General features: G+C 45.0%; 2 protein-coding genes across 3 annotated transcripts; one reads left to right on the forward strand and one right to left on the reverse strand.

Moving 5' to 3' along the window:
* The first annotated feature begins 4,678 nt into the window (after positions 1-4,678).
* On the forward strand, positions 4,679-47,698 carry CEP250 (centrosomal protein 250). The gene is made up of 30 exons (XM_054081114.1): positions 4,679-4,722; positions 5,949-6,005; positions 6,705-6,787; positions 7,347-7,512; positions 8,761-8,867; positions 10,109-10,336; positions 11,005-11,101; positions 11,542-11,640; positions 12,628-12,789; positions 13,101-13,279; positions 13,712-13,894; positions 14,833-14,977; positions 15,246-15,392; positions 15,571-15,801; positions 16,543-16,736; positions 17,215-17,342; positions 17,532-17,701; positions 18,573-18,716; positions 19,161-19,462; positions 20,676-20,835; positions 21,574-21,886; positions 22,310-22,437; positions 22,789-22,909; positions 24,571-24,722; positions 26,747-29,998; positions 30,902-31,054; positions 31,210-31,317; positions 31,931-31,978; positions 32,826-33,106; positions 45,478-47,698. Exons 1-30 carry the CDS (start codon positions 4,699-4,701, stop codon positions 45,689-45,691), a joined length of 7,776 nt encoding a protein of 2,591 aa, XP_053937089.1. The 5' UTR covers positions 4,679-4,698; the 3' UTR covers positions 45,692-47,698.
* Positions 37,211-97,723, reverse strand: ITCH (itchy E3 ubiquitin protein ligase). Of its 2 annotated transcripts, none has more exons than XM_054081112.1 (24): positions 97,619-97,723; positions 70,923-71,013; positions 68,317-68,455; positions 67,429-67,553; positions 66,147-66,284; positions 63,441-63,483; positions 60,573-60,742; positions 59,212-59,449; positions 58,166-58,261; positions 56,881-57,055; positions 55,895-55,961; positions 53,941-54,025; positions 53,240-53,368; positions 52,522-52,594; positions 50,995-51,066; positions 48,961-49,049; positions 48,145-48,304; positions 47,727-47,860; positions 43,686-43,826; positions 41,788-41,908; positions 40,793-40,897; positions 40,463-40,559; positions 40,006-40,078; positions 37,211-39,380 (listed from the first exon to the last, which is right to left on the reverse strand). In XM_054081112.1, the coding sequence occupies exons 1-24, from the start codon at positions 97,721-97,723 to the stop codon at positions 39,281-39,283; spliced, it is 2,766 nt and encodes a 921-aa protein (XP_053937087.1). In that variant the 3' UTR covers positions 37,211-39,280. The 2 variants fall into 2 exon arrangements, with proteins under 2 accessions (XP_053937087.1, XP_053937088.1); XM_054081113.1 differs by lacking the exon at positions 97,619-97,723 and adding an exon at positions 76,841-76,980.
* Positions 97,724-111,900: the final 14,177 nt, after the last annotated feature.

The raw sequence follows: 111,900 nt of genomic DNA on the forward strand, positions 1-111,900 counted from the left end.
CCCTGTCCCTGCTTGCTCTGTGCGGTTCCTTCTTCTCTTTTAGTTTAACCAGCAGGTCTCGACTCAGCCATGCTGGGCTCTTCCCTTTCATGCCTGATTTTCTACATACAGGGACAGAGTGCTCTTGTGCCCTGTGGAAAGCTTCCTTAAATATTTTCTAGCTCTGTTTCACTCCCTTGTCTTGGAGGACGGTGTCCCAAGGGGTCCTACCACGTAATTCCTTGAAGAGCTGCAAGTTTGCTTTCCTGAAATTTAGTGTCCTGACTATACTCCTCACCTGTCCCATATCCCTCTGGACATTGAACTCCACCAGTGCACGATCACTGCAGCCCAGGCTGCCACCAATCCTAATGTCACTGATGAGTTTGCTTTGTATTGGTGACCATAAGGTATAGTATTGTTTCTCCTCGGGTGGGGGTCTCTATCAGCTGGACTAAGAAATTATCTTCGATGCACTCCAGGAGTCTCCTGGATTGCCTACAGCTGCCGTGCTACTTTTCCAGCATATGTCTGGGTGTTTGAAGTCCCCAAGTAGAATGAGATCTTGCGAGTGCAAAGCCTCCTGTAGCTGGAGGAAGAAGCCTTCATCAGTTGTCTCTCCTTGATCAGGTGGCCTGTAGTATACACCAATCACAAGGTTCCCATTGGTTCTTCCATCTTTATGCTTTATCCACAAGCTTTCAAGCTGTTTGTGGCTACTCTTCAATGACAGTTCTTCACATTCTATTCCTTTCCTGAGATACAGGGCAAATTTATTTCTGAGGCGAGAAGAGAGGAAAAAGGTACAACAATTTTTAGCTTGATTTGTGTGTGCTATAGCCTTTCCCACCCTGACTAGGATGAAAAACACCAAACTGCTTTCGTAAATAACAACCTGCAGCCCTTTCTACACAGGGAGCTCTGAGTGCTTTACCTTGTTTTGATAGAAGAACTGAAGGACAGAAGAGTTCAGTGATTTCAGAAATGTCACAAATAAGGTAGATCCCTCACCTTCCTGATTTTGACCTAGTGGCCCTTCCTGTGATCATAGAATCATAGTATCTTAGAATGGTTTGGGATGGAAGGGACTTCAAAGCCCATCGAGTTCCAATCCCTCTGCCCTGGACAGGGACATCTCCCACAGGATCTGGTTGCTTAAAGACTCATCCAGCCTGGTCTGGAACACCTCCAGGGATGGGGCAGCCATGGCTTCTCTGGGCAACCTGAGCCAGGGCCTTGCCACCCTCATTGTGAAGAAATTCTTCCCAATGTCTAATCTAGATCTCCCTTCTTTCAGCTTAAAACTGTTCCCCCTTGTCCTATCACTGCACTCTCTGATGTCAGTTGTAGTTTGGAATCTCCCCATGAAAATAAAGCAGCTTTTGGCTGAGTTACTTCTCAAAAACATTCTTTTGCTCTATTGCTCTATCACTCTTGGTTGAGATTTGCAAACAAATATAAGATTAAAATTATTTATGATATGGAAGCAAAAGAGCAGGAGGAGACAATGTGATTACCTGTGTCTTGTCTCTTAGCAAACCAGGTTAAAACCATGATTAATTGAATGCTTAAATGGTATTTATGTGTCTGAGATTAACAGATTTTAGCCGCAGCTGGCTTATTCCAGCTAAGCTCCAACTCAACTGGTATCTTCAACACGCAGACAGAAACCCTCCCTTCAGTACAGGCTTTGGATCAGATACAGAACACGGTGGGAAGAGATACTCAAGGCCTTTACTTCTCACCGCTGGCCAAGCTTACGCATACCACTCGAGCGGCTTGGTTCGCACAGCCCATGTGCCCTTATTGGCCCATTCTGTAAAGGCCTCTCACTGGTGAGACCTCACTCTCACTGGTGAGACCTCACTGTGTGTGTAGGGATTTGAAAAGGGATGACTATCCGGGTGCCTGCTCCTTGGAAGTGCTTTGCCTCCTATTCTCCAGATCCTAAGACTAGGTCTATGTGAGCTGTGCCACCGTCTCAAACAGACAATTTCCAGTGCTCCACTCGCCTCTGGGTGAATATCTAACCCGACCCTCCCTGGCACATCTTCCTGCTATTCCCTCTAGTCCTGTCCTTGGTCACCAGAGAGAGGAGCTCAGCACCTCTTCCTCCTCCTCTCCCTGTGAGGAAGCTGTAGACCGCAATGAGGTCTGCCCTCAGTGTCCTTTTCTCCAGGATGAACATTTCAGAGTGTTGAAAAAGTGTCCATTCCTTGAGGATAAAAGGTCAATGCACTCGCATATTCCATGTAACAACGAGGCAGACCCTGGAGTCACAGCATACCGGCTTCTGTCCATATTCTAATCCTCAGGCACAGCCCCGCACTAACTAATGGTGTCCTCCTGAAGCACATCCCTTGTAATCACATTGCCACATGGAGATGTCTCCACACATGCAGGCATTTGCTGTCACACCCATTTTGCTTATTGAAACTAATTAACATTCTATTTCAGTGAGAATTTGCCTCATGGCTTTTTGGGGATTGATTTTTAAAAGTATGAAAAGATAATTTTAAGAAGGAACTTAACAGATCTGTGCTATTGGAAAGAATTACAAAAAATTTGGAGATGGGATCCATGATGGATCTATTGGAGTGAGTCCAGAGGAGGCTACTGAGATGATCCGAGGGCTGGAGCACCTCCTGTGTGAGAACAGGCTGAGAGAGTTAGGGTTGTTCAGCCTGGAGAAGAGAATTGTAGAATAGTTTGGGTTAGAAGGGACCTTAAAGCCCATCCAGTTCCAACCCCCCTGCCATGGGCAGGGACATCCCACTGGATCCAGTTGCTCCAAGCCCCATCCAACCTGGCCTTGAACACCTCTAGGGTTGGGGCAGCCACCACTGCTCTGGGCAACCTATTCCAGTGCCTCACCATCCTCATTGTGAATAAATTTCTCCTTACGTCTAGTCTAAATCTGCCCCTTCCCAGTTTATACCCATTGCCCCATGTCCTATCACTACAAGCCTTTGTAAAAAGTCCCTCTCCAGCTTTCTTGTAGCCCCTTCAGGTACTGGAAGGTTGCTATAAGGTCTCCTTGGAGTCTTTTCTTCTCCAGGCCAAACAACCCCAACTCTCTCAGCCTGTCCTTGTACGGGAGATGCTCCAGCCCTCTGAGCATCTTTATAGCCTCCTTTGGACCCATTCCAACAGTTCCATATCCTGCTTACATTCAGGATTCCAGAACTGGGCACAATACTCCAGATAACGTCTCACGAGAGGGGAATAGAGGGACAGAATCCCCTCCCTTGCCCTGCTGGCCACACTTCTTTTGATGCAGCCTAGGACATGGTTGCTTTCTGGGCTGCGGGCACACATTGATGGCTCATGTTGAGCTTCTCATCAACCAGCACCCCAAGTCCTACTCTGCAGGGCAGCTCTCAACCACATCACGCCCCATCCTGTATTGAAATCAGGGATTGCCCCGACCCGGGTGCAGGACCTTGCACTTGGCCAGGTTGAACCTCATGAGGTTCTCTCAGCCTCACTCCTCCAGCCTGTCCAGGTCCCTCTGGATGACATCCCATCCCTCTGGTGTGGCAACTACACCACTCAGCTTGCTGTCATTGGCAAACTTGCTGGTCGATGTCACTGTCAGTATCATTGATGAAGATATTAAACAGCACTGGTCGCAGTACGGACCTGACGGACACCACTTGTCATCTGAACATGGAGCCATTGACCATTATTCTTTGAAGACGTGTTGGTTGACAGCCGAACATGAGCCAGCAGTGGCCCAGGTGGCCAAGAAGGCCAATGGCATCTTGGCTTGGATCAGAAACAGCGTGACCAGCAGGTCCAGGGAGGTTATTCTCCCTCTGTACTCAGCACTGGTGAGACCGCACCTTGAGTACTGTGTTCAGTTCTGGGCCCTCACCACAAGAAGGATGTTGAGGCTCTGGAGCGTGTCCAGAGAAGAGCAACAAAGCTGGTGAGGGGCTGGAGAACAAGTCTTATGAGGAGCGGCTGAGAGAGCTGGGGTTGTTTAGCCTGGAGAAGAGGAGGCTGAGGGGAGACCTTATTACTCTCTACAACTACCTGGAAGGAGGTTGTGGAGAGGAGGGTGCTGGGCTCTTCTCCCCAGTGACAGGGGACAGGACAAGGGGGAATGGCCTCAAGCTGCGCCAGGGGAGGGTCAGGGTGGACATCAGGAAAAAAAATTTCACGGAAAGGGTCATTGGGCCCTGTCAGGGGCTGCCCAAGGAGGGGGTGGAGGCGCCTTCCCTGAAGGGGTTTAAGGGACGGGTGGACGAGGTGCTGAGGGGTATGGGTCAGGGAGTGTTAGGAACGGTTGGACTCGATGATCCAATGGGTCCTTTCTAACCTGGTGACTCTATGATTCTATGATTCTTATCCACCGAATAGTCCACCTATCAAATCCATATCTCTCCACATCTCTGTAGAGACCTTAGAGCAGCTTCCTGAGCTGAAAGGGGCTCCAGGAAAGCCGGGGAGGGGCTCTGGATCAGGGAGTGCAGGGAGAGGACGAGGGGGAAGGGTTTGAAGCCGCAAGAGGGAAGACTGAGATAAGATCTCAACAAGGAATGTTTCGCTGTGGAGGATGCCCTGCCCAAGGCTGCCCAGCGCAGGGGTATCCGCCCCACCCCCGGGGCTCCTCCGGACGGGTTCGATGCCACCCCGCAACCCCGAGGCAGCGGGAGGAGCCCCCGGCCCGGCCCCGCCCCCCCGTGCGCGCGCAGCCCCGAGCGGGGCCGGGACATGGCGGGGGCGCCGCGGGGAGAGGTGCGGAGCGGGGAGGGGGAGAGCCCAGAGGGGACCCAGAGCCGAGCAGAGGGGAAGGGAGGGATCCAAAGGCATCCAGAGCTGGGGACAGCTTAGAGGGGACTCAGAGCTGAGCGAGGCGGGGGATCCAGGGGGGTGCGGAGCAGCGGGAGAGCCCAGAGGGGTGATGGAATGGTGCGGGGCAGGAGGGATCCAAAGGGGTCCAGAGGGATCCGGAGCGGGGGAGAACTTGGAGGGGACGCGGGGCTCTGTGGGGCAGGGGGATCCAAAGGGATCCAAAGGGATCCGGAGCTGGGGAGAACCCAGAAGGGATACAGAGCTGTGTGGGGCAGGAGGGGATCCAAAGGAATCCGGAGCAGCAGGAGAGCCCCAGAGGGGGACACAGAGCTTTGTGGGGCAGGGGGGGATCCAAAGGGATCCGGAGCAGCAGGAGAGCCCCAGAGGGGGACACAGAGCTGTGTGGGGCAGCGGGGATCCAAAGGGATCCGGAGCTGCAAGAGAGACCAGAGGGGGACACAGAGCTGTGTGGATGCGGGGGGATCCAAAGGGATCCGGAGCTGGGGAGAACTTGGAAGGGGGCATGGGGCTTTGTGGGGCAGAGGGGATCCAGAGGGATCCAAAGGGATCCGGAGCTGGGGAGAACCCAGAGGGGACACGGTGCACTGTGGGACAGAGGGGATCCAAAGGGATCCGGAGCTGCAAGAGAGCCCAGAGGGGGACATAGAGCAGTGTGGATGTGGGGGCACCCAGAGGGATCCAAAGGGAGAACTCAGATGGGGACACAGAGCTGTGTGAGGCAGAGGGGATCCAAAGGGATCCAGGGAGATCCAAAGGGATTCAGAGTTGGAGAGACCCCAGACCAGACATGGAGCAGTGTGGGTGCGAGGGGATCCAAAGGGAGCCAGAGCAGCAGGAGAGCCCAGAGGGGACACGGGGTGGTGTGGGTGTGTAGGAGCAACACCTAGTTTTAAGGTGTTTTTAAGGTCCCTTCCCACCCAAACCATTCTGTGATCACGAGGATGAGCAGAGAGCACTGCATGTGAGAGAAACTCAGTCTCTGTTTCTTGGGAAGTTTCCTTGTATCATCAGAACACCGACTTCTTGGCTTTGGGCAGTGCTGTGAAATGTGCTGTGCTTGGGCTGCAAAGACTTAGAGAAGAGCTAATGTGGGAGGAGCTGACTCTGTTGAGCTGCCCTCTCTCATCTTCCTTCTGTGTGTCCATAAGGTACTGAAGTCCCGGGCTCGGTGCAGAGAGCTGGAGCAGCAGCTGGAAGCAGCAGGGGTGAGTGTGCAGGCCGCTGACTAAAGCTCGTGTCCGTAGAGTTCCTTAACGCAGGCAAAAGCTCCCCAGTGGAGCGGCAGAGGGAAACAAGCTTTTGCTGCCTGAGAGCTGGAAGGAGTGCTGTAAGTTTGCCTGTCAGTGTTTGTCCAGTTGCCGTTCCTGGAGCAGCAGCTGTCCCAAAAATGCCAGTCTGGAAAACCCTGTCAAGAGGGGTTTTAATTTGGTGGGAGAGGGCTTTACTGCTGCAGTAACATTTTGCCCTAGGTCTCAGGAGAGTGCTCTGCTGCCTGTTGTGTTGCTTGGCTGTCTCTGAAGAAAGATCTGTTGAAACATAACATTTTGGAAGGCAAGAATGCTGGTGTTCAACAGAGAGTGCTGGCACTGTGCTCTCCTTTCTGCTTCGCGGCTAACGTAAACCTAGAAAACTAAGGATAGGAGTGGAGGAGAGCATTCCCAGGCTTAAGGGAGCATTGGGGGTCATGACCTGAGAGTACCCAGCTGAGAGGGTGCAGCGGTGGGAGACTGAGACGAGCTACTCCCACTGCCGCATTGCCCTTCCTTCCTCTCCATAGTCGCGATACTGTTAATCCTTGAAGGAGCCACAAGCTCCTGGGATACCAGCAGAGGGGAAAGTAATGGATGCTAACAGTAGCGAAGGGAATATAAGAATTTGACTAAACGTTTCCCTTTCTTCTTAAGGGATCCCTTCCAGGGAAGTGGGAAGCCACAGAAGACGACAGCCTGGAGAAAGCACTGCTTCATTTGGAAGAGGAGAAGCAAAGGTACAAGGGAGAAGCATTCCCTCATGCCTGGTATCCCAGATGCTCCTAGAAGCGAGGGAAAACCCACCAGTGCTACCTCATGTCCCCAGGAGAAGCATTTGGGCAAGTTGCTTTCAAAGGGAAAAGGTCCACGATCTGGTCTGTGATGCAGGAAGAGCGTTGCGTGCTGAATGGCTCTGTTTGAGTGGTTTGTTCTGGGTGACCTGCACAGGTCCCTTTCCAGTCCAAATTATTCTGTGGTTCAGTAGGTGAGCACCTGAGGGCAACACTAGAGAAAGGGAGTGCATCCAGTGACCAGACAGCACCGAGGGGAGGCCAGACGTTACCCGTGGGCATCATCAAAGCTGCAGAGGAAGGAGAAACCAAAATTGTAGGAGGAAATTGAAGGCTTAAAGCAAGGAGAAGCCTTCACAGAGAGATCTTAGTTAATCCTAGAAAGCACTTCTACTGCCTGTCAGTTTGACAACAAAGTCAGTGTTGAGGGAGTTGGAAAATGATGAAGAGGCTGCTTATGGGCAGCAGTTGTTCAGGCTCTCGTTGCTGTTTCTCCCTTTCCAAGGTTTGAGAATCTGGCAGAAGTGAACACTGTCCTGCGTGAGCACCTCAATAAAGCGAATGAGGTTAATTCTGCCCTTAAAGAAGATGTTGGAAAACTGATGGCGGATTGGATGAGGGCCCGAGAGGAGCTGGAATGGAAGGAAAGTGAGTGGCGCAGTGAACGAGAGGTAAGGATTGGCTCCGGGAGTGTCAGACGCGATGCCAATGTGGAATGAGAGTGCCTTTTATTTCCAGTATAGAGAACTTGCTGTGTGAAAGCAGTGATGGAAGATGTCTGGACTGCTGTGAGCACCCTGCTTGGTCCTGCAGGCCAATGCTCGCTGTGGCTGGGCACTGTGCGGCGATCACACAGTCTTTCTAATAGACAGGCGTGCCTTACCAATAAGTAGATCTGACACTGGTCTTGGAGGGTCTTGGTTTTGTCTTCCTCCACCAAGACTGTTAACACCTCTGCAAGGCACTGATGAATCGCCATCGGTTTCCTTTGCTGAAATCTGCCCCTGCAGAAGTGTGAGTCTTCCCTTCTTTGAGGTCAGGTGATGGGTCTGCTTCTGTGGCGCCTCTTCACGGTTCAGTGCCCCTGCTGCAGTTGTTGTTAAAGGAGACCTGGTGATGACAGTTGTCCTCTTTTTGTGGAAGAGTGGTTGGAAAGCTGCCCAGCAGAAGAAGCCTTGGGGATGCTGGTCAACAGTGGCTGGTTTGGATGGCCCAGGTCAACAGTGGCCCAGGTCAACAGGCTCCTGGTTTGGATCAGCCATGGGGTGGGCAGCAGGAGCAGGGAAGGGATCGTCACCCTGTGCTCGGTGCTGGTGAGGCCGCACCTCGAATCCTGGGTTCAGGTTTGGGCCCCTTACTACAGGAAAGACATTGAGGGGCTGGAGCACGTCTGGAGAAGGGAACGGAGCTGGGGACAGGTCTGGAGAACAGGGGTTGTGTGAGCTGCTGAGGGCCGTGGGGCTGTTTAGTCTGGAGAAGAGGAGGCTGAGGGTAGACCTCATCGCTCTCTGCAGCTCCCGGAAAGGAGGTTGGGGGGGTGGGGGTGGGTGCTGGGCTCTGCTCCTGATTAACAAGGGATAGGATGAGAGGAAACAGCCTCAGGTTGTCCCAGGGGAGGTTTGGATTGGATATCAGGAAAGTATTCTTTCTGGAAAGGGTTGTCAAGCACTGGTAGCGGCTGCCCAGGGCAGTGGTGGAGTCTCCATCCCTGGAGGGGTTTAAAAAACCATGTGGCTGTGGCTGGAACATGGTTTAGCCAGCACAGTGGGGTTGGGCTGACAGTTGAACTGGATGAGCTGAGACATCTTTTCCAACCTTAATGGTTCTGTGATTCTATGATTGTACGCTGCCCTATCTGAAAGACTCACACTGTGACAGCCAAGGCTAAACTGCATTTCTTTTTGTCTGTGCCTGATCAGTTTTATGACAGCCACTTCAGGGGTGAACAGAACCGTCTGCTCAGCCTGTGGCGCCAGGTGCTGAACTTCCGCCGCCGCTTCCTGGAGATGAAGACGGCCACTGACCGGTGCGTAGGTGTTGAGGATCTCTTGCAGACTGAAACGTAGCTCCCCTTCACAGCCACCTTTTGAGCTTGACATTCCTTCAGTTGTGGCTGAAGGTCCGAGTTCTCCTTTGGTAGCCTGGAGTGATGCTGTTCAGCACACTTTAGGCTGTTTTCAGACTTGTTTTGTTCGATGCTGGTTTCGGCTAAATGTGAGAGGCTGGGGCTGTGGGCAGGGAGAGGCCCTGAACTGGTGATTGACTGCAGTGATGCTTGGGCTCCTTCACACATGCTCAGGCCCACGTGGACACGCTGGAAGAGACCCACAAAGCTGTGCATGCAGCAGGCAGAGAAGTCACTTTAATAGAATGATTAAAGTCTGCCTTAAATCTCACTGGGTTCCTTTTTCCACAGCTGCTGATGGAAAGTTCATTCACGAATATATATATTATTTTTCTCTTCTTGTTTTCAGGTTATTCTGGTCAGTTTGTATCTGCTTATCCCCACACCAACATCGTTGGGAGAAAGAATAGCTTCTCTACTGTGTTACTGCATTTCTCCAGTTTATTTTGCTTAGTTCTATACCCCTTTTTATGATTGTTTTCTTGTTCTTGGGCTTTTAAGTTGCCTTCTAGACAAAAGACAAAGCATATGAAAATACTCTTGCTGAAATAGTGCATTGCTTTGGTGTCAGCGTGCAATTCAAACACTGGGTTACTGTCAGGCATTTATCATATTGGATTATGGGCCTTCTTTAGTGTGAGAATAGACCTGATCTACTCTTTAATTCCTGTGTTATTTGTGCTTTTCTGTTACAACATTCTGGGCTTATTCTTGCACCACCTTCCTGAAGCATTTCTTACATAGCTATTGATGGGAGTCTCTTGGTGGGCCAAGTGTTGGTAATAATCGATCACTTAAGGCTGACCCCTGGGTGTAAGAGCTGGGGACCTCGCTCGAATTTCCTACATCTATTAATGATAATTAGAATTAGTTAATAAGAGAGCAGGAGCAACACTTAATAAGAATTATTAGAGGTCCTTGAAGTCTTCTGGCTGTGCTGCACATTTCTTACCTCTGAGGATAAAACAGCAGCCCAGCAGGTCCATTGTGTCCTGATCCCAGAGTGTTGGATGAATGATTCGTTCCTGAGAAGATGTCATCTTTCCTGCCAGCTTTACTGTTGCACCGTTGCGTGCTCCAGAACTGAGGCAGCTGATAAAGACAGAGGTGTGAACATCAGCTCTTTCTTTCCTCTCCTCCAGAGATTTGTCAGAGCTGAAGGCAGAGCAAATGAGGCTTTTTGGATCTCTACTTGTGCACTGCTCCCGCCTGAACTGTGCTGTGCGGCTCTGGGAGCCCCTCACTCTGGGGAGACGCATCCTGAAGGATGAGGCCCAGCAGCAGGCGGGACAGGGAAGAAGGCAGAAGGCTCAGGAGCTGATGAACTTAGAAGTGAAGGAAGACCCAGAGAAGAAGGAGCTTCAAGACAGGTAAAAGTGTTCTAAAATTTGCTATTAACAACATTATCTTTTGTGGCTGCTTCTCGGATACCTAAATGGGCTGTGTTCGTGTTTGACACCCGCTCTTTCTTGGTGAGAAATGGAACCCAGTCCAAAGAGAGCTCTATCTCTTGTTCAGCCCTTTTGTCATGCAGGGCTGTGCTGAAGGAGCTGGGAGGAATTTGCTCAGGGCCCTCAAAAGCAGTGTAGCACCTCTGTACTGACAGTTACCAGAATCCCAAAGCGGTGGTGTTGGAAGGGCCCTCTGGAGCTCCCCCAGTCCAACTCCACTGCTAAAGCAGGGTCACCTCCAACAGGTTGCACAGGAGCACATCCAGGTGGATTTGGATCTCTCCAGAGAAGGAGACTCCACACCCTCCCTGGGGAGCCGGTTCCAGTGCTCTGGCACCCTCACAGGAAAGATTTTCCTCATGTTCAGGTTTCCTTGCAAGACTCTTCTCCTTGCATCAGTGAGTGCAGATGGCCTTTGGGGCAACAAGTCCCATTTTGCAACGTCGAGCATCTTAACCTGTAGAGACGAATGCTGCTTTTGCTGTATTTTCTGGGTTTCTTTGCTGTGCTTCTGGGAGCTGCTTAGTTCTTTAACAGGTGATGGTGTGCAGTGCTTTTGGAATGGCATGTGGACCTTCTCTTCTCAGGGTGCTGGAGCTCTCAGCCTTGCTTGTACAGTCTCAGAAGCAGAATGAGGAGAAGGAGAAGACCATGAAAACACTTAACGACACTCTGGAGATTCTAGTATGTGTTCCCTTTACCTGGGAGAGAGACCAATGTTTGCTCTCCAGCCTTAGCACAGAGCTGTGGCTTCCTCAAGGGAAGGCCTGGTAAAGATTTTAACCGTATAGGAACATTTCCAGTGTATTCCTTCTGTGTTTGGCACATGTGGAGTCAGTCCAGGTGGCAGCAGAGCTGCGGACAACTTGGGGGGGTTGTACCACAGCTGCTCTGCCTGTGGCTTTCATCTCTTGGAATGAAAGTTCCTTGGAACTGATGGCTTCATAGCAGCCTATAAAAACTGGCTGTTGGTCTTTCTCTTCTGAGTTTTAGCAGAGAAGAAATGGAATAGATATGGGAAGGAATATACTGAGACTTCTTGGTGTGATGGTGACGCTGAGGATGGGAATGCTGTGGAGGGGAGCAGCTCTTCCCTGTCCACCCTTTCCTTATTCTGTTCTCAGGGAGCAAGTCAGCTGGAGAGAGAATATGAGGCTTCATTGACCAAAAGTGCCAAAGAAGAGAATCTTTTCCTCCAAAAGCTGATAAAAGATATAACTGAGGTGAGTACAAAGCTGGGACTGCACCCCTGTAAATTTAATTTGAAAGTAATTGAGGAAGGCAACAGACTAGCTGAGGGAACAGATATCTATGTTGGGTACCTGCTACTGGGTATTTAATTTTTGTACTGCGTTTCTGACATCAACTCTGTTCTAACTCCCAAGCTGGCTGTCCTGTGACCATTCAGCTGAATCGCTAGAAGTTTCAGTACCTTTGCCTTCACCGTCCCACTGAGGTCTCTCTTGGACTGTGCATTCCAAGTTGACTACTTGCCATTTGTATTCCACTGTTTCTTGGAGGATTCCCCCATCCTCCTCGAACAATGACTCTGCTGTTCTTCAGATTTTTATAAAGGTCACTGACTTGACGCCCTTGCTAACTCTGCTCCTTCACACTGCTTTCACTGACCACTACTATCTGCCCACAATCACAGCTGGGCTAACCATTCAGGGGCATCTTAGTCCTAAACTCCACTCTGTGGAGCAAGGTTTAATAATCAGATTTTTTATGCAGCCTCTGACAAAGTCAGTTCTTTCCCCTTATGCAGTTATTTCTATCCTTGTGTGCTACTGCTCAAAGTAATTATGAACACTCGCTTTTTCATTGCTGTTTTGCAGTATTCATCAGCTTCCTTCTTCCCTGGGTGGTGTACATGGTTCCTTTCGTTGCTGTTCCCATTGGTTTTGTGTTGTTTGTGTACGTGGCTCTCAGAAGCCAAAGGAGACCAGAATTATTTCTGAGCACTTAAAGAAACCGAGCATTCAGGCATCTTCCAGCCACTTCATACTTGTTCTTCTTTATAGTGGCTATATTTGTATTTAGAAATCTCCAGAGCACTTTTGGCCACAGGGGAAAACTTCTGTGATGACTGAAGAAATGAGAGAATTGAGTTTTTAATGACTCTAGGGTGAAGTGAGGGGAAAAGGAGAAATAAATAAAAAAAAGCAAGTAGTATGAGCAAGGAGTAACAGCTTGATGTGGGTTTTCAGGCGGTGTTAGATGGCAGCGGCAGCATGGTCAGCATTATCTGCACTGACAGTTCCCAGTATGCAGAGTCTAGCAGCATCCTCTCTTGTCGGGGTTCCATTGATGCAGAGCATGCCTTTGTACTGGTGCAGGAAGCACTGGCGAGGAGGCGAGGAGCAACACAGGTGAGAATTTCTGCTTCTCTTCACCACTGGCTACAGGCTCAGCTGCTAATGCCTCATTTAGCTTGAAACTTCCATTTACTTAGCCAGCTGAGCCAGTTTCTTTCTAGTTTTCCCACTCCTTGTACCGTATTTCCTTGTCATTCTCACCAGCCCTGTGCTCTACTGCTTTTCCTTCCTTGATCTCCACTACCTCGTCACAGCTCTTGCTTTCAGGTGAGCTGTGTCTGCTTGCTGCTTCTCCCAGCTATCTGGAGCCACCTTCCCTGCTCCTTATTGCTTGTTTGTGTTCTTTCCCTGCCTATTCCTTGCAGGCCCTTCAAGAAGAGCTTTCTGCCAGGCAGGACTCTATCAATTTCCTGCAACAGCAGCACAGACAGCAGGAAGAGAAGTGCAGGAAGCTGCAGCAAAGGGTTGAGCAACTGGAGGAGGAATACAAGACATCCTGCAGCCACCAGCAGCACCTCCAGTCTCTGGTAGAAGCTCTCAGAAGGTATTTCCTCTTTCTCCTATGTTCTAGAGGCAATCTGCTTCCAGTTTGGGAAGTTCAGAGGTGTTATGGGCAAGGCACTCCCCTGCCCTACCATGTGTGTGCTTCTGGCACTTTAGCATCCTCCTGTCACTGCTTTTTTTTGTGCTCTACTGTGAATCCTAAGGCTGTATTGGAGATTTAGAGCGGTGGTGTAAAGATGCCTCTCTCTCGACATGCTGCTTCTCTGAATTCTGTTCTTTGGGTGCTCTTTGCTAGCTGCTGCCTCTCACTGAATGAAAGCAAATGCCTGCCTTTCTTTCTCTTTTGCTGTTCAGTTGCCTTGTGGGAAGTACAGTAAAGAAATCCCCTCACAACTCCATCCTGGCATGGTGCAAATGGGATCCATGATTGTTCAAGCCTCTTCATTCTTCTAACTGAGACTTGTCTCTGCAGTGACTGTGCAAACCTTGAGAAAACCCAGGATGAGCTACAGCAACAGCTTGAAGTGACGGAGCAAGAAGCCTCGCGTCTGCGCCGAAGTAACACTGAGCTGCAGCTGAGGGAAGATTCAGCCCAGGGAGAAAAGTTAGAGCAGCAAGAAGCGATGGAGAGAGTACGTTGTGACCATGAGCTCCTGTGAGTGTTAAACCTTTCTCTGGGCAGAGGTAGCCATTGCTGGACTTCAAGAGGCCCACCGCAGAAGAGTTAGTTTTGCATGCTCATGATTTTTAGCATAGAAAGGTGAAAGGAGCTTGTAAGCAGCTCTGGCTGCCTGCTGACATACAGCATAGATGCCTCCTCCATGTACTGTCTTTGGGAGCCTTTAAAAATCATTCCAGACATGACTAAGGTAGTTGATGACAGGCATAAGTTGAAACAAAAGAGGCTCAGACTGGATTTAAGGAGAACCAAATGTTGAACCATGAAGGCAATCGCACAGCAGAACAGGTTGCTCAGAGAGGTTGTGCAGATTCCATCCGTGATGGTTTGGAAGACCCAAATGTATAGAGCCCTGACCAAACTGGACTGATCCCATAGCTGACCCCAGCTGCTTTGAGCTGAAGATTGGGCTGGAGGCCTCCTGGGGCCCCTGCTGCCCGAATCATCCTCTGATCCTCTGATTACTGCAGTGGAATTCATATGCATATCCTCTCCACACAGATCACAGGCTCTTTCATTGTTTCATTGCTGAAGGCAAGAGTAATTGTGGGAATATAAATCTGGGCTTAAAAAGTCTGCCTGACCTAAAGAAGAACTTTGGAAAATCTTGTGTGCAGTGTGAGGAAAAGGAGAAACAACTAATAGGCAGGATGCTGTTCTGTGAGTTCCTGAACTTCCTGGGAACGTTCTGTGATTTCTGGAAGTTTGTTTTCCTTTCTCAATGAGGAACACTTCACCTCTATCAATGACAAAGGGTGGTGGAGCTCAGGCAGGGAATTCCAGCATTCTTTAGATGTCAACAGAAAGCTGTTGGAAATCATTCCAGCTGCCTTTTCAGGGACATAGTCTGTACGCTTGGCTTTGGAAAGAAGAATCTTTTACAGAAGACTTGTTTGTCTTTCCCCTTCTTGTAGCCTGAAGGACTTAAGTGCACTTGAAGGAAAACATAATTTGTTGCAGAGTGAGTTGGTAACTGCGAGAGAAGCACTGGAGGAATCGCACCTTCAGAGGGATCTGCTGCAGCAAGAGAAACACGAGCTGACCATGGCCCTGGAGAAGGTATGGTCACCGCATTCCTAGGCAGCACTTGTGGGAGAGGGAGTTGTGACAGGAAGGCCATCCCAGATGCTGTTTCTGGCAGCAGGAGACAGGGAAAATGTTCTTGGAAAATGGTGATCGGAGGAGACAGGCTCTTTGGGGTAGTTGGTGCCCACGTGCTTCTGGGGAACACTGCCTTGGGGGGATGTCATAGGCACGGGGGGGGGATGTGGGGTCACTGCGTGAAGTCAGTTCAAAAGAACCTTGCCCTGAATTTTTGTCTCTACAGGCAGAGCAGTCAGTGTCAGAGCTGACGGGGGCTCAGAATAAGCTGAATGCTGAAATAGCTGATCTACGTGCTGCGACAGCCAACATGAGCAGCATCAATGAAGCTCTTGCGCTGGATAAAGTGCAGCTGAACAAGCTTCTGCTGCAGGTGAGCTGAGTTGCCAAAGGTTTTGCTAGGCATTCATCTCCAGCTGCTGCTGCTTTTCCGAGCTCTTGCCTTCTGACAGTGTGACCAACTGAATACGGAAACATTCTTTTCTCTGTCCAAGACCAACTTCTGTCTTCATAGTAAATCTGACTGTATTTTATCTCTTCCATGGTTGTAGCTGGAGCAACAGAATGAAGTTCTGTCAGGGAAAGTGGTCGAGATGGAGAGAGCAAAGATCTCTGACCAGGAGAAGCTGCACTTGTGTGAAAGAACAAATGAAGAGCTCTGCGCAGAGAAAGCTCACCTGGAGGTGCTGCTGAAGAAAGCAGAAGAGCAAGAGGAGGGGCTGCGGGTAGAGCTGATGGGACTGGCAGAGGAGAAGAAAGAAACCCAAGAGAAACTCCATCAAGTGAGACTCAAACCCTGGTGCTTCTGGGTGGGCATTTGGCTGCTGAGCTCAGAGGAGCTGGGGCTGTTGGGTTCTGTGTGGTTCGTCAAAGAGGCAGTTGGCAGTGCTGGAGGGCAGAAGGATTTGTTTGCTGCTTGTAGGAAAGGTGTTAATGGCTTGCAGAGCTGTTCGGCAATTCTTTGAGTTGTCCTCTTGCTTCTACAGATCCTTTGAATGCACCTGTCTGTGCTGGCCTCTGTTTTGGCTCTTGACAAGCATCAGAGAGGTGATTGTCTTGTCCATGAGTCTGAGCAGAGCTCCTGCTCTCCCATGGGGCAAAGGAAACAAACTCGGTAGCTCTGAGGTAGCTTTGAAGCTCATTCTTTTTCTAAGGTGAAGAACAGGGCTGCATCTTTCTGTTTGTGCTTTTTGTTGTGAGGTCTGGAATCCCATTCTGATGGGATTTCAGTTGGCGAGGGGGCATGTGTGGAAGGTGTGGTGGTTTTTCATGACAGCCCTTGCCTGTGGTGCATGTGCTTGTGCTGAGGAAGCCGTCTGCTGGCACGCAGAAGGGCCTTCCTCACCTGTTTGGGTCAGCAGTGTGGTGCCTTTTGGCAGCCCAGGGGGTTGGTGCGTGCCCAGCGGATGCTCTTCTCCTTCCAGCCCTGGCCCAGGAACTCTTTCTCCTCTGGCAGGGTCAGCAGCGGCCCTGGCACAGAACTCCAGGGACAGGAATCTCACTGCCCGCTGTCCCGCTCGCAGGTGTCCCGGCAGCAGGAGTCGTCGAGCCGTGGGCTGGAGGAGCTGCGCCAGGAATCCTCTCGCCAGGCGCACGCCCTGGCCAGGGTATCCAAGGAGAAGGAGTTGGTGCTGCAGGAGAAGGCTGCCCTTGAGGTGCGACTGGCAGCCACGGAGCGGGACAGACAAGGCCTTTCCGAGCAGCTGGCAGAGGCCAGGTAGGGGCAGGGAGGAGACCTTAGACAGGACATGATTGAATGTCTGTGATGATAGAGGTGGTGAGCGTTACCTGAGGAGTTATTGCATCCTGCCTGCTTTGCAGATATTTTCACCTTACATGGACAGAAAATGGAAGAATCTGGAACAAAAACCCTAAGAGTATCCCCTGATGTGACTGTTATTTTTGTGAGAGCTAAAGCTGACAAAGCTCTCCTGAGCCTTGGGCTTATGGTTTTCCCCCTTGCCCATTGCTGTGGCAAGCCCAAAGTGATCAAATTCGGCAGGGCGTTGTGTTCTGCTGGGGCATAAGGAAAGCTTGGACATTCCCTCAGAGGGGCTTCCTTTGCTTTTTTAAACAGTAGAAATACGATTCCGTGCACCTGTTTTCCATACTCAAGTGTAGGGATCTTGATTGACTTCTTCCCTGTGAGTGTCAGGAGCAAGAAACTAATTTCCCTCCATGTTCACAACTTGTAGGTCAGGAAAGGAGAGCATGGAATCCAGCCTGTTTGAGGCTCAGCAGCGCTTATCTCGGCTGGAGATCGCCAGGAGTCAGCTTGAAATCCAACTTCATGCAGTCACGCAGGCCAAGGAGGTGGTGCAGGGTAAGGGCTTCATGTGCTTTGTTCCTGGTGGTCCCCATGCGTAAGGAAGATTGTGTGGATATAGCTGTCTGTCTGCAGTGATTCTGAGGAGTCATGGAGCTGGAGAGGTCCCTCCTACACTGCCTTAGGTCAGTAAATCAGAACTGTTGTCTGTGTGGACTCTTATCTTGCCATTTGTGGTGTTTGCAGGAGAAGTGAAGTGCCTTCAATCAGAACTGGAAGCAGAGAGAGCTTTCCTGAGGCAGGAACAGGAAAACATGACGCAGCAGCTCTTACTGACAGAACAGCAGTATGACAACAGCCTCAGACTTCAGCAAACGGAGCATGAAATGGAACTAAACAAGCTTCTGCAAGACTTGGTAGGAACCTATTTGCTTCTGAATTCTTCAAGCAAGCTTGTAGGCTGGCTTTATAGTAGCCCGAGTGCGTGAGATGGCAGCAGAGCCAGTGGCTCGTACTTACAGGCAGATGAAGTTCCACAAGACATCCAAAGCAGTGAGACCAGCTGGCTGAGGGAGGGGATTCATTGCCCTTCTTTGTTCTGGCGAGGCCTCACCTTGAGCCCTGCGTCCAGTTCTGGAGTCCTCAGGACAGGAAGGACATGGAGCTGTTGTAGTGAGTCCAGATGAGGCCACAGAAATGATCCGAGGGCTGGAGCACCTCCTGTATGAGGGCAGGCTGAGAGAGTTGGGGTTCAGCCTGGAGAAGAGAAGGCTCTGTGGAGACTTTAGAGCAGCCTCTCAGTTCAGAAAGGGGCTACAGGAATTCAAGGATAGGATGAGGGGGAATGGTTTTCATCTGAAAGAGGGGAGATTGAGATGTGATCTTGGGAAGGGATGTTTTCCTTTGAGGGTGGGGAGGCCCTGGTCCAGGTTGCCCAGAGAAGTTGTGGCTGCCCCATCCCTGGAGGTGTTCCAGGCCAGGTTGGATGGGGCTTGGAGCAACTGGATCCAGTGGGAGGTGTCCCTGCCCATGGCAGGGGGGTGGAACTGGATGGGCATTGAGGTCCTTTCCACTCCAAACCATTCTATGATCCTGCGATTATGTTCTACTGCAGCCCTGAAAGCACAGAGCCTGGTAAGCTCCAGAGATCAGCAACAGGAAGAACTGTTTACAACGGAAGCAGAGCAAGGCAGAAAACAGTGGCTGAACGAATGTGATTTTGAGACAGAAAGAGGAAAAAAGTGTACCTGGTGGCAGGTCCCCCTAACTTGCTCTTTGCGTTTACAGGACATCACAGAGAAGCTGCAGGCAGAGCTGCGGGAAAGTCAGAGTCAGATCAAGGCAGTGGAGAATAGACACAAGCAAGAAATCAAAACCATCAAAGAGGAGATGAATGTCCTTCTTCAGCAGAGGGATGCTCTGCAAAACCAGGTGATTTGAACAGCAGTAGATCCTCCAACCATCAACCAGATGGTCTCTCCCCTTCCTGCCTTTCTGTTGCAGAGCAGGCTGATGGGATTGTCCCCCTGACTGCTGGCGAAGTGTTGTCTCCATCTGGGCTTGTCTGGAGGAGACTTATTGGTCAGCTGAACCTCAGCTGCTGCCCTAGACAGGTGGGCCAGTCCTTTTGCCTGTTGGCCAGCAATCATCAAAATGGATTTCTGCTGGCCTCTTCCTGCTAGCCTTTTTTTAAGGTGTTTTTTGGATGAATTTGGTGACCCCTTTGGGTTTTTAAACAAACCATCTGTCTTCATTGTCAATCTGGTCCTTCACAGGGTGAAATGTAAAGCTGTTCTTTCCCTTTCCTCCCAGGATATGATGTGGCTGACAGGGAAAAAGTGTAGTATTTGACTGCTTTGTTATATTTGCCCTGAGGTGGAAGAGTTGACGGCTCAGCTAGCAGCCTTTGAAGAGTCCCAGCAAGTGGTTTGCCACAAAGCTCAGCAAGATCTGAGTGAGGCACAGGAGCTGTCAAGGCAGAAGACACTGGAGGTTGTGCACCTCCAGAAGATCCTGGAGGAGAAGATGAGTCAATGGGAAGAGGCAGAAAATCAGAACAAGGAGCTGCAAGCGTGTCTGCAGTCCTTTGAGGAGGAAAGGAGTCGATGGGAAGAGGTGAAGCATCACACCGTAGAGGTTGAGGCTTCGTTGAAGGTCCTTGAGAGTGAAAATGCCAGGTAAGTGGAAGCCTGTGAGACTCTCCCTTCTTTTTAATGGATTTCTTCTTTCAGATCTTTGCATATACAAGTGCCTCTGGCAGCATTGCCTAAAAAGCAGAGTTCTGACCAATCCATGTAGATGTTTCATTCTCTTGATGTGTTTAATCTTCTTTTCTTTCTTCCTTCAGTTACAGCTTTTCTGAATACAGTGGCTTTTGGAGTAGTCCTTTCCTTAAAAGGACTACTTTTCTTTCATTAGATCAGCAGTATTAATATTGTTAAATGAAACTTTCGGGTGTTTCAAACCTGAAACACGCCAAAGGAGGCAGAATGAGTGGCAGGATAAAGAGCCAGATAGATCCACCAGCTCCACCTTGGACCCAGTGAACTTTACACGTTTGGGATCTCTATCGGTCTTCCATCCCGATACCTTTCTTGGCAGAAGCCATCTCAAACCCATGATTTCAAACTAAGCCAGATTCTCCTCTGAGTCCCCCAAGAAATGAGAACGATTCTTATTGCTGTCTGTTTCCTTGTTGCTCCAAAAATCCCAATGTGTTTCCACAGAGGCTTGAGCAGGGTCCTCACAGATATTGATCTGAGTGTCCAAGGGGTGCAAGAAGGAAGGGAAAGGATAGGTAGGCTGCTTCCCCTGGTGAGGTTCTGCCAGTCTTCAACTCTTCGCTGAAGAGAAGTGAAAGCAGTGCCCTCTTGCTTCCCCCATGAGGATCCTGCAGTTTCTGTAAGGATCTGAGTATTTCCTCCAAGCTGCCATTACCACTTCTAGTATTGGCCTTTGTTTCTCAAGCTGAGAGTTCTGCAAGCCTTAGGAACTCCCCAAAGATGATCTCGCTGTCAGTCACTGCTGTTCCTACCAGAACAAGCGACGGGAAGGAGATATCTCTTAATTATCTACCAACTTCTCCCTTGCAGTCTCATCAGCCCAAAGGAAAATCTTCCTCTTCCCCAATGTCTTCCTTTCCACACTTTGTGATGTTTCTGTTCCCATCCCGTCTCACAGTGACAGGGTATTTGACCAGGAACTCACCTTTCTCCTGTGGAAAGGGCACAAGCTCGGGTGTGGCTGCCAGCCTGACGCAGGGCTGAACAAGCAGTCTCCTTGTTCAGACAAACCTCAGCAGACAAAGCGATTTTCCTTTGGTGGTGGGAGTCCTAAGAGTTTATCGAGTGTTGTACCATGTAGTGATGAGTTGCCTGCTCTCTCTTTCAGACTGATTCAGTCTCTGGAGGAGAAGGAACTGAACCTCAGAACCCTGGAAGAAAACAACCTTGCCCAGCAGAAAGAGGTGTTTCAGCTTGTTTCTGCCATTGAACAGGCCCGGCAGCAACATTCAGATGACAGAAGAGAAATAGAAGAGCTCAACAACCAGGTGACCTATGCACTAGCATCTTCTCCTTCAGGGATGTGGAATAACAACTTGAGCTTGTAAGCCCCAGCTTGTTTCCTCTCCCAACACCATATGCTCTTTCCTTTTCTGCTCAGACTTTGCACATTGAGATCAAGGCTGGATCTGCCTCTATTTCCCCCATTCTTTTATCATTCATGGCATTAAATCTCTGAGGAGAAACAGAAGGCTTCTTTGGAGCATCTCTGTGTCTGTTATAAATTGTCCCCAGAAGGTGTTCCTCCCTCTTTCAGGCACCGAGTGATCTGGTGACACAGAAGTGGTTGTTGCAGTTGCTAGAAGGTGCTTCCATCTCAGCCAGTTCATCTGGCATTTCAGAGGTCCAGCACGAAGGATGCTGATTGTCTTCCATTCTTCTCTAAAGTGTCCCCTGGGAGCTTGACAACCCCATTCTCCACACCGCGGTGCTTGATGTGCCCCCTCACCTTGCCAGCCACCTCCTCTCAGCCGCACCCACAGAGCTTCTTTCCTAAGGCTGGAAAGCAGGAAAGTCCAACAGCTGGACTATTCCTCTTTTGGCCCCTCAGCCCCTGGGTAGCTCTTTCTAGCTTATTTTGCTCTGTTTGAATCCTTGGCTTTGCGCCTTCTGTTTCCAGTGTGGTTTTTGCTTGAGGTCGTTTCTCCTTCCTCCCTTGCTGTGCTTGCTGCTCTGCTGCCTCTGTCGCAGCGGTGTTGCTGAGGCTCCGTGCATCCGTGTTACAGGCACAGTCGCTGCGGGAAGAAGTGCTGAAGAAGGAGGCTGGTCTGGCAACTCGAGAGAAGCAGCTGCTCCAGGATCTGGAGGAGTCCCGAGCAGGCGAACTGTGCTTGAGGGACGCTGTGCGCACGCTGGAGGATGAGGTGTCTGAATTGCATTTGCGGCTTTGCAGTGCAGATAGCAGGGCAAAATCCTTGGCCGCAGAGTGTGAGCAGGCAAACAGCGCCCACTGCGAAGCCCAATCCCAGCTGGACCAACTGCGCTTGGTTGTCCACTGCGTGGTCTGTGACAGCAGAGATTTAGTTCCTTGGAGTTCAGGCAAGTGTGGGAGCTGGGTTCACAAATCTGTAGAACACGTATTGGAGAGCAGAGGAAGGGGGAGGGTGCTTTGTAATGCCGGTGTGACAGACTCATCAGTTCAGGGTGACTCAAGCCTTGGCAAGTCTTGAAATCCTGACCTCCCTACAGGGTGCTGAGTCCATGAAGTATGTGGAGAAATGACCAGCATCAAAATGAATAGGGCCCAAGTCATGTCAAGTCATAGGGCATGTGCATTCTTCCTTGGGACAGAGCTGACATTAGTGGTCATCAAAGGAACATTAGCCTGTGACACGCGTCTTGCTGTGATATGACCTCTATGACAGTGTCAAAGGCACTGCCACCTTCCCCTGTGTATAAAGAGGCATTTTTTGTTGGAGACCCTTCAATTAAAGCTTGAAACAGAATGGCTTCTCTCTTCAGAGCAGGGTCATGTCTGGGACCAAACTGTTTCTCAGGCCAAGGACCTCCCTGCAGAGCTCACAGTGGACAGAGTGGCAGTGGCCCTACAAGACCTACGTCAGCATGTGCAGCAGGCTCGGCAAGATCTGGTAACGTGGCTGCGGTGCCCCCAGAAACCCTGTCCCTGCGCTGGGCTGAATGGACAGGCAGAGGCACCAGAGGCAGAATGGCTGTGAAATCTTGTGGGACAAGTTGGCTTGTGCCGTGGGGAGAAATGAGAGTCGGGGATCTTGTGCACGGTGCCCCTTCCTGCATTGGCTGTTTCTGCCTTAGTGCTTGTATGCGGTGGGAGATGTCCCTGCCCGTGACAGGAGCGTGGAACTGGGTGATCTTTAAGGTCTCTTCCAACCCAACCTATTCTGTGTTTCTCTGATTCTGCCTCCCTGTCTCTGGCCAGCAGTGGCTCTGTGCGGTGACACATCTCTTGTTACCTCTTCCAGAATGATGCGAAGAGAAAGATACAGGACTTGGAGCTGGAGCTGAGTGAGATGCAAACTGAAAGGGACCATCTCAGTGCCCAGAATCAGGAGCTGCAGGAACAGCTGGCTCGAAGCCAGGAAGGTACAGCTTCTGCTTTCCACCTCACTGGCCCCATCCTGTCTCTCCAGTGGGGAACTTTGACACCACGCAGAAGAAAGGTGTGGTGCCCGCAGATGGGAAGAGGAGAGAAACAAGCATGAGAGCTACCACTGAATGCTTCTTATAGCGAGAGATCCAGCGGCTGGCAGTGCATCTTGCTGTGCTGCTGGTGGCAGAGCTGCAGAGGTGGTGCATTTCAGGTCCCATCACTGCTATGTAGGTGTAGCTTGATGCCTCACAGTGCCCTTCTCTGTGTGCTCTGGTTCTTTAAAAGCACCAGCTTGCAAAAAGCCTCCTCTTTACTGACTTCCTTTTCTTATTGCATGGTACATTCACAGAGCACCCGTTCAATGTTAAGTTGATGTATTATTGCATCCTTTCTCCAGCTGCTTTTCCTAGTTCCTAATGCTTCTGCATCCTTCTTACTTGTTTCCTTGCTGGCGTTGATTTGGTGTTTGAGCTTGCAGCCATAGCAAACATCATTTCTTACTTCCTTGGCCACGTCTTCCAGCTTCACACTGGAACGCGTTCACACTGGGTTTATCTATAAACTCCTTTTCACATGTAACTGGTCACCTCTTCCCCCAATCTCCAGGCCATTGGAGAGCCTCCAGGGCTGTTGGCCTCTCGAGGTCAGAGCTGGAGAGGCATCCCTGGTCCTTCTGCTGTCATTGTTGTCCCACTCTCCGGATCAGAATGGCTTGTTCATCTCCTTGTCCTGTTTTCCTTGCCTCAGACTGCAGGAGCAGGGAAGTGTGGGCATTGCTTGTTGCCTCCCCCATGGGCATTTCCTCATGTTTCCTCTCTGAGATGGGACGGCTGATCATTTGTCAGACTCTTTACAGGAGGCTTTTCCAGGCCTTAGATCATTGCTGTTTATGGAACAGCCATAGTTTTTACTGGAGATGTTACATATAAAAGCAGCTTCTGTTCTTTAAATTCTGCCCCTGGATGGGTCCTGCCTGTCCTGCTGATCAGTTTTTTCCCTCTTTAGTCCCTTTCTGTTAGTTCGGTCTATCAGTTTAGTTTTAGTTCCTGACTCTCCAGAGTCAGCTCTCAGTACTGGTGTGAGCTCAGTTGTTCTTTCCTTGCCCTTGTCCTGGTGTCACTGAACATTTCCTTTCTTTTTCCTGCTGGTGCACAAGGTGTTCCCCTGATGTTCCTTTGGACAAATACCGAAGTGCTTCTTCAAGCACAACACTGACATCTGTTCTTTTCTCTAACATCTCTCAGGTCTCCCTGGTCACACAGGAAATGTAACAGTCAGTCTTCCCTTTGGCTGCTCCTTCCTTTTCCTGTAGGACACTGGATCTGATACTCTCCTTCCACTTCTGTCCTTGTTCCATTGATGTTGGTTTTACCTGCTTCTAACACTGTGAGGGATGTCCTGCCCTGCCCTTAGTCCTGGCCTTTCAACAAGCAGAAGGGCAAACACCTCCTGTTCTTCTCAACCTCACCACTTTCTTTCTTCTTCTTTTCTCTGCCTGGAAGTTTCATTTATTTATGTCTGCTTTGAAAGTCCTGTTGGCTTTGGGCTGGAAGACACAGGCAGGCAGATAAGAAAATGATGTTTTCTCTGCAGGATGCAAATCGCTTTGATTTTGCTTTGCTTTTCACCTTCTCCTTCACGTTTTTTGCTGCAGAGACACAGATGCTGGAACACAAGAACTCTCTCCAGGCTGCTCTGCAGGAAGAGGCTGCTGCTCTAAAGGAGGAGGCTCAGACTCTACAGCAAGAGGTGGTGTCTTTGGAAAGGGAGCTCGAGAGTGCTGAGAAACAGAGGAAGGATGTCCTGGTGAGGCTGGCAGATGCTGTGAAGGGCCATTTTTTACGTGTATTTTGGTCTTCTGTTAATAATTTTGAGGAGCAGCTTTTCCCAGTGGAGAGCTGGTTCTGTGTCGGGTTGCACAGGTTCACCCAAATCTGAGAGGACACGGGGTACACGAATGTTTACCAAGTATCCCTCATTTTCCCCTTCCTTCTGCTCTTGATTCCTTGTTGCCCAGACCTTTGCTTTCCTGCCAGGCCATGGAAGCTGAGTTAGCAGGATCCTCACCTTGAGTGAGAGAGGACAGTCCAGAAAGGAGAAATCGCTGAGGTGACCAATGTCACCGACTGTGTGGAGAGGCCACAGACAACCACAAGAGCAGAAGAATATTATTGATACCAGTGCTTGGGGTTCGGTTTAACGTTTGCAATTGTGTTCTTCTGAACGCAAGTAGGCAAAGATGCTGTAGCCACGTAAAGCTTGGTTATGACTCAAGGTGTTTATTTTCCTCACTTCTGAGGGTTTCTGCCCTTGAAGCCGAAGTCAAAGTAATTTTCAAACTTGTCTCTATTGACATTGCGTGGTTTGGGCAATTGTTTGTGTCCAGATCCATATTAGATTTCTAAAGATCTGGATCTGGAAAAAGGGCTGAGAAGACAAAGTCTGCTGATAAGCGAAACTGTTCCATGTTGCCCATCTGAGAGCAGACAGCGAGGAGAAAATAGAGAAATTTGAGACATAAAAGTGCTGATCCGGCTAAACATGCATGGGAAAACTTATCCTGATTTCAAACACAGAGTGACAGGCGGTGATCTGAGGGTTACGCCCTCAAGAGGGGCAGTGGGGTTCTAGAGGATGGTGCCAGGAAAATCCTGCAAGGTGGAGGTCAACTCTCTCTGCTTCCTAATAGAGAGAACATTGTCGTGTCCCCACCTAAACCCTGCTTAGCCTGGACTTTAACTCCAGGCTGCCGGTCTGGCAGCTCCTTCCTAGAAGAACCCGCTAGAGCTAGAAGAGGATCAGAGAAGGGCAAAAGGAAAGGTGTGGCAGGCTGGGCGAGCTGGGGAAGATGCAGCCTAAAGGGTGGTGCAGGAAGAGTCTATAGCATCCTGAGAGGCAGGGAGAGACGGGGAAGCAATCGTTCCCTCTCTTCTGTGAGAGATAGAATAGAATCATAGAATCACCAGGTTGGAAAGGACCCACTGGATCGTTGAGTCCAACCATTCCTAACACTCCCTTAAACCATGTCCCTAAGCAGTTCATCCAACCGTCCCTTAAACACCTCCAGGGAAGGCGACTCGACCACCTCCCTGGGCAGCCTGTTCCAGGGCCTGATGACTCTTTCCATGAAGAATTTTTTTCTGATGTCCAACCTGACCCTCCTCTGGCGGAGCTTCAGGCCATTCCCCCTTGTCCTGTCCTCAGTCACTTGGGAGAAGGGCCCAGCACCCTCCTCTCCACAACCTCCTTTCAGGTAGTTGTAGAGAGTAATAAGATCTCAATGATGAACAAGAGCAGCTGATGAAGCCAGAGCTTCTCTGGGGGCGACTGCCCAGAATGTTAAAGGTGCAGCAGCGCAGCCCCGTGGAGCTCCTTGACGAGCGGCACTGTGAGCACAGCAGGTGAGACGGGGGCAGGAGGAGACTGAGAAAGTTCTCCTGAGCGCTGGTGTTGAGGAGGTATCAGGTAGGTCTGCCCCACTCGTAGATGTCCTTCCCTGGGAATGTCCTTACAGGCACTGTGACGCACAGGGCACCAGCTGGGGCGTTGCAGCCGGTGCAGCTGAGCTGATGGGATCAGCATTTTCCCACTTCTTTATATACAATGCCTGCAGAAAACGGTTCTGGACAGGGCTGATAAATACAGTGCAGCTCTTGGATCTCTTTGAGTAACAGTAGAAAATACACAAACAGGGAAACCAACTGAATAGTTGGTGTTTTCTGCTAAAAGCTGAGACTTCAGCCCTTGGTGCCACTGGAGCAGGAGTTCAAACCTAGTGTGAAACCCAAACATAGATGAAATGATTGGATGTCTTCCTCCCTGTTTTGCAGCACGAACGGGACAGCCTGGAAGCACTGAAAGAAAAGCTGCTCTGCGAGATAAACCTTCTTCAGGAATCGGCTGCAGCCTCTGAAATCCGAGCAAATGCAGCAACAGATATGAATCACTCCCTTGAACAAGAACTGCAGACCACACTGTCTGTCTTAAAAATTAAAAGTGAGGAAGTGGAAATGCAGCAGGAGAAACTCCAGATGCTGCAGAAAGAGGCAGCAGAAGCAAAAGCTTTGCAGGAGACTCTCACTCACATGACTGCTGTCCTGTTGGAAAGAGAGGGAGAAGTGAAGTTATACCAGGAACAGGTGAGAATACTGGAAAAGCAGGAAGAAGTGCATAAAACTACTCTTGATCAGGCTCTTAAGGACATAACAGAGAAAAAGCAGAAGACAGAATCCCAGCAAGAACAGATACGGGAGCTGGAGAAGCAGGAAGAAAAACAAAGGATTGCTGTGAGCAAGATAAGCAAAGAGCTGGAGGAGAGAGACCAGGAGATCAGATCACAACAAGAACAGATAAAGGAGCTGGAGAAGCAGCGAGAAATGCAGAGGACTGCTGTAAGCCAGATGAGAAAAGAGCTGGAGGAGAGAGACCAGGAGATCAGATCACAACAAGAACAGATAAAGGAGCTGGAGAAGCAGCAGGAAACACAGAGGACCGTTGTGAGCAAGATGAGCAAAGAGCTGGAGGAAAGAGACCAGGAGATCAGGTCCCAGCAAGAACAGATAAAGGAGCTGGAGAAGCAGCGAGAAACGCAGAGGACCGTTGTGAGCAAGGTGAGCAAAGAGCTGGAGGAGAGAGACCAGGAGATGAGGTCCCAGCAGGAGCAGATAAAGGAGCTGGAGAAGCAGCGAGAAATGCAGAGGACTGTTGTGAGCAAAATGAGCAAAGAGCTGGAGGAGAGAGACCAGGAGATCAGGTCCCAACAAGAACAGATAGAGGAGCTGGAGAAGCAGCAAGAAACACAGAGGACTGTTGTGAGCAAGATGAGCAAAGAGCTGGAGGAGAGAGACCAGGAGATGAGGTCCCAGCAGGAGCAGATAAAGGAGCTGGAGAAGCAGCGAGAAACGCAGAGGACCGTTGTGAGCAAGATGAGCAAAGAGCTGGAGGAGAGGGTCCAGGAGACAGAATCCCAGCAAGAACACATACAGGAGCTGGAGAAGCAGCAAGAAAAACAAAAGATTGCTGTGAGCAAAATGAGCATAGAGCTGGAAAAGAGAGACCAGGAGATCAGATCCCAACAAGAACAGATACAGGAGCTGGAGAAGCAGCAAGAAACACAGAGGACTGTTGTGAGCAAGATGAGCAAAGAGCTGGAGGATAGGGTCCAGGAGATCAGATTCCAGGAGGAGAAAATAATGGTTCTAGAACAACACAGTACGTCACAAGTGAGAAATCTGCTTGTGGATATTGATTGTATGAAAGGCAACTTGAAGGAGAAAAACATGGAGCTTGTGTCTCTGAGTCAGCAGATCCAAGAACTGGAAAAGGAGAGAGAAGAGGTGCAATTTCTGCGTGCAAGCCTTGAACACCTGAGAGCAGCTCTTAAGGACAGAGAGAGTGAGTGTGATTCTCAAAGGGATCAGTTAAGAATCTTCCAGCAGTACAAGGAGCAGCAGGAGGGGCGCCTGCAAGAGCTTCACGGTGAAGTAGAAAAAAAGACCCTTTCTTTATCTAAAAAAGATGAAGAGCTTGAGTGGCAACAAAAGCAAATCCAGGAAGCCAGAGAAGCCATGGAAACACAGCTAAGGAGTGTCCATCACCAGCTGGAGCAGAGCTTAGAAGCCCTAAAAGAAAAGGACAGACTCCTCGACATCCAAGAGCAACAAAGAAGGAGCCATGAGGAAAAAACAGAAGAACAGATGAATGCCTTACAGAGAGACTTAGAATACACTGAGGCGATACTGAAAGAAAAGGATTTCATGATTGAATCACAGAGGGAAGCGATTGAGATCTTCCAGAAACAAGAACAAGACTCAGAACAGCAGAAGGAAATCCTGCAGCATCTTCAAGTGGCACTAAAGGAACGAGAGCAAGAAATTGCATCTCTCCAAAAGCAACTTGAGGCATGCAAGGAAAAAGAAGAGCAGAATGAAGCTGAGCAGGCAAATCTTCAAGCAACAAAACTGACTCTGGAAGAAAGAGAAACAAAGAACAGGATTCTGGAGGAGGCTCTCTCTAAACTTCAGAAGCAAAAGGAGGAGGCAGTGATACAGACTAAAGCTCTATTGCAAAAACTAGAAGATGCTGAGTCTTCTCTAGGAGCTAGAGATCAAGAGATGATGTCCTTGCAAAAGCGTGTCCAGGACCTTCAAGAGCAGAAGGAGTTAGAAGGCAAGCAGGCCAGGAGTCTACAGCAGAATCTCGACAAAATGAGGCAAAGAGTGAAGACAACCCATTTGGAGTTCCTCAGGCAGACAGGGCAACTGAATGGGTTCCAGCGCCGTGAAGAGAGCATGAGAGCAGCGCTAACATCGTGCCAGAAGCAGGTGAATCTGCTTGAAGAAGCAGTGAGGAAGAGAGATGAAGTCAATAAAACTCTTAGGCAAAAACTGCAGTGCCAAGAAGAAGAACTGAAGAACTTGCAGAATCTCCAGCTTAGGCAGACGGAGAAGAATGATGAGGCTGGACAACACAGAGAGCCAAAGGAGCTCCTGGAAGAAGCCTTGCCTGAGAAGGGGGAAGAGACCAAGACTCAAGCTGAGCAAAATGAGTTAGAAGAGGAAATGAGAGCTCTTCAGGAAAACCTCCAGTGTGTTCAGCAGACTCTGACAAAGAAGGATGAAGAGATCAAGTCCCAGAGAGACAGACTTGGCTTTTTAGAGAAGACATTGATAGGGAGAGAAGAAGAGCTTGGGCGGCAGAGTGAACTCCTGAAACAATTAACATCAGCTTTGCAATGGAAAGATGGAGTAGAGACCCTGAAGACACAACTCCAGAGACTCCAGAAATGGGAGGAAGAGGAAGCAGAGAAGAGGAAAGTTCTCCAGGAGAGAGACAGCCCCTTGAAAAGGCAGGAGGAGCCAACCCAACAACTGGAAGAGGAGCAGGAAGCAAAGAGGGGAGAATTTGAGCATGGTATTGCTATTTCGAAACAGAATGAAAGCAGAGAAAACTGGAAAGAGAAAGCACAAACCCTGACTCTTGCCCTTACCAAGAGTGAAATGGCCAATGGAACTCTGAGGGAAGAAATAGCCATCCTGCGGAGCAGAGTTTCAGAGAGGGACAAGGACCGCTTTCAGTTTCAGGTAGGCATTGGGAGTGATCCTCCTCGGTCAACTAAAATCAAAGAATCCTAGAATGGTTTGGGTTGTAAGGGACCTCAAAGCGCATTCAGTCCCATGCCCTGCCATGGGCAGGGACACCTCCCACTGGATCCGTTTGATCCAAGCCCCATCCAGCCTGGCCTGGAACACCTCCAGGGATGGGGCAGCGACCGCTGTTCTGGGCCTCACCACCCTCACAGGGAAACATTTCTCCCTAAGATCTCATCTCAAGTCTCCCTCTTTCAGCTCTAAAACTGTTCCCCTTGTCCTGTCCCTGCACTCCCTGATCCAGAGCCCCCCACAGCTTTCCTGGAGCCCCTTTCAGTACTGGAAGCTGCTCTAAGTTCTCCCTGGAACCTTCTCCAGGCTGAACGACCCCAACTCTCTCAGCCTGTCCTCATGCAGGAGGTGCTCCAGCGCTCAGATCATCTCTGTGGCTTCCTCTGTATTTGCTCCAACAGCTCTGTGTCCTCCCTGTGCTCAGGACTTCCATAAAGAATTGGGAATATATTCTCCTGTAAATACATAACCTGCTTGGCCAAAGAAACCGTGACGGCAGCTAGAGCATTGCCTGTCCGTGTAGCTCCAGCCAGAGACATTCACCTGCTGGAATGTTTTCTGTCGAACCCAGAACTACTTTAAAGAACTACAGAGGTTATTGTTAATTGAATCCAATCCAAAAGCTGGGGATGGGTGACTGGTTCTGTCCTAGGGAAGAACACTCTTGGAAGAGACTGTTGTTTTGGCCTGTGGAAGGCCAAGCAGAAGGGAAAAGGGGATTTAGCACTGTCTGTTCCCGGTCTGTTCACTCTCCTCGACACGTTGATTCTGGCCCTCCTAACCTTTCTGTAGCACCAGCTCAGTCGCCTCTCTGCATCCCCTCAGGCTCTTGCAGAACGCGAGCAGCAATCCTGGCTCTCGGAGAAGAGAATCCTGTCGCAGCAGCTGGAGTTTCTGCAGCGAGCAGTCACAAGGCTGGAAGATGAGAAGACGGAGCTGAAGCACTACAATGCTGAGCTGAGGAGGACTCTTGAGCAGGTAAACCGGGCTGTCACTGCCTCTGCAAAGCCTCATGGTGCTCTGGACCACAACACGTCTCCACAGCCAGCACTGGACAATCCTCTGCTTGTTGCCTTCCCCTCTCCTTGTTTGGTGGCAGGTTTCTGTAACCCTTTCTCCTCTTCGTCGTGCAGGTGGAACGTGAGCGGAGGAGACTGAAGAGATATTTCAGGGAGCAGTCGCTGCCAGATGCCTCCGGATTTTCTGTCTCTGACCAGCACAAGATGCCTCCTTCCAGACAGGTGAGAACACAATCTTAGGTGGTGGGAGGAGGCTCAGAGGAGCGAGGGCGAATCCCCGTGGTAGCAGCCCCCGGTGTAGGCCTCAGAGAAGGGAAAGACATTGAGCCTGTCCAGAAGAGGGGAATGAAGCCGGAGAAGGGGCTGGAGAACGAGCCTTGTCAGAGGTGGCTGAAGGCCCTGGGGTTGTTCAACCTGGAGAAAAGGAGGGTGAGGGGAGACCTTATCACTGTCTACAACTGCCTGAAAGAAGATTGTAGAGAGGAGGGTGCTGGGCTCTTCTCCCAAGTCACAGGCAATAGGAAGAGAGGAAATGGCCTCAAGCTGCTCCAGGGAAGGTTCAGATTGGACATCAGGGAAAATGTCTTCCCTGAAAGGGTTCTCGGGCCCTGGCAGAGGCTGCCCAGGGAGGTGGTGGAGTCCCCATCACTGGAAGTATTTAAAAGATAGGTGGATGAGGTGCTCAGGGATCTGGTTTAGTAGTGGACAGGTTGGATTGGACTTCATGATCTCTAAGGTGAGTTTCAACCAAATGATTCTGTGATAGGTGCTGAATATAGACCATGGCCCTGGCTGAACTGGAGACTAAAAACAAATCCATGTGTTTTCTTCACAGGCAGAGTCTCACGCGTGCTGCAGCCGCTTGGCTGAGTTACAGAACCAGGTGAGGAGCAGGAAAGCTCGCATTGAAAACCACTGTGGCTGAGGTGCGGGAGGCTTTTCCAGGCTTCCAAGCCCAGTTTCCCAAAGGTGTCCTGGTTATTTTGGAGAGGAGCTCAGATCTGTACCTCTCTTCCCTACCTTGTGCATGTGGCTTGCTGTGAGGTCCCTTTGCTGTCTGCCTTTCCGTGTGCATCTCCTCTGCTCCGGAGCAGGCAGAGGGCAACATGCCAGGAAGGTTGTGACTGCCCTGAACCACAAACCTGCCAGGGGCGAAGAGCAGCTGGGTCTCTCCTTCCCAAAAGCTGAGCAGGTGAACCCCGTGTGGCCAGGAAATAACAGCAACTGAGGATTTGCAGGGCTGCAGGAGGCCTTTAAGGATCTGCTCCCTTGTGAAATGCTCTCACGTTAGGAGAAAGGAGAGTTTGCTCCATTCTCATGGGCTCACTGTCAAGTTTTTAACAAGATCCTCAACAAACGGTTCTTGTGAACCATGTGTAACCAGCAGCCTGTGCTGCTGCGGAGAGAGTTGGTGGAACTAAGGGGGCAGTAGCCCACACCTTGGAAAAGGGATGGGTTTCTAAATCCTGTAGGAGCCTTTGTCTCTAATCCCCATGGAATGTCGTAGGGTTGGAGTGTGAACGGTCTGCCAGAAAGAAGCTGGAGTTGTTGATCACCTGAGCTCAGTTCAGGGTGACTCTGGGATCCCGTTCCTTCCCATTCCACAGGGACAAAGGGGTTGTCAGGGATGGAGTTAGAGGGTGCATCTTCCCTGCCCGCCCGGTGCCGTGGAGCTACAGCTGAGCCTGGCAGCGCGGGGCTGTCTGAGCTCGGCCTTTTGCCTCTTGCAGGTCTCCCTTCTGCAGACGCAGCTGGCGCAGGAGCACAAACACAAGCAGGACTTCATTGAGCGCTGTACAAAGACCAGCCAGGAGCTGTCAGACCTCCACCAAGAGCTGTCCTGCTCCTTAGCGGCTGTGGTCAGGGAGCCCAAGGCTGCTGTCCTGGAGGCCGAGACGCAGAGGCTGGACCAGTCTCTGAGCATTCTCTTGACACCGACATCTCTGGATCAGTCTCCTGTGCAACAGCCATTGCATTCAACACCCAGAGCCGCCGGCAGCGCTGCCCTGAGGTGAGAGGAGCCGCGTATGGCAAACGGGCTCAGTGGGTGCTGAACTGGGGACCTGCGCTGGCAGGGAACCGTGCCAGGGGCTTGGCGCGAGGCACGAGTCCGGAAGCAGCGGTGGGACAGAAGTGGTGCTGGCTGGTGGACGGGGTCGGTTGTGGGCCCATGGTCGGCTCTGAGCTGCAGTGGAACCTGTTTTTTAACTTCTCAGCTCAGTCCTCTCTAATCAACTCTGTTTCCTGAACACTAACTCCTTGTTTTTAAGACAGGGTCTGTCTCTAGAAGCGATAACACAGTTCACAATTATCGCCAAGCACTGGGCATTGGTGGGCAGAAATATTTGTGTGTTTATCCCTGGGGACACTGAGGTTCCTCTCAAGTTGGAGCATTCAAGGGGTAAAAGAAGAGTTGCAGCTGCAGGGAGGAGTGGCCAGGACAGGGGACCCACACCTGACCAGTGGAGAATTCCATCCCATAAACCTCACACTTGGGATAGAACTGGGGGATCACGAGGGTCAGGCCTCTTCTTCAATGGCCGGTGCCCAATAAGGATCTCATTATCCTGCCTCCAATCCCAGATTCCTGCATTCCTGAATCAGCTCCTGCCTCCAGCAAGTCCAGCCTGGGACCTTTCCCCGTGCCCGCGCTGCAGCGACAGCGATGACACGGTCATCGAGGGGGGGTGATGTTTGTATACATGTACATATATTATTATTTTCTTATTAATATTATTTTCCTTTTTAATGAAACAATAAGAATAAAGCCATGTTAGTTTTCATTTCACAAGTCTCTCATCCCCCTTTCCCTGAGGTCTGGTGGGATTGGGACACAAGCACCTGTGCTTGGCTGCTGACCAAGCTGGGAGGGGGGCTGAACCGTGCCCTACTCAAAACGTCCGTACGCAAGAGCCTCCAGCGCTGAAGCTTCCACGCCAAACTCCTTGATAAGGAAGGATCTGTGTCCAGATGCACGGAATGAGAAACCAAAACCAGAGAGGAACTTCAGGTTTCAGTAAAGGGCTGTGTGGTTTAATGATTCCTCAGCTCAAGAGCTGTCATCTTCATGGCCTCTTCTGGAATCACTCCAACAGCTCCACATCCTTCCTGTGCTGAGGACTCCAGAACTGGATGTAGGGCTCCATTTGGAGGTCTCACCAGAGTGGAGCAGAGGGGCAGAATCATTCTTACCATTAAGGCTGGAAAAGACCTCTCTGCTCATCCAGTCCAACCATCAGCCCAACCCCACCGTGCCTGCTAAACCATGGCCCCAAGTGCCACAGCCACACACGTCTTGAACCCCTCCAGAGATGGGGACTCCACCCCTGCCCTGAGCAGCGTCTGCCAGAGCTTCACCTCTCTGTCAGTAAAGACATTTTTTGTAATCTCTGACCTAAACCTTCCCCGGCACAACTCGAGGCCGTTTCCTCTGCTGTCTCCTGTTACTTGGGAGAAGAGCCCAACACCTTCAGCAATCAGGAACAAATCCCTTGTCGGATCCCAAAGACACAGCTATTTTCTTCTCTATTTACAGCTCTGCAGCCTAATTAATGGGAATCCCCACCTCTCTCATCAGCTCAGCACTACCTTAAAAGCTCGGCTACAGAAGTCGCTGCACCCCAAGCCTTGAGCTCCGAGTCGCACCAATGGTGGTGTGGTTTGGTCAGGAGGGCTCAGCCACCAGCAAAGACCAGAACCAAGGGAGGCTTTGTTTGAACCAAACCCGTGCTCCAAATTCTGCTGTGGGCAGAGCCACCAACAGCCCCACCAGCGCTGCCATGGACCTCAGCAACATCATCACAGAGGAAACAGCGATGAACCAATGCAACAGTGCAGCTGAGCTGCACGTTTCCCACATGATCCGAGCGTCTCGCTCTGTGTTCTGGTTACATTTTGGGGGTTTTTGCCTTTTTTTTGTTAGACTTCAGCTATAAGAGAAATACCCTCATTGCCGTATGAACTTCAGACTATGAAGGGTACCTTCGGTGGAGGAGGATCTGCACAAGGAACACAGACTGGGCACCATCAAGTTGAGGTGGCCTGGTGGGACGCCCCAGTGACACTGAGGGCCAATCTCAGTCATCTTCGAGAGGTCCCGGCCATCAGGAGAGGCTCCTGAAGAACGTAAACACCACTTCTCCCTTCAAGGACTGGCGCAACTACAGGGCTGGTCAGTCTCACCTGAGCTTTTTGCCCTCCTGTGACACCGTCACCCCTAAGGAAAACACAAACCTGCGTGGTCATACCTCAATCTTGTTAGCACAGCTAGAAGAAGACGTTCAAGGTGTGGCTGACACAGAGCCTTTCTCCAGATGTCTCTCCCGGGAGCTGCCAGGAAAGGGGCCTTTGGGGCAGCACCTGGACCACGAGCACCGACACAGGAACTGGACCATCCGCAGCCTCTCACCAGCCACAAAGCTGCATCCGACATCTCCTCATGAATTTCCAAGGCAATCAACAGCAGCAGAGGAGGTTTGGGGAAAGAAACGGTCCTGAAGAACCATATGAAAACGATGGGTTGGATTTGATTGTTGTAGTGAGGTGGGTGCTGGGCTCTTCTCCCAAGTGACAGATGATGGGAAGAAAGGGAATGGCCTCAAGCTGCACCAGGGGAGGGTCAGAATGGACACTAGGAAAAATGTCCTCACCAAAAGGGTTCTCAGCCCTGTCCGAGGCTGCGCAGGGAGGTGGTCAGTCCCCGTCCCTGGAGGAGTTTAAAAGACAAGTAGACGAGGTGCTCAGGGATGCGGTTTAGTCGTGGGCAGGGACAGATGGACACTTATCTCAAAGGTCTTTTCCAACCAAACGACTCTATGACAGAACAGATTTGCACGCGGACGCTTGGCGATGCAGGAGGGACGACACGGAGACTGCCAGCTCTGTCAGGAGTTTTATAAAAGTATTTGACTGAGATACGGTTACAGTTACCTGAGTATCGGAAATTACAATGCAAGGAAATCTCAACAATGAATTTCAGTACAGCTCTTTACAATCCAGTGCCGCTGATCCCAGTTTCTCTACGAGTTCACTAGAGCACATACACACAAACAGTGATCCTTGAAGAAGTTAAGACACCACAGAAAGGGGGCTGGAGATACCAACCTAACGGAGCCGAGATTGCAAAGCCAGGGCAGCGCATCATAAAAATCCAAGCAACAAAAAAAAACAAGCATTTTTTTTTTACTTCTTTCAGAATTAACAAAAAAAGCTTTTATTTTATTTTAGTTTTAAACACAGCAGCTGGATTATAAAACCCCAACGTCCCTACGAGTACGAGATCAGCTGAAGATGTGACACATTTCCTGCACCTCTCGTGTACAGTAACGCTTCCTGAGCTGCCCAGAACAATAAGGCTTTGTTAATTCTTAATCAGCAGCTCAGCATTTCCTTTTGTCCTAAGGCAAAATTCTAAATAAAAGTTATTGTAATACTTGAAATTTAGGGTCACTTGGCAGTTGCATAGGAATAGACATTTGTGACACACCAGGGATTTCTGCAGCTCAGGCTGCTAAACCAGTTGAAGTAGGTGACAAATTAATCCCTCTCTGCTGAGAATCCTTGGAAGCCCAGTTCCCAACCACTGCTTAGCTGGGACAGTGCAGGCTCTAGGCTCAGCCACGTCGTTTTCACCAGATTCCCATAAAGAAAAGGGCACCCATGGCTTTTATATTAATTCCTTTTTATTTCTACACAACATGCTGTAAAAAAAAAATTAACAGATTTGTTAGCATTCACAATGCTGACAAAGTAAAATGTCTGTCTTCACCTCTGCCTTAAGAAATATCGCCAATTTAATGCAGTAAAGTTGCTTTCAATTTGTTGTATTTTGGCCAAATCCGATGTTTCACAGATTCTTCATCTGCAATGTTTTCCAGCCTGGTGCTTGGAATGTCCAGCCCCCTTTCCCCACCCTAATACAGCAGAAAAGACGTATAAACATGCCATTTAAATTAAAGAAAGAAAAATGGAATAAGTGGAATCCCGGACTGCAAAAATATATACAAGCATTTACCTTTTTCCTGAACTAAACATTTCAACCATAAAAATATCCAACAGCCACACCCTATAGAACTAGGGCTAAGGCTATTGCAATTATAGCTATTCTTTATTTTAAAAATATAGGGCTGAAAGCCTTTTGGGTGATATTTATACAATTAACAATATTTCTAGGTTCCCTACATGAATCATAAAGCATTATGCAGAACACAGACTATTTTCCATAGCTTAATCTTGCATTATCTTGCTTAATTTAATCTCTCTGGTAAATACGTTAGATAACTACATTTCATTGTAAGAATTAATATAAACAGAAAATATTTATAAGGCCTTTTTCTCCGCATGAGCTATATTCTGTAATACATCCTTCAAGTGGTTTGAAGTTGGCAGATTTCCCTCCTACGCAAAACCCTGAAGTCAGGTTTGTTTCCGCCATCACTGACACTGGAAGAGAGGGTCATTTCTGTAACATGGGGAACCCTCTTCTGCGCCTCTTTCAGCACACGTACGACACAAGAGCTTCTCGCTCCTCCAGTACTGCCTTCCAGTAAGTGCGTATCACTGCATGGGACCTGGAAAACTCCTGAAGTCGGTTAAAAACTGTAGTGTCTTGGGTCTTCTTGGGCCCGAATCAGTTTTTCCCTCTTACAGTTTAAACAAAAGGGACAGCGGGAAAGAAATACTCAAGATGGGAAGTTGAGTTTTAGCGTTTCCCACTGTCCTGTTTCAGCTTCGATATCTGGAAGCCTGGCAAAACCAGCTCCCGTGCCAGAGATCTCAGCTGTGGCTACGGTTTCAGGCATGCTACACGCTATTTCAAGAGCCGTGCCTCCTGCTACGCTAACAGCTCGTCGCTGAGGTTTGCTCCCCTCCTTTCAGGCAGGGAAGGAGCTGACCATACCCAGAAAGTGCATTCAGTCTAAAGGAGCAGTAAAATGCAAAATGTTAATTGTAAACCAAAAGAGAATTGAATATGAACAGATCATCGAGGGAAGGAAAATACGTTAGGAATCCAACAGGAGCTCCCTACAAGAGTTACTGTAAGCTGTAAGCAGCTTAAGGTGAATTAGCTCAGAAACCTCCCCCAAAACCTAAAGTTTCAGTCTTTACAGAATTAGTTACTGATGCTCTGGCTTTTCAAAAAACCTACAATCTGTGTCCGAACTTTCTAACCCTCGTAGCCTTTGCCAGGATCACATACCAGGTAATCGGCAAAACAGATAAGTATCATCATTTTCCAAATCCAGTTGTTTTGTACCTCTTCCTGAGAACCCAACAAAGCCTTCAGAGAAAACCGACTGCAATATAAGAATAACACTGAGAATAATGTCCATTAACACTTCTTTCAAGAAACATCAGTCTGCAAACGGGAATCTAAACGGAATCAGTGCAATTCCAGGTGGTCTTGTCTTTTGCAAAACAAGTAAAGTACCACAGTGTTAATATGGATTTAAAAGTTAAATGTGCTGCACAGAAAAAAAATCACAATTCTGGTGAGGGCACACAGAAATGTTCCAACATCTTTGGGCGAGTGTCTATTTTGCTGAAATTAGCAGGATTGGGAAAAAAACAAAGCAAAGCTATGCTCTGGATTTGTGCCACAGTTTGACACCCCTTTAACAGCAGCTTGAGTCCAGCTGGCATGTGAGCAGCATTCAGGGAGGGGAAAAACAGTCTGGCCACGCTTGAGTTAGAAAAAAGAGCTTAAAGCAATGAATCCGCTCACGGTAGGAGAGGATGGGTCCAAGCTGGCTCTGATAACTGCTGTAAAGAGGCTTACGATGCTGCTGCAGCACTGCAGCTACCAATGAACTTCCCAGTGCATCAGTAGCGAAAAATGCTACTAAAAAGGAAAGATAAAACTATTGTTAAAAATCCATCAGTCATTAAGGACACATTCTAATTAATGAATGGTAAAACAAAGCAGAGCCCAAAGCTGTATTAAACCTCTACTTAGGTCATAATTCCTTTGTAGCCATATCTGATTGCTTGTTTGATTTCTGAAAGTGCTCAGTAGAAATCCAGAGTTAATGTGGATAAAACCTCAGGATAACATCCACTGACTTACACATTAGTACTGTTAAATAAATCCAAGACACGTCTACTTTACAATGAAGTGTGCAACAAGCAGAAGAGGTGAAGAACATACAACGTGTTGAGTTCACATTCTTCAAGGTGCAAATTTTAGCTACTCTTGCCCAAATCCTTCTGTTTCTTCAGTTGCAAACAACAGCTTTTCCTTCAACTGCTCGTAATTCTTATAGGGCGGAAGGTCTAAGCGATTGAAACTGAAACGAAAGGAAAAACTTAAGTCCTGAAAAATAATTCGACGATCACAAAGAAGTCCATTACGAATACGGGTAACAATTATTAAACCGACATCAATTTATACATTACTGAGAGCAAACATTTGAGTGCGAGAGTCTGAACAGTGAGGGTTTCCCAGAAGCGCAGTGTACTTGGTGAGAAGTCTCAAGACCTTTTCCTAGCTGGTTAACAGGGGTCACCGTTCCCATTTAAAATGTTAAATGTGTGTGGTTTTACTACTCACTAAGACTCCTGAGGAGCTGAGTAGAAACTGCCTTTTCCTTAGGGAAGAGGGAGTGCGAATGTGGCTGCTTTGGAGCGTAGAAATAACAAAAGATCAATCCCAACCTCTTTAGACAACGTTGTTAATTACTTTTAATTTTTCAGCCATACACAAATCCATGGACTTTACAACAGAATACTCCATGCCACAAGAGTTTTTCAGAAGTTCAGCTACTGTGCAACATCAAAGCTTACTGTATAACTCGCTGTTTGCTTTCACAGCCTCAGCTGTTGAAGCACATCACCCCTTCACTAACAGCTCCCAGCAGACTGCTGTCAGCAAACCCAGCACAGCAGGAACATTCCCATTTGTTACGTACTTACCAGGTATGACTCCTGGGTAACCAGTTTTCCTTTCCAACTTTTTCAATACAAAATTTCTGAGGTCCATTGCTCCCTGTAACAAATTCAAACAAAGAAGGGATAGGTCTGACTCCCATTGACAGATACATTACTGCTGAGGGCTGAAAGGCTTAAAACTCCAGGCGAGATTACCATCACCTGCACAGAACAAAGACATTCTTAAATTCTCAAAGTCTTTCTTAAAAGATCTCTGCCTGGATCAAAGTATGCATGTGGGGAAACATCTGAAGTGAGTTTGAAACTCAGTAATACAACAGATGTAAGCACTGCCTCCATCTGTTTCTATTATAGCTCAAGTACACACAGGGCTTACAAAACAGCACACAATAAGGACATTTTTAAAGCTTTTTTTTAAAGATATAACTTGGATCTTTGAAAAAAAACGATATAATACAGTAGAGGGATTACCAATACCTACCCATGAGGTCAGCAAATCCTCCCACTGGTAATCTGCACGTTCCAGTGACAAACTGCAAGAGCCTCATTCTCTTCTCATTATCTATTTCTTTCACAAACTGAAAGACAAACGTTGAAATAAGCATTTAGGTATAGATTTGATATGCAGATTTTCCCATCCTCATCATCCATAGATTATCAAATCACATGGCTGCTAGGAATAGCTGGGTTAGCAGTAACAGTTTATATTTACACACTACAGGTCTGCTCAATAATTCTGACTGTTGTTTATGAAGCTGTGGCTGTGCTCTGTCGCTCCTGCTGGTCTGAGAACAGAACAGAGGCTACGAACCTGCCAGAACCATATTATCTGCCTGCTGGTCCTGGTGTAGTGCCGGTAGATGGTGTGTCTCTGCCAGTCATTCAAATCGATTTCCTGCATTCCACACAGAAGCACCTTTAGGGGAGAAAAAGGGAAATAAACAAACGAGTACAAGCTATGGCTTTCCTTCTACAACTTCCCACACAGTGAACCAGAATATCAACTGCACCCATACTTCGAAGCATCTGCAATACTCGGTTTTAATCTTAAACTGTATACAAAACTTCTACAGCAAAGCATAAAGACTGCTCTTGAAGTGGATTTGGAGAGGTCACAAACCAGAAAGCATCTCTGTCATGAAGAAGGGAATAATTGCTTGCATTTAGACATTCTAGCAAGGTAGAGTTTGTCATTGCCCAGCCATACAATTCTCTGCCAGCAATAGGATGTTTTGGGTTTATGTTTCTATCTTTCTAAATGGAACAGATGCTTTAGAAAGCGTAATTCTGAGATTTCCAAACCAGCTAGAACCTGGTCCATTGTACATGCGATCATTCACTGCAATCCCTGGGAACATTCAAGGTCAGGTTGGATGGAGCTCTGAGCAACCTGATCCCATTAAAGATGTCCCTGCTCCTGCAGGGGGGTTGGACTGGATAACCCGTAAAGGTCCCTTCCAACCAAAAGCATTCTATCATTCTATGATTCCATCACCCACAGCATATCTGGTTTTATCTCCCTTTATATCAAGTTACTCATTCTTTGAACACAGATAAACCGCTGAGGATTACAAAAGCAATTCAATACAACATTTCTACTGCAGAATCGCAGCCTTTAGAAATTTGTAAGGAGGCTGCAAAGAGGAAAGCGAAGGGGAACACACTGATCAAATACTACTCCATATGGTTTCCCTCGTATGGCCTATCAGACAGAGCTGTCAGCTTCACTGAGTTCTGCTCTCCAGACAGAATCCCTGGAGCCCACGTGCAACAACCCGCATCCAGCAATAGCAAACAACTCTTTACCTCCAGTTCCTTAGCATCAAAGTACTGCAGATACTGTTGCGGCAGAATTTCATTGAAGCCTTCAAAGAAAGCCTGTGTCTGCTCCTCAACACCTCGGGAAAGCCTCCACTCTGCTACCAGCCTGTAAAAGAAGAGAGTGAAAAGTAATTTATATGGCCTGTGCCAATCTGAGTCCACATCTTTGTCACCCTATTTTGAGATGAATTGTAAGCCAAGTTAAAAAAAATATGGCAAATCTGGAAAGTTCTGGGGACAGAGCACTGGATAATTTCACTAATAACCTTTGCTATGTGCAAAGAATTTGGTCTTTCTTGAAGTTAAACCCTATGTTTCCAACCATTCTGCTACGGAAAGTACTTCAGACTCAAAGAGGAGGCAGCATGTATTCAATGATTGGATCAATGAGAGCACAGCAGTCCCTAGGTATGAAGAACAGAGTGATATTTGTCTAATATTCTCCCCAGAAATCTCAGTCATTGTCCATGAAAAGGGACAAACGAGGTCAAGTTGCACTGGTGAAGAGAAGCAGGACTGCCAGCTTACCAAGAAATGACTATGTCCATTTGGAAAGTTCCATATTTGTTTCTGTTAATCATGAAACTTTGCTCTGTGGCAGAAACTCCACTCTCCATTAATAACAGGGTGAAAAGCAGACAGGAGACCTGAAGAACCTGAACCCAGGGAGAAGCAGACATTATGCTGAATTCAAGCCTAACGTGTCAGGAGAACTGGAGACTAAAGGAGAGATGGCTATTTTCTGATTCCAATCCTAGAAACTTTGGGAACTTAAAGCAGGACCCAGAGTAAGACAAAAGAATATGAGTGAAACTGAAATCTGGGCTCTCCCTGGGTTCCTAGGAACTAGAAGAGAGAGGTTTCCTGCAAATCCTTCCTATTTTCAACCCCAATATTAATACTTCACAAACTGCCAGTACGTTTCTTCTGCAAACACCACCTTTTCTGTGAAACACTGAAGTATCTTCAGACTGATCTGTACTCAATATAACGAAAACAAAACCACTCCCTTCTCCCTCACCCATTCCCATGAAAGAAGCCTTCACAGGACATGTAGGAAAGAAAGAAAGGAAAAATCTATGACGATTCAGGTTACTTTGTGCCTGCAATGTGTGACTTTTCTTATTTTGCTAGCACATCCTCTCAGTTGTGTGTTGAAGTTAACACCTTAGAGCAGAGCTTATTTACTGCTGTGTGCTGAGGAAGAGGAGGATATTGCAAGGCAAAGGAGGTCACTGTGCATATCTATATTCTTAATCACTCTTAGGCTCCTTCCTGCTTAACCTATTGCTTTAAAACATTCTGATGCTGCAAACAGAATCCTTCGTTTATGACGATATAGGTTATGACATCATTCATAACACGGCCCTATTAGAAAGCCAAGGCCTGTCTGTACTATAAGAGCAGATCAGATATAACTAGGAGCGAGCTCAAGTATCTCTGAAAAATAAGAACCATCAAAAAACCATCACAATATGTTCTTAAGTTCTAAAGAAACCCTACATAAATGGCCGGGTAGTATATCAGCAGGCTGTGACATGAAATAATTCCAATAATAAAGACACGCAATGATTTCATGGAATCTCTGACATCCACATTTATTGCCGTGTTCTCCTAATCTTAAACATCTCTAGGAAAAACACGGACTTTATCTACCAGCTGTTATCTTTGGGGAAAGCAGATTGTAAAAACTTATTTCTACTGATATTCTTCTTTCAAATACAATATCCAAACGATTGCCCTTGTCGCCAAAATCAGCAATATCTCAGAGGCAGAATTTCCATGATGCTTCAGATTACATAGCTCGGCAATCTTTTCCAGCTAGAACTAAAGAAAGAAAGTGGCAGAGATAAGAGTACCGTAAAATCTTCATTTATTCTTACCTAATGTATTCTTCTTTGTTTTCTTCTGTGACCAGAATGTTGCTACCATTTGGCTTCAAATCATGGCTTTTGATTTCACCTAGAATTTCTTTATCAACTGAGAAAAACATTTCCAAGCCGCATTCTTCAATGTCATTCTCTCTGTAAGGAAAGACATAATTTTAAATACCCATGTCAAGACCTCATACTCGGTAGAGGAGATGGGTAAGAAGAAATCTAAGAAAAAAAAAGCTTTGGAGATAAATAATCATAGAATGGTTTGGGTTGGAAGGGACCTTAAAACCCATTGAGTTCCAACCCCTTGCCATGGGTAGGGAGACCTCCCACAAATAATAAAGAAAAGGAAATGTTCCTTACATGATAATTACGGTTTTGCAAGATACGCTGACTCCTTTCACCCATGTGCCTACAGGAGCTGCACTCCTGATCAAGAAACTTTTGACCAGTAGTGTCCTTAAGTTTGCCATTCCCAAGGCTGACAAGCTACCTGCTGACTGTGATCCGTGGAACGTCTGTGCAATACAGAAACTTTTCAAGTAAAGACATGTTTGCAGATTTTATTGCGTGATTGCTTCTTCTAACAGGTAATGGAAGGGCTGTGTTCAAATATAGCTGTTGCTCGGTCAGTTAACAGCAGATAAGAAACAACTACGGCCGACTTTGCATGATTCATGAGTTGTCCTCAACTGCAGTAGATTTATGGGACTATCCTGTACACATATACTAAAATGTTCGAGCTCCTAAGTTAACAACACACAGATACTCCCGCGAAAGGAATTGGAAGAATCTGTAGCCAACAAAAGTTGCTCAAATAAACTCTACTGTCTTTATAGGATTTAACAGCCAGGGGAATAACAGGCACAACACTCATTTCTATGTTGATCTGTGCTTCCGTAGTGTGAAGAATCACCTGCATATGCAGAGGTTTTGATAACCTTTCCCCCCCAAAATAAATTGCAAAATCAAGGTATTTGTCCTGAACTGCAACACAGAAATGTCAGTCTTGAAAACATTGCTGTCCTTTGTCCAGCACTGTGATGCAACAGTGCTTCTGAACTTGATCCTTCCAAATGACATGAAGTCTCAGATGGATGGATGATGAAATAAAATCATCCCTTCCTTTAAAATGGAAGATACTGCTCTAGCTCAGCTTGAGCTGAGGGGTTCGGCTAGATCACCTCTAGAGGATCCCCTCCAAACTCAATGATTCTGTGGAGTTTTCAAAAGCAAAGAAGCACCAAGAAAATAAAAACTACTGAATACCTACCGCAAAGTTATAAAATTTGCTTTCCTGGTAAGGACAAAAGTACGTCCACTCTGACAGACATGATTTTTTCCCCTACAAATTTGCAGACATTTCCATACAGGATGACTTTCAGCAGCAGCACAGATAATCAGGCTCAGCTATAAGAATTGTGGGTCTCTCTACTCAGTGTGCCCCCTCAGAGCCCTAAAGGTTTTTCTCCAGAATTTTCATACCTTAGGTGTTTTCACGAGGGTTCAAAGCCTTTCACGTACTCCAGCCTAGGAGATTTCTTTATCACTACAGAAATCACTACTGATATTTGGGTCGTATTTGCCCCAGAGACAGCTTTCAGAAAATTTCTTGTTACAACCTTAAGCTGCTCTACTGTGTTCTCCTGTGGTACGAATAAAAACAAAATCCGCAACAATGAGCACAGAACAGCAGTGTCTGCAGCCAGCACAGCTCAGTCAGCTGAAACCCTCATAGAGAAGGAGTTGTCAGAGTTGTTCTTGACAGTAAATCCCGTTTTCTCTTTCCATACTACAGATGCAGGTTTCTCCTGTCTTTGGCACCACCTTTCCCTACGGACTGCTGGTACCCAAGAATCCAGGCTTCGAAGTTCCACACCAACAACACCCTGGGTGGCATCTGGGAACAAGGCAACTTTGGAGTTAAAATGAGGAAGGGAAGGAGGAGTTTAAATGTCCAGGGAAATTGTGGCTGCCTCATCCCTGGAGGTGTTCTGGGCCAGGTTGGATGAGGCTTTAAGCAGCCTGATCCAGTAGGAGGTGTTCCTGCCCATGGCAGAGAGGTGACACTGCATGGGCCCTTCCAACTGAGGTCCCTTCCAACCCAAACCATTCTAGGATTCTGTGAAGTAGTCGGTGACCTCTATGACAGGTCCCCACTTACTGCCTGCTTTGATGTCCAGAAGCCTCTGCACTCTCTTTTAGACCATTATAAAGTACACGTGCACCAAAAGAACCATAGACAGTAAATGTAACACTCCAGCAGTGCTGAAAGAACTTACACTTACGGGATGTCATAAAGAAAATCCGTTTCTTTCAACCGCAAAAAGCAGCCGGTGACACGCACTACACACACAAATGCAAAGATGCAACAATGTCTACAGATAAAGGCTTAAAATAATACTCTGTTACTCTAGATTTTCCACAAAATATTAGTGGATCAATGCCTCTCCCAAGGTAAACAGTGTTACAGGTGCAGCTCATTACAATTCAGTCACAAGATCATTCATCAGTAATAGCTTCCCCACAATTTAATGCAATTTTCTTCCCTGCAATTTGTCTTTTCACTATTGTACTTGCTTGGTCTCTAAAACTCAGTAAGTCACAAGATGACAAAAATGTGTCCTTTTAAAAGAAATACACATATATTTTCTGACTACAAAACAGATTCCTGAAATATTTTATTACCTTTCAGGTCTCAGTTTCATGGTAACTTTACTTAAATATCAACTACTTTTAAGCATTCCTAATGGAATTTTAGCTCAGAACATTTTAGCAGCTCACTGAGTACAAAACACACTGCTCTTCGAAAACCAAACCAATATTCCTATCTCAGTTTGTAAAGCTGCTTTCCCCCTCCTCCTTTGTTATTCAAGATTATGCTTCCGAGAGTCACCACCACAGGAGATACTAATCTTGTCTTCTATATTTATTTCTGCTTTTTAAAAAACCTATCTAACACCTTTTATAAACTTAACACGTTTTTAAAAGCATTGTGGTTTTGTATCATTCTTAAGTAAACGTTTTAACCTCTCTAGTCACATAAAAAGGAGTAATTTTTCTGCTAAATGTTTTTTACTATAGCAGAAGCAAAAAAAAAATTAATTCAATTTGTCTTTTTATCTTTCCCTTCTAACTTCTTGGGAAAGAGAATTGCCTGCAGTACTGAAACAAATGGTATACATCAACCAACATTCTAGGGTCCTGCTTTTATAAAAGTACAGAGTCACAATGCTTTAGATCTAAGGGTTTTTTTAAATGATATATTAAAATATTTTTAACAAGCAATTCCAAAACAATTACAGTCTAGAGACTCCAGACCCTTTTTACTTGCTGCTCTCTGGAGAGGAATCTGCAAAAGAGCAGCCAAGGAGGACTCAAAGAGTATGGATGTTGAATAGGTGACTGCCAATGTGTACATGGAAGGCTGTACGTAGGAATGGTCTGGAATCGTTCAGCTTGGAGCAACAAAACAAGGACAGCTAGAAAAATGCACGAGCATTAACTTCTTTAAAGCATTCAATCCTCAACATTAACCTTTACATCAAATTTCAGGTATGACTACAGAAGAATTATGTGGTAGTAAATAGAAGGCTACATTTGCCAACTTCATGTTATTGTAGCACTGAACTCTTTATGTTTTCTAACTAAACAAGGTACTAGAGAGAGAAAGCATTAGTAAGGGGATTTTTGCTGATTACTTTTAATCACTTATTTGAAAGGTTTCAGTGGAATTCACTGAAGCCATTTTATTTGTAACAGCATTCAAGACTGCCACATTGGTACTTCAAGCTAGAATAATTAAAAACAGCAAAAAGGGAATGTAAGATGCTGTGCAGAATATTCAATGAACCAGAAAGGCTACTGCATTATCAAATCATTATTTGTGTATCTAAATTACAGTAAAAACCCCAGTACTGCTCTGCAACTGATATATTCTGTTTTCCAATGCGGCTGTTAGTAATAAGCTCACACCTTTTTCCTGACATAAGTGAAAATCAAACACATTGTATTGCTATTTCAAGAACAAAATCAAGTCAAACTCACTTTACCCAGATGAGAGAGTTGTAAAACTCTGGGTCAACAGATTCTAAATCCTTGAGTCCTACTGGCTTGTTTAGGATACGTTTATAGAACGGCAGAGAGAAACCAGTGTCAATGAATTTCCCATGGAACAGAGCCTGAAGAACATGAAAACAGACAAAATAATGCAAAGGATGATCAAATACTTTAATATGATAACATTCTGTACTCTGTACCAATGGAATTTGACAGCCAAAGAATTAAAACAACCTAGAAGGCCATGGCTGCTAACATGTGAAATTAATTCATACTAACAGTAGTTATATTCAAATACCTGGTAATAGTTTCAACTCAAAATGAATTGCTAGTTATCCATCTGCTGGAACAATATTTATTTACAGGAAAATTAGATCAGAGAACAACTTCCTACTTTTGAACTTACCATGGCAATGAATCTTCCAATAAATCGGAAGTATTTCAGGTGGTCTGGATTAATATAAGAGGCTGGGTTTATCTGTAAGCAGTAGTTATCTTTCCCTGCGTATTCAAACAGGCAATACATAGGGTTCAAAACTTCGTGTGACAACAGAAAGAACCATTCCCTGAAATCACACAAACAATAAAAAGACATTTCAAAGTGAATTAAATTAGAATTGACTTTAGATAACTCATGTTGACTTAGGAAACTGTTGGCACATAGGTAGTCAATCTGACTTCTTTTCCAGAAATTACGTCTAGACCAAACTAAAACCAAATGGAAACTAACACAAATTAGGAATCAATATACACAGCTGTCGGAGGTCTGCAAAAATCCCACGCTTATCTAAATAGCAGATTAAAAGCCTACCACTGATCTAAACTTTAGGGGTTTAGAGAAGGCAAATTAATACATGCACTTCTTGGTTACATTCCAGTAAAGATTTCTGACTTGGCAGTAAATGTCTGTTCGCTTTTCAATCAACCTCTACTTTGATATTATTAGTTGTGCCAAAGGCTAAACACATTTCAGTAAATTTTGCATTTCTCTAATTGCTGAGACGATTACAGTAATTCCTAATGTGACCTGAAAACAATTTGACAGAGTTTTAAGATGTGTACATCTTAAGAGCAGTGCCTTCCTCGGATACTCTGAGGAATGAGAAGGAATAAACTTCACTGATGTTTTCACAGCACTGCAGTGTAAATATCTATTCTGGAGAAGTCTTCACATCAACAGCTTGGAGAAAAAGACATTATTTGCAAGTTCAGTGTAGTTTACCTTGCAACACCTCCATAATCTAAGCCTTCTTCACCAGGGAAAATAACCCACAAACGCCTCCGCAGATCCTGAGGGCTGAAGCTCATTATCTTAGTAAAAGAAAAACAATCAATTCTTTTTAAGAAAACAGCTATAAGCACCAGCTAGACTTATTACTATTTTCTAGCAAGCAAAATATTGCATTTAGCAACTCATACCGTAAAATGAACTATTAGTACATGAAGTACCTGCATACAGAACGTTCATGGAATTTTGAAGCATTACTGCAAACCTATTTCCACAGATTAAAAAGTAAACTATGCAAAAAAGAAAGAACAAAATAAAACTGAAATTAAAGACTTGGGATAGTCAGGCCCGTAGCCTGTCTGTGTGTCTGCGCTACAAATTCAGCCAGGAAAGAAAAGGCCAAACAGTAAATTTGGTGTTTGTGAAGTACCACACTGAATGGTATCCCAGGTACAAGTAACGGAGAGATGTGATCAAGGACTCAAACAAATGAATTAGAAACAAAACAATACTAAACATAACTTTGTGTATTTTTTCATTTTACAGCTTCATACCTTGAGGAGGATCATCAAGATGTAGCTGGTTGGCTGGTTAGTTTGTTTTTTTAAAAGTTAGGAAGATTCAAAGACGCTAAGGAACTTTACTAGTGCTGGTTTTAAGTTTTTGCTTTTAATTAGAAGCATGGAGTTTAAGTTAAGATTTGCATTTTCAAATTTCTCCTATAGTAATCATCACAAAAATTGTTATAACCTCAGAGATATCTGCAAATGATGAGTGACTAACAAGTATACAACATTAATTCAGGTCTCTGTGATTATGTCACCTAAATTATTGATAAGGCACGCTGTTTTCCTGAGTAAGCCCTGGTCTGCTGATGTGTACATAATTGCATCATCTCCCTCTTGATTTTTGCCAGGACAGTATAATTTTATTACCTCTGTGGTTACTGTAAAAGGACCAAGTGCAATTTCAGCGATGGCTGGAGCTAACTTTCAGTTACAGGATTTATTTTGCCTCCTTTTAGCCCGTGAGGCACCCGATCCAAAACAAAAAGCGAGCCAACTGCACTATTTGTGGCTTCTGCTAGGCAAGTTTGCAGTAATTAGAACAATAATGCATTAATCCTCATTTAATACATTTGTCTCCAAACACACTATTCTATTTGTTCAAATTTCCTGCCTTGACACATCTGTGATAATTCCTACAAGAAATGAAGCCTGAAGATATACAGGAAGATAAAAAACTTCCGCTAGGAACAGAGGAAGCTGAAAGTTCCTGTTGTCTTAGATAAGGTCTGCATTAAGTTACTTTTAAGTCAGAAAAATACAGAAGTGGCCAAGACGAACTGCACTTCCAAGCCCGTTTCTACGTGTGTGTTGTCAGACTGACAAAGAGCTGCTTCTGGCTTCGATTTAACAAGCAATGGGAGTGATTTATTGCCACAACAAACATTCAAAACCAAAAAACTAAAATTCAAATGCACCTGAAAAGGTTGTGGAGGAACAAACTAACCACGGTTTAAGTCTGCAGACATTAACAAGAGTTCTGCTACTAATAACCTAAACAGAATTCGCTATTTTTGTTTTCTTTTAACCATTTCAGTACTTATTTAAAGACTCATAACATCCAAAGATCAACTTAATGTATTTTGGTACATGGTTCATACTTATATTAAATACTGCTTGGAAAACGTGCCAACAAACTTAAACACAACATGGAAACTTCCTGAGAATGGGGAGCTGCTCTGCCACAGTGCTTCCCTCAAAATTAACTTGGAGTTTAAAGAATTCTGAGGGGGGGAAAAATAAATTTAAAAATCACCTTCTCTGTTAATCTTCAGAGCTGGAACTTCACATTTATCCTGATTTTTTAATATATATGCACGAATGCAGCCTAAGTATTAAAATAGTATTTTTTTGTTAGTCTAACTTAAAATAACAGTAGCAAGATGTCAAAGGATCAAGATTGACATGTGTGACAATCAATTCAGCTTTTCCTAACCACCGCTAACAGGTTTTAATACAATACCTGTTGGAATGAGTCTTCAAACAATGTTTTTCTGCTCACTGTAATCTTTATGTGCTGGGGCATTGCCAGTTGCTGAAATGAAAGATTTCAGAGGTGAAGTGTACAATCACTTAGAGTTTCTCATACTGAGTTTGGACTGTTCGTTGTTGTGCACACTATTTAGGAGGTACCGTTGCAATTTCATAGAATCATAGAATGGTTTCAGTTAAAAAAGACCTTTAAGATCATCAAGTCCAACCACTGATCCAGCTCCACTAAGGCCACCACCAGACTATGTCCCCAGGCATGACATCTACCTGTCTTTTAAACACCTCCATGGACGGGGGACTCAACCACCTGCCTGGGAAGCCTCTTCCAAAGCTTGACAACCCTTTCAGTAAAGAAATTCCTCCTAAGATAGATCATAGATTCGCTAGGTTGGAAAAGATCTTTGAGATTATTAAGTCCAACTGTACCTGTCCACTACCAAACCAGATCCTTGAGCACCTCATCTACCTGTCTTTTAAACACCTCCAGCGATAGGGACTCCACCACCTCCCTGGACAGCCTCGGTCAGTGCCCATGAACCCTTGCAGTGAATAAATTCTTCCTGATGTCCAACCTGAACTTTCCCTGGTGCATCTTGAGGCCACTTCCCTGTGTCCTGTCACTGGCTACCAGGGAGAAGAGACCAATTTCACTAATCCATATAAAGCAAATCCAGTAATCACAGTATTTGAACCCTAATTTACTCCAAGAACAAAGTGGTTCCACTGTTGATTACAGCGAGATATAGATGCCTCCAGATTCTGCTTAGAATAGGTTCTAATACTGTACTCTTACAAGACATCAGAAAACATTAAGATCAATAACATGCTAAATCAGCACAGCTTTCTACCCTAGAATTTAATAACTAAACAGAAAATTTAGGTTATTCTCTATAAAGTTCAAAGTGAAGAATTAGACTGGTCTCTGCTATTTTTCAATGGATAATTCATTGACTGTTGAAAACTGCAATATCTAAAACGAAGACTTTACTCCAAACACCAAATTACTTAATCTTCTGATACACACAGAGTTTAGAGGACCGAGCCTGACACACTGGAATTCGAGATTATATTAGGGCACGCTAATGTGCAGCACAGTCTATGTAATGTTTAGACATGCGTGTTCTGAGTCAAACACCGTACATTTTCTTCCAGAAGTATTTGTGCAGAAAGCAGATCTTGTATTAATTATAAAAATAATCTGCCTCTATATATCCCCTTATTAACAGCAGAAAGAAAACACTATTCTGAAACCCACCCAAAAAAAGTAGCTAAATTGATGTTTTCCTTTACTTTAAAAAGTTTTAAAGTCATAGCTTACTTGGCTTTAAAGTTTACATGAGTTTATATAAGTCCTGTATTTAATCCCTCCAAATCTAACTCACTTTTAACCTTAAAGTAGTGTGATTAACTTTACTTGCAAAGCATTGACAAGTTCATTTAAAGCACGTTAGCAAAAAACAAAAATGCAAACAAATATTGCCAAGAGAGGAATCCATACCTGGCACCAGAATCTGAAATAATGGACCTTTGCCTTGAAATCACGCACATAAGCGATCTGGGGTCCATTGTCTCTGGAACCAGAAGGAGAAACAAAATGAATTTCAAAAGTATTTTTTGCTCTTTAAGTAAAAGCCTGCAAATGTGTTGGTTATATAGTCGACTAAACCATGCAACTATATAATTGGAAGATTCCTATTTTTACTTTTTGACTTTGGGGTCTAATTTTCTTGGTTTTAAAACAAAAATCTTTGTCAACTGTGGGATGCATACACAGTACTTTTTAAACAGCAGCTGATTATTAAACGTCAAAAAGATTTTAACAATAAAGATGGGATGGAATTTATGTTGGGGGTTAAATTCTGGTTATAACGCCATTTTGGTTACTAAAATCGAAGAAAGAAGAGCTGAGTGTACTTTCAAAAAGCAATACTAGTAACTGAAGGAAGGGATCTGGTCATCACAGTACTGATGAAGCTTCTCCATTACCCTCCAATCTTATCAACTACCTGGCAAGAAGGATTCCAAAGCGTTTAAAACGCTGCTTTATTCAGGGTCAGTCATCAGTGGAGGAACAAAACCAGAGTATTAGGAAGGGTTACTACATGTAAAACTTTCTGTAGACAAAACGTACAAAGAGAAAAAAACCCAAAATGTTCAAAAGTGATGCGCGCTAAACTTCACTTTGGCTATCTTCATATAACGTTAAAAACACTTACAGAGCAGACTTGCCCGTGCGGGGATCTATATATGTAGTGGTTCTTCTATTGTGATCCACAAAATAAGGAATGCCATCCACAGTAAATCGCATTTCCCAGCCTTCTGGTAAAGGTTTCTCATTTAATTGACTATGGATACAAGAAAATATATAGGAAGTGATCAACTTAATGCATTAAGTCAATTGAACAATATCAGAGACAGTAAAAGTTTTGGCAGATCTAGAAAAACTAGAATATTCCATTCAATATTTATTCTGCCTTTTTTTCCCCTGCCTCTTAAATTCTCAAATCATCTCTCAATTAGACCAAAATGACTGTTTAAATAAACACTAGAATTCCATCCTCTAACTATTCAGTTTTGACTTGAAAAGTGACACAGTTTCACTATGTAGCTTTTGGTGCCTCACGTATAATCACACAACATTTAGACAGGCGTATCTTATTTATAAATGGGAGTGGGAACTCTTTTGGTCTTCTGGGCAATGAGCTTATCGCTGCTGGACAAGACTTTCCTGGTAATTGTACTATTACTAAGCACTATTTTGACAGGTTCCATTGTGAACTTTCTAACATTTTAAGGGGCTGCCTGAAGTTTGTGTAGGACAGCCTGTGTTTCAGCTGTGGGCAGCAGTTCTCAGCTCTCAGTCTCACTACTTTGTTATATTTTCATTCCAGACATGAAGCTGCCATTGATTTCTTACCCCTGACTCCTGGGATCTTCCCACTGAGTGATGCGTGTGTTGTGGTTGACAAAATACACTCTGCCGTTGCTGTCCGTTCGCTTTTCTGAAAAGATGCGAAAGGGGGAAAATATCAAAATCCGCTTCATGCACTGCTGATACTACATCAAATAAATAACTAAAGAGATAATCACCAGACCTGCTACAGCATCTGCTGCCTGCAGGTTTCTCCGTACCCCCTTTGACTCAACATCTTTTCACTTCCACTGACGTTATTCCTTGGGCTAGTCACAAACAGGAATCCGTCTTAATCCCATGGACTGCTGGCAGTCACACGGAACCGCACCATCACGTGTCCTCAGTGAAACATTGCACTTCATAGTGCGCACAGGGTTCTTTATATCTGAACTCTTACCCTGCAAAGTTCAGCTGTCTCTGCCTGCACTGCTTGTACCAACAATCCCGACCGCAAGAGAGATTCTGGGCATCGTAGCAACAACATAAACATCTGCGTGAAGGAAGGAGCTCATCAAAGAGATTTACCTTCACCAGATCTACTGGCCCAGTGTTTGCACTCTTTAAATAGGTTTTCCAGTATTTTTGCAAGTTAAAAATTTATAAGGATTAAAATATTGATGAAGTTGAAATTGCTGCCTTAAATCCTTTGCCACACCATTTATTTTTCAATCATAGGAAAAAATCATTTGGAAGAAAGAAAAATGTAAGCTGTTTTCTCCTGAGAAAAGCTCAGCTGCTTGGATTAATGTTCCGTACCTCACAAACAACAGACAGTGAGCACAGAGTGGGTAGCAGATGTATACACAAGTACCAAGAAAGTACAAGGGCTTGAAATTATGACCAAGGAATTAAACAGGATCGATGCAGTTTCCAGGAAAACGCATTTATATTTAGTCTCATATAGTTTAGTGTCAGCAGTCTTCAATTGTGAACACATGATAACCACCCCAGCTTGGTGGTCTTTACTATTCTGCACCTGTTTATGCAATTTTTACTTAGTGTTACAAAAGAAATGCATAACATAGAATATAAATTACAGAAAGAGGCCAAAATCTGACTACCACAGATGAAAAGCTTTCATTTCCAAGAGAGTCTGGAAGTACAGAGTTACACTGACAGTAGAAGATTACTCAATGTGGAAACTCCATTTTGTTGTTTTCTGGGCAATGCCAGCTTAAGAACTGTCCTTGAAATGTTATGTATGTAATGCAACAAAGCAGATGTGCAGGGAACAACGACTGTAAGGCATGAAATTGTATCTATATGAGAACTAAAAATCCAAATAGTTCTGTTCGAAAAGCAGACGAGCCAAAACCCCAGGTGCAACCCTGTCACATAATAGCTCGCTTTAAAATTACATTATTTGGACAAATTTGCCTATGTATCATGAAACTTTATTAGTTATACCTGCTTGATAGCCACACCAGACATTAGACATTTTTTTTTTGTACCTCCCTCCAATTATATTAATTGTAAATTGTTAACGCTGTAAAGCACAAACCCAATTTTTTTCCAGGGAGAGGGGCAAGTCAATAAGTCCTTAGTTTTCATTATAAAAAGTCATTTTCAGAGCAACATAACTCTCCAAGAATTGCCTTGGAGAGAGGATTTGGCAGCCTGATTTAGAGGGGATTTGTAGTCTGATATGGCAGGAACAGGATGGTGTGGGGGAATCCTGCCTAAAAGAAGCTGTAAAAATGGATAACAGTGTGAAAGGTGCTACTATGGTAGTTAAAGGGACTAAATCAGAATATTTTAGAGATGTACTTTGAAACTACACATCCTTGTCAGGACTCTGTTTTAATTGCACATTTGATTAGATTTAATTTTAAAATAGCTACAATCCAGATTTTAATTTTTAAAAACTAGCTTAGAATAGCTGTCAAAATAATTTGGCAGAAGTATGCTTTAATGTTTCATCGCATTGCATTACAAAACACTTTCACGTCCATCTTACCCCATCCATGTGGCAAAGGGCCAAGAGGATCAAACTCTTTGTTCTGTGTGGATGAAAAGTCCTGGTTCTGCAAGTCACACAAACAAATGGTGCATTAATGACTTGTCATTTGTGTTCCGGATGTGCTACCGCAACCATCGTGAATTACTGTAGTAAATGCACTTTTGTCAACATTACATATAAGCAAAGATGGCAACGATTTATTTTTCTCCACGGAGAAGGCCCTTTTTACAGCCCTTGGCATGCTTAACTAACTATCGTGCCAAGAAAACAGTTATTCTGTGCTTAGTGTCCCTGCCTCCACAGAAGGGAAATTCATACAGCAGCACCCAAAACAGTCGGAAAGCAAACCTCTTCATTCCTGCATTAGCACAGTTCTCCCTACGAGCATTTATGAGGTTCACTTTTATTCTCTACACACAGAGCAAATTTAGAACCCACACCATTCTTGATAAACAAATAGCATGAGTTGGAGTTTTCTAAAGCCTGCTATTCATCAACACTGGATTTAACATTCTGAAAGGGTTATTTTCAATTTTCCTGCTTTCCTAACATTTGTTGCACATATTTCGTTTTACCCGAAGCAGAAATGTATGTCCTGTGAGCTTGCTTACCTTCCACGTCTTTGTCCAAACCAATACACGACACAGCACAAACCAGCTTATTACTGAGCTGTAGTTTGCTCTGAACCACTTTTATCGATATTGCACATAAATTTTATCAAAGAACACCAGTTATATTCAGCTGAGAAAAAGAAAACATTATCCTGCATGTGCTGCAAGGACACGAAATGAGGTTACACAAAGACACTATACTATTGTAAAGAATAAACCATAACAAAGTCCAATATCTTTATGAGGAAAGCCATCCCCAAAGATGCTCAAATCCTGAATACACGCATCCTTTCAGTACAGAGAAGAGGGACTAACGAGTTGAAAATGGTCCCTCTCTTACTTAACCTTTATAGACATGACGACATTCCTTACCCCATATATAAATCGCTGGTTAAATTGCTGCATGGCTCCTTGAAGCTGACTCCGCTGAAGCTGCCACTGCTCATAATTTCGGACAGACTCTAATGTCGGTCTCTGCCACGTTGTTGTTCTAGTGAAGTGGTCAACGTAATAAATTCTTCCCATGTTGTCAACTCGTCGCTCCCAGCTTTTAAGCAAATTACAAGCAACAGTTGTCAATAACAGAGAATTGTAAGGACTGGGAAGCAGCGTCAGGCAAGCAGGTCGCATGTTGGACATGGATATAAAGCAGGGGCTCATCACTAGATTCTTTTCCCTCCTTTTACCCCCTGCTAAAATTAAGTAAGAGCTAAAATTGTGCGAGGAGAGGAATTTTCCCTTTGTTGCACACTGTAACAAGTCAGACTGATTCTGTTTACCGTCGTTTCAGGAGTTACACAAACCGCTGTCATTACTACAGTGCCAGCACTGCGTTTACTTTCCTCAACCCCGCAGGACAGAAAAAGTTTGCTGGTTTCTCCTAAAAACACAGCAAACCCCCCCTGACAGCTTGGGCCGTACAATGCAAGATTTTCTCACACTCTAATGTGGCAGAAAAGGAAAGTCTGGGCATCAGGTTTCAGGTTGTTTTTTTCATTTGGTCTGGTTGTGGGTTGGTTGTTTTATAACGATTTTCAGTTCATATGAAATCAGTATAAAACCTGAGTGAGCTACTTGAGTATGAGTGAAGCAAAACAGAAGAGTTTTTATGTTTTGCTTACATTTTTTTAAAACCAAGAAACACAGAGTGTGTGTGAACACCACGTCCATACAGAGACTGACATCCCTGATGCTAACAGCTGGAAAAGTCTAATACTCAATGCTGGATTAGAAGAGCAGCTGGGAACCTTGAGGAGGGATCAAAGAACTGCAAACAGTAACCTCAGGGTAAAGGAGTCACCAAGGGCACTTCCTCCAGCTGACAGTGACCTCAGTCTCAAAATACTTTCTGAGGGTTTGGTTCTCTTTTACAGGTGGAGTGTCTACTGTCCTTTCTCAGTAGAGATCCATTTCTCAGTAGAGATGCCCTTGCTTATCTCTGACAGGAAGTTCTGATGCTGTTATCTTCAGCTCTTTTCCACACTACGTGTTGTGCATTTTTGCAGAACTCCTTGGAGATGACCTGGAGCAACTGTTTGCACTGGGTTCACATCTCCATTGACAAAACTGCTTTCTAACTGTAGTGAACTGTCAGGTCATTCATTTCTGAAAAACCCAAGCACATCCTAGGCAACCCATGTGATTTATCCCTGCTCACCTTGGAGGAAGAGGCTCTGGCCGATCCCACGTTGTTCTCTTTTCCACATGATCTACATAGTAGACTCGACCATGCTGGTCTACTCTTTGCTCCCAACTAAAAAAAAAACAATATTTATATCTTCCTCCAGATCAAACTGCTTCAACCATTCATCTACAGGATAAAGGATAAGAAATGTCTGCTTCCACAAAATGCTTATGACTAAATAAAATACTTGAAAGTAACACTTTGTTCACCAGATGCTAAAATGCTGCACAATACACAGCAATGCAACATTCATGTTAACAGTAATCCTGTGTCAACTAGAATACAAAAAGCATTCTACATCACCACCTTCAATTTCTGTGAAACCAAAGCTAAAATTCATGCTTGCACATACAATCTTAGCAAGCAACAAAGCAAAGGTTTGTATTCATTATAAGGTGCCCCAGTAACCTGTTAAACAGAATCATCTGTAGAGCATAATCCCCTTTTAGAGTAACATTAATTCAATTGAAAACCTCAAAACGGACAAATTTTGCACAGATCATGTATATGCAAAGGTCATCATAAGGGCACTGGTCACATAGTTTCTGCACATGCAGCATTCAGGATACTGACCTACCCCTGTGTTTACATCAACTGTAAATGATAAAGCAACACTCGATGTTTTCAAGACTGCTTTTATATTTTAAGTTACTCTATGAGTAAGTGAGGTCATTCAGATCTCTCCTTCCTATTGGTTCAACTGCCTGCAAATTACAGCAGGTATTTCACTAATCCCACAATTAGAACTGGATGGGCTTTGAGGTCCCTTCCAACCCAAACCATTCTAGAAGTCTACGATTCTATGATCTGACAGATTAATTCTTTTCTTGCACAAACGACGGCTGAGGGCCTACCAGACAAAACAGTTATGAAAGCCTCCAAATTAATATCAGGGTGGATGGTTTTTATACTGCAAAAGGCAGACGTTATGAATGTTTTGTTACACCTACTCTAAATACAATAAAGTAAAACCAGAAATGTCTGAACAAAAAGAGCACTCAAACCCATGAAATTCGTACCCAGGTGGCAGAGGGCCTTGACTGACTGTAGCGAGTGCCTGGGATGGAGGGCTGACTGGCTGGACTTGTCTGGACACTGGAGGTGTGGTGAGGGCAGCAGTCGCAGGAGCTGTTGTGGCTGGAGCTGTTGCCCCCTCTGGGCTCTGTTCCGCTGAGGCATTTGCAGCTGTACCTGCCGGCGAACCCGCACTGGCCCCATCATTTTCTGTGGAGGTGGATGAAGGCCCATTTGCAGTCACTGTGACGCCAGAGATATCAAAGACAGAAGAGAAAAGACCTTTAACTGATATTTATCACCAATCTGTTTTAAAAATTCTAAGTCTCAGAAGTAAACGTGCAAGAACTGCTGTTTCAAAGTGCACACGTGTGGCCACATTTTACAGTTTACACAAAAACTGAAAAGCAATTTTGTCTCGCTTTGTAAAAATGCTTTAATCGAAGAACTGCCATCAACAGCACAATTTTGATATTTCTGATATAATACATTATATTCACCAAAGCTGTCTGCATTCTGTAATACTAAACAATTCTAACCAAGAAACCACTCTCTTGCTTTGATGAGTTATTATTTTCCATTGATTATTTGGAACAATAATTTAAGAGATAATAAGCAGAAAATTTTCAAGAAAAGAGCTCATATTGCATTGAAAGACATTATCGGAATGGGAGGGGAATACATACATTCTTTAAACATTTGCAATTTTTCCTGAGCAAATAAGTTGGGCCTCATTTCTGAGCTACACCGGATTAATCTCTGAAAGTAATTCCTGTATCGCAGTTTCCCATCCAGACTCAGCATTTATCAGTTGAAATAGTGAAACAGGCTGCAGTGTACAGGGGTGAAGGAGTTACCAGAAAAACATCAACTAACTTTTCAGAACTTCTTGACTTAGAGCTATGTAGTTTTTAAATAACCAGATAAAAGAAAAAAGCTCTGTCCATTTCAGGGCAAGAGAGCAATGAATGTTTTAAGTGCTGCTGCTTCACAGAATTTAACTAGTACTTCAAAATCCAGTATTATGAACTTGAGACAGTTCTGTGAGCCCTTCAGTAGATGTCAAGCCTATACTCAGGGGATGTCTAAGCACAGCAGGGGCATGCACTTCTGTTCTTTAGGTGCCAGCTCTGCTGTACATAGCACCACCCCTGCAACCAGTACGTGAGCAGACATGGAAGCAGGACATTTCTAGTAATAGGAACAATGACTAAACAAGAAGTACAGAATGCAAGCTAAAAACTAGCCCTTCAGAAGTTATCTGCCAAAGAATTTCCCATGAAAAAATGTAGTTTAAAATCAGCTTCATAAAGAGCGTTCAACAGCGTGCGGCTCTGGAGTGAATGCCTGGCCCAAGGATACATACCGGCGACCGAAGCAGGTCTGCGGGGAGTGGGTGGCGGGGGTCTGGAAGGCCTGGGTGGTCTAGCAGGTTTGCAGTTTCCATTTGTGAGTAATGGAGAATCACTGCCATTAACAGTCTGGTTTTCACTGGGAGCAGCATCTTCACAGCTTTCAAGGCCATTGGAGCTCGTCCTTGGGCAGGAAAAGATAGAAAGGAGAACTGTCCTAATACAGGTGGATAACATTAAACTGCATGGGAGACACCACGAGGGAACAGCTTGCACTAGAGTAGATTCTTACATTCATAATAATGACAGACACCTCCACATCTGCACAAACACAGAGTTTATCTCCTGAGGCATGCAAAACCTCAGCTGAGGAAAAGGAGGAACAGATGTGTATGACATCTGTCGCTGAAATGTCCACTTTCCTTTCCCAACTTAATATATCCGCCTTTAGGCCCATGCTCTGGATTCTGCTCCTTAGCTATTTCTACCCATGAATTCCATTTCTCCCGAACAAGATGGGGAGCCGAGATCTGAGAAGAGCCTTGGTGCATTTGCTTAGGACACACAGAATGCTTTACATTCTTAGAAAACTTAATTATGCATACCCCAACCTTTCCCCTAAACTCAGCTCTGGAAAGGATTGGAGAATTTTGAACTGAGCTTTAAAGTTTTGACCAACAGCTATGAATATAAGTTCTTCAACTCTACCAGAATGAAGGCACTAAGCAGTAGTACTCACCATCCTGGGCTGTTCAGTGTACCATTGAGTTATTTGTAGCTCCTTAAATAGAGTTACAGATATCTACAGCTTTTTATTTTCAGGATATGTTGAGCAAAATAAAAAGACTCGGCTAAAATTCTAATGGGTTGATCGGCCACAGGCCATCAGCATTAAACCCATTGGTTACAATTTCAGCCCAGTACCTCTAAAGTTATGTTCCTTTAAATGTACACAAAATAAAAACAAGTAGGTAAGCCTAATTAAATCACAAGTCAGAAGATCAAGTAGAATGGTGTACATTTAACCTCAATATCACTGTCAAACACACTTTTGCCCTATATGAGGTGTGGTGCATGTAACTCATACCACACCAACCCCAAAGGAAATGACTAGGAAAGCGTGTACAAATCATCAGTGACCTGAGGTTAGTAGGAGCTGCAGCCTGGGTGTCCCTCAGTCCCAGAAAGCACACTGCTGCTGTTTGAACATTAAACTCAAAAGCAAAACCTTTTACCTCTAGTGTATTTGACCAGCTGACTTAAGGACATTATGGGGAGACCTCATCGCTCTCTGCAGCTACCTAAAAGGAGGCTGTAGTGAGGTGAGGGTTGGTCTCTTCTCTCTGGTAACCAGTGACAGAACAAGGGAAAATGGCCTCAAGATGTGCCAGGGGAGATTTAGGTTGGATATTAGGAGGAATTTCTGCCGAGGCAGGTGGTGAAGTCACCTGGAGGTGTTTAAAAGATGAGTAGATGTCGTACTTGAGGACATGGTCAGGTGGTGGCCTTAGCAGGGCTGTAGTGAGGTGAGGGTTGGTCTCTTCTCTCTGGTAACCAGTGACAGAACAAGGGAAAATGGCCTCAAGATGTGCCAGGGGAGATTTAGGTTGGATATTAGGAGGAATTTCTGCCGAGGCAGGTGGTGAAGTCACCTGGAGGTGTTTAAAAGATGAGTAGATGTCGTACTTGAGGACATGGTCAGGTGGTGGCCTTAGCAGGGCTGTAGTGAGGTGAGGGTTGGTCTCTTCTCTCTGGTAACCAGTGACAGAACAAGGGAAAATGGCCTCAAGATGTGCCAGGGGAGATTTAGGTTGGATATTAGGAGGAATTTCTGCCGAGGCAGGTGGTGAAGTCACCTGGAGGTGTTTAAAAGATGAGTAGATGTCGTACTTGAGGACATGGTCAGGTGGTGGCCTTAGCAGGGCTGGATCAATGGTTGGACTCTTAGAGGTCTTTTCGAACCAAAATCATCCTGTGATCCTATCTAACAATAACTACTGCTAGAGACATTACAGACCATCTACAGGATCCTAAAACTGGACTTTGAACGAACACCAAAACACCCACTGGTTGGTACTAAAGCCGAATCAACTATTATTACTGCTATTATTATACTATTACACACTCGGGCATTTTGAAGACCCAAGCCTGGAAACATTCTTCTAGGCACTGAATAGGAGACAGAACAAAAATAAACTCTCACGTGAAGACTTTAGTCAACATAGCTGAGAGAGCTAAGATCTATTAAAGAAATAGTGAAATTTGACTTGGCTGCTCCAGATGTCATCCAAGAACACTGTGCATTGTACAGATCCTTAAAATACTTGTAGGCCTGGGAACTAATTAAAGTGTTGTGGTGCTCATTGCAGGTTAATCCACCATCAAGTATGGTCACAATTTTATCCTACCAAGCAGCAGGGTGCATAATCCAATACTGACCTTAAAACACTGCAGCTGCTAGACAGCTTTTGGTATCTTTCTAAACCTAAATATAATTCTGACATCTCCACATTACAAAGTAAAGCAGCATAAAAATAACCACTGCCATCTACTCAACAGTGGGATTTTTTTTTTATGTTATCTATATATATATATATATATATAAATTTGGTTAATACTGGGAGAAGGATGAGGAACACGAAAAGATCACTCAGGTACGGAGGCAAACTGAAGGTAGAAGACAGGGTTCATATGGAAAATAGTTTAATATGTGAATGCACAATAATATGGTGTTTTGTCTAGGGCGTGCTCAGATCTGCACAGATACCATTGCAGGCCACACTCAGAAATTTTTCAGTTGTCATCTTTATAAACACACAATTCCTCTTTCAAAATCACAAATACTAAAAGGCAATTAAAAAAAAAAGAGCAAAAAGTCTTACCGTGTATCATTCCTCACTCTGGAGGTATCGTTCTGTGTTGGACCTTAAATACAAGAAAGAAAAAGATAACAGAGGTAGAAGCAATATTCTGAATCATTTGCAAGAAAAAAAGCAGTCTTTAATGTTGTCATTTCTTTCAAATGTGGAGATTATACACCATGTGCTGCATATCTATTATTACATCTATTATTTAGATTAGACATAAGGAAGATATTCTTCATGACGAGGGTGGGGAGGCCCTGGCCCAGGTTGCCCAGAGCAGTGATGGCTGCCCCCGTCCATGGAGGTGTTCCAGGCCAGGTTGGATGGGGCTTGGAGCCACCAGGCCAAGTGGGAGGTGTCCCTGCCCATGGCAGGGTGTGGAACTGGATGGGCTTTGAGGTCCCTTCCAACCCAAATCATTCTATGATTCCATGATTCTTCTACTGTCAGATTTCAAAACGATATCCAGTTTGCAGGTCTCTGTATGTGTGTGCGCATCCTTCTTTTTTAAACCACTGCCACTGTCATATTTTCCCCTTATGGAAGATGTAACAGAATATATATTTGACTATATATTAACAGAATATAATTTAACAGAATATAATTTTAGCAGAATATAATTTATGAACAGAATTCATAATTTGTATGAATATTCCCAAACACACACAGGTCAGTACCACCGTCTCCTGTCTTTGCAGCAGTGTCAACCAGTGTTCTCCAGCTGGCTTTTCATATCCTCTCCCTTTTCAACGATGACAGGCAGAGCAGGAAGGGCAACAGCTTCTCTACGATCTCCTCTCAGGCCGGCCAGCCAGCAGCCACAGAGGAGCTGTGTTTTCTGGGGCTCTCCAGCCTGGACCCTTCCCTTTTTTTTGTTAATTATTTAGCATAAAGGCATTCAAGCAGGTACAAAAAAATGGCTGCACTCCAAGAAGAATTATAGCAGCTCAGCCTCGGTTTGCAAATGCTTTGGAACTGCTTATTCAGCTTGGAAATATTTACCTTCCATACCAGCATCTGCAACACCTGAATACGCAGCACAGAACCGCTCATTTGCGTACAAAGCACACATACTTGATTTCCAGAGAATTAAATGTCACTAACCAAGAAATCAGTTGTCAGTTCTGATGGGAACTATGCAGATCTACGCCAAACACAAGGATGTAGTTGTGTAAAGAGCTTACGATATTGTGCTGTTAGTGCACTGTGCATGGAAGCAATTATAATCCCAGAAATCTTAACTTAAAACGCTAATTGATAAACAATGTATTCACCTTTAAGTGCCTTCAGCCTGTGCGATAAGAATGTGTTAGACTACATTATTAATGCTTTCCTCATGTCCTCCAGTCCCCTGATTACCTAGGAACCCTCTGCTGAGCTTCAGGCCAGGTGTCAACATCTGCCTTTACTGTGGAACACAAAACCTTAACAGTAGGCAATTCCACCACCTGCATGTATTTTCTACTTGCTCACACCTTTTTCTCAGTAGGCGAATTTCAGGCAACGGAAGAAAGCACAGGAGGAACCCAAGCATTGCAGAGGAGGGGCATTTGCAAAGTAACATTGCAGTGTTACTTTGACTGCGTAATTCTCTCAGCCCTGCTCTACAAGCCCCACACAATCCCAGTGTTTGGCTTTTATTTACAAAAGAATCCCATGCCACCAGATCATGGGATTGATGGATTAAAAGCTATAAGAAATAATGGCTACAAAGCTATCCTGTTAATTCAGTTTTCCTATGATGCTTAGATGGAAGTTTAAAAAAAGTTGTTTAAAACAAAAACCCAGAAGCCTAAAAATCCCCAATTAACTGCATAGTTGCTACAGCAGACAGTCTCGCCAGCGCTGCCTTCTGGAGAAATAATCTGTTTCCTCTTTGCAATGTACAACACCCCGAGAAATGCTCCGTTGCTTGTCCAGCATCAATGGAATTGAAACCCCTTACTCCTTTTTTAGTGTAATTACACACTTTATATGTATTAAAGATTTTCATTTAAAAATTATACCAGTTATCTGAAACTGGAGACACCAACTAAACAGAATAGTGGATCCCTCTCTGCAGCACTGCACAGGAAACAAAAATCTATGAAAATATTTATTTAAATGAGATAGTTTAAGAAAAAAAAATACAAACCCAGATCTCTCGGTGAGCAGAATGCTTACTACGATGATGCGCTCAAACTAACTTATTTTATATCTTTTCTCTTTATGATGTTATTAATTATTCATGTAAGCTCAAGGCTTTCATCAAAGTCTGGGATTGCAAGATAGAAGTTAGCGAAGTCCAGAAAATAAAGATGCTGATCTTATTTTCATTATAGTAAGGCTGAAAATCTTCACTGTGGAATACAGAATCATAGAATCGTTTCGTTCGAAAAGACCTTTGAGATCATTGAGTCCAACCGTGCCTGTCCACTACTAAACCAGATGCCTGGGCACCTTGTCTGCCCATCTTTTAAACACTTCCAGGGATGGGGACTCAACCACTGTGCTCGGCAGCCGGTTCCCGCACCTGAGAACTCATTTGGTCAAGAACCTTTTCCTGATGTCTAATCTCTGGCTCCACCTCAAATAAAAATGCATAAGAATTCTAGTCTCTAAATACAGGAAGCTACAGAAACTGTTGTTATTATGATTATTAAAACAGTGTGCTAAAGTTTCCAGAAAAAAAGCTCTTTATACTAGATGCACGCAAAAAGCACATTTGAATTGAAAGTTACTTACTTCTGGTACTTGAAGTGTCACCATTGGTTAGGAGCTCAGGGTCCACCTGCATCCCATCTAGGCAGACAGACAGATCTCCCACCACTTCTGCTGGCTCTCTGTCACCAAGAAGCTGCAATGTCACCACCACCTGCTCGACTGAGAAAGCACAGAGTAGAAAGGGAGTTTCTCCTACTGCATGGCAAAAAGTGAATTTTATTCAAGAAGCCAACCCAAACACCAGAACCACATCTCTGTCTCTCCACAGTTCTTTATGTTTTGGGTGGTAGAACCGATCTTTTCCAGATGTCAGCAAAAAGGGATTATTTCTACAAAAAGAGGAAAACTGGAGCCTAAGCTTGTTGCTGTCTAAAAAAAGGACTGAGTCCCACATTTCTGCTCACTCTTTTAAAACAAATAATACTTGTCCTCACAACCATACAGCCAGGAAATGCCATTCACCTCATTCTCAATACAGAGCAGATACCAATTCTATCTGCTAATTAAAATATTTCACATTTATCTAACGACAGAAAGAGTCACATTTAGAATGTGAAGATTTGGCATCGTATTCCCAGACCAAAGATATTTCCAGGATAAAAAACTGTAAATAAATGTTCTTGACGAAATGGTTGAAACAAACCCAGTGAGTTACAGTGGGGTACCTGGCACTGTATCGAACACTGTAGTCACCCAGGGTCCTTTTCACCCTGGTTGAGGACTCTAATGCTCTGTCAGAAGTACACTGCTAGCAATATGCTGCATTTACAGTGCCCACAGCCGCAAGTCTGGAAGCAAGCCCTTCTTTAAAGGATGGAACGCAGGTCTGACAGCACAAAGCCACCCACTGCGGCAGCACAAGTTCTGTACCATGTGTAGAAATCTGCATTTCTCTTTCCAGCTTCGCACATGCTGCCTAAAGGCTAAGATGCACGGAACAACACATATTTCTCCAATGCTATTTCGAACAAAAATGGCTTCACAGTTTTCCTGGTCTAGCACCAGGAACGTATCGGAGGCTTCATTTTTCAGCTATATAAAAGGAAACACTTTTCTTTAATTAGGCTTTCACTCCTGCACATACCAACACAGTGCAAAATCCCGTGGTTTCAGTAACACCAGAGAAGACGACGTGTAACAAAAATGTTTACACTGAAAAAGCAGGAGGAAATTCATAAATGCAATCTGTTACACTGGAAGGGGTTTTGAAGAGTCATCTACAGAGTTGCACACAGCACTCACCAACAAAACAATTCCTAATGAATTTTGCAGCATTCCAAGGTATTGTTCATCTCATACTTACGTTTCATACTGTTCGATTTCAAAGTCTCATGGATATCCAGAGCAGCACTTCCCAGAAGGACATCAGATTTCAATGTTTGATGGCTCCAGACTCGGAAGTTTAATTTACTGACAGGAGTGACAATTCTAAAAAGCAAATGTTGAGTACTGTGTAAGGACATTTGTTGGCAGGAAAAGCAAATGAACTGAGCAATCTACTCCAACTGTCGTTTAAAATTATTCAAAAACAAAGAGCTAACGGAGGTAACATCAAACCGTTGTTACATTCTAGGATAGAGTCAGGTTTATATGTCATGTAAACCACTCATAGACAGAGTAGATTTTTCATGAGTACTATTTTAAGGGAAATATCTAGAGGAAAACTACCAGCTCACAATTAGGATTGGAGCGTAATCAGGATTAGAAAAGAAAGACTGATTCTTGCAAGTTCTAATTTCATAAGTGTTCGGCATTTGCACAGCTTGGTGTAAGAATTTTTCACACAAAGAGGCAAGATAGCAAATGTACTCTCTGAAGAAGGTATCAGAAAACCTTCGGACAACCCATAAAAAGAAAATTACTCAGAAATACTAAATTAGTTCTAATATTTTAGAAAATGACTGTTGCCCTAATCAACTGTCACAGACTTATAGCATATTATGGCGTTTGAAATGTCACATACATTAATACAGAAAACATTCCTTCATAAGCTGTGGGACCTTTCTGTGGTGCATAATGCAACAGTTTGTAAATATATATTCCAGACTGCAGTACATTTTGCTTCAGACAACATTTATCTTCATATCAAGTAGCATTGATCGCCTTGCTTAAAATAAAAACACAACCCTTAAGCCCACTGCCAAATGCATTAATTTAGCTCAAATAACTTGAAAATCAAAACCAAACCTACACTGTGAGGTGCTGTTTCCACTTCGGACTGTTTGTATTGTTGCATTTCTCTGTCTTCTTTGACTGCCCATCTACTGTCACTTCCACATAAGGGCTAGGCCCAAACCACTTATTTTTTTCTTTTAGTTTTGCTGAAATAACTGTTAAGGAAGAGGAAAAATAATTATTTACTCAATAAGATTTCAATCGCAAATCATACTTTTCTGTTGTGGGTTTCACTATTCAGGTACCACTATTACTCAACAAAAATGCTCAAGGAAAATAAAAACACATTAGATGAACAACAATGCTCTTGCATTCCAGGTCATTCTGTGCAGCACTATAGCTCACACAAATGCGTAAAACCTACAACAGCGCTGTTATAACATCAGACATTGCAATTTGTAATAATGTGTAAGAGCCACAAACGTGCTTGGGCGCTGAAAGTAGAAAATATCCTCTAGAGCGTTCTCCTGTCTATCACCAGCCAAGGAGATTCTGGAGCTTCTTATATGTGCTTGCTAAAGAGCTCAAGGCATCATCTCTCTCTCTCTCGTGGAATCACGGAAAACTGTGATCACTTCTGGTGACAACAATTAAGATGAAGAACTTTGTGTTTTCTGTATCAGAGAAATCTTAGAGAAAAGCTAACTCGAGGCAAACTTTACCTGCTGTTCTAGAAACAAAATCTGGCCAGGACTGGCAGCTCTGCAGCTTCAACTGGGGGATATAGCTGTGTGGTTTGGGTTTTTCCTTGGTTTGGGTTTTTTTTTTTTTGTGTGTGGGTTTTGTCTAAAAATTCATCATTATAGACTGCAACGCTCCTGTCTTTCCAAACGCCGTGTCTATGTTGCCTCCGTGTAGCCAAAGCAGCATGCGTGCCCATGAATCTGACCCTGACATTTGGCTCTCGGATTAGGAGTATTCTCAGATCCCTTGGCAACACTCAACTCACAAAACAACACTTTAGACACAGATATTATTATTTCCAGTTGGCCAGTGAACTCTGCTCTGTTCTAACAAATAGCAACTTGGTCTCCTGCGGTTTTGTCACCCACCTTAGCTGCACTTCATCCTCAAAAAAAGATGACTAATTCAAGCCCATATGGCTAATCTACCTCGATTCCCTTTATAGTCTGTTCTCCTTTAGAGATTTAGAGAAGTAGCTTAGTATAAACTGCTCTAAACTGCTCCCAAGGGAGACTCTCTCTCTCTGCATTACAGAAATTACCTTCAGTTAGCTAATATTCATTTTCACAAACAGCTCCCCTTCCCCTCCTGCCTCCTGTACTTCCACACCACCGTATCTCATGTCTCAGCACCCTCAGCTGTCTCAATGGCATCAAGACCTACTCTGAGGCCACACAAATCAGCAGCCTGTACCTACGTCCAGGATTCTTACCCAGACAGCCCAAAAGTTCATTTAAAACTAATGAAGACAGCAAATGAGGGGTGTGAGTAGGGGGAGCTGTTCACAGAAACATCTACAACAAGCTATCGCCTGCTCGCATTGGAACAGCTTGCTTGCAGACTGTGGCTGAGCTACAGAAATGAAGAACCATTCAAACACCTTCATAGTCTCAATTCCAAACACCGAGACATTTCTCCAACTTCACTTCCACAGGCCTCTAATGGATCAAGCCTTAGCAATCACCGTCTCAGTCCTTAGCTCTGCTCTACATAGCCATGTGGAGGATAAGCCTTCTTCCAATCCCCTTCGATTTTTCTCTCCAGTATCAACCTGTAGGGACAAGATTTCTCTTGAAGTCCCACAGCTACCTGTAACCTGCATGTGACAGCTAGACCTGCTACCACTTACTGGGCTCTGAACTCCTTTCTAGGCTAAAGCTTTCCCATCTATTTTTGACAATTCTTTCACCCCCACAGTATCAACTTCATGAAACTTCTGCATAAACTCCACACTGAAGGTGCAGAATTTACCCTTCATGCTTCTAAACATAGACCCACACACTTCCACAAATCTTCCATTTTCAGGCTTCAGCTTTTATCCTTCACGAAAATTTGTCAGAGAGCAAAAGTGAGGAGAACTCAGTAATGAAGTTTCAAAGCTGCACTGTTGGTGGGGCACTACAAAAAGCCAAGCATGTCATGTAAATCCATCCCTGTGCAATCCACAGGTGCTCAACTGCAGTAATAGTCTGACACTTCATTAAAGCTCCTTTACAATGGTGGCCATAAAAAACATGCAACAAGGGAGAAGTAATAAGGCAAATTTAATGAGCAGCAGTTCAAATTCACTAAGCTTGAGGTGTAAAGAAACTGTTAGGCGTGTTAGATTTGGTATTATGACAAGCATTAGGAGCTGGAAGCAGCATCATATTGCACTTTTACATTTTGAAGAGGACTGTTCTGTACAATTCAATTAACATTCAAAAAAACTTATTCCTTCTCTTTTTATACAAAAATGTATCACTTCAAAATGCATTTTAGCTAAAATCCGGAATATAACAGCTGCATTTCTACCATCAATTTTGTTGTGTGAGTTCTCTTGGGCTTTGTACAACTCAAAACTTCCTGACATGGAAAAGATCAGTAACTTCTGTATAGCTGTGAGAAAACACTTTTACATTTCTAACCAGAATAAAACCATCCTTTCAAAAGGCTCACCTGTGATTTGAAGCTGTGATTTCATGGAAAGCCCACCAGATGCTCCTGACCTGGACCTGCTGCCAGCCATAATATGGGCTGGATCTTGAATCTGGATGAAGAGACAACAAAAATGTTTCAATCCTCAGAAACACAAAAATTAAATCAGCTGGTTTTGACATGAAGATACATTTTACTGCAAACAAGCCCACCACACTTGCTTTCTTTCTAGTTCTCTTTCATTTCCCTGAAGTACAGAAAGCGGTTTACACAGGGCGCAGTCCCTACTTTTACATGATCTGTAAACATTAATGTCTGAGGCAAAAGCAGCCTTTTGATTTTGTCCCTTCAGTTTGCCGAGAGGGAATGATGTTCTTACTACAAAGTTTGCTGTACCTCTTATGTCTGAAAATGCCTGAAAATACCTATTTTGATGTCATAAGTTCTGGGAAAGAAGTTCCCTTCCCATGCCAAGTGTGACTTGCTTTGAAAAAAAAGAAACCCACAGTCCACAAGCAACAGAAAAAATACTGAAAATTCATTATTAAATTAAAAGGTGAATTTCAAATTTAGAGAAAATTGCTTCTGTAAATCTTTTATTTTCACTTGGTCAGATCAAATCTTCAGATGGGGCTGTAATTCTACAAAGCAATTCTCTAAAAGCAGAAATTCATCACTTCGGAAAGAGAGAAAGCAAACTTTTGTTCACAAGCTGACCTTCCCTCTTGCCACACTCAGTCCTCAGAGCTGTGCCAGCCGGATCCTCCCAGCACCAAAGTAAGCAGGTATTCCCACTGTCCTCTGAACTTCTTTTAACTCAGTATTTATTCTAGGGGGGCGGGGAAGTAGACCATATGCATCATACAGCTTTGATATAAGAGACAGAAATGAAATGCAGTGCTACTATACTGGGGAGGCCCTGGCCCAGGCTGCCCAGAGCAGTGGTGGCTGCCCCATCCCTGGAGGTGTTCCAGCCCAGGTTGGACGGGGCTTGGAGCAACCAGATCCTGTGGGAGGTGTCCCTGCCCATGGCAGGGGGTTGGAATGGGATGGGCTTTAAGGTCCTTTCTGCCCCAAAACCATCTTAGGAGTCTATTATTCCATATTTTAAAGGGAAACCACTTTGGAAATACCTAGATACCCTTTCTCCTATTATTTTTTTAAAAACACATTTTGAGCTCAACATTCCTTACCAATGAAACTAGATATGTATCTGCAAGTTCCCTACAGCAGATTGTTCACTGGAAAGTGAATGCGTTACTAAGACTCTAAATTACAAGCTGGACACAACTTCCAGGCTACTTACTGCATCCCTCTCAAGCCACGTTCCCTCCTTTGTGCCACGTCCTCGCTGTTTTCCGTGGTCACAACCTACTGCAAAGCCATTCCTCCACCTGTGGGTCTGACCTCTCTCTCTTCGGGCTTCCATCTGTGGTGAGGCTCAGGTACCCTGGCCAAGGGGCTGGCTAATCCTGCACAGCGATCTCCCGGCCCGCTGCTGTGTACCTTTGGTCAGGCACCAAATTGGAACCCAAAGTGCAGCAAATGCCACATGCCAGCTCTCAGGTCATTCTCCGCACACAACACAATTTCCAATGAGAAAAGTAATGAATGAACTGAAGCTGCTGCTGGTCTGTGTCTTGAGTGCAAAAGGCCGCACATACAAATGTACCACTGGTAACAGCACAAGCAGCCTGAGTAAGTGTATGGTTTACCCTCCGCACACCATGCAAACAGCATTTGAATATCACAACTTTCTTTTTAGAAGTTGCACCCAAAGCAAAAGTCTGTATACAGTGACAATTACCGTGAGACTGCTGCTACACAGGTATTTCTGAAGTAGTTAAAACGGAGAGTTCTTGCATTTGGCAGCTTGCTGATGCCAGAGTTAAATACCAAAGAACATGACCCCACTGAAAAAGTACTAACGACTTGCTTAAATATTACAGTATATAGTATATATACTATCTGTGGAGTTCAGTGCTGTTAATTACCAGATTCCAGATGTGACTCACACAAATCTAAATCCTGCTGAAGTGAACAGTAGTTCAAATGTAGTCTACATAAGGTTCAGAGGACAATTGTTAATCTTGATCCTGTGATTAGTTCTACCAAACTTCCCAGGTATCCTTAATGCTTTAAGAAGGCAGCTGAACAGTGTCTAGACCAATACAGGCAGGCTGGAGAGCCTAAAGTTCACACTTACAGCAGAGCTGCTGTTTCCCACCTGGAGAAATAACCCTGTGCATAATGCAATCACAATTACTGAAGGTGATAATTTTCACCTGAAGTCATATAGAGAGCACATAGAGCATACAATGCTCATTCAGAAGCACACATTAAAGTTAACTTTCATTTCTAAGCCTGCAAAATACACTCATCAAAACAGCTTCATTAATATTTGATTACTTTCCTTAAGAATATGCAGAAAAAATTCTAGCAGCTTAACCACATCTGAAACGACTGTCCTGCAAACACCCGCTGAGTGAGCACATCTGGAAAGTGCATCCGTAGTGAGACACAGCTTTCCCTAACACCAAGCTTAGGTAAAATTCCAAGAATATCTTGCTTCTCAATGCTTCTAAACACAGAAACGACATCACACATTGTTTAGTTCTCTCAGCAACTATAAAATTTCTAATTATTTTTGACAAATGAAACTCAAGAGTCTTATTTTATTGCACACTTGTCAAAATACAGAGGCTCTGCCCTTCCAGCAGGCTCCATTAGTCCCCGAGGAAAAAAAGAAGCAGAAAAAATTTCCAGCAGCAGCAGAAATCGACCTGTGCCCTGCCCCTCCGTAACCTTATTCCTCTTTTCACAGTTTCCAATACCTTGACCCCAACGCCTCTCCTGCTGCCCTTACCTACTGCTCGAGAAAGGCTCAGTGAGCAGAAGAGCTGGTTCCAAGCCAGGCATCCAGCCGGGATAATCGTGGAACTCGCACTGCAGCTTTTCTCTCAGTGGGGCACCAATTTAAGTCTCTTCCCTGCCATGCAGGTGTAGACTCTATGCAGTTTTCTCATAACCGACAGAAATTAAATCAACATTGATACCTCCGTCTCCATCAGTTTTCAGCTGGAATGGATCAGCAAGTAAGAAAGTTTGCAGTGCAACACATGGGAAAAGGGGAAGAAGAGCACAGAACAGGACTGGCAGGTAGAATTGCATGCAGCTCATTTTCTTAGGAAACAGGGCTAAAATACATTAATTAGTTGAATAAAAAAATGTGATGATGAACTAGCTACACTTCGAAGAAGCACAAAGAGATTGCAAAAGACACAAACCCCACACATCACACACATCCAGCAGATTTCTACATTTAAACTTAATTTGTAGCATTGAACTCCTCTGTGTTTGTGTAGCAAATACATAAATCTGTTTGGAAAGGAACTACTGCATCACAGCTACTTGTGATGGTACCGTTGTATACAATTTTAACACAGCCTAGGGCTACTTCTAAACTTAATCACAAAATAAACAACATGCACTCTTAAATCATTATTAAAATATTTCCATTTAGTTTTATTCCAATAGAAACAATATTCAGATTCTGTGAAAAGCCAATGTCTTTATTTAAGACAAGTGGTTCTGTCAGTGGCTGGAAACACGGACAGGCCATCAGCTGTGAACACCAACAAGCTCTGCAGCCGTGCAGACCTTTGGGCTCCTTGCCAGTGGAAAGCTATGCAATGACTGCTTTCCAACTCTGTTATAAGCATTTTATAAACAAAAATATAATGTGAGAAATCATCCTGAACTCTACTGTCAGCTTTATAAATCCACTGTAATGGAACACATACTTTAACAAGCTGAAACTCCCACTTCAAACCGGTGGGAATGCAGACTTAAGTGTTTTCTGTAGTAGAAGATTATGGACATTTTCATAAATATTTAGGGATTTGGGTTGGGTTGGTTTTTTTTTTTGGTCTGGTTTTGCTTTAACGCTCCTGTTGCCATTTTTTCCCTCAGATGCTGCTACTCACTTCCAAGAAGTCTGCCATAACCTGAAGTTTAGGAGCACTGGCTGAAAAGTTTGGAAGCTGTGACAGAGAGCAGGATGGCGTACCCGACACTCAGCATGACCATGTATGTGTAATAGCCTTAGAAATGAAAAAGGTATTTTTATATGCAGATAATTTATATAATATAGAATAATACAGAGTTCATATCTTTTTGTTAAAATAAACCGTTCAAACACTTGCCTGAATTGCTTCAGTGGCTGCACACCTACCCCACTTAGTTTTGTTTGTTTTTCTAACATGCCACCACAATGTGTAGATGATTAGATAAATCATGTTCGGCCTCACAGTTGCACATATCGTTGTTTGGACTTGCGCAGGTTTGAACAAACATTGCTTAGAATAAACCCTCCTCACAGTAGGAAATTCTGTCCACACATCCTTCTGGGATTCAGCTCTCTGAAATCCCCTCTAACCAGAGCGCTTTCTCTGAAGCCTCCCTGGTGGCACCACCTGATGCTGTCAGGCCACACTGCATCATCTCCAGTAGCATTTCAATCCAAGACAGCAAACTCTACAACCAGCTGCCTTTGTGAGTGGTGTGGAAGAGAGGAGCTATTCCAGAGGAGCGCAGCCCAGATGCTATGAACACCTTCAGAAAAGGGAAGGCAGAACAGGAACACCCTCATTTCTTTTCCTTTTAGCAAATTACAAGGAGTGGAGAGACGAGTGGCTCTGAGTGCTTTTTCATTAAAGCAAACTAAGGGAAGAGGTGGGAAGGAGCTTCTTGCCCCACAAAACCCAAGGGTACAAAAAAAAGCAAAATGCTATCAAAGGCTTGAGAGATCTTCAGAGTGTGACACCAATTTAACTGACCACAACTTTTGTTCAGTAATGGGATTCAGCTGCTGAAGAACCGACTGACGGAGGACAGTTATTTTCTTTCATTGATTTGAAAGAACACTCAAGTAGGTCAGAATGAAACCCTGCGACTATATCACACACAGCTTTAAAAATATGTTGGCACAGGCTCTTTATAATTTAAAAAAACACTGAAATAATTGCACATTGTTGCCTGCTGTAAGCCTTATGGTTGGTAATTAAGTTTAAGAACAGGCTAAACTGCTCTTTACAGGTGTTCCAATTCACAGTGCATTTGCTGGTTCAATAATCCAGTAGAAACAATCACATCATGAAAAAGTTCTTTAACATACCCAGTAATTTTAACAATGGTTTGAGAAGCTCCCTGTAGCACAGGAATACAGGCTTCTGGGAAAAGGGTATAATACATACCGTTTTGTTTAAAAAACTGCATGCAAGATGCACCATCTCCCCTTCACAACAGTTAATATTTTATCCATAGGTAGGAGTTACAGATAATTAAGAGATCAGGCTGTGCATTCCAGAGAAAGCTCAGTGCCACCTCTTTACGCCAATACTACATTTTTCTGTGTGCAAGAAATTAAATACAAATGCTTCCTCTCCTTCCCCCCCCCAAACGCTGAAGCCTCTTTTTCACTACAGACATGCATACTGTGGAAGTTATTTTCTCTTGCATGTAAGCTGTAATCGCACACTAATCCTCAGCAGAGCCAGCGAGTTCGGCAACTTACTTGGTTAGCAAATTTGCGGCTACTTTAACTGTTCAAGTTTCATCTTAAAAAGTGGCTTGACAAAGCTGTTTTTATTGGTTTACATTTTTATCTTTTTAGCCTCTAAAATAAGCTTTAAGGACATGGTCAGTTTTGCGCAAACAAGTAAGCACACAGACAGGCAGAAACTGCCGAGTAATCAACCAGGAAGAACAGAAGAGACACATTATACAAGTGTTGACTACACACTGCAAAAGGAAGCAATTATGAGGTTTGCATCAAGGCATATTTATATAAGGAATGGAAGGAAAGAGGGTTTAACAGTAGAATACAGCTTAGCTCCCCTTGGCCATTACTGCATGTGAGCAACACTACAGCTACTTACTGAAAACCCAGTAAAATCCAAGCAGTCTTTGCCATAACACGCCTGCAGAAATGTAACATCCAGATGTCTAACTTGTTTTTTTGAACAGATGTGAAGCACAGTGCATACCGGGTCCCAAACCCAGACGCCAGGCTGAGTTATCGAGCTGTTGTTGCTCTGTCTCCACTGCTATCAGTGACCTCCTCACCAGGCGTGAGCCAGCACCGATACGGATAAAGCCCGTAGCGCTGCAGGCACACCTCCCTTTGCGTGTTCACACACAGTTTAACTGTTTACAAAGCCAGCACACAGGCAGCTGTGCTGATAAGAACCAATGAGAGGCAGACTCAAAGACAACACTTGAGCCAATTCAATACACCAGCTAAAAATATATTTGTGGGAAACACAATTTAATCAGTTTGGGAAGTAACCCAAGCGACATAACCTTCAGAGGCTGCAGTGGGGGAAAAGCAAGATACATAAACCATGAAAAACAGAAGAGCTGCTCAGCGTCTGCCTTGTCCCTGCTATGGACTACTACCACCATCCCTGGAGGTGAACAGACAAGGTGCTCAGAGATATGGTTTAATAGTGGACAGGTATGGTTGGACTCAATCTCAAAGGTCTTTTCCAGCCAAGCGATTCTATAACTCTATGAATTTCTAATGAGGAATCCTTAACACTGAAGTAGAAGTGTTAAGGCCCACTGAAGTGAAGGCCCATTTTATGGCCTTAAATATGTTTCTTTTACATTTTTTCCCCTAATTCACGAATACAAACGTATACACGCCACTGTACTTTTGTCTCAGCACAGGAACCACTTTCTCCTTATGTCTGCTTATAAACTATCATTTCTACACCCTCCCAAAGCACAGTGGCGTATCAGAGTCAGGAGTCACATCTCTCTTAAATCCACAAGTCTAATTCTATTTTATAAATGGCATTATCTGAATCCATTCCAGGAAACCACCATCTGGGAATCTTTCGGTTGGATGTTTTTCTGCTACAAGTAAGCACACCTTGTAGAGAATTGAAATGGAGATAAGATTGCTATGAACAAAGAAGGAATGGAGACATGTATAAAAAGGAAAATGCAGCAAAACAGAGGTTAGAAGAATGGCTTTTATTGGTAAGAATTGCAGCAATGAAACTGAGTGTGTGTGTCACTCTGATAAGCCTATAGCAGAGATGGGTGGCCAGCAAAGGGCCTGTGCTTTCAAGAGAAGAGTGTCACCAGGGTTATAGTACATTGCATATGTCATTTCTTTTCCTGTTAGCCCACAGGAAAACCTACTGCAGCTATAGATACGGATATCCCAAACCAGGAAAAAAACAGCTAGCAGTAGCCTTTATTCATGGTTTACGGAAGCTGAAGTAAGCCAGATTCTAAAACAAAGGATTGGTGTAAAACCAACTCCTGAGTCCCAAAGGATATACAGTATCCCTCTATACAGTAGTTTGGTGTCACCAAAAGGAACCCAAGGCATGAGGAGCAGTTGACAGATAGTGTTAGTTCCACATAGCAGTGAGACATACCGGCTATACCACCTCAACACAAAATGTCCTGGTGCTTCTGAGTACGTGACTGTGAGAGATTGAGTAGATGAAACATGTGAGAGAACGACTGCAAGCAGATAAGACTGCTTTGACACCTTAAAATTACCACACTCCCTTCCTCTAAGATCTCCACTGAGTTTTGTTACACTAATTTCCCAAGATCTCACACCCAACATGAATGACTATCAGCCTGACACCATATCAATATCCTACAACAGTACAAAAGATGGTTCTGTCCTGTGTCAAAAACAAAGTTACAATAGCCAAGACTAAGGAACTGCAGACCAACTGCCTTAAACATCTTCCCTAAAAACACTGATAATTATTTCTGCAACACTAATCCTCACTGCTGACTCCTTGTTTTTCCTACGTATCTACTACTTCAAAAGAGAACTGAATGTGGGAAACTATTCTGAATCCAAAGTTCCTAGGTTGGAAAAGCTGCACAACATTTACCCTGACTATCCAAACACAGAGACTGCCCAAGGAAAGACATAACTCTGGAAATGCTGTGGCCAGACAGCCAGCGATACATGTGCTCTAACTTCTACCGGAACACCAGGGATCACCAGTGTTCCTAATGCAAACTGCGCAGATTAGAAAAACTGGTCCTTCAACTTCAACCTGCAGAGGAAAATGCTTCCCACAACCCTGCTTGCAATCCAAAGTAAACTGTCTTCAGGCCTCTCAACTAAGGCTTACATCAAAATCATAGAGAATTCATTCATTAGCATTTTTGTGCACAAAGCAGCCTGCGTGTGTCAGCTGCACTGCAGCAGAAACATCACAGATGACTTCTTTTTAATCGTATTTGATACTGAAGAAAAGAATTTAAACTATTACATGGAAAGAAACAGGAGCAACATGCAAAAATCAAGGAAGAGAACCCATATAATTCGCCAGTGGTTTCTGCTTTTCATAGTATACCAGCTGTTCCCCAACCACAAGCTTTTCTTAGGCTAAAACTGTGGTGGGGAGGACAAAAGGCACAACACAGGTTCTGCCGCCAACTCTGATAACTCGCCAGTGAGTTCCTCCCTAACCGAGAGGATGTTGGCTTTCACTGACTTAAGAAATGCTCAAAGAGGGAAAAAAAAGACAGCAGCTTACATCAACGTCCTACGCCTTTTGCTTGGTTCCAAACAGCCTGGCAAGAAAAGCCATTGCAGAGCAGCACGAGATAATGAAAACCATTTGTGAAAACAAAGAGCTGGTCTATTTTTGTTTCTGCCACTTCCCTCTCACGGTACAATCCATTTCAAAGAGGACAACAATTCATATATGCAAACCACTGCGCTAAAACTGGTTCCCTGCTAGAACCTTAGAAACCGAGCAATGCTTAAAATGTCTGGTTCTCAAATAGCACCGCCAGAAAACAAAAGACATGAAACGTGGCACCCGCATTACCCCACCACAGAAAGAACTACACCAGTATCAGGAAGATAGAGGAGAAAACAGTGAACCTGGCATCATTGTGAACATAAACACATTCTTCATCTGCTGGATTTACTGGTACTAACTGGACACTATCTAAATTAACTCCTGAATTTTACAAACTGCTGCTTTTGGAAATTCTTTTGGTCATTTAAACTCTTTTAAACACCTTTTGTAAAAATATAGTTGCAACACAACCCTGCATTGACTCAGAGCTGTTTTGTTTCAACACTTCGGTGAGAAAGCTTCAGTGGAAGTGCTCAACCAGAGCCACATTACAATCCAGGGACTGGAAAGGAAGCAGGTATCTTGCTCCTCGCAAAGCAAGACAAATTGCTTTTCATTCACAAAACCAGATATTCAAGCTTCTCCCTTTGATGGCTCAAAGTGCCCAGGTGTTACCATGGACTGATGATACATTCGCAAAGTACAAGTTTGTTTATACAGGTTTGTGCTCTTCTATCTATTTCATGATGGGCAAAACTCTTTTCCTTGGCCCCCTCCTCTGGAAGCTGACCTGAGAGGTCAAGATTTTCAAATCACTGGTGGCTGCCTTTTCTTGCTGCAGTAATAAATAAGGGTATGAGTAGAGCACATTTTTACTTAACTTACCAAAGACAACAAATCAGATTCGGCCTCAAACCTGTCTCCATAGTAGGTGACTGCATGGCATTTATGTGGCAGGGGTTTGGCAGCATGGGAGCTGCAGGGGTGGCCACTGTGAGGGGACACCACGACCTGTGCCCATGTTGGACAGAGCTGGCTCCAAAATGGACCCATCGCTGGCCAGAGTGAAACCCAGCAGTGATGCTGGCAGCATCTCAGCAATAACTTATTTCAGAAAAAGTAAAAAACACTGCCCAGCAAAGAGGAGTGAGAAAATGTGAGAAAAACATCTCCGTGGACACCAAGGTCAGAGAAGGAGGGGGAGGAGGAGGTGTTCCAGGCAGCAGAGCAGAGATTTCCCTGCAGCCTGTTGTGAAGATCATGGTGAGGCAGACCGATCCTCTGCAGCCCATGTAGGACCACAGTGGAGCAGATACTCGCCTGCAGCCTGTGGAGAACCCCACACCAGAGTGGGTGGATGTGACCTGAAGGAAGCTGCAGCCTGCAGAGAGCCCACACAGGAGCTTCTGGCAGGGGGTGCAGTCCCTGGACAGGAGGCCACCTGGGAGCAGGTTTGCTGGCAGGACCTCTGGCCCATGGGGAACCCACGCTGAAGCAGTCTGTTCCTGAAGGACTGCGTCCTGTGGAAAGCACCCATGCGGGAACAGTTTGTGAAGAGCAACAACCCATGAGAAGGACCCACTTTGGAGAAGTTAATGCAGGACTGCCTCCCATGGGAGGGACCCCACACTGGAGCAGGGGGAGAGCATGAAGAGGAAGGACTGGCAAACACAGTGTTATGAACTGACTGCAATCTCCATTCCCTACTGCCCTGTGTCACTCAGGGGCAGGGGAGGAGGTAGAAGAGCTGGGAATGAAGCAGTGAAATTGGGCCTGGAAAAACAGGGAAATCAGGAGAAGGTGTTTGTTTGTTTTGGTTTTATTTCTTATTTTCCTACTCTATTTTTAATTGGCAATAAATTAACTTCCCAAAGTTCAACTTAATTTTAGCACCTCCAAAACCCAAAGTTCCTCTGACCTTACACAATTCCTTTTACTAGGAGTGTTACTATACATCTAAGGTAGCAAGTTCCAGCAAGCAGAACTCTCACATCTTGTAGAAATTGGATCTCCCCCTTCTTCTACTTCCTTGCACTGGAACCACATCCTTTATGGAGTTTTGCAGAAATACAGGTTAAAAAAACAATCTGTTCTGTAAGCTGAAGGGCATCCTTCCTGAGAGAGGAAGGAAACACAGTTACCAAAACTTAAGCCATGTAACCAACAGCCAGGTACTGACAGCACTTACAGGCAAAAGGCCTTTTTAATTTTCACTTTTAAACCCCAACATTGTTACGTTTCTAGAAAGAAAGTACCTAGAAAGAATAAACAGTGGTAACTTTGGAAGAGAATTTTCTCAAGGAAAAAGCAGACAGCGTGCACAGATAGTTACACAGTCACTGTCAAACCATGCACTAACAGTCAGCTGATGAAGTATCCAGAGGCATCGGAAGTTTCTTTGAATTGCAGCTGTTTCACAAACAATATCCTACAGCCCACTACCTTGGTTCCAGTTACCTAAGTGAGACTGCACCCTACCTGTAGAAATACATGCATTTCTTTTGTAATTTGGAGATTATGATTTTCAACACCACTCTAATTTTATCAGACAGGACAACTCTGAGCACAAAGGAGCAGTGAAGAGAAGCCCAAGAGTTACAAAACACAAGAGTTACAAAAGCAGTGATATTTTCTGTTCTGTCTGCCCTATAAAAATCTCATTTAGCCCCAGAGTTACGTTTAATCTTCAGCTGAGGCAAAAAGGTTCCTACAAAGCAAAAAAACCAGTCCTGAGCACTTCAGTCAAATATTAATGTTGGTGTTGCATCCGGTTATGTTAGACCTTACTATGAGAGCATGGAAAGGAAATCATCTGAAGAACTTTACCCGGAGTCTCTTCCTGCCTGTCACTGTGGGAAGAGGAAGGAAAGAATTTATCCAGAGGCCTCTGCTTATCACTGTTTCAGCCACTTGACAGTGGTGAGCAGAGATGGTCACACAAATCCACAAGCCATAAGCTACTTATTCATGTTATTCAATTAATTTTTAATTAGGGCAATGAAATAATCTTAATGTCATCACCCAGAGCAAAAATATTAAGTTAAAACTGTAAGTTATTTTTTTCCCCTGTAAGTAATTTTCTTACTCGTAATGTATTAACTGATGATTGCCTAGAAGAGATATTTCCAAACACATCCCTTTTACCCAGCTTTTTACAGTTTTAACAGTTTTCCCAAAATACAAGTTCATAGAAGTAGTCAGGAAAAAATATTTCCATACTTAAAACAAAGATGTTCAAGGATTAGAAGTTATTTCACATAAAACACATGAAAGAAAAATAAAAAAATACACCATAGAAATCAAAATATTGCCTGTTACGAAGGGTCCAGAAAATTAAGGACAGGGAGAGAAAATACAAGGAGTCCTTGACTTAAAAGTCGTGGTACAAAGCCTCGTGAAAAATTTCACACGGAATGAGAAAAATTTGCTTGTTTTTACTCTCCAATGTTTCAGAACAGAGTCTAAACAACTGCCAGGCAGCATTTATATCTTATCTCTCAGAACCTCCCTATGGATATTTTTGTTCTCCCCTATGCAGTACACTTCAAAATCTATCTAAACATGATCTGAAAATAACATAAATTAAGATATGTTACTGAAAGAGCATACAAGGAAGCAAGGGTATCTTGAATGAGAACACAGTTCTATGAATTACTTTTTAATTTCCTCCCAAATGTTTTCTTTAAGAGACTCACACAATAATTCAGGCTGCAAGGGACCTCTGAAGGTCATCCCGTCCAACAACCTCCCAGAACAGCTACAACTGCACAGTTAGACCAGGCTGCTCCATGCCTCAAAAACATTCAGTATGTTAAACCAGTGCCACGACACAAGTTGTAACAATATCTCAACAGATATGCAAGTCTCCAGCTATAATAACAGCCAAGTCAGTGGCTCCGTGGTTTTACCCAAATGCATATCCATTTTTCTAATGCAGCTATGTGTACAAATGCCTCACATTCTTGTCACTCACATATCCTTGCTGCACTGCTGCTAAAACCTATCAAGAGAAACACAACATATTCAACATGAGAGTTAAAATATGTAGTTACCTAAAGATGCATGCCTTAGAAATTTTATCCCTCTTTGTATTTACAAAAGTATGGAGAAACAGAATGAATACAATGAAAGAGGTGAACTCCAAACACAACTGCCTCTAAGCAGTCGCCACACAATCCAGTTCAATCACAAGCCAGCTCTCATTCACAAGGGATTTCTCACAGTCAAGATCACTCACTTCTTTTAGGACTTCATGCAAACCATAAATCAAACTGCTTTACTAAACCACAGGGCATATATAATCATTCTAAAAAACCCATTTTTCATGACAAGATTTATTTACATGACTTCATTCTTAGAAGTGCAGTAATTTTTCCAGGGTATGTTTGCACATTCGTTTCATATGGCTTTCAACTGACATGACTGAGAGGAGTTTCTGAGCTGACTCCTGAAGCATTCTCCATCTCACTGTTTTGCAAAAATAGTTCTGGGGTCAGTGAATGTAACAGCTGTTCCTTTAACACCTTAGGAAGTGTTTCCCTACATGTCTTATTAATAAGAATCCACATAAATGCATCCTTTTCTATCAATCTAGATTTCTTTTTGGGTTGTTTCTTTTGTTTTCTTCCTGAAGACTTTTACTACTTCTTCATTCTCTACACTTGTTCATACTGTACACAGTCAAGGAAAATAAAAAGACTCCTTTTCTAAAAGTTGTATTTTAAAAATATTCCCTTCTAGCTTAATGCATTGTCTTACGGCTTCTAAACTTCACTTGCTGTTTTGTTACAGACTCATTTTTCACCTCCTCAACTCTAATCCTTCTAAAAACTCCTTGTACAGACCTTGCACAATAGGTACTGTGCTCAACCTGTCCCTTTTGTTCTGGCACCTTTTAGAGTGGCAGCAGCCTTTTTCTGGTGATGACAGTCTTTGAACTCTGGCTGGACCTTCTTTCATCTGATTTGCTGTAGCTACATCCATCAGCAAGAAGAGAAACATAAGAGAAGCTAAGCTAGGAAGTAAGACAGGTCTGTAGACCCAATGCTAATACAGGATACGTTTCTGGAGTCTCATTTTGGAACAGCTCTGCTCCGATCCTACAGCCCCACACCAGACGGATTGCAGCTTCCAGTTTAGTTTCATCCAAGAGCAATTCATAGAATCATATGGTTGGATAAGACCTTTGATATCAAGTCCAATCATAATTGTCCACTACTAAAACAGATCCCTGAGCACCTCATCTATCCATCTTTTAAACACTATATGGGATGGGAAGGGTTCCAGTGCCCTATAACCCTTCCAGTGAAGAAATTTTCCTGATGTCTAAACTAAACCTCCCCTGGAGCAACTTGAGGCCATTTCCTCTTGTCCTTTCGCCTGTCACTTGGGAGAAGAGAACAACACCCACCTTGCTACAACCTCCTTTCTGGGAGCTGCAGAGAGCAATGAGGTCTTCCCTTAGCCTCCCTTTCTCCACACTAAACAGCTCCAGTTCCCCGAGCCGTCTCTCATAAGGCTTGTTCTCCTGTCCCTTTATTAGATTTGTTCCCCTCCTCTGTACAGGCTTTAGCACCCAGATGTCTTTCTTGTAGTGAGGGACCCAAAACTGAACCCAGGATTCGAGGTGTGGCCTTCGGCTTCCTTGACCAAGCTCATTTCACAAGTCAAATCAAAGTGCAGAACAAGCAGGGGATTAATTTCCAAAGGGCAGATCTTGTCCAAATTGAAACAGGTGAAACCCTAATGCAGATGCACTCCGCTCCCTGTTTCCTCTCTGATTTCCTCTCTGGCTGTGTGGAAAACCTCCAAAGATCTACATTATCTCCACCGATTCAAACTCTTTCTTTCGCATTACTTCTGTTCTCTTGAATACTGTGAATATGGATATGAGTATTGTCGTGTATGAGTTTGCTCAGTCACTTCATTTCAAGACTTCTACCTTGCACCCTGGTTTGACAGTTTCAGAGATTCTTTCACAGAGCATTTTGCTTTATAAAAACATAAAATGGAAATCCCAAATTTTCCCACTTTCTGCCACTGGGATAGACCTACTTCTTCCTTTCTTCTGCACAAAATCTATGCTAGAAAATTGTTTCTGCAAAACATACTAGAAAGATATGGCCACAGCAATTAAAATTATGTAAATAATAGGAAACTTTTTAGATTAAGTCTGCATTTAAAGCATATATCTATTGAAGTTGAATGATTAATATTGTAGGTAAAAAAAAAGCTCTGTCCTAAAGCACAAAGTATTTGTGTCTTCCAACAGGGTAACAGCCTATGTTTGTCTGAGGTCTAAGCAATGAGGACCACAGAACTACTTATTTTGTGTGGAAGAAAGACCAGCAACTGAGTGCCACTCTCCAAATAAATACAAATGTTTCTTTTTACAAGGAGGATAAATTTCAAGAAGCATTCAGCATCAATAGAGATGACCAAAAGCTGAGTTTCTTTTACCATTCATTCCAAGCACCAGAGAAAATCATTCCTCAAAACTACAATCTCTGCTAAATCTCTGCAGCCACATATGTGCTCAATGGAGCCCACACTGTGCCATGTGAAAAAGAAAAGGTCACTTGGCTCCTGTGGGGACTTTTCACATTCCTGGGTACTGAAGAAAAGCAAATGTCATTCCTTTCTTCAAAAGTGCAAGAAGGATGATCCAAGAAACTACAGGCTGGTCAATCTTATCCCAGTTCCAGTGAAGATTAGAAAGCAAATCTCATAGCAGACATTTCCAAGGATAATATGGACAAGAACGTGATTTGGATCAGTCAGCATGGATTTACAAAGGGGAAATCAGATCAACAGTGTCCTATGACAAGATGACTTCGTAGTTGAGAAGACGGCTGTAGACACTGACTGTCTTTTGACTCTTCTCCTGTAGCACCCTCATAGAGGAGACAAATCTTGGGCAGAGAGAGGACTGTGGGGCAAACTGATAGCCTGGCTGAGTGAAAGGGTGAAAAAGTGTGACCAGCAATGCACAGCCGGGTTGGAGGTCAGTCATTAGTGCTGTCCCCCAAGGGTACTGTTTAACTTCTTCATTTATGACCTGTACAACGGGACCAAACTCACTCCCAGCAAACATGCCGATGCAACAAAAGGTCCACAAAGGCAAGTGCTAAGTCCTGCACCTGGGGAGGAATAAACCCACGCACCAGTAAAAGCTGGGGGGAAGTTGGACAGAAAGCAACTCTGCAGAAAACAGCAGTCCTGTTGAAATCGCAGTGCTTCCCTGCTGCAAAAACAAGGGTCAACAACATCCTGGGCTGCCTTAGGAAAGGCATTACTAGCAGGATGAGGGAGACGGTGCTTCTCCTCTACTCAACACTGGTAAGAGCACATCTGGTGCTAGTGGGTCTAGCTCCGGGCTCCCCAAATCCAGAGGGACACAGACATATTGGAGTGACACCAGGAAAGGGGCAGAGAGGCAATAGTGATTGGAACATGACACATGGGGAAAGGCTCAGACAGCCAGAATTGTGAGGCCCAGAAAAAATAATGCTCGGGACGATCTTATCAGTGTGAAAAAAAATCTGAAGGGGCCATAAAGGGTTAAAAAGGATGAAGCCAGACTCTCCCCAGCAGTGTTTACTGGTGGGACAACAGGAAGTGGGCACAAATTAAAATACAGTAAATTCCACTTAAAACCAGGGGATTTAGTTAGTTATTTTACTGTGAAGTGGTTGAACAGTGGAGAAGATTGCCACGAGAGTTTAAGTTACATCCTCAGAGATACTTCAAACCCCACTGAACATGTTACTAACCACTCTAAAGGGCCTTGCTTGAAGCAGATGGGATTGGAACAGACGATGTCCAGAAGTCCTTTTGAACCTCAATTATTCCCCGATTCTTTAACTTCCCTACAACAAATTCAGTAATTTCTGTTGTACCTGTCCTGTTCTTCCTGTTGTCCTCTTTAGGCCCCTGTCCTGTAGCAGATTTCTCTGCTAAAAAGACATCTATCAAGTCGGTCATGTTGATTTGGTTTGTTTTCAACTCAAGGTTTCCTTTCAGTGCCCAATTATTTATTACAGCTGCAGTTTTACTGGTTACCTTCTTCAGGTTCAGCAATCTTCATCTTGAGTGTCATCTACTTTAATTTCTACAGCTTTTCCCAAGTCCTATAATAAAACTTGACACACAAGTCTACACTAGGTATTTTTTCTTACTTCTAAAATCTGCTTCCATTTACCTGATTGCTGCTCTCTGTTATAAAGAGCAAAGCAATACAGGTTGAGTCAGTCTCCCACAAAATGTCCAAGACTGTACACAACAAATATCCTAGCTTCAAATAGTGACAATCAGGTAACATGAAAATGGAAAACATGCAAAAATCAAGGCTGAGTCCCAACAGCAAGAATGCTTTTGTACACTTCATATGGACACTGCTCTCCTGGCTTAGTTTAATTTTCTTCTGCCCTGATAAGAAACCTCACGAAACATTCACATATCACTACCTTGGAACCTGTGGTATCGCTCTGTTTATATAATATCAGAGATGGGGAAGTCATTGATTATCATGGCTGATACTGTGTTTATTCAAAATGACATTTTACTTTGCTACTGGCAGGTGTCCAACTGTTCATACCTTTAAGAATTTCCTTCACTTCAACTCACATGGTGATAGCTTTCCAGAGCATATCTGGATGCTTACCCATATGTTGTTCTATATCTCTCCCACACATCTATAGAGCCTCTGTCCCAATATCTGCAACATTTTCAATCACTCTAATAACTTCATCTCACATTAAAAATATCCCACGTGTGACAAATTTGGCCTGGAGTGTCACTTAAAGGATGTTGATCCTCTAACAGTTCCTAGAAGTTTCTCCTACAAATCTATATAAATGAATCCAAACCTCAGTGGGAAAGCACGGCAATGGAGTTTCACTTATGATACCAAAATCAAACAAAAATGACACAGCTACAAATCCCAGTGACACACAGCTACCTCAATCATGGAGGCATAATCTAGCTGGGCAGCAAGCAGATAAATTCAAATCAATGTGCGATTCTACCACTTAGCATTAAGATTTTAGCTTATCCACTGACTCTCACTCATGTCTCAGTTCCCAGTGCACACATTTAGCTCCCCTATCTCATTATTAGAGAAATATCCACACAGCATCACAGTTCAGATTACGGTTTTATGCTATTTTCCAATTAAAGAGGCAGAAATCATTAATCCTCATGAGTAAATTTTGGAAATTGCAGAACTTAATTAGACGCTTGTGAGAAGCGAGATAAACAATGGATATTAGTAGATATAGTGGGGAAGAACATCCATTTGTCTGGTTATTTCGTGATCTGGCATAAGAAGAAAACTAATGATTTTTATTACAGCTGTTTTTAACTGTATTTCAACAGCATTACTTTTGAAGTGTCAGTAACAGAAAAGATCTCTACATTGTAACCCCTCACAGTAAAATAAAAGACAAGGCCACCACCTTCTGTTTCACCATCCACCTTGCAGCTTTCACACAAGCCCCTTCAGAAGCAGCGATATATTCATTTATTAAGAGGACAGCATCTAGAGAGGATTTTGTAATCACTAGCCATTAGGTTTTCTACTTGTTTACAGCTCAGTGCTTGTTCCAACGCATTTCCCCATTCCTTTCTCAGCACTACATTTCATTACCAGTGGCTCACACACACCTTAATTCAAATGAACCCGTATAAAGTTTTTAACTCTGAGGGGAATGGAAAAAAAAACCCAGAAAGCGTGACCATTGCATTACACTGTCACTCGTACTCATTACAGAGAATGACAGCTTCATCCACTAATACCATTGTTATAAAGAATGATTTTTGAAGGACCGTTTTGAAAGGCTACTGTTTACTAGCGGTTTATAAACCCAGAATCCAAACCAGAACCTGTCACATGGAAGACTCAAATCTAGCAGATACATTTTCCAAAAAGCACAGTAAAGCTGCTGTCTACATTAACCTAAACGTTATTCTTTTTTTATGTCCTGTACAGAACTGTAGAGCCCACTGTTTTAGATTCGTTCCACAGCACTGGTGAAGGTTCAAAACATATGGGGGCAAACCCATGAGGAGAGTGCCAAGACACCTCCATTTCTTTGCCTCCACAAACACAGATGAAAAGGGTCGTGGAGCTATCAGTAGAAAGACACTGCCAAATGATATTGCCTGACAAAAGCGATCTTGCTAAACAGATTGTCCCTGTAGGGACCTGAGCAATAAACCAAATCCAAACAGTCTGTGCAGCTTTGCAATTCAACCTGGCCAGGCTCATCAAAGAAACGATGAATCATTCTCCACCACCAGTGACAACCACAGATCCCAAATTTGCTGATTATTCGAAATGGCTTTAAAAACAGTCCTTTGTCACTTGCTGCTTGTGCTTGCTTATAGATGCAAAATTAGATGGTATAAGACACAGCTCCTCTTGATTAACTTAGACTCAGCTGCAAGAATGAGAACTGCTGTAGCCAATGCACTGAAATTCTTACAGTCAGCTACTTAGTGCGATGTGAACAGACATGCTTTGCCCCCTAAGAAAAATAAGCAGCTTCTCTGAAACATTACAAACAGTCAAAGAAACTAAAACTGGAAATCAAGTATTTGAAACAAAATGAAATCATATTCTTGTGTGCTAATTTCAACGCCAGCTGGAAATGAAGTTTGCATCTTTCCAACCTAAATCATGCATTACTAAAGTAAAGCACATGAATCCAAAAGACATAATGGAAATGAGTATTTATACACTGAGGTATCTGACAGTTTGCTGCGGGTCACTGTCTTCTCTAAAACTGCAATCTGCTGCAAGCAAGATCTGGACTTCCGCAGGAACAATCTTCATGTTTTCTAATTGCAACAGAATTCCATTACCTGCTTCCTAGGAACCTTTTGTAAGTGACCAGATGGCAATATTAAAGCATAGCCAGGAGTGGGTAACAACCCTCCCAAGCCTGCAAACCACAACTGCTTGCTACAGTCCAGCTCATGGCTCTCTGCAAAATGAAACAGACACCACAGGAAAAGGATGGCTTAGAACTGCACCGCTATTTCAGTATTCTCAGCACTTCCATTTAATTTGGGCTTCTGTGGGACTGCCTTAAAACCATTTATCAGAAGAAAAAGTAGACTTCTCTTTTGAAATCTTGGGATACCCAAGACTTCTGACTGTAGTAATAATGAAACGCTTGAATGAGTTTCAGTCTTTAGACCCTAGATCTTTGCATGAAGAACTGACAATCGCATATTTAAACAAAAGTACAGGATTATCTGCTAACAAGACATTAATGCGTCCCTCACTTTCCAGTGAATCATCATACAGGGATGCAACTTATGGGCCACAGGTCTGCAAAGAAGCCTAGAACTGTCTGCTAAACTAAACCTGCCAGTGAGCCAGAGTGAGCGTTCAGCGAGAGTGCGGGCAGTACAATGCTGCAGTTATCAGGGGAGCCCAGGCAGTGAGCTCTGCTCTGGCAGCGATGAAGAAGCAGTCCCACCTTCCCCTCCACACTCCTCACAGACACACAGTCCTTCCTTATCTTTGTGCCAGTTCCGGTGCTAAAGTGACACCCGCTGACCTGTTTAAATTTAGTAAATCTCCAGGGGGGAAAAAAAGTCCTGGGACCCCTGAAAACTGCCAAACAATTTTTTTTTAAATAAAATAGTCATACATTTCATGCCCTGGCAAAGTATTTCATACATAGACTGTAATTCACTCACTACACCATATATGCTTCATGGCTTATCTGTCCATGCACTATGTGGGAAACCAAAAAGGTACTCAAGTACTGGAGTAACAGTAGAGATCCAAGGGTTACGAAGCTCTGTAATGACCTTAATCAGCAAAGCTTTCTGCCAGATCAGAACGTGAAGCTGAAGTTGTGTGAGGCGTTCTCACCACTGCTCTGTTAATTTTCTTCAGACATTGTTTTGATTTAGTTTGTAATGCACAAGAACCTTACTGCATTTGATTGTAAGTCATGAGGGCAGAAATACTAAATACAGAGTTTGCTATTTTAAAAACAGGAAGCAAAACTCCCCAAAAGCAAAGAAATCCCAGCTGTGGCTCAGGCTCTCTCATAATAGATCCCATCCCTATCATTACTGTCTACAAAGTCCCTCCTCTTACAACTCCCACACCAGCCCACCCTTAACACAGAATTTCATTTAGTTGGTATCTTCTACATTCAAAGGTACCATTCCCTGGGAAGCACTCAGCTTCCAAGTGATAAACATTAATGGAAGCATTTCCATCTCTAATAGCACCATCAGGACAGTATCGTTTTCATCAGACATTCATAATCCAGATGCAAGCAAGACTTCTCTTAAATGTTATGTTTTGCTTTAATAACCCAAATTGTCACTGATGCCATAAAAGTCTTGTAGCTCTGAGGGCCTGATGAGGGGTGGAACAGAAGGGAAAGGAGGGAAGTACTGATATGCCACATCTTACATGGCTATATATTTAAAACCTTTAAACCACTGAGAACACCTAAATAAAGCACCAACAATACCAACAGACAGTGCGGATCCCCTTGCCCAAATTATATTTCAGAGCAGGGGTCTAAATACACTGATTCAATGTGTGCACAAAAAGAAAAACAATGAGAACACCACTGCCTTGTGACAGCTTATTCATTGACCTGAACTAGAATGGAATCAGGCAATGTTTAACAAATGTTGCATTGCTCTGGAAACTGGTCACTCAAATGTACAGCACGCGTCACGATTGCAAAAGGCTAAAAAAGATATACTGGCATCTTACTGGTAAACTCAATTTAACAAGCATGAACAGAAGTATGTTAATTATCTGCAGCAGTACTGCCCATTGGTCTTCGCCACTCTGCTTAGGGGCTCAACACTTCTAAAGGGTGTTAGAAACCTTCCAGGTGGCCACTATTTACTAAATAACACAATGTAAAACAATCCTGAGAAGCCAAGCTCAGCTATTTAGTTTGGGTAGATACAGAAACTTTGTAAATGCCCAGTGAGGTAGTCAGAGGGTTTTCCCCAAATCTTCAACACTTCCCTCCTCACTCCTCTTACCATTTTATACATCATTCTCCTTCAGACAGCTGGAGAAAAAAGCTGCTTTGAAGCCTGCATCACCAATGACAACACACGCACTGGACTAATTGCACACGTTTAAGGACAGAAGCAGCCTTGCTATCCTTATAGAAAAAGTACGTCAGTGTCGCATTGCTACTTTTTATCTTCTAAGCTCCCCTATTTCCTTGTTTCTCACTTCCTTCCTAGAGCAAAGCACTCTTGGTATGCAAGATCGCCCAACGGAGGTCTGAACTGGATAGATAAGAAAGGGTGTTCAGCTTCAGGTAAAACCTAGCAAGAACGCACAGCTCATCACTTCCAACGGTCAGCAGGCCTGGTTAAATGCCAGGCCAAACACATTATCACCTTCTAAACATTTTTATATATTAATTGCCACAGTTTATATCTCATCTCTGAAATGATACATTTACATCAGCAGGAAATACACACTTATAAACACAAAGCATACACAAACTCATAGAGGCAAGCCCTATGAAAATGAATTCAACAGAGTTATCAAAAAAGCTCAATTAATTCAGACTCTGACAAGCCAAAGTAAGAAAACTTTAAGGTTGAGGTACCCTCATTAAGAATGAACTCACTCCATCTAGCTGCTTTGCAAATAAACCAAGAGAAGAGCAGCTCAGAGCACTATCAGAGCAAAACCAAAGGTGTCAGAAAAGCACAACTGCAGTATTTGGAGCAACAGGTCTTCATTCACACATTCATGAAACCAACAGTGAAGGAAAAAATTGGGGTGTCTGACTACTCTGTGAAGCCAGAGTAATGATTACTAATATGTAATTAAAAGCCACCTCACACTGAGGACATGAGCAGGCCCTGGTGACAGACAGTGACGAAAAGCCTGTTAACATGTCTCAGTTTGCACTCCTCAACCTGGTCAGCATCTCATCCCCCTTAGCTTTCTCCACTCTCCTGGCCAGGACAGAGCTACCCAGAGCAGTAACTACTTACCAGTGGCTTGCACTGGCAGAAGTTACATGACAACCATGTGAAACTGAAAAAATCAATGAGCCCATTTTATTTTTAAGTAAATGAACACGCTCCAAGTCACGAATTTTATGTTCTTGATGGATATTTCACTGCAAATGGCCATCCATTCATGAATTAATAAATAAATCAGAACCAGATTACTGATCTATCTTTCCTATGTCTTTTCCTATTCACAATCGCCTTAAACCTTATCTGATCTTTTGTTTCCTTGGTGTTAAACTTCAAAAAGATTACCAGGTATGTAGCTAATACTGAGAGAGAAAAAGTTCTGTCTAAAGGACACCCTTGACAAAAAGCTAGACCTATAAAGGACAGAAAAAAGAGCATATTTTACAGGCACTGATACTAGCACTCTCGTCTTGAAACCTCCAGCTTCTGGATTCTGACCTACTCAAGCCAAACCCCAAGATCTGCACATTTCGGGTAAGGAAAGCATCTCACTTTCACTTCTTGATTAGAAACAGAGTTCAAGAAAATGAAATTTCAACAACTCACCTGAAGAGAACAGGCCTTTTCTTGCTCAACAACAATACCACTTGAGTCTAAGCTCTGAACTTCAAAACCAATGATCTCAATGCAAACACCTAAGGAGTTCTGCTCATGACTGAAACAAAAGGCCTCTCCTAATAGCACCGTTTGGAATAGCTCAGGCAGGTGGGTGGAAGGCAGGCATTATCAGTTTCTAAATGGGAGCGCTGCAAGAAAACTTTATAAAAAAGAACAGCACATTAACATCCTGCCAAGTTTTAAAAAATGATTTGAATAACCAGTGTAACAAGATTAAGTATCATGTTTCCTCAGAGGGGGGAAAATCTGCCCTAGATGTTTCACCTGGAGGTTTGTTCTATGTCCCAGTATAATAAAAGTAGAAATTCCTGGCATAACTTAAGAGGTGGTCATAAGAAGCAGGGCCCTGGTTTCTTCAAAATGCTCTTTCCTGGTTTGTTACAATACTTTTATTTCTGTTAAGCATCATTTGCACTTCTTATAAAGAAAAAGATTAATCCTCCAACTGCAGCAACTCTGCACTATGATAAGCAAAACCTGAATGCCAGTCATGAACAGAAAATGCTCAAATACTTAAGGCTTTACTCTTCCAACAAGAAGGATGAAGAAAAAAACACCCTTCCCTCTCCAAATTGTGAGCAGAGAACAAGCTTAGGTAACAGTCAAACTAAGTCCAAGAAGGATTGCCTAAAACCTTTAAAAATACTCAATTTATGAGACAGCAAAAACTAACCATCTAGAAAAAAGAACACTCCCAAGCTGGACTATAGTCACAGCTTGTCTCCTTCCTCTTCTGAGGCAAGTACACACTTCAAAGTGCTTCTGTAGTTGGGCAAAGTACAGTTACAATCAGCAAATGAGGCAAATTCTCTCCTCTAGGTTATACACAAGTATTCACTCTCCTCAGGTGTAAGGGCACAAAGCAGTTCCTTCAATTACATCCAAGTACAGCAGACTGGCAAAAATTACATTATATGAACACAAGTGGACAGCCAAACAGAAAGGCTTAAAAATAAACAGCATCAGTGACAGCATTCAGTGTCACCATCTCACGGAGTTTTCTTTCTGCTCTAACCCCAGACTCTTTTCTTTGCTTTCAAGCAGAAATCACATTGGTTTTACTGAAAAGCACTCCACGATGGGTGAATATGTTTACCACTTTGTTTAAACAGCTTAAATCTACAAAAGGTGCTTGCTTAGATGCTATCAACAACTGATCCAAGCCGAAAATGCTGTTGAGAGCAACTTACCTACTGCTTATGCTGTAAAATATAGGAAAACTAATTTACTTCGTAAATCTCTTATGAAACATGCTTTTCAAGCAGTCCTAAGGCGAGTTTTCTTGGAAACAATGATTAATTTACACTCTACATGAGAAACACCAGGCTACTTTACTACCCGTCTTCTATTAGCTTATTTATTCTGCAGCTGATTTCCCAAAAGCATTTTGATATTTGGAAACAAAGAAACACCACAACTTTGTATTTCAGGTCTGTTTCACCACAGAAGACACAGAGGCAGGAAAAACTGAGAGGAGAAAACGAGGTGATGCTGCTTAACTAATAAATTCATATAAATAGTCTTCTCTCAATCTCTCTTAAGCCCCAAAATAACTGTTTAATCTGTAAGAAGCTTTCAAAGTTAGCACTTGGAAGTCTCAGTTATTTTCCACTGCATCATCACCTTTGCTATCTACCGTACCAGTTTTGTTTTAAAGACAAGAAAATTCACTCTGGATCAGAATGCAACATATTATTCCAGTGACCACTGGAGGTGAATGTTTTCAGTGTAGTGATTAAAACTGTCAGCCAAGCCACAGCTAAGAATGCACTCCAGACCAAGTTCAGGTTTGAATGGCTGTAGCAAAGAGCAATGTAACTGTAATTAAATTAAAACCACTTTGGACTTTGGCTGTAAGAAAAGAATTTTGTCATTTTAAAGAAGGTATTTTAAGCATTAAAATCCTCAGAGCTGAAGATGGCTTGCTGTTCATTTTTCATTCTCAAACATCTGTGCCTTTCTCCAGGTAAATACAAGCAAGCCATAGCTGGATCTGCTGCGATTCTCTCGGCACAGACTGTCTCCTTACAAATATCAGTCCAGATTTCTCTCCTTTCCTCTTTGAAAAGGATGAACGGCAGAGTAGCAGAGACCAAAAACGAGAAACTCACGAAAATAAGCAATAATATATTGGGAAAAGGTGGTCTAAAAACTCTGGTTTCTGATTTCTTCAATTCTAACTCAGCTATAAAGGTAAGTTTCACTGGGGATATTTTCTGAAGCTTCAAGGGTAAAGCAAGCCACACAGTGACAACAGATACTTCAGACGCTACACCCACCCCTTTCTCTCTGTATCACAGACAGATCTGAAGTTCTTCTGCCAATTTAACATCGCAAATTACAGCTCTTAAAAAAAGCTGAACTCTTGGATAGCAAAGCCAGCTAGGTAAAGGCATCCTCAGACACTCTCTTCTGCTTTTAGCTGGGTACCATTGCCACACAAGGTCACAGACACCCTGTTTGGAAGCAAGAGAGTTAACAGCCAGAACTTGTCCGTGTTTCCAAAATAAAGCGGTGGCACCAGCTCTGCTGCGCTGACAAGAGGGAACACAGCTCAGTACAAACCTCCAGCGTGGCCATGCTTTATGGCTGGGAAACACCGCTTCAAGGCAGGGCTGGACCCAGACAAGAGAGCGGTGGCGAAGCCCAGCAAGTGGCGCAGCAGCCGCCTCCCCGGCACCCCCGGGCCAGCGGGACCACTCCTCAGCTGGGAAGATGGGAGAGAGCCTCCAGGGTCCTGGCGGGGCAAAAGTTTAGAGGCTGAACACAGCCTGAAGGAGCCTGGAAAGGATGGCAGGGTGACAGAATCACAGAATCCCTGTGGAGATCCCACGGGGATCATCGAGTGCAACTCCTGTCCTTGCACAGGACACCCCAACATTCACACCGTGGGGCGAAGAGCATTGGCTAAAAGCTTCTGGAATATTGTCCGGCTGTGATTACTTCCCTGGGAGCTGTTCCAGTGCTCCACCAACCCCTGGGTGAAGAACCTTTTCTTCACGTCCAACCTAACCCTCCTCTGGCATACCTTCCTGCCATTCCCTCAGGTCCTGTCGTTGGTCACCGGAGAGAAGAACTCAGCGCCTGCTCCTGCTTCCTCACAAGGGGAGGAGAAGGAAACCGCGATGGGGTCTCCCCTCAGCCTCCCTTCTCCAGGCTGTCCCAGACCCACCGACCTCACCCTTTCCCTCCAACCTCTCCCCAGCTCCGCGCTGGACACCCCCCACCAGCTTTGGATCTTTTTTATCCCCTCGAGCGGGGCGGGGACCCAAACCCGGGGCAGCCGGAGCCGCCGAGGCAGGGCCAGGGTCCCTCAGCCGCGGAGCCGCCCCCGCGGGGGCCCCGGGGCGAGCGGCCCCTCTGGAGCGGGGCGGCCGCCACCCACCGTGCCCCGGGACCGAGCGGGGCAGCCAGGCCGCCCCCATGCCCCCCTCCCGTCCAGCCCCGCCCGCGGTCGCTCACCGGGCGCGGCGGCGGAGCGGCTGCCCCGTCCCTCGGCCAAGATGGCAGCCAGCGCGAGCGCAACCGGAGGCAGCGACTTTGCAAAGTCGGGCGGGAACTGCGCATGAGCCGGGGCGCGGAGACTACAACTCCCAGCGTGCTCTGCGCGAGCGCCGAGGATCGCGGGGGCGGAGGAGCGGTGGGAACTACAACTCCCGGTGTGCTCTGCGCAGGGGCGGAGGAAAGCGGGGGCGGGGCTAGTGGGGACGACAACTCCTTGCCACGCAGAGCGCGGGGGGACGCGGAGACTACAACTCGCCGCATGCTGCGCGCAGGCGCCGAGGGTGGTGCTGGAAGTACAACTCCCGGTGCGTTCTGCGCAGGTGCCGAAGCTCTCGACGCCGCGAGGACTACAACTCCCGGCGTGCCCCGCGCCATCGCGCGTGCGCACTGCGCATGAGGGGCGGTGCTCACAGGGGTGTGTTCGGATGGCGCCGGTGTCCCGGTCCGCGGGTGCGGTGATGCAGGGAGCCTTGGGACCATCCGCTCACCTCCCGCGGCAGCGTCCCGGCCAGGCCCCGAGGGGGGTGGTGAACGCTCTGGCACACAGAGATGCGTCTGTGGATTTTTTGCGCTTGGAGCCCAGAAACCAACCGTGTCCTGGGCTGCATCCAAAGCCGTGGGACCAGCAGGGCCAGGGAGGGGATTCTGCCCCTCTGCTCCGCTCTGTGAGACCCATCTGGAGCCCTGTGTGCAGTTCAGGAGTCCTGAGCACAGGAAGGACATGGAGCTGTTGGAGTGAGTCCAGAGGAGGCCACGGAGGTGATCTGACGGCTGGAGAACCTCCTGTGTGAGGACAGGCTGAGAGAGTTGGGGCTGTTCAGCCTGGAGAAGAGAAGGCTCCACGGAGACCTTAGAGCAGCTTCCAGTACTGAAAGGGGCTCCAGGGAAGCTGGGGAGGGGCTCTGGAACAGGGAGTGCAGGGACAGGACGAGGGGGAGTGTTTTCATCTGAAAGAAAGGAGATTGAGATGAGATCTTAGGAAGAAATGTTTTCCTGTAGTGGGGGGAGGCCCTGGCCCAGGTTTCCCAGAACAGGGGTCGCTGCCCCATCCCTGGAGGTGTTCCAGGCCAGGTTGGATGGGGCTTGGAGAGACCTGATCCAGTGGGAGGTGTCCCTGCCCATGGCAGGGGGTGGGACTGGATGGGCTTTAGAGTCCTTTCCAACTCAAACCATTCTGTGATTCTATGATCTGATGAACAGATACAGTACAGTCAAAATCATGGATGACCAAAGCAACCCTGCAGGGCAGGCTAATGCTCCTCTGCAGTTACAGGAACGCTTTAAGGAGCCAGTAGCCACTCCTGATGTGCGGTCATGGCAGAACTGCTGGCAACTGGAACAACACAAGGGAACGCACTCAGTAGTCAAGTTACTTCCAGTCAAGCAACTGGGACACGACTGGTAGCTGCACCACACAAATAAAGTTTTGTAATTTTAATGTATTCACTGCAGGTCCTCCAGCTTTTGATACTATGTAACCTTTACATAAAGCCTGTCTTGTTTCAAGTGTATTTTTTCTTTAACAGAATGTCTATTGCGTAAGCAAATGCATAGAAATTACAATGCACCTCCTTTTTGGACAGGGAGAAATGAGGGAGCTCAGTTTCCATGTGCTGAAAGCAGAGAAAAGACTCCTTAATTTTCAAAGAGTGTAATTTCCTCACTCGTTTTTCAGGAAAATTAGATACTTCACAAGCACAAAGTTTAGCATTTTCTTACAGCTGATTGGGATGTGAAAATCCATCGTGTCTTCCCCACTTCACACATAAACTCCAATAAGAAAGGCCCCACAGCTACAATTAAGTCAGCACTTCTGTTAATGGGGCCTAAGCCGGAAGACAACTCAGACTGTTTTCCCCTAACGGAATAACCCACGCGTTTCAATGCCTATTACCCATCTGCAGTTATGTTTGACCGAGGTATAGACACAACTCCAAGCACAGGAATCGCTCTAATTCCAGCCCAGAATAGCATGTGCTGCTCAGACAGAGCCTGTGAGTGCCGAAATGCCAGCAGCGTGTGGCTTTGTCAGAAAGGCGTGTGTCCCTGGGAAGCAAGTTTGAATGTAAAGTTACAGCCCAATACAAGAACCAAACCAACTGAAGAGGGGAAATAAGTTCTGGGTGGGTTTTTTTTTATTCTCTCTCTAGAGCTGTTCTGTGCTCCTTGAAGTCTTTATGTTCCTATACAGATATTTCACCATGTATACATGCATTTACAGTTCCATGTTTAAATGATCCATCCAAAGCAATAACAATAAAAATCAGTTCTGCAAGCCTTACTTGACAGAAGCTTTCCTCTCATGCATGAGGAAGGTGCTAGGACTGAAAGCTGTTGGTGGTTCTCACCTTGCCTTGGCAGTGCTTTCACAGCCCCACCAGCCCTGGGGCTCCAGGCTGCCTTTGCTACAGAACGCTTGCCTCACTCATTGACGTTCTCAGCAGGGCCCCGCTCCCAAACTGGAAATGTCCAGTGATTGCTGGGCATAAACCTGCATAAACAGCCCTCTCTCATCCACTGTTGCAGTAAAGATTCCTATCCTTGCCAGACAGTAGAGCTCAGGCTGATTTCAGCTGGGGTTCCATGCCTTCCCCTTGCAGTGCTTTTTTTCTGTCTTCCAGCTGGTACTTAACATTGTGAGGGTTTTTGCACATCGCCTGTGCTTTGATTCCCAGATCTTTAGGACCAGTGCAATTGGGGGTGCTATGACCTTTTACCCCAGCTGCCTGAAGGAATTTTAACTTTAGTGTTGCAGGAAGAAGCTGAATACTACCCCAGTGCACATATGCGTGACTCCTACTGAATTCAGCAGATGTGCCTGTATCCCTAGGACAGTGTGGCCACTTGCAGGCTCCGGTTTCATCTTACTGGTTTTCAGGTTTTCAAGGCAAAGGTTGCTAAAGCAGATGTGAACTAATAACATTCTGTGTCACTTTTCAAGGACATCACATGAATTGTCCTCTATGTTATTCTTTTTAACTCCTTTTGTAACTGGTATTTCAGGAAAGTGATTGCTATTCAACCCTAGCAGCCCTAATCCTTTTATTTTTAAGCTTCTGATGCCTCAAGTCAAGTTCTGCTGGCACTATTTGCTCTGTAAAATTCATGAGAGAAAGAATGCATTCCAGGTGCACAGACTACTGACCAGTTTATACTTGCCAGGACAAGATGAACGTAGAGCCATCTTCACATTCAGAGATCATTTTCCTGTTAAAAATCATGGCCTATGAGTGAAGTGGAACGACAAATAATGCCTTAATGTCAGAACAGCATTACAAGCATAGATGAGTATAACTGGGTGACAGAAAAGTTAAGTAGCCAAAATTTTACCTTTATTTTGTTTGCTTATTTTGGGAAAGGAAGAGACTAGTTGATTATTTTCTTTTTTCCCTATACTTTCTATAAATATAAGATACTTGGGCAGCATGGAATTTTCTTGCTGCTCCCTGCCATGACTTTCTTTTGGCCAGTAAGAATCCAAACAGATTAGGAAAGTTTGCTACAACTGTGCAGGATGATCTTCTACAAAGGTTCTTTAGGAAAACTGTGTATACTTCACAGCTTTTCAGATTTCCTCGGTTTGACACAGGCAGTGTTTCTGGGATTTAATTTCTGAGAGATAATATTTAATAATAATAATCATAATATTTTCTCCATTCTTCTCAGTGCAATCGAGATTTCAAGGTCACTGGGACAGAGATTATTTCTCGTGGCAAAACATGTAAAGCGTTTGACAGGCTGAGATAGTTGGAGTTGTTCAGCCTGGAGAAGAGAAGGTTCTGGGGAGATCTTATAGTGACCTTCCAGTACCTGAAGGGGCTACAAGGAAGCTGGAGAGGGGCTGTTCATCAAGGCTTGTGGTAACAGGATGAGGGGGAATGGGTATAAACTGGAGGGGGCAAATTTAGGCTTGATATAAGGAAGAATTTCTTCACCATGAGAGTGGTGAGGCCCTGGCCCAGGTTGCCCAGGGAAGTTGTGGCTGCCCCATCCCTGGAGGTGTTCCAGGCCAGGTTGGATGGGCCTTGGGCAGCCTGAGCCAGTGGGATGTCCCTGCCCATGGCAGGGGGGTTGGAACTGGATGATCTTTAAGGTCCCTTCCAACCCAAACTATTCTATGATTCTATGATTTACTCTGAGCTGTGTTATTGTAAATAACAATATTCAAATCACCGATGCAGGCCCAACGGTGTTGCTTCCAGAACCAGCACACTGAGTTAGTGATGTTGGTACCGGCAGTTGACTGGGAAACCATTGAGGAGAAGGGCCCAGGTTGCAGAGTTATGTAAATCCCTTCTGTGTTTTAGTCTTTCTTGTGGTAATAAATAATCCTCCAGGATCATTACAATACTGCAGTTCTATTATATTTTTGAGCAGGAGTCTGTAAATGGAGATTGCTCTCTGATACCTCGAAGCTGTAGGCTCCCTCAGCTAGAGGGCTGGACCAGGGTGCGTAGCTGAACCACTGAACACCCGTGTTGTTCTGCTCTCCCTAAAGCATGAGATCCCCTCTCCCAAGACAGACCCTGCCTTCATTCACTCCCTTTTTCCACAGCTAACCAACAGATCCCCATTGACGTTGCTTAGGACAAACCTATTCTTTCCAGGATTACATAATTTACTGAAGATTGCACAGCAGAGTTGGAAACAGAACTGGGTTCCTTAGCTACTTGACAAGTGTTTAATGATTTTTTAAAAATTTATTTTAGTGAAGCACAAAAAAATCCATACAGAATCACATAAATACAAAATAATTTAGGTCATAAAGAACCTCTAGAGTCTTCTAGGTCCACCCAGTGCTTGAAGCAGAACCAACTTAGATAAAGTTGCACAGGGCCTTGTCCACTTGAGAGAGAAATATCTTCAAGCTGGAGATCCCATAGCATTTTAGTGCCCTGGTTAAGTGTTTGATGACCTGCATAGTGATGTTTTTTTTCTCATATCTAACTGGAAATTTATTCGTAGGAATTTCTGCTTCTTGTCCCTCATCCTGTCCCTGCACACCTCTGCAAAGGGAATGGCTCCATCTTCTTTACACCATCCCATCAGACAGCTGTAGACAGCAGTAAGATCCCCCTTTGCCTTTTCTTCTTCAGGCTGAACAGAACCGGTGCTCTCAGCATGTCCTCACCTGTCCTGTGCTCTGTCTTGGTGGTGTCCCCTTGGTGGACTCAGGGACCTCAGACTGGACCCAGGACTAGCAGCTGGCTTCTTATTGCAGAGCGAAGAGCAAGGTTCTTGTATCTCACCGTAACGGCTGTGCTCTTGGTAACACAGCCCTGGATGCGGTTGCCTTTCTTTGTCACAGGAGCACTTGGTGGACTCCTACTCACTTTGTTTACCAGGACCCCTGCACCTCTTCCACCAAATTGCTTTCTAGGCAGTTGACCCCACGTCCTGCTGAATTTGGGTTACTTCCTCCCAGCCACAGGGCTCTCTTTGACCACCCACATCTGTCTTTGTTGAGTTTCCTGAGGCTTTTCTTCAACTTCATTTAGGACCTCGGTCTGCTATATATGTCGACAGCATAAAGCTGGTCCTGCTGCTGGAGAGACCGCAGTGACCATCTCTGCAGGGAAGCAAGTTTGATAGGGTGAATACTTCCCCACTTTGGGCAAGACACAGCCCCAAACAAATATCGCACAATGACTGCTGAAGAGTCATCAGATGTCATCAGCATCCCTTAGCTGCTGAGATCTGTAACAGTGGCTTAGAGCTTCTCTTTGACTTAAGGCTTTGTAAAGCTGGTGATTTATAAACACAGGAATATTTTGGTTTTCCATCATTTTTAATTACTGGATTTCAAAGTACCTTATAAGAAAACTATAAGATAAGTCTTCTTATAAATAAGACTTCTGGAGCTTTTTGTTAACTAGGTAATTATTGCAGGAAGTGTTTTATATTTTCAAGTCAGATTTATTGCCTTGAAATTGTCATTCCTAAAAAGAGAATTTTTGTTGTGCTGCCTTGTTATCGGACTCTGTATTCATGATTTCACTCATGGAGATAACAGTGCCGTGTCAGAGTGTATCTGGTTCTAATTTACTTTAAAATCAGAATTGATTAATTTGACTTGGGATTTTGAAAAGTATCAGTAGGAAAAGATAAATTACTTCCTGTTATCTGGGGAAGGAGTGAACGAAACCCTCAGGTTGGTGAGAAACTATTATTTCCAAGTAATCTAATTAAAGGGTAAAAGAAAGACGTGGCTATTTAATGAAGTACTTTATTACTCAATTGCTCTACAGTGCATAATCAGAGACCTGGGAGGGCGTGATTAGGTATCCTGAGAACGGAAATGACACAACCGAGATATGTAGATGTTCTATAAGAAGGACAAGATACTGGGAAGATTGTTTTTCTCTTCCCACACAAAAGGCTGAACGTTATTTTCCCTGGGACTGAAGAATAAGATACTGTGGTGGGAAGCTTTCAGAAGATGACCGGTGCTGGGATAGGTGGAATACAACATGATTTTTTTAGCCGATGGCTCTGCCCGGCTCTTGGCTGCACAGAGACCTTGCGGGCAGCCTCCAGGTCAACTGGGCCCATGGGGAGGCGGCGCGGCAGATAGGCAGGTACCCACAGGCACTGCTGGGATCCCAGTTATGGCTTTGCTCTCTGGACACAGTGTCAAAGGCTCTTAAAGGACAGGAACACATGCATGTGCTCAGTGTCAGCGTGAGCTGGATGCCTGCTTCTGCCAGGCTGTTTGAGGAGACTTTATGAAATGGAGATGCCTTCATCTTGTTTAGACCTAGGTCTATTCCTGTTGCGCCCCGATACCCTCCCTCATTTATACAGCTGTAAATTATCTACATCAGGGAGGCTGACTCATCCCCTGATCGGTTTTCCTCCTTGCAGATTGCTCTGGCATAAATCACCTTGCATTTCAGAGCAGAACAGATGCTGATCAAAAACTATGCAATGTCAAAACTAACACAAAGGGAGAAGTTACGGTTTAAATATCTGGGACTTGACACAAAGCCAAATAAAGCTAATGAGATGGTTTCCATTATGAATCCTTTAGAAGCCTTTATCAGCTTCAGGGGGCTGTACCGTCTCTATCTTATGTAGCCCCTTGTACCAGGACACCTCAATGTCCTCCCCTAAAAAGGACAAACCCACCCAAGCCATTAATCCTGATGAGTAGGAGGTCAAGTTATGCATTTCACTAAGTCCACCTGAACACTTCTGAACAAGAACACTGAACTGGACCTCCAGTCCTGGGCTGCAAGGAATCTAACAGGCCCAGGCTTTGAATATCCCTTGCTGAGCAGTAATCTTACTCATTCACTCTATTTATTTTATCCAGCCTTTCCTATGCTCAGTAACTGGGCAGCTGAGTTGAAATCTCCAGGTGAGTAACAGCAAGGGGCAGGAAGGTTGCTGTACCAGTCCCATCGCATGCCATTTAACATACCAGGGGCAGTGCTCATGATTTCCCAGACTGGATTAAGGAAGAATTTACTTGGCTCAACTTGCTCTACAAGGCTTAGGGCTTGGTCCTCACTTCAGGTTATGCTCATGCTTGCTGCGACTGCAAGAGGGAGAAGATGATGTTGTACTGACTTCTCACCAACCCAGAGCCTCAGGCTCACCGGGACTGAACCAGTCTCTTGTGTAACAGCCTGGCCCCAGGGTTCCTCTAAGAAATGAAACCTGTTTTTTTTTCTCTTGTTGGAGGCATAAGGAAAATAAGAATCAAGAGGTAAAATTAGTCCAAACTTCCCTTCACACCTATTTGGTTATTATCTTCTAGCTCTTGCTTCTGTGTGTACGGACAGTGTGCTCACAAGTAAATAATTCCTAGTGTTCTTGCAACAAAAACAATAGCCTCCTTTCAACCCTTGGACCACCCCTACTCCTCCTGAAAGGCACCAGCCTGATCATACCAAACTTGTATTTAAACGTTGGTAGTCTTCTTTCACCGGGCAGTCAAACCAAAGGCTCTCTATGCCCCCTGTTGGGCAGTCAATGATGGAAGGGCGATGCTGCCAGAAACACCAAGTCAGGACTTGGTAAAGTGCAGAAGTCTTTATCGAGGCAAGAGGAGGAGAGTCAGCTGCGGCGACTTGCAGCCCAGGAGGCCAACCTGTCCTGCGCTGCATCAAAAGAAGTGTGGCAAGCAGGTTGAGGGAGGGGATTCTGCCCCTTTATTCCTCTCTTGTGAGACCTTATCTGGAGTATTGTGTCCAGTTCTGGAATCCTTAACATAAGAAGGAGATGGAGCTGTTGGAATGGGTCCAGAGGAGGCTACAAGGATGTTCAGAAGGCTGGAGCCTGTCCCGTACGAGGACAGGCTGAGAGAGTTGGGGTTGTTCAGTCTGGAGAAGAGAAGGCTCCGAGGAGATCTTACAATGACCTTCCAGTACCTGAAGGGGCTACAAGAAAGCTGGAGAGGGGCTATTCATCAAGTCTTGTGGTGATAGGACGAGAGAGAATGGGTGTAAACTGCAGAGGGGCAGATTCAGGCTTGATGTAAGGAAGAATTTCTTCATGATGACAGTGGTGAGGCCCTGGCCCAGGTTGCCCAGGGAAGTTGTGGCTGCCCCATCCCTGGAGGTGTTCCAGGCCAGGTTGGATGGGGCCTTGGGCAGCCTGATCCAGTGGGATGTGTCCCTGCCCACAGCAGGGAGTTGGAACTAGATGATCTTTAAGGTCCCTTCCAACCCAAACTATTCTATGATTCTATGATAAATCTTAAATGTGTTGAATTTAATATCACTGGGGCAGATGGTATTGTCATCATCATGCTAATGTGTGCTACAGTAATGAAAATGCTGCTGTGGATTGAGATATTTTTAACTGAACTGGATCCCCAGTGGTGTTATTCTGTACTGCTGCATAGGATGACAGCGGGAAGCCGCTCCAGGAAGGACTCTGCAAATGCACGAGGCAATATGTGTCTTAGGGTTTATCCTTGAGGCAGGTAGAGAGACTTGTGGCATGAGCTCTAACACGTTTATGAGTACTGTATGCATATCTCTATGCTTGTGCTACATTAAAAGCCAATTTTAGGCATGAACAACAAGGGCTGCGGTCCACTTGGGACCCCTGCTAAGATAAATTAGCAGTGTGAATCATCCAGCGTGTGTGTGAGGAGGCTGCTGCGACCTTCAGCTGCTGCCTGGGATCTCACAAACGGAAAGGCCACAGAGCAAAGCAGTTTACTTAGAAGACGTCAGTGATGGCATCGCTGTTACAGCCTTCATTAGGCACTTTGTGACATTTACTATGATACAACCAAACTGGCTCATCAAACACCGTACCTGCCTCGCTGCACAGAATGGCTTATGCTAGCTGGAACAGTCGTTATGCAACAATTCCTTCCTCTGCATCCTTCACTATGAGGATTCATCCCTGGAGGTATTCAAGGCCAGGTTGGATGGGGCCGTGGGAAGCCTGATCCAGTAGGAGGTGTCCCTGCCCATGGCAGGGGGATTGGAACTAGATGGTCTTTAAGGCCCCTTCCAACCCAAACTATTCTATGATTCTATGAGTCTATGATTCTACAATTCTTCTTCATTATCAAAACTCCACGCAGAGCAGGGTAAACCAACATTAGTTTCCTAATTCAGGGTGCTCCTGAACGCAGCCACCACAACATCGTAGCGCTACACAGGCAGAAATACATTTATTTTTGCAATGATTATGTAAGTTTGTGGGGAAGTGAAATCATCTGGAGATTATTGGCAAGGGTGAACAGAATAGAATGTCACTGTTCTCATTGTTTGGGTACCACTTTGGACGTGCAGGGTTTGATTTGTCAGAGTATTTGCCATTGTGCTGCATTTTCTAAGGTCAGTGATGTATTCTGGAGTTCAGTGCACACTGCTTGGCAGAACATTGGCCGAGAAATGGGAGAGAGCAGAGGATACTTGTCCTGGGCACCTAGAAAATGAGTAAGCAATTAATGTCACTCATGCAAAGCCTGTCCAAAGGGACTGAGCCAGCACCACCAGGGGATGCTGTGCTACGGTAGGGACGAAACCCAGTTCTCTGTGCTCCCACAGTGCTGCATTGTCAGACCATTCTTGCCACTGTTTGATACCCAACTTCTAGCTGTGGTGACAGATGAAGTCCTGTGAATGATACCCTCATTTTCTGTATGTTTCTAATCCACGCCCAGCACAGGTCCTCTCAGTGCACTGTCAACAGAGAATCCTGTTGAAAAAATCACAGGCATACTTTTTATAAAAAAAACAGGTCAGATGGCACAAAATCCTTCTTATAATATATATAATATATATAATATATATAATATATATAATATATATAATATAAAAATTGGCCCAGGCAAGCAACTGACTGCCGTTGTACGGATCACCTGTATTATACATTATAACTGTATTATATATTATATTGGCTGGAAAAGTGGGCCTGTGAGAACCTCATGAGGTTCAACAAGGCCAAGTGCAAGGTCCTATGCCTGCGTCGGGGCAATCCCCGATTTCAGTACAAGATGGGGATGATGTGATTGAGAGCTGCCCTGTGGAGAAGGACTTAGGATGCTGGTTGATGAGAAGCTCAACACGAGCTGGCAACGTGTGCTCGCAGCCCAGAAGGCCAATCATGTCCCGGGCTGCAAGAAGCGTGGCCAGCAGGGCGAGGGAGGGCATTCTGCCCCTCTATTCCTCTCTTGTGAGACCTTATCTGAAGTATTGTATCCAGTTCTGGAATCCTCAATATAAGAAGGATATGGAACTGTTGGAACGAGTCCAGAGGAGGCCACAAAGGTGCTGGAGCCTGTCCTGTACGAGGACAAGCTGAGAGAGTTGGGCTTGTTCAACCTGGAGAAGAGAAGGCTCCGAGGAGATCTTATAGTGATCTTCCAGTATCTGAAAGGGGCTGCAGGAAAGCTGGAGAGGGACTATTCGTAAAGGTTTGTAGTGATAGGATGAGGGGGAACGGGTATAAACTGGAGAGGGGCAGATTTAGGCTTGATACAAGGAAGAATTGCTTTGCCACGAGAGTGGTGAGGCACTGGCCCAGGTTGCCCAGGGAAGACGTGGCTGCCCCATCCCTGGAGATGTTCAAGACTGGGTTGAATGGGCCTTGGGCAGCCTGATCCAGTGCGAGGTGTCCCTGCCCATGGCAAGGGTGTTGGAACTAAATGATCTTTAAGGTCCCTTCCAACCCAAACTATTCAATGATTCTATGATTCTGTGATTCTATGATTCTATACAGAAGCTTAGACCAATGTTTTCTCCTAGCCTTGAAATCCACAGTATTTCCCAGCCATGCTGGTAAGCCCAATCTTTTTGAAATATAGTTCTGAAGAAATGTCATATTATATTTTAAAGTGTTTCACAGCTTTTCAGTGACTGTGAGACATTTACATTTGCAACCCAGAACTTCCCTACTTGAACTACCACAGTAAATTAAACAGTCACAGGATGTATAACATGAATAACATCCTGTTATTGTTTCATCTACCCTGTTAGGTAGGGATGTTTTGTATCTTCTCTACCTTTTCCTCTTCCTTCTTCTTCACTGCGATGTTTTGTGCCTATATTGTGCCATCTGGTGTCCCAAATCCAACAGTGAAGGCGACAATGAAAGGACCAGGGTATAGATGAGCAGTCAAGGCACTAGAATACATGAAGATCTGGTATAATATATCTGGTATACCAGATACATTAAGATCTGGTATAATTCAGTGGTCTGAGGCCCTAATCTCCTAAATCAGAGGGTGAGGGCAAACCAAGCTGCTAACACACCTTGTGTTTGAGCACTCCTTACGCACTTATAAACAGCTGAGAATATTTTGACAAGGGTAGGAGCACCTTCATGGCAGGTGGAGCAGATCTGTCTTGTTTAATAAACACTGTCTGCTCCCACCACTCACTCCTCGATTTAGCTGTGGTCAGGGCTGGTTCCTTTCAGCCTTCCCAGAGAAGTAATGCCTTGAGCTGAAATTAGTGGGAGTTCTAAGCAATGATGTCTTTGTTCTGGCCTTGCTCATTAGTTTAGGAAGGACATTTTATGCGTAGGGGATGCCGTGGGTTAGTGCGTAAGGAGGTGGACTATAATTGGCAAAGTGATGATCAGGTTTGCTGGGCAGGCTGTGGGCTGACACCTAAGGCAAAGCACGTTTGGAGCCTTTCATTGCCCTCAGGTCACACTGTATGGCACAGGGCTGTCAGGACATCTCTGGTTTCTCTGTCAGCAGAGGCAAACAGAAACTGCAGTCTGCCAGCGACAGAACCTCGGTGTTGGATGCGTGGGTGGGGAACTGCCAGAGCCTGAACCGTCCTGCTGCTGTGAGCCTGTGCGTTCGAGCCTTGACAAAGAGATGGTTCGTGATGTAATCCTGTGACTGACTTGGATAAGCATGTCCCAAGGGAAGGGACATGTACTATTTGGGGCACCGTTTGCTTTACAGAACAGCTTGGTATGGTTTCAGCTGTGCCAGCGTGCCTGCAGCACTCCAAATATCAAACATCAACGCTGCCACTCGCACGTGTGCTGGCTGGAGGGCTAAAGGTTTCCTGTGGGGGCTCCCATCTTCCCATATGGACTCTTCACTGTAGGACCGGTTGCTGAAAATCAGCAACAGCTCCGAAAACAAACACCAAACCTCATTTACCAGGATTGCTGTGAGCTGGGGTGTCAGGGTGGACTCTGTGCTGACAATGATCTGAAACTGCAAAATAATTCAGTGAAAATTTATGAGTAAGTATGAGGAAGTCCTCACTTTTAAATATTTCACCACTAACAGAAGAGGTGTAAAGAACCCTGGTTGCAAAGTTCACCCCAGTTTACGATTGAGGCTTATGAAAAACGTATTTCTGATGTGAGAACAGGAGGGGACTTGTGTGTGACCCCAGACAAGGTTGAAGCAGGGCTCTGCCTCCTGCGAGTGCAGCAGGCATTGGCTGTGGCCAGGGGCAGGGTACAATCTCTGGCCAAGTCCAAGGTCCAGGTGAACAGAGCATCTCATGGGCCACACCTCGGCTCTGCGTGCCTGGCACTTCACCAACACACTGCCTGGCCTGGCTGATCTGGACGTTGCCCTTGGCCCTCCGGGAGTCAAGAACAAGTCCGTGTGCCACAGAGCAGCTTCTCACGCTGACCAGCCCATGGGGTGCTTTGGAGAACCTCCCAGGAGAGCAGGACAGAGGCTGCTGCCCCGCCAGTGCCCAGAGAGGCTCCACAGCCAGATCTGGTCCAGGGACCACGACCTGTCCTGGCTCTACCTTGATTCCTGCTTCCGCTCTTTGGGGCTCAAGGGTCTGTCCTGGCTCTGATCTGATTCCGGATGCTCCTGTGGGGCTCCAGCCCTGTCCTGGCTCTGCCCCGATACCCACTCTGCTCCTGGGGAAGCGCAGGTCTGTCCTGACTCCAGGGCTGGTACCGGTACCAATGGGTGCCTGAGCCTCCCGGGGGTACGGTCTGGGCTCCCTCTGCTCCCAGTGCCTGCGGATCCCAGTGCGGGGGTGGAATGGGACCCAGCCCAGCTCCCAGTGCATCCAGACTCCAGTGCAGGGCTGTAACAGGACCCAGCCTGGCTCCCAGTGCCACCAGACCCCAGTGTGGGGTTGTAACAGAACTCAGTCTGGCCCCCAGTGCCTGCGGACTCTGTTGTGGGGATGGAATGGGATCCATCCCCGCTTCCAGGCCCCAGTGTGAGACTGGAACGAGACCCAGACCGCTCCCAGTGTCTGTGGGCCCCCCCACGATGCTGGAAAGGGACCCAACTCAGCTCCCAGTGCTAGGCAGGAACAGGACCCACCTCAGCTCCCAGAGCTTTCAGACCCCAGTGCGGGGCTGGAATGGGACCCGACTCCGATCCCAGTGGCTGCAGACCCCTCTACGATGCTGGAACGGGACCCAGCCCAGCTCCCAGTGCCTCCAGATCTCCGTGCAGGGTTGTAACGAGACTCAGCCCTGCTCCCAGTTCATTAGGACCCCTCTACGATGCTGGAAGGAGACCCAGCCCAGCTCCCAGTGCATCCAGACCCCTCTACGATGCTGGAAGGAGACCCAGCCCAGCTCCCAGTGCATCCAGACCCCTCTACGATGCTGGAAGGAGACCCAGCCCAGCTCCCAGTGCATCCAGACCCCTCTACGATGCTGGAAGGAGACCCAGCCCAGCTCCCAGTGCATCCAGACCCCTCTACGATGCTGGAATGGGACCCAGCCCAGCTCCCAGTGCATCCAGACCCCTCTACGATGCTGGAATAGGACCCAGCCCAGCTCCCAGTGCCTCCAGACCCCAGCGCAGGGTTGTAACG

Source organism: Cuculus canorus, chromosome 16, assembly GCF_017976375.1.
Source record: "Cuculus canorus isolate bCucCan1 chromosome 16, bCucCan1.pri, whole genome shotgun sequence".
NCBI classification, from domain to species: Eukaryota; Metazoa; Chordata; class Aves; order Cuculiformes; family Cuculidae; genus Cuculus; species Cuculus canorus.

Excerpts from the sequence above, each read along its gene's own strand:
- CEP250 (XM_054081114.1), top strand. The coding sequence starts at position 4,699 with ATGGCGGGGGCGCCGCGGGGAGAG. Across the intron at positions 15,393-15,570 it reads TGAACAAGCTTCTGCTGCAG|CTGGAGCAACAGAATGAAGT; the intron begins GTGAGCTGAGTT and ends CCATGGTTGTAG. Across the intron at positions 18,717-19,160 it reads GGGATGCTCTGCAAAACCAG|GTGGAAGAGTTGACGGCTCA; the intron begins GTGATTTGAACA and ends ATTTGCCCTGAG.
- ITCH (XM_054081112.1), bottom strand. The coding sequence starts at position 97,723 with ATGCGCAGTTCCCGCCCGACTTTGCAAAGTCGCTGCCTCCGGTTGCGC. Across the intron at positions 51,067-52,521 it reads ATTTCAGATTCTGGTGCCAG|CAACTGGCAATGCCCCAGCA; the intron begins GTATGGATTCCT and ends CTTTCATTTCAG. Across the intron at positions 41,909-43,685 it reads AACAAAGAAGAATACATTAG|GCTGGTAGCAGAGTGGAGGC; the intron begins GTAAGAATAAAT and ends CTTCTTTTACAG.